Here is a 136,170-nt window from a genome sequence, read left to right on the forward strand (position 1 = left end):
TCATGAGACAAGGAACAGAGTCTATGGCTGACTTTGTCAGCTGATGTAGGGAAAAGGGGAACGGTTTAGGTTTGCTCTTGTCACAGGTAAATACAGCAGTCACATCCATAAGTCTTGAGAGAATTATGAGAAAGAGTGGACAGCAAGTCTTATCTAAGCCTGTGGGGAATGGTGGTTCATTGCAGTTTGCCATTTTCTAGAACACAAAAGGGTGGGCGATTTGAGGGGGAGGGATGTTTGGGGATATTTCTTAACCATCATTGTTTTCCAGGACCATAGAGTTCAGGTAACATTAAACATTGTCAGCAACTTCTCTTCCTTAAATAATTTTTCGTAGATCCCCTCACTGACCACTCTAAGTACACCCTAAGTTTCCATTAGTCTCTGTTACAGTTTCCTCTTTATTTCTTCATGGTATTTTTCATAATCCATAATTATTTTGTGTATTTGTTTGTCTATCAAAACCATAAACTTCTTGAGCACGGGGAACACGGCTGTCTTATATTTGAAGAGCTTAGGACAATGTGTCTTCATATCTTCAGGACATTTTTGTTGAATTGACAAAAGAAGAAATACCAGATGGCCAATAGACTCAGGAGAAACTGTCTAGTAATGACCTCATTGGTAGTAAAAGAAATAAGAATGAAAATAACAGTGGGAAAAACAAAAAAAAGTCAGAAATCCCAGGCAGGAGGACCCACGTGTTCAGAGACACAGACGTGTGTGTTAAATGTGAGTCACAGCTGGTGTGGGATGGAGTCTGAGCTGGTGGGGTGAGGCTCCACAGTTAGTCAGAAACCAGACCCCAAAGGAACTTGGGATTTATACTTCCTATTCCCCTCAGTGCCCTGCATTCATTCATCCTTTCAACAAATATTTGTTGAATATATTTCGTGTGCCAGGCACTGGTCTAGACGTTGGGGACATAGCAGGAAACAGAACAGACAAAAATAAGTCCGAATAAATAGAAGTGATTGAAATAAACAGTTCTGAGTGTTAAGGAGAAGAGCAAAGCAGGAGGGTGAGATGTGGAATGTAGGTTTGTGATTTATAGAGAGTGGCCAGGAAAGGCCTCCATGAGAATATACTATCTGCCAGGTGTGGAGTTGAGGGGCAGGGGGCCTTTAACCAAACTTAAAGGAAGTGACATCCTAGAGAAGGGCATTCTAGGCAGAGGGCACAGCAAACACTCAGATCCTAAGGTGTAAACTCACCTGTCAGATGGCTGGTGTGTTGGGGTGCCTGGGTGGCTCAGTCAGTTAAGTGTCCAACTCTTGATTTGGGCTCAGGCCATGATCTCATGCTTCATGTGTCATTGGGCTCTACACTGACAGCATGGAGTTTGCTTGTGATTCTCTCTTCTCTATATGCCCCTCCCTTGCTTCTGCTTTCTCTCTCTCTCAGAATAAATAAATAAACATTAAAAAAAAAAAGATGGCCATTGTGGTCTGAACAGAGTAACTTGGGTCTTACAGTTGTCGGAGATGAGATCACAGAAGCGGGGGAGGGGTGCAGTTGCAGGGCCTTGTAAGCTTCTGTAAGGATGGTGGCTTTTCCACTAAGTGAAATGGGAAGCTATTGGAAGATTTTGATAAGGGGAGTAACATACTGTATTTCATTTAATAGGATCACTTGGGCTGCTATGCTGAATGAGACAAAAAGGATCGAGGCCTGACGCGGGAAGACCCTTCAGGAGGCTACTCAGTGATCAGGGGAGAAATGATGATGGTCGCACAGATCAGGGAGGTCGCAGCCGAGATGGTGAGAAGTGGCTAGATTCTGGATATATTCTGAAACTGGGTCAGATGTGAGGTGAGAGAGAGAAGTCAAAGATGACCCCAAGATTCATGGCAAGGATGGGGTTGCCATTTACTGAGATCTGGAAGAATGCTAAATGAGCAGCTTTGGGAAGGGAGGCCAAGAGCTCAGTTTTGGACACATTAAGTCCAAAGTTCACAAGTAATACTTTTTCAAAAGCGAATTCGTTTTGTGAATGTACCTGCGAGCATTAGGAAATCATAGAACTGGTGTTCATACCTCTCCAATGTGCTGATTGCATTAGTGGCTGCATAGTTTAACACCACTCAAGAGCTGTTCTTGCTTTCTTCTCTGAACTTCCTACCTTCCCTGAGAATATTTCTACCTCTCCTTTGTTGGGAGAAGTACAAGGAAAATTAGAAAATTTAAGTACATAATTGCTTTGGAAGTAGAAAGTCCATATGTGAAATAACTCCTTTTGCTGATCTCTTGGGCATCCCGAAGAGCAGACAAACTGCATTCAGAAGCTCAGGACAGCCACCGGCTTTGGGGACATAGGTGCATTGGAACGGAGGCCCATGCTTTGGCCCCCAAGGCTCTGCAGCTGAGTGCACAGGTTGGCATGTCTTTCCCCAGTAAGTCAAGTGTTTAGCTTTGGGCCCAAACAGCCCTCTGCTGAGAGGTCGTCCAGGCTAAGAAAGCAAGCAAAGGCTCTTTGCTTCCAATGCCATTGCTCTCGCCTTCTCTGAAGCCGCAACATTCATAACATGGAGTCTGCTCTCACACTCTGAGTTCCCCTTCCATATCCCTCATCTTGAACTGTCCAACTTGAAAATATACTCTGCTTTGCTGCAGAGTCATTCCATGTAAGTCAATTTTCCAGATAACTGAAGCTTAGCTGTCCTTTGACGTCACCTATGTGAAGGAGAATTGTTCTGAGGATGAACTGCACCATTCTTGCTTTCTTAACCAGAGTACCTGGAAGAGAACTGAACGTTTCTGCCGGAAGGCTGTCCTCTCACAATGATGATGTCCTCTGGCTCTGATGAGGGATGTAGAGTCTGTGTTTGCTACACTTAATGACCTCAGACTGCCATGTTTTTGAGGTGTGGATTTCTTTTTCAAAGTGTTTCTTGTTTTCTTCTGCATTACCCTTGCTGTCATTCATTGTTAGTTTCTGCCCACTTAACGTGTTGGAAAACACTGACTGAAAAACCATGTAATCAGAACTGTATATGCATATACTGTCTGAGAACCTTGATTTAGTACTAGAGGATCTCTGAAGTCTTTTTCAGTTTTAATTTATTTTTGTGGCTCTAGATTTCCTGGAAAATGGGCATAATTAATTATGTGTATATAGTGGGTTTTTGTTTGGATACTTCTCAGGGTGTTTGTAACTTATTATCTAAGTCCTAACTTGTCTCTTAGTGGCTGATATATGATCTTCAGAAGTGTGAGATACCATTTGTGACAGAATTCTAAGATGGCCCCTTCATGGTCACCCTGTGTAATTTGCTTCTCTTCAGCTTGGGCAAGACCTATGAGTATGATAGGATGGCACTCCAATGACTAGGTTACCTTCTATGTTTGGCAAAAGTAAAGGGATTTTGGATATGTAATTAAAGTTTCTAATTAGCTAGCTTTAATGTAATCAAAAGAGAGATCGACCCTGGTGGGTCTGGCTTAATCAGGTGAAGCCTTTAAGAAAGGGTCTAGAGTGAAGAGGTTTTCTCCCCTGCTGGCCTTGAAAAAGCTAGCTGCCATGATTTCTATAGTTGCAAGGAAATTAATTTAGTTAGTTAGCAACCACGTGAACTGGAAGCACCTTGAACCTCAGATGAGACCACAGCCCCAGCCAATGCCTTGACTGCAGTATTGTGAAACCCTGAGCAGAAAACTCAGTTAAGTGATGTCTGTACTCTCGACCCATGGAAACTGTGAGATAATAAATGGATATTGTTTTAAGCTGATAACTTTACAATAATTTATTATGGAGGAATAGAAAATTAATACAGCATCCTATTTGGATTTTGTGTTTAAAAAGGTAAAAGAGCATACTGCACTTGCCATGCATGGGTTCACACAAACTTAATCACATTATGATAATTACCTCATCCTACTATGTATGGATAATATCAATTCTGAGGTTTATGCAGGCCCGGAAATAAAACCCAAGAATTTATTAAGATTATGCTTGTCCATTCCTGAGAATCAGCAAATAAAACGTGCAGGGCTGTTGTGGGAAGTCCAAGCCAACATTTCTCTATCAGTCATCGTACCCAGGAGAGAATCATAAGTTTAAAAAAAAGATCTCGGGGCGCCTGGGTGGCTCAGTCGGTTAAGCGGCCGACTTTGGCTCAGGTCACGATCTCGCGGTCCGTGAGTTTGAGCCCCGCGTCGGGCTCTGGGCTGATGGCTCAGAGCCTGGAGCCTGCTTCCGATTCTGTGTCTCCCTCTCTCTCTGCCCCTCCCCCGTTCATGCTCTGTCTCTCTCTGTCTCAAAAATAAATAAAACGTTAAAAAAAAAATAGAAAAAAATAAAAAATAAATTAAAAAAAAAGATCTCATGTTAAAAATAAAAAAAGCTAAACTAAACTAAACTTAGTGGATATGAGGTGGAGTTAAAGTGTTTTTACAGTGATTTTTTTTTTTGCTTACTTATTTTATAGAAAAGTGCAGCACAATATAATGATGGTACAATATCTTACATTTTTCATAACTTTATAAAACTTTTTTTAAATGTTTATTTATTTATTTATTTTGAGAGAGAGAATCCCTAGCAGCCTCCGTGCTGTCAGCGCAGAGCTCGACCCGGGATTTGATCTCATGAACCCATGAGATCATGACCTAAGCCAAAATGAAGACAGTTGGATGCTTAACCAACTGAGGCACTGAGGTGCCCGAGTGTTTCATAAAACTTTTTAAAGCTTATTACATATGGCCCTCACGATATATGTCACTTCAACTTGAGGTTGTATTTAATTAATTTAATAATTAAATACAACCTGGAAGGCAAGTAGTTTAGTTATTTATGGACGTCATTTAGAAAATTTTTAATTCCAGTATAATTAACATATAGTATTATATTAGTTTCAGGTGTGCAGGATAGTGGTTCAACAATTCCATACATTATGGGTTTCATTTTTACATTATTTAAAAAATACTCTTTTTGAGTAGTCATTATTGACACGGTAAAAATTAGATTTCTCTCTCACATACCTGTCCTTCATTCATCTTGTTTTCCTCTTTAGAGTCAACCCCTACTGGTTACCTGAGCATTCCTCTAGAGGTATTCTATGCAATAACAAATAAATATTCAAATTACCAATAAATATAGGTACCTAATGCTCACTAGGTGTGATTAAGTAGTTTAACCTATTTTCTAAAAAGATAAATCTGTATCCCTGATTATGACAAATTATTACCTCAATGTATTGATAAAATTGAGTTGTTAATATTTTATTTGGGATTTTTCTGTGTTTATTCATACAAGGAAGTTATTTGTCCTTTCCAGTTTTCATGGTCTGTTGTCTTTTGATATTGTTATGGTAGTTTCCCAGAATAACTGAAGAAGGGAAAGAGTTTTATCTTGCTCCATTCAGCAGTAGCTTAAATAGAATTGTAATTATCTCTCCTTTGAAAGTTTAAAAGGTGTCACCTGGAAAAAAATTCTTTGGGTTGATACCTTTCTGCAGCTAATTATTTGACAATCTTTGTGTTTTATTCTGAAGTATTAGGTTTTGTCAGGTATTTTATGTCTTCTTCTGTTAATTTTAGTAAAAAATATAAATTTTACTGGAAACTGATGTATTTCACTGGAATTTAAAAATTTACCAGGCTAGAATTTTATTTTTTATTTATTAAAAAAATTTTTTTTAATCTTTATTTTTGAGAGAGAGAGAGAGGGAGAGAGAAAGTGTGAGTGGGGGAGAGACAGAGAGAGAGGGAGACACAGAATCTGAAACAGGCTCCAGGCTCTGAGCTGTCAGCACAGAGCCCGATGCGGGGCTCAAACTCACGAACCCGCGAGATCATGACCTGAGCCTAAGCCAGACGCTCAACTGACTGAGCCACCCAGATGCCCTCAGGCTAGAATTTTAAAGAGCATTCTTTAAAATTCCAAAGTTGTACCAATAGTCTCTTGACTGTTCATAAATTTATAAATTTGTATGCATTTCTTTTTTATCCTTCAATGTTTCTTTTTTTGTTTTAGTAATAATAGCCACAAACAGTATTTGAGTTTGCCAGCTGTACTGTTTTTGTCTTTTCTGAAAATCATGTCTAACACTTAGTTAAGTTACCATGAAGCACTCCACTATTAATACACATGATTTCATCTCTTTGCAACAACCCTCAAGGGTAGTTTTGTGGGGTTTTTTTTAACATTTATTTTTGTTTATTTTTTTTGTTTTGTTTTGTTTTTTTTTTATTTATTTTTGGGACAGAGAGAGACAGAGCATGAACGGGGGAGGGGCAGAGAGAGAGGGAGACACAGAATCGGAAACAGGCTCCAGGCCCCGAGCCATCAGCCCAGAGCCTGACGCGGGGCTCGAACTCACAGACCGTGAGATCGTGACCTGGCTGAAGTCGGACGCTTAACCGACTGCGCCACCCAGGCGCCCCTAACATTTATTTTTGAGGGAGAGCGAGCGAGGGGTGAGGGCAGAGAGCAAGGGGGACAGAGGATATGAAGCAGGCTCTGCCCTGTCAGCTCAGAGCCCAAAGTGGGGCTCAGTCTCTTGAAATGCACGATCATGACCCGAGTTGAAGTCAGATGCTTAACGGATTTAGCCCCTCAAGGGTAGATTAATCCTCAAGTTATGTAGGAGAAAACGGATTCTTCAGGAGGCAAGGTAGTGATCCCTCCACTACTCAGTAAGGCAACTGAGACTCAACTCTTCTGACTCCAGAAACTGAGTTTTTGATTTTACTTCTCTACTTTTCTTCCTCAATTTTTTGAAAACAAGTGTTTTTGAAAACACTTTTTCTGCACAAAAAAGGAAGGCTGACATCATTGTTTCAACATCAGAAATCCTCAAAGACGTGCATAAGACTGGGCATGCCTTGCTGAGGAGAGGGGGTTCCACCAGTGGAACAGGGCTGATGGTGCAGGAGAGCTGGTGGCTCCACAAGGGTACGTGGGCCACCTGCTGGGGCTGGAGCAAGGTCTGACTTCTTGGCCATTACTGCAACTAATTGATGGGGGTGTTGTGAGCTGTCAACAGCTGGGATGCAGTAGCACTAAAGTGACTCGCACCCCAAGAGAAATTTCTCTTCTCCCCTTGTGGAGTTCAGACAGATCTCACCCTCAGGTCGGTGTGTCCCTAATCTCTGCAGAGGGAAGGATTAGAAATATCTAGTGACCTGGGGGGCAATATCCAGTCAGCCAGGGCCCCATGGGGCACTGAATCTTTTTCTTTTTTTAAGTTCATGTATTTTTGAAAGAAAGCATGAGCAGGGGAAGGGCAGAGAGAGAGGGGGACAGAGGATCTGAAGCAGGCTCTGCCATGACAGCAGACAGCCCCATGCAGGGCTGGAACCCACAAACTGCAAGATGATGACCTGAGCTGAAGTCATCCTTTAGGGACTGAGCCACCCAGGTGCTCTGGGCGCTCATTCTTTTAAACCACAATGATGACAAGCAGATGTGACAGGACTTGTTGACACGGGGACCTCCACCACACCTCTTGGTCAGTGTGACAATCTTCCTATTTAATCTTAACTAGGGGTCTGCTTGATATCATCTTGCAGGGCCAGTGTACAGCCTGAGAACAGTGAGACCCAGGGCCAGAATCGCCCATCCCTGCGAACTTTCTTCCTTGTATTAGGAGACATGCACTAAAAGCTGATTTTCTCCTGGGCTCAGCCTCTGTGGAAAGCACATAACTTTCTGGTACCTTTCCAGGGCATTTGCGAGATGCTCCACTCCACCTATGTCCGCTTCCAGTGCTGGGGTGGCCTCACTGGGTGGTCTTTTCTGAATACTCTTTGTATCCAGCAAAATGGATCCCACTCAGTGCTGTACTCTGGCCTACCTCCACTTTCTCATCTCCAGATGCAAATTGTGGACAGGTTAGTGGAAGTCTTTCAGAGTCTCCTGTGATTTTTTTCCTCTGGAGTATTGGTTGCAAGCTGACCTTTGCTGAATCTTGTCCCAAGTAAACTGTAGCTTGATTGGTTTTTTTGAAGTTTTTACTTATTTTGAGAGAGAGAGAGAGAGAGAGAGAGAGAAGAGGAAGGGCAGAGAAAGAGGGAGAGAATCCCAAGAAGGCTGGGAGCTGTCACTGCAGAGCTTGTTATGGAGCTTGATCCCACAAACCATGAGATCATGACCTGAGCTGAAATCAAGAGTTGGACCCTCCACCGACTGAGCCAACCAGGCGCCCCCTAGCTCAATTGCTTTTTAAAAAGTTACCATGTTGTTGATATACTTCCTTAGTTTCCTACTGTGATGCAGATCTTTCCTATTTTCATTTCTTTGGTCCTTTCAGGGGAGACAGGATACTCAGTAGAGAAAGAAAGTCTTTGCTCCAGCTGTGCTTGGGATGTTTTTTGTTTTTTTGTTTTTCTTTTTTGAACAGAAGTCTGGTCTTCCTGCATTTAAGGTATCTGTAGGACTTACAAAGAGAAACACTATGAAAATTAGTGATTGAATATTTGGATCTGAGACTTCAGGGAGATGTGGGTGAGAAATACAAATTTGGGAGACATCAGCCTATGGTGGCAGTCAAGTCACAGGAATAGGAGAGACTGCCTGGAGCAGGTTCCAAAATATAACAGATCATCAGTTCCTCTCCCAGATTCTAATTTAGCAGGCCTAGAGTAGTCTCCAAGAATCTACAATCCATTTTTTTTTGAAGCTTCCAAATAAAGATTTCTAGAATTGAGTATTAAGAGAAGAACTTGTAAGACAATGCTCCCAGAATGGTCCTATTTAGGTACGAAAGGTTTATGTCTATTGCACATAGTTATGTTGTAGGGATGGTGGCAGGGTCATCCACTGAAAAAGTGATGAAGATTTTGAGAAGCCATGATGAGGAAGAAGTGGGGATACTGTGGAGGAACATAGACAAAATGAGAGGACTGAGAGTTAGACACCAATGAAGGTGATTGTGCAACTGTCTCCTTCCTACTCAGAAAGTTGAGTGTAGACAGGAAGATGAACGGTTGGCTTAATTGAGTTGGGTGAAGCATGGGACAAGTACAGGGCATTAAGGGCTACAAATATCTGCTGGTGTCTGACCACTGCCTCCATCCATTCCATTTTCTGCTGCCCTAACCTAACCTACTCTGGACCTCAAAGCCACAGTCCCTTCTGCCACCTGACCCCTTTCTCTCAGTCCATGTACCCTTCTTTTGTTAACCTGGAATCCAGGGAAGTCGCTTCAGTCACTATCTTGCCGGGAGCCCTCAGAAAATTAAATAACTAGTTTAAGGTCAAACTACTATAAATGGTGAGATGAAAATTTGAACTTAGGCCAGTCCAAGTTTTGTTTGTTTTAAGACCACTATTTTATAGGACCCCACAATGGGAACGGTGATGTCCCACCAGACCCTGGTTAATGAAGGACTTATTGCCCCAGCCACCAGGAATGCAGTTAGCAGTCAGACTTCAGCTCCCAGGCCCCTCAGGGATCCCTTGGCTGCAGAGAACTGCCTCACCCAAGGTCACACCCCTTCGTGGGCAGCACACATCCAGTGATGAATCAATGCATAAATATAAAGGCCCGGCCCTCTCAGCCCTGCTTGGGACTACTCAGAAGGAACTTTCTGTCTCCAGAGCTCCCTGTGACATTGGCTGAGGCTGTCCTCGGGCCTGCATCACAGCTCACCTTTCCTTCCACAGTTGTTGATCCCAAGAATACTCCTTAATAAACACACTCCATGCTAAATGCTCTTTCAGAGTCTGTTTCCCAGGGAACCCAGTGTGCAACAGCCTCTCAAGGATATAGGAGCCAGACTTTCCTGTTACAGAAGTCCTATTACTTCTCACTTTTCCCAGAGTGTTTCTGAGAATTGTCAGGTCCAGAAGAAGCTGAATGCTCCTTCCCCTGGTCACAGGGACCACATCTCATATAGTCTTTGGATTTCAGTTCTGTAGGGCTCAAGAGAGATGGCTTAATATGGGGCTGAGTTAGGCAAACGGTCCTGGATTTGGAGTGTGGCTAGCCTGCTGCTTAAATTTTGCTGACTGTTTTTCCCTTTTCCTCCCTAGTCATCCTCCTGAGCTGAGTCTGGGCTTGGAATTCCTAATCTTGATTCCCAGTTTCAAACAAGCTTCAGACAAGGCAACTGATTGAAAAAATTTTTTTAAGTTTATTTTGAGAAAGAGAGAGAGAGACAGCGTGAGCTGGGGAGGGACAGAGAGGGAGAGACAGAATCCCAAGCAGGTTCTGTGCTGTCAGTGCAAAGTCTGAAGTGGGCTTAAATTCACACACCCATGATATCATGACCTGTGTGCCAAGATCAAGAGTCAGACGCTAACTGACTGAGCTACTCAGGAGCCCCACAACTGATTGAATGTTTAATGCTCACATTTGATATGCCATTGTACCGTGATCTTAGCGACTGAAAAGTAAAAACATGAGCTAGGCCAAAGCAAACAAATTTCAGTGCTTTTATTTCAGGTTCATTGTTTTCCTTGTATTTTAGCAGTTAGAATAAACAGTCGAAACATGTTAGGAAAAAAAATTAAGTCATCCATCAGAAAAAAAAATTAAAGGGTTTTCAATGTGATTAAGTATAATAAGAATACTAACAAAAATGAAAAAAATCAATACTTGCATGTTATATACAACATACAATTTTGTAATTTTGTAAGTTTCTCCACTTTACATTTTAATTATTCTTTTCAATCCACACAATCACTATATAGAGTAACTAAGTATATGATTCAGGATATATTTGTTTATAATGGTTTGAAAATTTGTGGTATTTGGTTTTCAGTTAGACATCTATGAAGATTTCATCTGTGTTAACCACTTAATTAGAAAAAATATGCAATGTACTATGATGGAGATTTCAAAATATTTAGTAGGTGAAACAATTGAAGTTTATCTATTAAAATGGAATCTAGTTTATTTAATTGGAATATTGTTGCCTTCTAATCCAGCTAACATACTCTTCAGTCAGCAGCAAATTGAAGCCCTATGTTATCAATGATTGCTCAGATCACTCTAAGTATATAAGCTATGTTACATTAAATAACCTTATTTAGGTAACTGCTTTAAACATTCTGTAGACTCAAGTACTTCTTAAAGTTTTCAGTTATTGATTTTCAAATCTTCTTTGTAGGTATAAGCCTCTCAGAAGGCCAAGCATAATCACAGTTCCTGCCCAGCCGGTCTTTTCCTTTGATAACCACCCATGGTTACTATACCAGCCTGTCAATAAGCATTTAATGAAAACCTGCTATGGGGCTGAGGCCTCTACTGGAGCTGAGAAGCAAACAAAAGATTAAGTTTGCCTAGAGAAGCTTACAATCAAGTTGGTGGTTTTCATGAGCATAAGCCAGCATGGTTTCCTTGATTTTCTTATTTATCAACAGCAACAAGAAATTGTTTTTCTAGGGGTAGCATTGAGTTGGACACCCTCTTAAGCTGAGAGAGGAAAAAAAATAGCCCCCAGTAACTAATAAAAAAATGACATAATTTATGTGGAATCCTGTACGATTGTCTCCAGAGGTTTGCATATCCATCTATCAGATTTATAACATAAAGTACCACACATGTTTCTTAATTATCTACACATTAAGTTAAGATGTGTTCTTATCCTTCATGTATTAAGAGTAAAATGTCAGCACATTTTTGTGGTTTCCTCTAACTAGTAAAACAGGAGGGAGGTTCTTCGTGAGGATTTCCAACCAAGCCATGTACAACCAATCTGATATAGATCCTTTTCTCGCCACTGGAAGGCTCCTGACAGCAATGGAAGAAAAATTTTAAAAGTGACAATTACTACAGGCAGTAACATCACTAGTCATCTGAGCTATTTAATAACCAGTGGCCTGAAACTTTTATAACCCTCCCCCACAAAATGAAAGCATAGACGTTATTTTGAATATAGATATTAAACTGATATATTTCTTGGATAATACAAATATCTATAAACCAGAAAAATAGGCTTAGGCACTGTAGAGTAGCAACAAAGCATAACTATAAATTTTCACTCCTCTTTAAATAGAAAATTTGATCAAGCAATACCTCTCCTTTTTGGATGGAAATGATATTCCTAGTAGTTTAAGTCTCTTATATTTGGCAGGAATCTCAGAAAACAGCTATTTGAACCCTCTCACCCAAATTGGGAGACTGTTCTAGGTCTTAGGTGGATAGTTCTCCAGTGTAGACCTTGAAGACATATTAATCTTCACACACAGGAATCAGACCATGAGGTATAAACGTAAAATAGTTGGTTTTCATGTTTAGCTATCACTGCTTGAGTACACATTCATATTTACAACAGGTACACTTCTAACATTTGTGGGATGGAGGGTAAGAGTGGAAATGGGAAAGTCCCCTGCCTTTTTCTCCCACCCTGACCTCTTCTAACAGAGCAAGGAGCCTCCTGAACATGCTATAGACTCTATATCTCAGGACCACTCCCAGAGAAGGAGCCCATGAGCCTCAGAGGCTGACTTAAGGCCTGTTAGGCAGGGAGTTCCAGGGTCAGATTCCTGGAGCATGGTCTGAAGAGGAAGCCAGGGTTCTACGTGGGCATATGCCCTGGCCCCATGGGTAGGGCACACCGGATGGAAAGTCCAGGTGGGGCCTTCTAAAGCCCACGGGCTCCAGTTGGCAGGGTCTCAGGGTGGCATTTATTTTCCTTCACGGTCTAAAATCCCACATGTTCCAAATTTTTTTAAACTTTCCACCTGAATAGTTTGGACTTTTTAAGTTGATTAACCCATTTAGCTAAGATTTCCCTGTAACATTCTTAAATATCTGCAGTGATACTTACAGAACAATGAGATTAGCAGCTCTTGAGTGTTCCTGTAAGAGTTCATTCAGGCGAACTTGGCGGTAACTCTGTGGACAACATTCAGGTTTTGTTGAGGGCAGTTCTACCAGAATTATGAATGATAATCTATCTTCTTCCCTCAAATAGTGGAGAAGTAGAAAAGCCTCACTTTAAAAAATTACAATTATTTCATCCATATTTGGAAACTAACGGCGTTTTAAAAACTCATGAGAATTTTTGGAAATATAAAGAGTAAGACAAGGTTGTCATTGTGCAATAGTGGCTTATTAAATTCTAAGGGAAAAAGCAAGCAAGCAGAAGACACGGGTAATAGTAAAGAGAAGATGAGAATGGCCAGATCTGGGAACAGGTTTGAGGTAGAAGAAAACTAACTGAATCTTGATACTTAAGAACATAAATTATATCCTCACCTACACTGTTTAGGCTCTTTGAATATTTTATCAGCACAGGGGACTCGTTCCAACTAAAAAGTCAACCAAGACTCACTTGGAAAAATAACTACATTGATGATTTTGCTTTGATGAAAGTAATATTTGTCATTATATTTCATTGGCTCAGAAACCAAGGCTTAGATGTATGATTTGCTCAATTATACGAAAAATCTTTGTCAGATCTGGGCAGTTTATTATACACAGTTTATAAATTTCTCAGGGGGCTCCTGGGTGGCTCACTTGGTTAAGCATCCACCTTCAGCTCAGGTCATGATCTTGCAATTTGTGAGTTCGAGCCCCACGTGGGGCTCTGTGCTGACAGCTCAGAGCCTGAAGCCTGCTTCAGATTCTGTGTCTCCCTCTCTCTCTGACCCTCGCCCATTCATGCTCTGTCTCTCTCTGTTTCTCAAAAGTAAGTAAATAAACATTCAGGGAAAAAAATTTAGCTCAGTATTTTTTCTACTAAATTTGAAAGGCTTTAGTATCTCTCATTCTAATTTGTTTCAAATTCAGCTCCTAATGTAGTTTATTTAAATTCTAAATGTAGTTTAGAGGTTTCTGTGGCCCTTTTCCTTGAATATCTAATCCAATTCAAATGTCAGTTCTTCTACTTAATTCTTTTGTCCCAGCCCTTTTCATTATCCTCATGATCACAACTTCATTCAGCTCAGGCCACATGGGGTAACTTCCGTCTTCTGGGTTCTCCAGAAAAGCTCCCCACTTCATATCCATCCTACAACATGTGCCCAATCCAACTTTCACAATTCTTGTTCCAATTGCGTATTTTCTCAGATCCCTTTGTTAGTTTTCATTGCCTCATCAGGTTAAAATTTCTTTGTTACTTGTGTTATATTGTGAGTCAACTACCTTGATCTACTTTGCACACATATTGACTTAAATTATTTTAGACTGATGGGTATGTCTCCTGTTCTATAAAATTAAATTTGAAAGAAGACTTCATAATATATATCAATAATCTGGTTTTTTAAAATCTTTTTTAAAAAGAATTAATTTCATATTAAAACTGGAAACTAGTTTCTAAATCCTCATATCCCATAATATGATTGGAAAGCACTTGAAAAATGCAGAAACCCTGGATCTTGAATAATGAAATTCTATAACAGATAATGTTACTTCTTGATCATTAAATCAACTGTTGTTTTCTTTTGCAGCTAGTTAGACAGTAAAGTAAAAATTAAGGAAGACAAGTCCTTACCTTTTCCTTGACTGTTTCCAGTTCTGCATCTGTAATTTTCCACGGGGTTTCTCTCTTTAATTTCTCAGCAGTTGTTAAATCTTTGCAGCTTTCATGCAGACGATATGGTTCAATCATCTCTTCAAAGACTTTCCAGCTGAAATTGGAATTATAAAGGAGGGCTCACAGTGGGAAACTAACTCATTATTTCACAGATACTCCAGGTATGACTGGCTCTGCTGGCTGCAGAATCAGAGCTGAATGTCATGCAAATCTTTTAAGAATTATCTTTGCAGGGGACTTACTGTGAGTAAAGTCATGGATATAGTACTGCCTCCCTACCCAAGGCAAGGCCTCAACATGTTTGAGGCCTTGTTAGCCTACTGGGTACTAGATCCTCAATATAAACGCACCAACACACAGAGAGCAATTATTCTGCAAATACACTTACTACATGGTATAGTCAAAGACACAGTTGTAATGTAGACATGTTAGCCCATAAATAAGTTTCCATCTGCTGAACTGAGTTTCCATCTGCTTATTGTACAGACTGTATGGGAGACATTTATGGATTAATGTGGGAGATGAGCTAGGTTCCTTGGGGTGGGAGCTGGCAAGTCCTGCCCTCCCCTTTAGTCCAAGCACCCCACCCCCTGCTGGCAGGGGGCTGTGGACAGCTAGAAGAATAATAAATTTAATGGTTATAGAGCAATTTGGATGTATGCTGCAAATAATGGAGCTTTCGTCCTTCTGATGTCTGCTGTTGCTGCCTGAGATTTTTAAATGACTGTTTTTCAGGTGCATGTTAGAGAAAAGAAAACAAAAATCAATAATATTTTAATGTCTAAAAATCCAAAGCCATTTTAGAGCAATTAAGAAGATGTCATTGAGTAGAAAAGTAGCAGTGCTATCTCACAGCTGTAGACCATTTTAAAACTTGCTAGAAAATCTCATTCTTGTCTTTCATAAGAATCTCATAGGATTTTTTTTTTAATTTTTTTTTTTTTACGTTTATTTTTGAGACAGAGACAGAGCATGAACGGGGGAGGGGCAGACAGAGAGGGAGACACAGAATCGGAAGCAGGCTCCAGACTCTGAGCCATCAACCCAGAGCCCGACGCGGGGCTCGAACTCACAGACTGTGAGATTGTGACCTGAGCTGAAGTCGGACGCTTAACCGACTGAGCCACCCAGGCGCCCCTCATAGGATTTTTTTAAAACAGTAGTACAAAACAAAGCTTATAATTTATGAGAGTAGTTGTCTTTAGTGTGCTACTTTAAGATGATCTCAAATATAAACAAGATCTTTTGGTTTCATATAATGTAGCTTACTTATAATTTAGTACCTTTGAATTGAGGGGTAACTAAAATCAAAGTGCTATTAGGTTAAGGGATGCCTGGGTGGCTCAGTTGGTTAGGCATCTGACTTCAGCTCAGGTCATAATCTCACAGCTCGTGGGTTCAAGCCCTGCATCGGCCTCTGTGCTGACAGCTCAGAGCGTGGAGCCTGCTTTGGATTTTGTGTCTCCCTCTGTCTCTGTCCATCCCCTGCTCATGCTCTGTCTCTCTTTCTCTCTCAAAAATAAACAAATATTAAAAAAAATTTTTTAAGTGCTATTAGGTTAAGGAATTAAAATATGAGGAGATGAGTTCAATGATCTCATCAGTTGCCCTGATTTAGGATTTGCAGATCAAAGTGCAGAGATTACAAAGGAGAACATGCCAGTGTGCCTTTATTAGGGATAGAAGAGCTATGTAATGTAGTAGAGTTCTGACATTTTGACTCATTTAGAATGATAGACAACACCAGAGAACACTGATATGCCTTATTATTCTTTCAGCTACACAATACTTCTATTTGTTATTCCTTCCAACAGTGCCATGCCTTCAGAGACCTTTGGCAGTAATCTGTGCAATGCAAAGACCCTGGCCTAGGAGAGAAGAGCCTGAGTTCTTAGTCCTGCTCTTCCATTGTCCTCCTGGACCTGGATAACCTTGCCTATAATAGGTCATGATGGTTGCTCAAAGCTGGCAATGAGGATTGGTGTGATGGTTAGTTGTGATCTGGGTAACAGTGCTGAGAAGTGTACAGTGCCCTGTAAAACCAAGGCATTCATTTTACTGAACAGCCACAGGACTGAGGTTAGTACTGACTCTCTGTTTAAGCTCTCCACGTAATTATTTTGATTAGACTATGTTTTCTTTGCATCTCAACCCTGGTACTCACTAGGAAGACCAGTTCAAAAATAGTTTCCTAAGAAATGGAAGTAGAGTAGAGGTTGCTTGCTGTCTCCCTGGTATTCATACTATGCCCCTTTGGATGGGAGTGACTCCATCCTCAGCATCAGCTAATCAGGACAATTCTATTCCTTCTACCAGAGCATTTGGCCGGGGTAGACACATAGCCCAGGCAAGGTTGACCAAGAGGCACCTAACATCCCATTGACCACAGTAAGTGGCTCAGTGGCTCAAGCTGGTACAACCTGAATGGAGCCCATGACCTGAGTTCGATGACTGAAGAAGAGACAAACCTTCTCTCCCACTGAACATAAATAAGCAAGTATGTAGATTGCTATTGTCTGTCATCCTGTTTTTATGAGCTAAATCAATTTGATTGATGATTTCATAATGGAAGGTGGGGTAGAAATTATGGAAGCGAATTAGTCCTTGATTACAAAATTAACCTTCTAGATCAAACTTTGCCTGAAAGCCAAAACATAGTTGGATTTTTCACTTATGTTTGCAAATAATTTTCATTATTCAAGTCATTGTAAGTTTTCTTTTCCTGGTATTGAAACGTGCTAAGTGACACAATAGGTTATAATGGGACTGTATTTGCCCATTTACTTTGTCTGAACTCTTAACGGTTCCTTGTCTATGTTCGTCTTTGACTTCATCCTAAGGTTCATCCCTGAGCTGGCCATTTTCCATCCTCCTAGCTAGGTGATGCAAAGGTGGCTCAAGATTTCTATTCTGATTCTCATTAAATCTGACTTTTCTTTTTAATTGACTCTAGAATAGGCCAAGATTTACATGGTATTGAATGTAAATGCCAATGAATTCAATTTTAAAAATTAACTTATACCTGCCCTGCCTTCCCCATCCTGTTCTTCACAATAACAAAGTTTAAAAATTTTTTAATTGCAAAAAAAATTTTTCCCTAAGTTCATGTAAGATTTCTTTTCTCAAATTAATATACCAGTTGTTTTGTGACCACTTTAGTAGCTTCAAACTAAATTATCCAGTTAATTGCTTCTACTTTCTCTTTAATTTCTGTATAAAGATTGTTGTCTTTTTGGCCTATGGCTTTTAATTCAGCATATTCAATAAAAAATTAATTTAACCACAAGAGATTTTCAGTTTCTCCAGGCTCAATTATTTTCTCATTAACTTTGCTTTTATACTCCCTTTCACCCTTGCCCAGTCATATTTATAATGTTTCTATGATAAAATATCTCCATCAAGACTTACTGATGTTTTATGGGTAGCTAAAAGATTTATTAGAGGTAACTTAAGGCATTTAACATTAGCCTCCAACGTGGGAATCATTGACAAACTATTGTCGACATTGTGTGTCACCTGGTGACCAAAAAAAAGCCCAGTGATGGAGAAATGATTATTAACAGTAGATAGGGGCTGCCTAGTCAAGAAAAGCTGAAGTTGAGCTGGTGCTCTAAGCGTTGGGCCCTGGAACCAGGGCCGCATCAGCCCAGAGAAAGAGTCTTCTTCCTCTAATTGAGCCACTCAGAGGAGATGCCTTTTAAAAATTATCACAAACGCCTCAACAAAGTAGGTTTAGAGGGAACATGCCTCAACATAATAAAGTCCATAAGTGAAAAACCCACAGCTAATCATCAACAATTGTGTAAAACTGAAAGCTTTCCCTCTAAGATCAGGAACAAGACAAGGATGTCCACTCTCACCACTTTTATTGAACATGGTACTAGAAGTCTTAGCCACAGCAATCAGACAAGGAAAAGGAATAAAAGGTATCCAAATTGGTAAGGAAGAAGTAAACTTTCACTATTTGCAAATGACATGCTACTATATATCAAAAACCCTAAATATTCCACTAAAAAATTACTAGAACTGATAAATGAACTCAGTAAGATCACAGGATACAAAATCAATGTATTGAAATCCATTGAATTTCTATACACTAATAATAAAACAACAGAGAAATTAAGAAGATATCCCATTTACAATTACACCAAAAATAATAAAATATCTAGGAATAAGTTTAACCAGGAGGTGAAAGACTTGTGCTCTGAAAACTATAAAACATTAATGAAATAAATTGAAGATGACACAAACAAACGGGAAGATAATGCATGCTCATAGATTAGAAGAACAAATATTCTTAAAATGTCTATACTGCTCAAAGCAATCTCCAGATTTAATGCAATCTCTATCAAAATACCAACAGCATTTTCACAGAACTAGAACAAATAATCCTAAAACTTGTATGGAACCATGAAAGACTCCACATAGCCAAAACAATCTTGAAAAAAGAAAAACAAAAGAAAAAAGAAAAACAAAAAAAGAAAAAAGATATCTGGAGATATCACAATTCTAGACTTCAAGTTATACTACAAAACTATAGTAATCAAAACAGTATGGTACTAGCATAAAGACAGACACATAGATCAATGGAAGAAGATAAAAAACAAGAAACAAACCCATGATTATATGGTCAATTAATCTTCAACAAAGGAGGCAAGGGCATTCAATGGAAAAAAGACTCTCTCTTCAACAAATGGTGTTTGGAAAACTGGACAGCAGCATACAAAAGAATGAAACTAGACCACTTTCTTACATCATACACAAAAATAAACTCAAAATGGATTAGAGATGTATATGTGAGACCTGAAACCATAAAAACCCTAGAAGAGAGCAAGGAAGTGTGACAGTGGCCATAGCAATATTTTTCTAGGTATGTCTCCTGAGCAAGGGAAATAAAATCAAAAATAAACTATTGGAACTACATCAAAATAAAAACCTTCTGCAAAGTGAAGGAAACAATCAATAAAACTAAATGGCAACCTAATGAGTGGGAGAAGATATTTGTAAATGATATATCTGATAAACTGTTAGTATCCAAAATATATAAAGAACTGACACAACTCCACACCCAAAAAAGTAAATAATCCTGATGGGCGGAAGACATGAACAGACACATCTCCAAAGAAGACATACAGATGTCCAACAGACACATGAAAAGATACTCAATATCACTCATCATCAGGGAAATGCAAACCAAAATTACAATGAGATATTACTTCATACCTATAAGAATGGCTAAAATAGAAAACACAAGAAAAAGTAACTGTGGTGAGAACGTGGAGAAAAAGGAACCCCGTGAAATGTTGGTGGGAATGAAAACTGGTGCGGTCACTCTGGAAAACAGTGACTTTTTTTGGAGGTTCCTCAACAAGTTAAAAATAGAACTACACTGTTATCTAGCAATCATACCACTGGGTATTTTATCCAAAGAATACAAAAACACTAATTTGAAAGGATATATGCATCCCTATGTTGATTGCAGCATTATTTACAATAGCCAAATTATGGAAGCAGCCCAGTGTCCATCGACTGATAGATGGATACAGAAGAGGTGTATATAGACACAATGGAATATTATTCAGCCATAGTAAAGAATGAAATCTTGCCATCTGCAGCAACATGGATAGAGCTAGAGAGCATAATGCTAAGTGAAATAAGCCAGTCGGAGAAAGATGAATACTATATGATTCCACTCCTATGTGGAATTTAAGAAACAAAACAAGCAAAAAAAGGAAAAAGAGAGAGAGAGAGAGACATACCAAGAAATTTACTCTTAACTATAAAGAACAACCTGATGATGACCAGAGGGGAGGTGGGTGGAAGATGGGTGAAATAGGTGAAGGAGACTAAGAGTACACTTATCACGATGAGCACTGAGTAATGTATAGAATTGTTGAATTACTACTTTGTATCCCTGAAACTAATATTACACTATTAACTACCCTGGAATTAAAATTAAAAACTTAATAAAAAATTATCACAAAGTACCAGATGTGCTACCAGTGGCCATCTGTGAGATTTACTGAATGATCATTCTCTGTTTTTAAAATAGGGTTACCTTTACATATTTGAATAGATTTGCCAACACCAGATACGTGACTGTTTTACAGAGCAATATGGCATCAGTTATGGTGGAAGACCAAAGAGAGGAGAATGGCACTTCCAGCACCCCTCTTCTTGGTGGTGTTTTGTCTTCACACCAGGTGACATTAGCTGCAAACATTCTTTTACTCCAATATAAAATGGATTTTGTTTTTTGCATCTTCCTCAAGACCTTGAAATATCAGAGAAAAAGATCTCCAAAATTGTGAAATCTAATTCATTTTTTTTCCTGAGAAAGGGAAATAGATCTCTTCATTGTAGGATGGTGAGGATATTAGAAACACCAAATTAAAATGGAGTCTAAAATCAAATTTAAGATACCAGGACAAAAGCCAAAATGCCTGGTCCTTTGTTTCTTGCTACTCTCCATAACGTCTGCTGCCTAAAAAGAGAAAAAAAACATGGCACAAAGTTCAGGGTTAGTAAAATAAATTGTGTCTAGACTATGATGGGCACTCAAAGAATGGAAAGACATTAGTGGAAGAGGTACATTGACATTCTTTATGATAGGACAGATAAGACAGGTATGCAGGGGGTGACCACAGCAGCTGGGCAGAGAGGAGCATGGAAGAAAGGCAAAGAAACAAGGACTTGAGTAGAGAACACCAGACTGATGGGTATAGAGGCAAAGGATACAGGAGCAAATTAATCAGTAAGCACAGACAGTCCTTAGCCACTGCTAAGACAAACAACAGCAAGAGGAATTTGGCTGCAAGAAGTAGATGACTAATTTGTGCCCAGCATTGAGCCAGGGCCTCTGGAAAATCCAAAGGCAGTAGGGTACACCGTGACTACCCTCCAGACAACAGTAAATGGCTCTATGCTTGCAGAGCTCTGGCAGGCCATGGCCTGTTGCAAAGTAGCACATGCTAGGAAATCATTGTACCTGCTGTGTTATGAAATAGAATGCATTTCCACCAATTAGAGACACAAGATGAGCCTGTTTGATCACATCACTGCAAATGCCAAGAGGTGATGACTTAGGAATTAAAATTCTTCAAATGAAATGTGGGAGGTTACCAGAGATTACTACATGACAACCCAATTCATATCAGAAAGTTAATTACATTTACCAAGGAGAATTATAAACTTTGTTCTTAATTTTTCTTAAGTATTTAAAGCTGCAGAAATAGAGGAATACAAGGCATTGGTGGTATATATGATATGAAGACATATTCCATGGTAATAACCAAAATGTAATCTGTTGATTATAGCTTTCTTATCACAATTAAAACATTTTGGGGGCGCCTGGGTGGCTCAGTCAGTTAAGAGTCAGACTCTTGGCTTCAGCTTCAGGTCATGATCTAGAGGATCATGTGTCCAAGCCCCAGGTTGGGCTCTGTGCTGGCAGTCTAGAGCCTGCTTGGGATTCTCTCTCCTTCTCTCTCTGCCCCTCCCCACTTCTCTCTCTTTTTTTTTCTCTCTCAAAATAAATATTTTTTTTTTAAAAAAGGTATTTTGTAAAGCCACTTTAATTGATCCATAGCCTTAGAGGAATCATGAATACCCTCAAATAACACAAAGTTCAATGTTGCTGTTTAGTCAATAAGAATGCATCTTAAATCTAGATGTTTCTCCATTAGTTATTAAACTCATCTAGGATCAAAAGGAGGGAAGGGCAATAAGACTGGAGTGTGGGACTGCAATCCATCAAGAACTGCAGGCGAAGGGAGAAATGACTGATGGCCAACAGAAATGAGAAGAGGTCCAACAGGCCACCGAGAACCTAAGCTATATTGAGATCCTCGTTTCCCTTTGTAGTCTCAACCTTGAAGGACCACTCCACACCGAATCAAATGTGCTAAATTGCATCCAGATGTTGGGGCGCCTGGGTGGCTGTCAGTTGAGCATCTGACTCTTGATTTTGGCTCATGTCATGTTCTTGCAGTTTGCGGTTTTGAGCCCCACATCACTGCACTGAACTGAGCCTGCTTGGGATTCTCTCTCCCCTCTCTTTCTCTGCCCTTCCCCACGTGCATGGACGTGTGCTTTCAATCTCTCTCTCTCAAAATAAATAAACTTAAAAAAAATTTAAATTGTATCCAGATGTAATAGTAAATATGATTCTGGACTGTAAACAGTTGAAAATGTTTTATAATTGCTAAATTATCACTAGGTATTTTATTCAGTCTCAGCTTTAATTTCCAGGCAATTTTCTTATACCTCTGGGAATTCCTGTGAGAATCTAACCTACAAGTTGTTTTCACATATATGGACTTGACACATTTAACAATTAACAAGGGTTAAAAAGATGTCATGATCTGAAGACATTTAAACAATTACTTCAATTTTGTCATTTTAAAATTTTGAAGCCAATACATTTCTTTGCCAGGCTTCAGTTTTAGAGGACCCCCTGCCTCGCCAAATTTCATAGCTTGACGTGTTGGGTCCCTAGTGCCCAAAAGTGAAAATGGCCATGGAGGGTGGGTTCTGTCATTGTGCCAAGAAGAGTCAAGCTGTTTCTATCTTTTCTATCAGAGCTCCCCCTGCAGGATGCCCCACTAGGAATTTTAAATGATGAAAGCTTGCCCCCGACTGCTCAGTCCAAAAGAGTCTGAGCCCGTACTTCCTGCTATTTTGGCCACCACGGAAAGCAAGAACAGGAAGGGCAATTCTAAAATGCTAACTAACCTGTGTTTCAACAGCTCTCCCTCTCAAGCTCAACTTTACCATAAAACCTTTTCCTTCTGTTAGAATTTATTTGATAGCTCGGCATGATTATTTGAAGTCCTTTTTTATTATATCTTATTAGGCAGTCACTGCAGTGAATAGATAACATTTCTACCCCTTAATAATCAACACAAAAGAAAATGAGAGAGTATCAGGGGTAAACAATGGATCTTGTTAAATGTTTCATACCTCTCTTTGTTTGGCTTAATGTTGATGTCTCCAATGATATGGATATCTGCAAATTTTATCCTAAATTTGCTCAGAAGGGAAGCCATTCTGAAAACATAAAAGAGAAATACCCCATCACTGCATGTTTCGCTATTTTCAGTCAAAGAGGTTTGTGTTTAAGATACCACAAGCAGTCATGTCTTATTTCAGGTTCACTTTCACACAAAGGCTGTGGTCAGGGTTTGATTTTCATCGCAGTGTATTAAATGTGGACCAAGCGATTCCACCAAAGACAGAGAAATTCAGGGAGGTACAAACCCTGGAAACAGAGAATCCAACCCTGCATTCATGTTCTAGGTAAGAAAATATAGAGCTGTACATTCTTCCTTATCATTTTCGGGGAAAAAAAGAGGACAAGTTTTAACATTACTGGCTATTACCTTGCTGATAATTTTTATAGAGTTACTGACAATGTACTGAAAAACTAATAATTGTGTCATATATATTGGAGGTTCTTTCCCTGGCAACTGGAATTTTTTATATAATTTCAAAGTTACAGAAAAATTGCAAGGACAGCACAAAAAAATCCCAGATCCACCAGCTGTTTATATCTTGCTCTATTTCACTGAACACTTTTTCTTCCTTATATATAGCTACCTCTATCTACAACCTTCTTTTCCTTCTTTCTTTCTTGCCTTCGATCCATCTGTCCACCTGCCCATCTGCCATTTAAAGTAAGCTGCAGCCATCAGGTCCCTTTCCCTCTAAACACTTGGGTGGGTATTTCCTAAGAATAAGAACATTCTCTTATACAAACCGAGTATAATTTTTGAAAGCAGGGCATTTAGCACTGATGCCATACTATCATCTAATCTACCGACCAATTTTAAATTTCATCACTTGTCCCAATAAGTTACTAGAGGCTTTAAGAAATAGAAATTATTATATAGAAATTATTATAGCTATCATGTTACTTTCCATTTAAATATGACTCTCTTTAAGAGGAATTAAATCTATATATCTATCTCTATGTCTATGTCTGTATCTCTATCTCTATCTCTATCTCTATCTCTATCTCTATCTCTATCTCTGTATCTATATAATACCCTTCCAGGACAGAGGAGAAAACATGAAAAATTACTGAATAAAAGCCTGTCATTATTTTGTGATTTCTGGAAGGCCTCAGGATGTAGTCCTACCATAAGGGAGCAAGGGCCACTCAAGGTCGCTCTTCAGATTTCCACCAGAGACCTTTGGATGCACCACATTCTCAATATCCTTGCTGCCTCCACAGCCACATGTCAGACCTCTGTGACTAAATTAATGACAAAGCTGCGAATTTCCACGGTGGGCACTTATTTATTTTTTTAATTAAAGGAGTTTTCAACAGTTATTCATTTAAACTCTTTCAAACTACAGATGAGAAACTGGGGACCCAGATATGTACGGTGACTGTGACAAAGTCTTGCAGCTCGTTGGTGGAAGAGCTGGGACAAGGATCGGGTTCAGTCCTTTAGTTCTATTTTAAGTGTACTGTGCTACAGTGACCACCACAAATCAAAAGGTTTGACCCCCCACCCCCACCCCAAGGAAGCTATTGAATACAAATCCCTTCGGGCTTTTCGTTTCTTGGATACATTTACTAGTCAAACAAAAACAAACATTATACAAGATAATGATACTCTCAATAAAGAATTGAGATGAGACTTCTGTGTCAAATTCCTTTTAAAAGCATTTGTGGCAGGGGATCAAGGGACATGAAGACAGTGATTACAAAATGTATGCAATTTATTGACCAGAAAACCAAGTAGACACGAGGCTTATTGCGGTGGCTTTATCTTTAAATCTGTTGTGCCTCAAAAACACTTAAAGTTCTTAAAATTAAAGGATTGAAACAAAAAACATTCCAAGTGTTCTAACAAATGAGTGATGAGTTACTCACGCAATTTTTTCTTCTTCAATGCGGTTGATCTTCCCTCCAACATAGATCCTTAATTTACAGTCTTTCCATTTTTTTCTGAGAGTCAAGATATAGGGGATAAGGAGTGTTAACCCTGAAGAAAGAGTAAATTATGACAGAAAGTATAAGCATATATCACTGAAAGAGAATGAATTGCTTTATATCTTTATTCATTCCCCCATTTGTTGCTCCTAAATAATTTAAAATCTCTGGGAAACACAGAAATATTATTCTTAAACTGATATCATTTTCATATACCTTCCCATGCAGTTTGTTAAATTTATCAACACAGTAATTTTGCTCCCTAGTGTATATTCTGGAATTGTTTTTACCTCCGTCATCAAACAACCACCACACATCAATTGTGCCTTTTCCCTGTTTCTTTTTAAATTGGGTGCTGGCTTCCACTAGTTTCTGGTTGAACTCCCCCACGTGCATTGACTGGATTGTGCTCATGCTGCTGTCTGTAATGAAAGAAAAGTGGTATACCTATTGGTCTTTTGAAGAAAGAAACAAAATAACTTGCCAATAAATCTATTCAGGAAAATAGAGGAAGGGTCATGAATTTTAAGTGTTTTTATAGCTATAGGTAAACAGTGAGCTATGAGAAGGGGAGATAAAGGTCAAGTCCCACAGTAATTTAGGTTACCTTCAATAGTCCAACAAAATATGATATTGGTTTTATGATTACAGTTTTCATTATAAAACAGTAGATTATTTTCAAGTTCTTAGTAATCTCCAGGGTGGAATTTATTATTTAGACAGGTAATGATGCTAAGTTATCTGATACAATAGCCAAAAACCCCCATTTTACAAAATTTCAGATATAACTCAATCATATTTCAAATTTACTTGAAACTAGAACATGTGGTGATTGGTTTTCTAGAGATAAGCAATAGAATCAGAACTATTTCTTCATTAGAGCATTCAATGAGTACAATTGGTATAAATTCCATGAATGTCTGCATTATGAAAGTGGCTGGGGACCAAATGCATCTTGACTCTATGACCCTTTGGACCTAATGTCAGCCTGGCTTGCTCTCTGTTTTCAAGGAGACTCCTGAAGCCAAGGAAAAGCCATGGAGCTCTATGAATGAGATGAAAAAGCCAATACGGAAAGACAAAATTCCTTTACTGGAGTTATAGATAAGGGTGCACATAAAGTACTTAAACATTTTTTTGATGCTTTTTCCACCCTATCAAGGATACATTGAAAGTCTGCTAGGGAATGAGGCCAGTTTGAGCAGGACCCTCACTCCTATTTGCCAGTAGAGGTTTTTGTTGCTACACTGTATATATTATTTCTCATTTCCATGTCTTTTAAAGTTGTGACTTTATTGCTCTATTTCAAAGAGATGATGTCAGCCAAGTGCTTAGAGTAGGGCTGACAGCTGCTTCCAAGCTTCCTCTCTGATCTGAGAGGTTCTGAAGATGCTTTGTTCTGTCTTTTGCCGCTTCCATGTTTTGGGCCTGTCAGTCCTGAAGCAATTATCTTACATTGCTTCTATCTCCCTAGGACTTCTGAGGGAGAAAGTAAATATCTTTACAAAATGGACCAAACTCTGCTCCCACTTACATGCAAATCAAAGCATCCAGGGGACTCACGCATTAGTGTCTGGAGGTAGGTTTGTCCTGATCTAGAACTCAAAAGAGTTGTCAACCAGCGAAGGCCCAGAGCAGTGAAGGGGCCTACTTTAGAGCTGCGTTTGAAATTTTAGGTGTTGGAAATAAAACATAACATCATTTTGCTTTTCTGAGCAATGAGACATGTTGACTTTCAGAAGAGTACCTCTTTGCCAAAAGATTTGTGATGCAGAAACAGGCTTCCAAAATAAATAATAAGTCCCTTCTCATTAATAAGAACATTGATGCTTCCCTCCTCTGCCATCAGCTAAAGAACAGTATTGGGCTATGACTTCTGAATTTTCCATTGCTTTTCGAGACGGTAACTAACATTGAAAGACTGAATGGTAGAGCAGATTCAATGAATAGTTAACATGTCTCATGAATAAACCAAATAATTGAAAAGGAAAGAAGATAGTTAGAATCTAGATGGTCTTATTCTAATATTTACATTCTGAAAGTCCTGATGTACCTCCAGCTTTAGATTCAAACACATCATTTTCCTAGACAATGTCATGTTAAGGTACGTAATATATAATAAGCTTTCCTATAGCCCATGGAATATTCCAGAAACCCGAGGGTACTTCCAGTATTTGAAGGGGGAAATGTTTATATTTTATGTTATAAATATGTTGTAAATATGTTGTAAATATATAAAAATATTGTATTACAGGTAAAATTTCATCCTTGGACTATAGTAGGAAAACAAGCAAACAGGTCCAAACTTTTTCCAGGGTATTAGAAGGCCTCATTGAAGAACCTCTTTGAAAGAGGTCAAACTAGCCTATAAGCCTGCTAAGGTGCAATATGGATCTTGCTATTTGATATAAAAAACCTCCCAGAGAAATAATCTTTTCTGGGCCTCATACCAAGTGACTTCAGTTAAGTATAGGATTATTTGTGTACGTTAACATTATAATTTTCTACCAGCAGAGGTCGCTGTGGACCTCATTAAACTTAAACCCATGGTTTTTCTGGAAAGAAAGCAATTTCTTATTTACAAAAAAGTTATATATTTGAATCACCTATTTATAAATTTTACAAAAAGCTCTCATTCTGTGGTCTTTCATTACTGGGGTGTATATTGGACATTCAGAGGTTGAGTGTACCTCTCAGCTGAAATCTACAGGTAATTGGTATTAAGAAAGTTCCTAGTCCAGAATTCAGGTTTGTGATAAAGATGGCTGCTTTTTGAAACTAGGGTTCTAGCTGGATCCCTCATTTACCTGTACTAGTTAGTTTAAGTCTCCTTAAATGTCTGCAAGGTGTGTGTGTGTGTCTGTGTGTGTGTGTGCATGTGTACAGATAAACCCATTTGGGTATTCGTTCTTAAATTTCTATCCCCTTTCCATTTTAACTAAGAAATGTCTATTTTATGGCACTCCAATCTGCTTAAGCACTTCAGGACTCCCAAACCAAATATTATTATTTTAAAATTAAGTTTTTACACTCAGAATGGTACAAAGGGCTTAATGTTATTGATAAATGACAACAATGTCTACATTTTATCTGTGCTATTGTCTTGAAAGAAATGTCTTTCAGTCCTGAGCTACACTCAATGCCCTCAACATCTTAGATGCTGACTTCTGACCCCTATAGATACTCAAGCAGTGGCTCATTTCATAATCTTTCTTGCAAATTTGGAAAGCACTTACCTTTCTTAGGCGTTGGCTTAGTGATGTTCAATTGGCTGGCTTTTTTAAACAAGCCTCGGATGCCTCCACTCCCTTCTTCACATTCGTTATCTTTGATAGTGGCTTCCAAAGCCAGCCGCTCCTGTTCCAATTTCTCTAATTCATCTAGTGAAAGAAGACAAAACTCACTTGCTTAACTCAGTGACAAAGTTTCTAGGAGCCATCTCATAGACTATTTTAATATAAACGTGGTGGATATGCAATAAAATTAACATCATGTGATTTTTCCGTATGATTATTAAAAGGTAATGCATATCAGTAAAGTATATTCAGAAAGTAATAACTAGCTTGGAAAAATATCTCTATGTGTTGTTATAATACATGAAATCACTGGGCCTTTTATTTGTGAAGGCAAGGGAGGCTATTTAATGACATCTTTATTCACTTCTGGCAAAAACCAAAATGCCAGATCCATTGTACATAAGATCTTGTACACTGTATGCCACTGATTTACTGACCTAAACTACTGTGTCAGATATTTTACAAGTAGAGGTGACAAAATTACCAAAGTATACTGGTATATATCAGGCACCCAACAATGCCTCCTGAACTGCAACGTAAAAGTAGACAGCAAGAAGTAAGGAAAGGTAACCAAACTTTATAAAGGCTTAAATAAGCTCCAAATAGAAATTACAGTGAAAAATATCCACTAACAATTCTTTCAGATAGGCAAAATCCTTTCTGGAATGAGTGACCAAAGGGAAAGAAAGAAAAGCTGAGGTTTCTGTGTGCCTGTCCGAGTTCAAATTGCTAAGAAGGGTCTCACAACACTCGAGTCTGGAACAAGAGTCAAGCTGTGCAGCCTCCTGTCCAGGGCTTAGACCCACTTTCCAACCTTTGATGTTGCATCTGACTGCCTTTTATCTTTTTTGGATTCTGATTGTGACGAAAAATTCCTAGCTCCTATGTAATGCCCTGCATCCCTCTCTGACCTCAACCTACATTGGGTCAGGGTAAATAAGACTTTAAAAGCAGTCATGGGACAGTGCTTTAAGAATGATGGGCATTCTTGCTTACAGTGGGCAAGGTGGCCTCTTGTCAGATCCCCTCATCTTCTTGCTTGCTGAGAACAGAGCCTTAGAAAATGAGCAATGTTCTGAGGAACGGAGTGGAAAACCTAGATTCAGTGTTATAAAACACTGGTAGGGCTTCTGTAAATGTCAACCCTTGGAGCCCGTTGCCTTATCTATCTGGGAAGCGAAGCTATACAAACTCTAGATTTATCAATTATGTACTAACTAAATCTGTCAGGACAGTCACATCCCTAGACGGTGCTGTTATTCAGCTACACAGAATTGTCTGGCCGCTTTCCAGGTCTTAGCAATTAATCTTTTGCCAGTGGCATGAGATTTAAGGTCAAATCACCCATGTGATTTCCCCAAAGCCTCAAAGGTTCTCAAGATCAGCAGCTATAGAAAATCTGAGAAATTAGACTGATGGTATTAAAGCTCAGACAGGAGTTGCTTACCCCTGACTTTTGAAAGGTGAACACAAGCTGCATTGCACTGGAGGTCATGACCCATTACAGCTATGCTGCTGGCTTTATGTGACATTAAGCAAGTCGTTGACTTTTCCTATGCCTCTGATTTCCTATCTGTGAAATGGAAAATTGTAACCCTTCCCCTTTCCCACTCTCCCAGCTTTGCAAAAAGAACAAACAACAGTTTCTGCATGGTACTTTGTTGCTCCTTAAAGACCAAAGCAACGAGTGTGTTCTATAGGCAGTGTATTTATGCAACTTCTGGAAATGGGCTTAGTCATGCAAAGCAAATTGAGTATTTTGAGAAGCCTGGGAGTTATTTTAGCAGTTACCATTTATTGCGCACTCTTTGGGTGCCAGGGATTGTGCTGCATATTATTCCTTCCCAAATGCCTCTGAGATAGTTGCTATTGTTATCCTCATTTTGAAGATGAAGAGACTGAGGCTCAGAAAGGTTAAGTGATTTGTCTGATGTCACCCAGAAAATAACAGGGTTCAAATCCAAAGAGGTCTGCTTGACTCCAGATCCTGCAAATTTCCCTCTATGACGACCTCTTGCTGTTTGCTCATTACTATTATTTCAGACTTGTCCCTTTAACCTCCAACTCTTCATCGTCAGATGAACCTGGACACTCTCAAGCACGTGGTGTAATGTCAGGTTAACTGCCCTATGCTATGGTCCCTCAAATGTACCATATAAAGGGAGGATCCTAAAGACGCAGGTACAGGCTGCCCCAGAGCAGCCCCAAAGTATCATGCCCTTTGCTTTCATCTACTGTTTGGGGTGCTGTAGGGGCCAGTTGAGGGGTCATCTACCCTTTGCTGTCGTCCGGAAGGCGTGTATTTGTGTGCGTCTTCGGGGGCAACTGCCAGGGCCATGCTGGGGAAGGGTTTCTTTTGCTGTACTTTTTTGGCAGACTCCAGCACACCCTGTGATTAGACACAAGTTGCCACATTCTTTGTCCTCTAGTTTGGACAAAGGAGGAAAAAAGATAAATCCTCCTTTGTAACAGAGTCAGCTGGCTGAGTGAACTGGGAGCTACTCCAGCTATTTGCTCAAAGGTATGTACACAGCCCATCCAGGACAGAGCAAACTGCAAAATCCCAGGCCCCAGAGACAAAACCAGACTTTGCTTAAATGCGTCAGATTCCGCGGTCCCCTCAAAGACAACAGACAGAGGCCGACGGAGAGAGTCTGTTCTAAGGGCTAAAATCTGCTTGCTTTGCCCTCTTGGATTTTCAGATCCACACGGTGGTCTGCTCACTTGCACAGTGACTTTGCAAATTCTTATTAGAGTTCATTCTCAATTATTCCCTTTGTAGGTGATCTAAGGGCTCCTCCTGTGCAATCCATCCTTTTCTGATTTCAGTGCTAAGCAGAAGTGACGGTTTGATTATCTGTTCTGAATCATCTATCTGGTGTACACAGCTTGCTTCTGTTCACATGCGAGTCAAGAGCGGACTTTGTCAAAACATTTCTTTCAACAAGAGTACTCGCCAGCTGACTTGTGGACGTGTGCCATTGGCCACAAAGGGGGGTGAGCCAAGGGAGTATGAATGGAGAGATATCAACGGATTCCCACGAGCACAAAAATAAAAATTACTCATTCCCTCACGACTGCATCTGTGATGTTCAGGATTCACAAAGCCCTTTCCTCATAGTCTCTTATTTGATCCCAACACGAGTACGGGGATGCAGGCAGAACTCGTGGCATTCTCCCCATTTTACTGGGAAGGAAACTTGGGCTCGGACAGTTCAAGGTTGCACACTGGTGATGCAAGCTTCCTGCTTCCAATTCTAGCTCCCTTGTTCCCATCCTTCCTCAGCAATAGGCCCTGACTGCCAATAGCTGCCTGTTGAAGAAATCCACAGTCTGCATTTTTTTGAAGAAGCCATCCCTAAATCTCTCAATTAAAGAAATTTTTACAATGCTCTATATTTCCATGATACTCTGCTTCAAACTTTATTCCAGCAGACATAACTGTGTGACCTAGACTAGTTTTAAGACGCATTTTTTTTTATGCCCTCTAGACTGCAAATTCCTGGAGGGTAGCTTATTTCATACTTCATCACCTCCATTTATTGAGAGTTTATTTTGTGCCAGGTACAATGCCAAGCACTCTGCAGCCATAATATCCTTTAATCCAAAACAATACATCTGTGAACTAGGGGCTATAATTATTTCCATCGGAAAATGTGAAAAGTGGGACACAGAGAAGATGAGTCATTTGACTAAGGTTACACAGCCAGAAAGTGTCAAGCTGGGATTTAAACCCAAGTCTGACTGATTTCAAAGTCTTCACATACTGCCTCTCACATTCTCAGCTGTGCCCAAACCTCCTTCCTCGTGCCTACCATCACAGTAAACACTCAAGAATAGTTTGTTGGGATAAAAGAACAAGTCAATGCTATTCAACACAGTTCAATACAGTTGAAAGTATCTCTATAATGGAGGGAAAACAAGTGAATTGTGGTCACAGATGAGCATGTGTAAAATTATGTGGAGGGGGATACAAAAGACAATGTTGAAAAGGAGTGGGGTTAATGCCATATACAGAGTTATAGAAAGAGGACATAATAGGGGCTGTTGGCCCAAACCAGGCTGAAATGTCACAGAGGGTAGGACAGGCAGGACTGATCACAAGAAGGAGAGGCAAGAGGAGAGTCCTTTCCCTGGAAAAACCCACCACCTGGGCATCAGATAGGAATTTGAATCTTCCATAATAAATAATTCTATAGTCTATTACAATTTACAAAACCACAATGCGAGAGAGAGAGAGAGAGAGAGAGAGAGAGAGAATAAGAGCCTGCCTTTCTCTCATTCCAAGATTAAGAGAGTTTCTGAGGTTCTAATGATGGAAGAAAAAGCTTAGACCTTTCTGTTCTCTCACTTGAGTGGATTTGTAACCAATTCCTCAGATATAGTCCCAAACAGTTCTCATGGAGAGAACAAAGAGTGACCTTGTTCCATGTCTTCATGCAAATGCCAAAACCACTTGAACAGTAGTTACCTGTTTTCAAGTCGTTTATAAATTGATTGTATGATAACCAACGGGAGTGACTATAGTTTGAAATTCAATTTAGTTGTCAAGATTGCCTCAAATGTTCTATCCCCAGTCTTTATATATATATATATATATATATATACACACACACACACACACACACACACACACACACACACACATATATATATATATATATATATATATATATATATATATAGAAAGACGTTTTCAGAAATAGGCAGGAGTCTACACATTACAATTCACTTTGAATCTCAAGGATGGAGAACAGTCAATTATCTGACAGCAGAAAAGGGAACAGGGAAACCCACTGAGGAATTGCATCACCTCCCATTTCACAGCATCCTTTCTCTTTATCAATTATTAAATTATGATTCTTTCCTTGGTCAATCAACTCAAAGCTGTAAATGCTCACATGAATCAACGTGACTTACCCCAGATGAAGTCTCATTGAATTGAAGGCAGGAAGCAATCCTGCAGTGGTCGTCTTCCAATCAAGTAATTATTTACTACCCTGCCATCTGTCTTTATTTTGCTAAGCTACTCCGTCAGACACAGCAGAATCCCCATGCTCGGAGATGGTCATAAATCGTGTAGTACTTACATGGAGCACTTGACCGCAATATATTGCGGATCACGTTTCATCATTTTATTCCTACCAGTGCAATTTGGACTCTTTGTTGTAGATGGCAAACTTGCTAAATACCCCTGGGAAGCTAACAATATGAAATATTGCATTTTTTGTGTTCTCAGGCAATAAATTAATTTATTAAGAGAAACTGTCAGCCATCAGTATTGGATGAGTTGCTGCAGTGTACAAGTTAGAATGTTATGAGCATCGATCTTATTTATATGAAAAAGTTATTCTCCTCACATAATCCTGTGACACAGTATAGAAATAATTGTCATTAGCTGGTAAATTACCTATAAAGCTGATTTCTATTCACTGCTTTATTAACTACAGTATATGGGCACTCTGAATTGCTAATATTTCCTTTAAATTATAATCTGTGATGACACTGTGGTGCCTGTGTTGGAAAAGCTATGATGATAATCATTAACATAGTATAATGCAATACTTAAGATTTATCAGGCTCTTATTAAGCCCTATATTACAGTATAATATAATGAAACACAAGCTTATTTCTTCCAATTCAAAATCTAATATGAGGGTGGTGTCATAAATTACATAAACTTCAAAACAATGCATGGAAATGTGGCATAAAGTTAATTTCTATCATTATGCTGTTGTTTTTCTGCATGTTCTTCATGTATTTGTATAACACTTCTTTGTTTACTCTAGATAATTGGTACTTATAATTATTTTATTAGCATCCAACTGTATTTTTCCTTTCTTAAGAAACAGAAATATTTCAAACATCAAAGTTGATATAAATTGGATACATCCCTTGGGAAATTAAAAGGGGATGCAGTTCACTGCCAGGATTCTTTCAGAAATACTAAAAAAATTTGCTTGCTGTATTGCCTTACAGGACTAAATTGATGGTGCATTTTGGTGGATGGAGCAGGAAAGGGTAGGAGTGCTATTTTCCAGCTACCATCTCATCTTTCAGCTTGAGGAGATCAACATAACATACAAAGAAAATGTGTAGGGGCGCCTGGGTGGCTCGGTCGGTTAAGCGTCCGACTTCGGCTCAGGTCATGATCTCGCGGTCCGTGAGTTCAAGCCCCGCGTCGGGCTCTGTGCTGACAGCTCAGAGCCTGGAGCCTGTTTCGGATTCTATGTCTCCCTCTCTCTCTGCCCCTCCCCCATTCATGCTCTGTCTCTCTCTGTCCCAAAAATCAATAAACGTTAAAAAAAAATTAAAAAAAAAATAAACAAAGAAAATGTGTAATCTTAGTCATTTTCCTCTCTAGATCTCCTTCTTAAAAGGTAGACTGGCAGTTTCAAACAGACACAGGTTTGAATCTTACCTCTACCAACTGCTAGCCTTGTGAATCCTGGGTAAACCTCAACTTATTACCTGTTCACTGGGGCAAAGATAGTACACTCTTCATAGGGTAGTTGGGATGACAAATGTTATAATATATGTGAACATGAAGCATAACACGTGGCACATAATAAGTGCTAAAAATGGTTAGGGGTGCCTGGCTGGCTCAGTAGAGCTTGTGACTCTTGACCTCGGGGTTTTGAGTTCAAGCCCCACACTGGGCATGGAGCCTACTTAAAAAAATGGTGGCTCCTGTTGCTGCTAATGTATTAAGTTCTACTAGAAAAAAATATAAATCAATTATGAACACTGAATGAGAATTAGTATATCTTTCTGCAGATGTAAAAGATCCATAAAAGAAAATAGGGGCATAAGACAGGAAGCCTAAAGATCTCTTTGCTACATTTTTGCACAGGATAGATTCTCAGCTTTATCTTTTAAAGCTCTTCATACATAATCATAGAGTATACATATCACACAGTGGTTCTCTATCCTATATAAACACTTGATCTTCAATTTCTTCTTCTCCCTTACAATACACTGGATTGGCTGCATCAGGAAGTTCACCTAATCCTCTTACATTGCCTTCTGTTATGAGGGAGACAATCATACATGGCCAAATAGAATCTGGACCATCAGGCACTGGCACTCTCAAATCCCTTTCAGGCTTTTCCTTCCTGATGAATCAGTCAACAAACTCCCGATCCTCCTCTACCTGGAGACCAAATGCCCCAAGAGAAAAACAGGCAACTAGAGAGCTTGCTCTACCTCCAAAGAGAATTGACACTATTGTGCACAATCGTCCTCAATTTATCACTCTACACTTATAAATCTACATAGCTAATCATCATTCCTCAACTCTTTTGCTCTAATTTTAGAAGATGAAGCTTTTTTTTTTTTTTCTGTTTCAGACCAACTCTTCCATCCATGTCTATCCCATGATTCATCCTATTCCTCCAGAATCTTACTCCATGGGTCATCCTTTGTTTTCATTTCCATCTTCAATCTCTCCCATTATCTTGTGCCCATTTCCTCAGTGTGAAAACATGACCCTCTCTTGCATTCTAAGGTCAATGGGTCTTCCTCTGGTAACTCTCAATCTCTTTCCTCTCATTTGCATCCAAACTTCTCAAAGTGGTGGGCCATATCCATAGTCTCTGATTCTCTCCTCAACCCACTCCAACCCAGATCCTGCCAACGCTACTCTACAGATAAGATTTTCACTCAGATTATCTGTGCTGTGTCAATTGCATTTCAGGAACAATCTCACTGATATTTCCTGCTCTATTTGACAATGTTGATGATTCTTATTTTGAGCACTCTATTCCCGTAGCTTCTGTGACACCACAGATTCCTGGTTCCTTTATCTTTCTGAGGGCTCCTTTCCTGCTCATCCTTTGGGGGCTTTTTCCCTGTACTTTGGGGCTCTCGACTACATGCACTCTTTAGATTTTATTTTCCAGTGTCATTGTTTCAAGTTTTACCTTAACTATGAATTCTCCTGTACCAATCCACTTGGGTTGCCATAACACATACCACAGACTGGGTGCTTAAATAATAGACATTTACTTTCTCATAGTTCTGTAGACTAGAAGTCCAAGAAAAAAGTGTTGGCGGGGTGGTTTCATTCTGAGGCCTCACTTCCTGGATTGTAGATGGCTGTCTTCTTCCTTTCCTCTGTGCTTGTCTGTGTGCTAATCTCATTTCATAAGGACACCAGCCATATTGCATTAAGTCCCACCCTTGTGATCCTATTTTATCTGACTTACTTCCTGAAAGACCCTATCTCCAAACCCAGTCACATTCTGAGAAATTAATTCGCTACAGAACTCTGGGGGAGCATAGCTTGGCCCATAACATCTCCTAAATGTGCATCTCCAGCTCACACTTCTCCTTTAAGACCAGGACTATCTAACTGCCAATTGGACATTTCCGGTAGAATTTCCCACAGGAGATTGTTTAAAACTAAACCAGGAGATTGGCTTCATTAAACCTACTCTTCCTCTTGTGTTTCCCATTCCCACAGGCAGTATCACCATTGATGCAGTCAGCCAAGGGGTCCTTTTTCACTCCTCCCTTTTTCATATCCAACCAACCCCCAAATGCTGCTCTGTGTGTCTTCAAAGTACTCCTGTGCTTTCCTCTCCATCCCTAGCTCTAGTTCAGGCTGTTTCGTTCTCTGCCTTTGACTTTTACAAAAATCTTTTTGATTTGTCTCTCTGTTTCCATTCTAGCCCCTGTAACTGAAAGAGTATGAGATGTAAACCCCAATTTGACCACATTATTCCGTCACTTAAATCTCTTCAATGGTTCTGCACTGTCTGCAGAATATTTCTACACTTTTTAGTATGGCAAATGAGGCTTTTAAAATCAGGATCTTATATCCGCAGCCTCAAATTTCACCATTATCTGCTTCCTACTTCCTACTTCAGTAACCTGAATCTGCTCTGGGTAGCCCATATACCCCATCCTTCCATAATCCTGTGTATTCACACCTTTGCTTGATGCTCTGGTCTTTGTCAGGAATGCTGTTTCCCAAACTCATTTCTCTTTCGCCCAACATTGCCTAGTTAACTCGACTCATCCACTAGATATCAAATCTAAAGTAACTTCCTCCAGAAAGACCTCTTGGAGTAAGATGTCCCTCTCTCTTCTCCATTATACTCTACAAATATACTTACTAGCACACTAATTAGTTTTGGTCTACCCAGCACCATCATTTACACCATGTCTGGTACACAAGAGACACCCAAAAAGTATCTCTTTGTTTTAGTGTTGGTCATCAGGGGACTCTATTTTCAAGTTCATCTGAAGAGATAAGTCATGAATTAGTGCCCTGTCCTAATATTTCAATGACTATTTAGATGTGTCCTTTATCTCATTCATAAGTTTAAACATAAGTTATAACAAAAAACTAAGTTTAAACATAAGAGGGTATGTTTAACCTCTTAAGATTAAACAAGTATACTGGGGCGCCTGAGTGGTTCAGGCATTTGAGCATCCGAATTCACCTCAGGTCATGATCTCGTGGTTCTTGAGTTCGAGCCCCACATCGGGCTCTGTGTTGACAGTTCAGGGCCTGGAGCCTACTTTGGATTCTGTGTCTCCCTCTCTCTACTACTCTCTTACTCACACTGTGTCTCTCTCAAAAATAAATAAACCTTAAAAAAATTAAAACAAACAAACAAACAAACAAGTAATCCTCTAAAGGGAAAAAAGCAGATTTACTAATCTGAATTAGTGTTTCGGCCTCGGACTTAGATTAGTGATTCACAGCATGATACATTCAGGCTCATTTCCATGTTGGCTGAAAACCCAATCATAGACTCTTAAAAACAAAATACATGGTTTTTTGAGGAAAGAATTAATCTCTATTTTCTCAAACATCTTGCAGAAATTAATTCAGCAGTTTATTTTACCAAAGGTGTTTATTTTCAGTGATGCTGGCTTTGTAGTTTTGTGATAAGAATAATAATTTATGACTGCCCTGGATTATTCCATATTTTATTTTGCAGGACAAAGGCCGTTTGTGTTAGCAATGGAGAAAACACTGGGGAAGTGTATACACCTCAGGTCAGCACAAGAACATAAGCTCTATCATTAGGGGGTTTTGTCTGTATTGTGCACTGCTCTATCCCCAGCACCTAGAAAAATACCAGGCATGGAGTAGGTGCTCAATAAATATCTGTGGCTTGAATAAAGAAAGTACATACCTTGCACTTGAAGAACCTGAGAGATGTCAAACCCTTGGCTGATTCTGACTATGACCACACCAATCTCAAAATCAAATGCATCACTGAAAGTGAAAGCAAAGTGGTTATTTAAATGACCCCTTTAATCTTGAGGTTTTGTACTAATAGTAAGAGAGTCTAAGACTCTCAATTCTAAGATTTTAACATAACTAAACTATGAAAATTCACTTGAGAATACAGCCAAGAGCTGATGCCTTTTGTTAGTTTGTTTTTCTCCCTTTATGCCTTTTAAAAATGTATTCTGGATAAAGGTAACTGATTCATTTACTCTGGAACCAATTTATTCAAATAATACTGTCACCTAGAATTTTGATTAAGAGCTTGTTACATGCTTTTAAAATAATTGTTTCATTTCTAATGTAAGCAAAACAATCACTGAAATATTTAGAACAGAGAGTTTCTAGGCTGCAAAGACCCTTTGAAATTATCAGCCAAATCCCTACTTATGGAGAAAGAATCCTACAACATTTCTGACATCAAGTTCCCAGTTAAAAATATCTCCAGTTCCTTTAAGGAACTTTCACCATTGACTTTGGGCAGACTGTTTGAAACAATGCTTTTTCATGACAACCCAATGCCGTTGGCTGTTGTGCCTTCTCTACGCTCAATCCAATAGAATTAGATTTTCTAGAAGGAAAAGAAAGGCTCTCTTTCTTTTATCTCTGTTCTTGTAGAATATTTTTTTCTCTGCTCCTAAATATGGGGCAAACCAATTAGTACTTTGAGTTCATTAAAAATTTTCTCCTTGGGGGTTCCTTTGTTCAGTCTCAAATGGATCGGAAGCCTAGGACCCTTTCCATAGAAGGTCACCCTCTACCAGAAATAATGCAGTTTGTGATTATCTTATATAGGCAAACAGGTTTCTAATAGCCAAAGTGAACCTGAATTTTCAAATAATGATATGAATAAATTCAGTGTAATATGAATATCCATTCAAAATTCAATCTATAAGTGATCTTCACTTAGCAACACAGACCTAGCAAAAGTCGCCACAAAATAAATTCCTGATAAGTCTTGTTTCTAATTGTCCTTGATTGTAAAAAGGAGATGATGTGTTCCACAAAAAATATTTGGGTTCTGTGCTAGGAAGAATAATTTTAGACTTCCCAAAGACATCCACATTCTAATCCCTGGAACCTGTGAATATGTTACTTTATGCCGCAAAAGGGACTTTACGGATGTGATTAGCTCAGAGACCTTGAGATGAGATTAACCTAGATTATCTAGGAGGGTCCAGTGTAATCACCAGGGTCCTTAAAGTGCATTTGGGAAGCAGAAGAGGAGGTGAGGGCAATGTGGTATGACCCATCAAGAGCTTTGAAGATGGAGGAAGAGGGCCATGAGCAGTGGACTGCTCTAGAACCTAGAAAGGGCAAGGCTGGGGATTCTCTCCTAAAGCTTCCAGAAGGGAATATAGCCTAGCCTACGCCTCGATTTTAGCCTAGTGAATTAGTGTCAGACTTTTAACTCACACATCTGTAGGCTATTAAATTTGTGTTGTTTTAAGCCACTAAGCTTGAGGCAATTTTTTATGGCAGCCAATGAAAACTAATACAGATTCAAATTAAAATTAAGCCATACCTAAGAATATTATAAACATTTAAAATCTTTTATCTAAAGAAAAATTATAAAATTCTATATTATTGTAATAATGCCCCCATGTTAACAGTAATACTATGCTTTACTCTTACTCACAAAACCAATCAAAATAGTTAGAAAGGGAAATATAATACAGTATGGAGGTATGATGGTCTTCCCTTCTATATTGACCTCACTGCTGTGGTAGTAAGGTCATTTAGCCTTACTAAGCCAGCTAAGTTTTATACTAGTATAAATTTGAGCCACCTTAACGCTGAACTTTACTACCAATAAGACCAATTTGGTATAAAATCCAGAAGTCTCCTTGGCCTAATATTATTGGGTTTGATTATTTTGGTCCCTTTAGATTTCTAGAATGTTTCAAAGGTGGGCACATTGGAAGATGACCCCAGATAATTTTGTATCAATTAATGGACACTAAATGACTGACGGTTTACATATGTCTTATTTGCTTTAATACTTTTTTCCCCAAAGACAAAGATGAAATTTCTTTCCTCTCTGTCCCCCTTTTTTTCCCCAGTGGTAAAGATGAAATTTTATTTTAGAATCTGGATGACAGAGAGCAGCTCTAATTTATTTCCAAGAATGGTCAGCAACTGACTGTTTCTAAATATATCAAAATGCTGGTTGGTGAACATGGTAAAATTCTACCCTGATCACCTGCTTTAGCCTTAACATACTGAACTTAGGGTATCACCAGGGGCCAAGTGGCAACATTTGGCATCCAGACTTTATACCTTCGGGAAACACAATTCAGGAGAATGCATTTAGTACACAAGTTCCCCATGTTAGAAGGATTGTTAAGTGAATGTGTTTGGTCAGTAAACGCATACAAATTTCAGATGATGAAAATTATTTTTTTATACTTCTTTTCAATACACTAAAACTAGAATGCTTTTATAATGTTCCTTAAATCTCTCCCAAACAATGATAAATACAATGCTCATTCTAGCAGGGGCCAGGACATAGCCTGGTATAAGAAGCACTGTGAATACATGTGCTTGTTTTGAAGAGGTGAGGGTTTCTTTCCTGTGTATTACAGACTTTTAAAGTTCAGCCAGACTTCTCAGGGCACATTCCCTACCCTGTTGTATGGAATCAACAACAAAACAACAAAATATCCCATTTCCATTTTCAGAGCTTTTGACAAAAGATAGCTGTTAGCATAGCTAACATTGCCCCCCTTGAGACAAATATGGCTAAATATTTTCAAGACGGGAAGAAAGGCTCAGTTTTCTAGAATGGCCACTAAGGGTACTCTGAGCCTTTCCATATGTGTAGACTTCATTTTCACTTATGCAAAAGAAAGAACCAAGCCAGGTAATACTTTCGCTATACATGTACTATTGGAGGCAGCATAGCATTTTGGTCATGAGCTTACACTTTGAATTTGGATAGTCCTGGGTTGGAATTCCAGCTATGTCACAACTGTCATTTTCTGCATGTTACTTAATTTTTAATGTCTGCATCTCTCCTTATAAAATGGGAACAGTATTAGCACTTACTTCAAAGTCTTCTTGTGGGAATTAAATGGGATAATTTGTGTGAAGGACATTAACCTGGTGCCTGCTAGTCTCTTAAAGACTATCATTATGACCCTTGTCCCAAGACTTTTCCAATATATAGATATTAGATGTCACGTCCCATTTAAAACTCACTTTTTGTCCTTAAACCAACCCAGAGACACTGATATATGAAAGCTTCATATCAGCATCTGAGGCTCAGGGGTAGTAAACTCCTTATCCAGGGCTCAGAGGAGATGACGACCGAATTGGGCACACCAGCCAATCCAAGATTCCAGGTGTTTTGAAAGAACATTTCCTTCCTTACCTAGCTGTCCTTTGCTTTTAATCTTATGAATAGGTTTTAAGACTGCAAATCTTAATAATTACCTTTTTCTTTGATACCAAGTTTCCTCCACCCTGCTTCCTCTGACACTATGATCCCCTCAAGTTCTATTATTGGCAGTGTTTCTTGCACTTTGGTAAAGAATTCAGAGTACCGGGGGGAATGTCTTCTTCTCAGGCAATTTAATCTGGTACAACAGCACCTGTTATGTACTGCCCTGGTTAGTGGTTTGTAAACAAGAACATGTCCTGAAAGCCATCACTTACTGTATGATTCCCACATAGTTCTCAATCTCTGTCAAGGGAGCTTTCCTCCAGTTTTTTTTATATCCGATCACCAGAGTGTTGGGTTTCATTCTTCCTAAGCCCGAGGCCTAAACAGAGGAGATAAACACATGGGCAATCCTTTCCAGACCAGGAAACTACCACTGCAAATGAAAAATAATGTCCAAAAGAGCACTGAAGTAATGTTCTGAAGATTCTGAAGATTAGATTACATTTTAGAGCATGTCCTTCATGCCCGTACCCAAGCATAAAATAGAAAGATTAGTTCTAAATCATCTCAGCCATAAATGGATTTTAGATGACAGAAATGTAGCTTTTCTAAATTAGCAGTCATTTGCATTTCTTCTGACACACTCATTAAAATGGTTCAATAATTTAAATCAAGTGAGGGTCGGCTTAACTGTTGGCATGCGTGTTGTAACTTAGTGGTTCAAAGCTCATTTCCACCTGTTTTACCCATAATGTCATTATCAATAAAATCCATGTTTGGAAAATTCTGAGATACAAGGATCACTGAAACTCGTACTTGTATTATTTATCGAAGAGTAATGGCGCTATGTCTCTAGGACCTAAGCTTCTTACCTGACAGTATCATTAATAGCCATCTTCCATATCAGGTTTCACTCCCCCCCCCCTTTAGATGACAGGATATGGCTTCCAGTTAATTAAACTTAATTTGGCAATAGTATTGAATACCTATTAATTACAAAGTGTTATGTCAGGTGCTGTAGAAGAGCAGTGAAGCATATTCTTTGGCCTTAAGGAGTTTGGAATAAGGTGAAGAAGGCAAGATACACACAAATAATTATAATTCAAGTGCACATGCAGTAGGAACTCATATGGAAGCATAAGGGAAGAAAACCTGAATTCTAGCTGTGTCTTCATGGATGGCTTCAGGGGAAAGGTGCCATTCATTCCAGATCTTGCAGGTCAGTTAGAGGTTGACAAGCATGGAAAAGAGAGCAGTGGGAGTGAAGGAAGAACACTCTGGGTCACAGGAGGAGTGAAACCAATGACCAGAGCAGAACACATTAAAGGGGACAGTGGCGAGCAGGAGGAAGCAGGCATTGATGGAGGGTTCCTGAAATAAACTTTGCCTCCACATCTGTTGTGTTTCTCCTAGAAATGTCCAGGTGGCAAGATAACTCCTTACAGCCATCGTTTGGTGCTCAGCAGATACACGGCAGGATGGAGCTTGTCTTTTCTGTGACTACAGTTTGGGGATGTGGTCATTTGTACCATAAATTCTTAGAAGCAAAGAAGTCTTCATCCAAAATGGATGGTCATAATGGTCAGTGCTTCCCTTTAATACCATCCTGTCTTTCCCTTTGTACCCCACTTTTCTTTAAGGAAATTCAAGTGAACAAACTTTCTGCATTGTCGAATGTTTTATGGTTTCTTCTGGATTAATATAAGACTTGCTTTCCAGGCCTGTGTCTTTTTTCTCCCTGCTTATTTCATGTCAGACCACCCATTCCTTATTGAAAAGTTTATTATTTCACCAATCTTCCAAGATAATTTTACCTTAAATGTGTAACCTTCCCAACATATTTCACCACAGGGCTCCTGAAAAGTAACTCACTAAAGACAATCAGCTTCTTAAAATGACACCTATTTCCATGGTTTGGCAAATTAGTAACAGGTGAAAGGATGCTCATTAGGGGTAATAGGTCTTTCAGAAACGGCTTCTGTGTGCAGCTACTTTGCAAGAGTTCTTCAGGAATATAAGAGACAAGAATATACCAAATACTCTTAATCTCCAAAGTAGTACAGTTTATTTTTTCTCTCCTGACTGCATAAGCATCAGTGTCACCTGGACGTCGTCCTGAATTTTGTCATTCCTGTAAACGGTAACTCTGAAAGCAAATACATCATTCAGTACATATAGAACCAGGGCTTTCCAACCATATTAAAGCCAGAATGATTAGAAAGCCAAGCCCTACAGTTTCTTGGGGTCTCTTGGATTGTTTGAAGAATGGTTCACCATTCTATTATGATCAGAACTGGGGAAAGACTCTGTGTGCTAATTATGGAAGGGGAGAAAAAAAGGAAAGAATAAGGGAGAAAAAGATAAGAGAACCAAGGGCTTCCATGTTGAGCCACAGAGATTATTACATTTTACTCAACATTCTGGAAATAATTTAGGAGGATAGGGAGATTTTTACGCCCAGATCACCATGCATTTATTTAGTTGAATCTAGCAGCTTGCCCTCGCGCCATTCAAAGAAGAAAAAAGGAGCAGAATGCCTGACTTGAGTATTGCTATATGCAGTATGAGATGCAAAAATAGTTTGAAGTTTTAATAGGATCCTGAATGTCGTCAACCATCAGAACAAATTTGCATTTCAATAAGTGTGGGGACAGAATGTATGCTGGTGGCCAAAGGCAACCTCATTTCCCATTTCCAGCATATCATCCATAGTTCATTGTAATAGAACCTCTCTGCTTTTGTTTTAGTTTTGCCTCTCCTCAGGAATTCGAAATGAGTTCCTTAACCATCTGCATTGATCTCTGATGCTGGGCTGCCTAACGGGAGCCATTCACTTTGGGAGCCTCATTAATAGGGAGTGCTAATTGTCTTTTACCTCCGTATTCATTCCCTCAGTGTCAGCCTTACCTGAAGGAGACTTCGGACACCATCTCTGAAACAGTCTGCTGCCACTGCAGCATAAAAAGCCTTGATTTTGTTCTTGATAAGCCAGGCTTGCTTTTTTGCCATGCCGCTGTTCATCTCTTTAACACACAGCTTGCGTGGTCCCTGTACGACACGATGAAATATTGGTTAGAAGCCCTGCTATTATCCATTGCGCTGCTGTTGTTTTCTAAAGGACAAAAATAGCCAGCAATGCCCCATCGAGTTAAGAAGTGGGAAAGAGGGAAACACACCTCACTAAACAGGGTTCACGTAGACTTAACCTTTTGGAGCAGCCCTCTGCTGCTCCCATCATTCACTTTCCACCCAGAACGTCCAGATGCATTAACACCTGTTTAATTAACTGCCTCATGCCAATGAAAGAAAGAGCTGAGGGCATCACGGCACAGGAGGAAAATACTGAAAATGCGAATGAAGAAATTCAGGATAAATACACAATCAACCTTTGACTCAATAGCAAGAGGTATGTTTAAGAACACTAAGGAAATCTCAGCTAGACCCCAATTTGAAGAAATGGGCAGAGATCTTGGCAGTCAGAACATGGTGGGTTGTCACTTTCCTTGTGTAATGTTGACCTACCCCCATCCAAATAAATTAAGATTTCCCTCTCACTCAATGAATTTCGTGGGAACAGAAGTTCATATATCTGTGGCATAGGAAGAATACGGGAGCTTAATAGAGAAGAAGGTAGGTATCGTGGTGGTAGATGAAACATTTTATAATTTTAAGATTTGAGCTCTGGAAATTCATTTCAACTAAAAATTTGATTCTTTTTCTCCTTCCTTACAGGTCCAAGCCAAGTCTTTTCTTTGCAAGTTTCAAATCACCCCTAAAAGTGTTTCTGATGATCTATAATGTGCCTGATAGGATATGAATCTATTTTCCTAGGAAATTCTTCCAACTCATGAACAGATTAGGTATGTTGTTGAATTGTCTTAGATCTATTACAAGCTACCTAGGATCTTGACAAAATGCAGTGTGTAGGTCTGGAATGGGGCTTAAGATTCTGCATTTCTAACAAACCCCCAGGCCATGCTTGGAGTCACAGTCTTAGAGGGTCTTTGACTAGAGAGAAAGGGCTTGGGATGTATGAAAAAGATACCAGGATTTGTGGTCTGCAGAAGTGGTTTCAAATCTAAAATTGGCCGTTTGGAAGAAGCTAATTATTTCTGAGCGTTGCTATAATTTTCTGAAAACAGGGATAAAACCTCTAGCCTGCAGGGTTGTTTTGAGCAGTAATGATAAAGTGCCCAGTCTGATGTCTGGAATATAGTAGGTGCTCATTCAAAGTTGGATGATTTTTATAATCTTAAATGAGTTTTCACAATCTTGTTGGAGCCCCAGACCTATTTCTACCACTGTGTTTGTTCTATGACAGAGTTTTGAATTGGGAGCCAGAGCTGGTTCTGGCACTGGCTGGCTGATACCCTGGTGTGTCATGTGCCTTTTCTTGGTGTGGGTTCTACATTTTAAAAATAAGGGAATTGTCTAGTTCATCACTGTCCAGTATGATAGCCCTTACCCATTCGCTGTTGAGCATTTGCAATGTGTCTGCTCCACACTGAGATGTGCTGAAAATGTAAAATACACACTAGATTTTGAAGCCTTAGGATGGAAAAAAAGAATGCAAAATATCTCAATATTTTTTATATTGTGCATATTGAAATAATAATATTTAGGATGCATTACATTAAATAAAATGTATTAAACTTTTCTTGTCTCCTTTTACTTTTTTGATGGCTGCTAGAAAATTTTAAGTTACATATTATGTTTCTATTATGCAATACTAGACAATCTTTGGTCACTTCCATTTTAATATTCTATTTGAAATGGATCAGATTCGTTATGTACTAATTTTAGTATTTTTTCTAGAACTTGCCAGTTTTTCAGAAGACTTGTCAAAAACTTTTTAAAACAGTTTGGATGGCTTACATTAAAGTTACAAAACAAGAACCTTCAAAGATGATGGGTAAGTAAAGATACAGGGAGGACAGTTATTAAGCCAGAAGACCTAAATTAAAGAAAGATGTGCCATTATGGATAAAATTCTGCTTAGGGTTCTAGAATGTCCACGCATTTTGAACTGTTAGTTCTCTTTGGGCACTCTAGACTCCATCAGCTGCAAAGAAAGAAGAGATATTTTTTCAGGGAGGCTCAATGGTAACAGTATCCATGTGACAGAAGAACAACCAACAGCTAGAAAAGGTATTGGGCCATCAGTATATTGAGTTGTACCACAATGACTGTGCACCCCTGGGGAAAGTGGCATTGATTTAAATAAATGCAGTCTAATGTATGTCTATTATTGTTACAAAAATCCAGATTAAGCATTAATTGTGACAGAAAGATGTACTTTAACGCCTAAATTTGCCATATTGAGAAGTCATAAAAATATTTCAGACAGAATCTCTCTTTGCTAAAAGCGATTATAGTATCATTGTAGCACACTTACTAATGTGAGGCAAGGCTGCAATACAAATGTAGTAAGGAAAAATAAGCTAACAAAGAGGGAACACATACTGGAATATAATTACTCTCAACATTGAAATATGTCATAGTCACAAAAATGGATTTTGCCACTCAATTAAAATATTATAGAGATTAGCTCAGTTAGGATCCAAAATATGAATGCATAAATTAATTCAGGATTTGAACAAAGAAGCCCTAAAAGTCTTGTATATATTAAAACTTTGACATTGATTGAGAAAAGGGTAAAGAAATTCTAATTATTTAGTCTGGAGAAGTAGTTGATGGGATGCTACCTCAAATAAATGAATATTACGAAAAGAATTTGCGAATGAGTTCCAACATCATTAGGATCAAATAGAGAAATTTGGGCCAAAAGCAATGTTCTTTCCAACTTTCATTTTTCAAGACACTGAGAGTCTTACTGCTCTGTCTTTGCTTTCATTGCCGCTTTGGTTGGAAGTGTGGGAAAGAGAATTTTTCCTTTCCGATTTGGTCCATATTTCATCTCACCATGTGCCTAGTGCCCATTCTCAGGTCATTTCATTTTTCCTGCATTGTGCCATGTCACTCTCTTATGAACATCATGACAGAGCCTCGATGACTAAAGAATAATAGATGCATCTATAAAAATGCATCAACTTGGTGGTTGTGAACATTGAGACGAAGAGGTTGAAGATAGAAGAAAAAATGAAAACTTTAGTTTCCTCTGGTTCATCTGTACTTGAACTGCCCTCTGCTGTGCCAGAGTTAGGAGTTGGTTGTGTTCCCTGAGTTTTCTGAAGAGTGTCTTTGAATTCAAATAGAGCTTTAGGTTTTATTAAGATGTTTTCTAAATTTTAAGAAAAAAAAAAGAGAGAAAGGAAAACAGTAAGGGTGAAATTCTGTTAAAAGGGGATCTACTTAAGGAAGCTGGTCAAAAGCTATCTGTCATCTCCTTTACTGTGAGAGGAGAGCAGGACAATCAAGGTTTAAGGAATGTGAAAGAGTAGGCAAACACTAATCAACATAGATCTACATCTTGGCACACTTATGTGAAATGAGTAGAAGAATGCCAACAAACCTCAGGTAACATTGCCTTTGGAGAGGGAGAGAGCCATGTGCTAAGTGGTTTTAACAAGGACTTCAGCTTGAGCTGTGGTTTATTTCATTTCAAAAGTGAGTAAGAACATTTATGACAAAAATGTTAACAATCATTAATTAAAAGAAGTAGGATATGGGTGTCATTTTATTTTATATAGTCTAATCATATGAAATTGCCTGTATTCAACAGTTTGGACCAACAAAAATGTAAATTTCATATGCTTCGACATAATATTTTTCTTAATGTTTCAAAATAAAAAATAGAAACAATCTAAAAAAACTTTATTTTTCAGCCACCAGAACAGCACAATGTACTTAATAAAAGATACCACCGTACACTTGAAAGTCTTTTGCAATTTTAAGACAAACAAAATTTAGAAAAGAGTTAAGTATTGCATTTGGGGGGCAATAAAGGCTTTATCTGATTTGCATTCTAAATCCCAGATCAATTGGATCAAGTTTCCATCTTTAAAGTATATTTGTCTTTGATTTGTTTTCATAAAAATTACCCTGCCTTTAAACTAAAGCTGAGAAGTATGTGAGTGAGTGACTGTTGAGGCATGCATGATGCCTTCTCGCACGGGGAAGGTAAATGTGAGATGGCACCAACTGAGCAAGGTATACCCAGAGAACTAAGGGTACAGAAACCCAAACTAAGTTATTGTAATGATTGATTTTATTATCGCTCTAACTCCTATGAATGAGATAAGTGAGGAGACTAATTGACAAAGAAAGGCAATGTGTGCTTATGTTGGGAAAAGAGGGTAGAATTGGTGGAGATTGCAACCCCTGACTTAATACTTGCTTGTGGCTGAACCCCTGAATTAGACTACGCTTGACAATATGAGAAGATACTAGAAGGTGGATTCCTACTCCCTCTGATCTTTCTATGGTGATAAGAATGAAGCACAGAAGAAAATTACTTTTGTTCAGATTTTCTTTTCAATGTTTTATATTTTTGAGAGAGAAAGAGACAGAGGCAGAATGTGAGCGGGGGAGGGACAGAGAGAGAGGGAGACACAGAATCCGAAGCAGGCTCCAGGCTCTGAGATGTCAGCACAGAGCCCAATGCGGGGGGCTCGAACCCATGAACCGTGAGATCATGACCCGAACCGAAGTCCAAACGCTTAACCAACTGAGCCATTCAGATGCCCCTACTTTTGTTCAATATAAAGCCTCTGGGATATAAGTATATCAATGATTTATCATGTGGTAATTCAAAGGAGAAGAATAGCCAGCATTTTAAGTTACCAAGCTGGATTCCTTAAAAGAGATGCCCATATTTGTCTTGATGAAGGTACCTCTGAAATCTTAACGCTTGTAGCAAAGAAGCAAGAAGGAAAAAGAGGCTCTGGTGGATGAGTGTAAGAGTTAGTTGAATATTTGGAAGGATACAGTGGGGGCTTGGGGTTCAGCCAAAAGAATAACTCTTTAAATTCAATTCAGCAGCTTTGAGGGCTATGATGTCTAGTCCTTTAAAAATGTCTCTGTTGTAGGGGCACGTGGGTGGCTCAGTTTTGGTTAAGCGTCCAACTTCGGCTCAGGTCATGATCTCACAGTTCGTGAGTTCAAGCCTGGCGTCTGGCTCTGTGCTGACAGCTCAGAGCCTGGAGCTGCTTCGGATTATGTGTCTCCCTCTCTCTCTGCACCTCCCCCAACTCACATTCTGTCTCTCTCTCTCAAAAATAAATAAACATTAAAAAATTTAAAATGTCTCTGTTGTAGAAAATGGCAGCTGGGCCACACACTTTCCACCGACCCACCAGCATCGAAATACCACTGAGCTCTGAGTCTTGCTCCTTCCTTGTAGTGTCACCACATTTCAAGTTAGCTCTTTTTTTAAAAAAAAATTTTTTTTAACGTTTTTATTTATTTTTGAGACAGGGAGAGACAGAGCATGAACAGGGGAGGGTCAGAGAGAGGGAGACACAGAATCTGAAACAGGCTCCAGGCTCTGAGCTGTCAGCACAGAGCCCGACGCGGGGCTCGAACTCATGGACCGCGAGATCATGACCTGAGCCGAAGTCGGCCACTTAACCGACTGAGCCACCCAGGCGCCCCTCAAGTTAACTCTTAAATAACTGGAGGCCAGCAGAGGGTTGGAGCACAAAGCCAGCTATCCTATGATTAGTTGGCAGGAATACGTATCTTACTGTTCTATCATGATCATGTTGGGTACCTAAAAAAGTCCAAAAATCCAGTGTCTGGATCTGGTTTCCTTAAGAAAGGATGCTTCCAGTTTTGTTGAAAGGGATAGATTTTTGGAATGAAATGGCAACTATGGTATACCAAAAATAATGATTATGAAAATAACAATACCAATAGTAACAACTATAATTAATTGAGCATTTACTGTTTGATAGATGCTGAGCTGGCACTGGAAAGATCATCTGATAGAATTCTCACAATAGCTGTGTAACATAGGTGCTAATGTTGTTATTATTCTTCCCATTTTCTAAAAAAAGAAAGAGCATCGAGGCACTGTAAGACTAAATTACGTACCTAAAGGACTCACAGCTAACAGGTGGCAAAGAGTGATTCAGAACTTGACCATGTGTCTCAAAAGCCCATGAGCACCAGCTTCCCAGAGTTAAAAACTGCATTGTCACCTCTCAACATTATCTTTTCTTATTTGACCTTTCCCATAGGTTGGCCTAACCACCAATAACTGTGCTTTCGGAAAAAGTTTTCTGGTGGTATGCTGACCTCCCCCCATGTCACTTTCCATCTGTTTCTTTGCAAAGATGATTGACGACGAAGTCTAGAGTTGAAAAATGCTGACAGCATCTGCAGCCCCAGGAGCTCACAGAGAGTAACTAACTGGAAAGTCATTAACTGATGCAGTAACTATTTCCTGTCCCTGAGAGAACCTCAGGACCTGGGAGCATGACTCATGGGCCTTACTCAGAGAGACCAGCACAATGATATATAATGTGGTCCAATATACCTGTCAGAAAACAGGGCTATTGGAGGCACAGACAAGGATGCTTACTTCACGTGATACTCCACAATCACGCTCTTTTATTAGAGTGAAAGCAGCAAAGGGTTAATTAAAAGCAATATCCCTTGTCTCTATTAGAAGACCTTTTCTCCCTTGCCAATATAGGACTGTTCATACTCTCAGTTCATTTCTTCTGTCCTAAAGATTTTTTATTGCCTGCTAAACTAAGTTTTCTCTAAATTGCTGGAGAAGAAAAACACCCCAAACTGCTTATTCCATCAAAACCAGCTCCTGTATTATATTGACCAAAATGAAATTCAGTAATCCAGGGCACAAAAGTTGATAATATGAGAGAAGGGTGCTTGATAAGATTTTTAAAAATCCTCTGGAGTCACAGTTGGTCATTACTTAACCTGTCAATCTTATGTAGTTGGTAGGGTGCCTTCTACTCCCCTTCTGGATAATTGCATTGAGTTCTATTGTCTCCATTACTAGCATATGAGCACTTAAAGGAAGGAGAATGTGACCAACTCGCTTCATATAGCAAGTATTAGAGTACTGCCAAGTATAAAAAGATGCCTAAGTGCTGGTCATGACGATGTGCGGTAAATTTGTCCCTGCATCATGGCCCAGCTGACTGGCCCCAGAGTTACACGGCTTCCTGACAGCCCTATTCCTGACAAGCACCGGAAGTTTGGGTAGTGGTACCTGATTCTATCAGCACTCCCAAGGACACAAGTCTGCTAAGGCTTTCTCCTCATGAGGTAACGCAGAGCACAATCCGGTGGCCTGGACTGACATCCTGGTTCTGCCGCTTTCTTATCATGTGACCCTATGCAATAATTCAATTTTCTTGCATCTCACTTTTCCAACCAATAAAACAAAAAAAGGCATTCTTTGTTCCTTCCCACCTAACTCGGCTGTTATATACCTCAAATAAGAAAAACTAGGAAAAAGCTTCAAAGAATTGATAGGTACTACAAAAATACATTGAAGGAGCTAAGAATTTTGAGTTGTGTGTATGTGTATGAGAGGGAGAGAGACAGAGACAGAGTTTGAGGTAGAGATGGAGGTAGAAGGTGTGAGATTGTTATGGGAACACAAGTAGAGATAGGCTGATTTGGAGGACTTGGACTTACTATTTTATTAGAATTTTCATGCTTTCTCCTCACTTTAGAGATTGGTAATTGGTCAAGAATCATGGTTAAATTCTTAGCATCTACTTTTAATACCTCCTGGGAAAACCATCAATAAGTTATCATTAGCCTACTACACACTTCCTAAAAAAAATGAATTCATTCAGCTCCAAATGTTTATCTAAGGCATGGGAAACTTGGTTTAATTCCCTAGATATCTGTAGTGTCATCAATTTTATCCAAATATTTAATCTAAATTCTATGTGCTGTCATTTCAGGACATTATGTCTGGTTTTCTCCTCATCGGTTAATCTATATAATAGTACTCTCTGGCTCATTCCGTGCTTTTATATTTCTGTGGACAGTTACCACCCCAAATGCCTTCATTTTATTTCTGAGACAGTTCTCTTTTTCTTGTCTCAAAGGCCATCATTTGGAAATATTTATCACTTTTAGTTGGTCTCCCATGAAATCTGAAACATTTTTTATCTACTTATTTAAATTCAGGATCACGGCCTTTGCTAGTCCTTGCTCTATGAATCAAGGAAAAGGGCTCCTGTCCAAACTGCCTTGCCATTTTCTTATCACTGCCTGTACGCACTTGGCTCGCCTAAAACAACACAAGGTGAACAGGGAAGGAAAGCACCTTCCTGGGATGAAGTGGCTCTTACCACAAAGACTTCACAGCAGATGCAAAGGCCACTGTTCTTGGTAAAGGCATGAGTAATGTCCAAGAGAGCAGGTCTTGTCATCGGTCCCCCTGTTAAGACAATGCACTGGGGCCTGGAAATGGAGAAAAGAAGATGTGAAACTAGCCGTTTCAAGAAGCCTATGAACCAGAACAACCCTGATGGAAATGGCAGGAACAGAGGGTTTGGCAAATGGGAAAACTTCTCCCCTAAATAGTTCTTGGGTTTCTCATCAGAATTCTTGAATCATCCTACCTGTTCATCTTGCCATCTTTGTATTCTTAGTTCATTAGTCATGGCAAAATGTGAAGTACAAAAAAGGTGGTCTTGGGTTTACCCCTGTTTTCTTCCCTCCAGATACTACCCTATCCTAAATCCCCAATGTGACCTCTTACTCTCCAGCTGGACTTTTCATGCTGCTTTCCTTCATCTTCCTTGCAAAGCTCATTTTTTTTAGGTTCCATTCAAAATAAGATATAACTAATGAAGAGTTTAAAATGTTACTTTTCCTAAGAGAATTCAGTAAGCCACAAAGCCTTAAGCTGAAAGAAGACAGCACCAATGATTAAGGTTTTGGGGGATTTGGGAACACCTCTCTAAAATCACACTCTTGGATCACCTCTCTATTTCTGTGCATGGAAGGTGACACCTGGCATTATGATGGTTTATAGTTGAGAGTGGGCATAGCTCAGGGTGGAAGAGAAGAAACACTCATTCATAGAGGTGTTGTCATGAAAATGAGGCAGTTTTGTAGGACTGCCTATTCTGAGAATATACCCATAAAGTGTATCACTACTCTAGTGCATTTGTCTCCCATAAAGGAAAACCACTTTCAATGTAGAGCAATGCCAAGATGCCTGAGAGGTTAACTTTACCTGAAATTTTTCACATGGTCTTCCACGGTTGTTAATTCCAGGGCATTGTCTAATGCGCTCACATAAGAAAGAGCCTGTGTGGAGGAGCCCCAGTTCACATCTGTGGACAATGGAAGAATTTGGCATTAAAAGCATTGACCTTCCCTCTGTGTAAGCTGTTGCCTTCTATGATTTTCCTTGGCTATCTCATCAGTGAGGAGTGCCCAAATTAGAGAAAACACAATGTGGCATTTCCTAGAGATACCATTGTGTCCTTTTATGAACACTTTATGAATTCTTAGAAGTGAGATCTCTCTTTCCAGCTAAGGGTCAGACTTTAAAGATTCGGCTCCAGAAATTTTGCTTGGTGAGAGAGGCTATGTGACAACCACGTTGCAAGTGGATAGACTTGGAAAAGGTTAGTCCCTAAGTAAATTCAAAAGGTCTTCATAAATTCTTGAATTGAAAAGAAAAGAGGCATTTCTGTAAACACAGATAGTGTGTAGCAATCTTTATATTTTGAATAGTAAAACTGAATAGCTCAGGGATTCTTCCTCTTGGGTGTCTATAAAGAGAGCTTGGCAAGCATTTTAGTTTGATGTTTTAGGGCCTGATCTTCGTAATAAGGGAGGGAAGTGCTACCATCTCCTACCATTTTTTTTTTTAAATAAATTAAATATTAGATGGGGCCTCTAAACTTTATAAGAGGCGGTCCTGATGGGAATGTACAGACTTACTCCAGATGGTAGATAGAGTCATCTCCCTAGTCTTGCTTGGAAGAGGCAGGGAGATGGTGGGGAATAATTATCTGGAGGAAAAAAAAAAGACTAATATTGAGTTAGTATTGATTGCACCAGGTATTTAGCATACGTTAGGTTATTTTGTTCTTATAAAACTCCTACTAGTCAAATGGATATTTATAAGTAAAAAGTGAACTTTGAACCATTCCTCATACCATGTGTAAAAATTAACTCCAACTGGATAATGGGCATAGATTTAAGATCTGAAACATTAAAACTTTTAGAAGAAGCTTGTGACCTTAGATTAGGGAAAGATAGATTAGAAGCAAAAAGCCAAATCATAAAAAAAATGATAAATTAGACTTTCTAGAAATTAAGAGGGGCGCCTGGGTGGCTTAGTCGATTAAGCATCCAACTGTCATGATCTCACAGTTCATGAGTTCAAGCCCTGTGTGGGGGTCTGGGCTGACAGCTCAGAACTTGGAGTCTGCTTTGGATTCTGTGTGTGCCTCTCTCTCTGCTCCTCTCCTGCTACTTATCATTCTCTCTCTCTCTCAAAAATAAACATTAAAAAAAATGAAAACAACAACAAAAAAGTAAGGTGACTTGGTTAAAAGCAGGGAATAGACTAGTCTGGAATCAGGCCTCGTGCTGACAGCGCAGAACGTGCTTCAGGTTCTGTCTTCCACTCTCTCCCTCTGCCCCTCCCCAGCTTGTGTTCTCTCTCTAAAATAAATAAATGTTTTTAAAAAAAGAAATTAAGAATGTCTGTTCTTCAAAACAAACTGTAAGGAAAATGAAAAGGCAAGTCATAGTCTTGCAGAAAATATTTGCAAAACACGTACCACTAAAGGATTTACATCTAGAGTATATAAAGAACTCTCAGAACTGAATTATAAGAAAATAAATAGGCACAAGAAAATAAATGGGCAGAAGATTTAAACAGGCATTTGACCGAAGAAGATAGATGGATGGCAAATAAGATATTCAATATCATTAGTCATTAGGAAAATGCAAGCAAGTCATAATGATAGGACTCCACATCTATTAGAAAGTTTTATTTATTTTTTTAATCAGCTGACAATGCTAAGTGCTGACAAGGATGTGGAGCATGAGGACTTTCATCCCTTGCTGGTAGGAATAGAAGATGATACGGTTTCTGTGCAAAACAGCTTGGCATTTTTTTATGAAAAAAAATGTATATACACACTCTTACTACATGGTCAGAAAACCCACTCTTAGATATCTCACTCCTAGAGACATGAAAACAGAGGTCCACATAAAGTCCTGTGTGTGCATGTTTATAACAGCTTTACATACAATCATCCCAAGCTTGAAACAACCCAAATGTCCATCAGCAGGTGGATGCAGTTCTTAAATTTTTCAGATATATTCATACAACGAACTACTACTCAACATACATGAACAATCCACTTACACATGCAATAACATGGATGAATCTAAAAACATCCTGTCAAGTGAAAGGAAGCATACACAAGGCTACAAAATGCATCATTCTATGTAATACTCTGAAAAGGCAAAGCTATAGCAACCAAAATCAGAACAGTGGTTACTAGGGGCTGAGTCAGGGGGGGAAGAGATCAAATACACAAGTGTGAAGGAACTTTGGATGATGATGGAAATGTCCTCTGTCTTGGTTGTGGTGGTGGTTACAAGACTGTGTAAATCTGTCAAAACCTATAGACTGTACATCTAAAGGGGATGTATCTTACCATATGTAAATTATGCCTGATGCGTAAAGTAGTAAAGAAAACAGCAAACAAATCCCTCTAAGCTAGTTACTGCCTCTCTACTTTCCTTGTGCAGTACAGGTAGGGGACATAGGAAGGTGGCTGGGGGCCATCTGGCTCCCGAGACTAGGCCTCTCTGTACCACACTCTGCTCTCTAGCTTCTCCCAGTTTCAGCCTATCCTTCTCGTTGATTCAAAAGTTAACACCCAAAGTTCAGCTCTAATTGAATGATCTATGGCAGCTTCTTGTTGCTCACAGAATCCTTAGCATGACATTATGCTTCGTATTTATCTGGCCCAACCTACTCCTCTGCCCCTTCTCCTTAGCACCCAAGAACTCCATCTGTGTTACAGGCCTTGAGCCATGTTCCTGCATGCCTCCTAACTTCATTCATGCTTTTCCTTCTGCCCAGAATAATCTTCCCTGACTCTGTCTGATTTGTTCATTTAAAAAATATTTATTAAGTGCCTACTGAGTGTTAGTCCTGGGAATGCAAGCCACGAACCAGAAGAGTCTTCCTGGACAACCCTAATCAGAACTAATCGCTCCCTCTCCTTTTCTCAGTAGTTCGCTCATGTCATTGCATGGTACTTCCTATATTGTATTATGGTTACTTGCTTGTATGAGGGTCAGTGAACTCCTTGAGGATAGGGACTATATCTTATTTAGCAGGATTCTGAGAAGGTGATATAACGGGGTTTGGTATCATACACTCTACTTAAAATGTCAGCTCTAGCTCATCCTGTCACCTTGACAAACGGTCAACTCTTTGAACTTCAGTTTCTTCATCTGTGAAATGGGTCTAATGATACCTGATATACAGCATCATTGTGACGATTCAAGGAGTGCTTGGTATATATGGTATATATGGTTAACTATTATGTTATATTTTTAATATCCACTGTTCACATAGCACACCTAAGCACATAGGAGGTGCTCAATAAACATTTATTCAATGAATGGTTAGTTAGGGAGTGCTTTGGAAACCCCCTCCTGTACAGTCCTTATCTTACCTGGTTTCTTATAAGTCACGTATATATAGAGGAAGAACTCGATGACATAGGTGATGACAGCTGCCCACCAGTTGATAACAAACATGACTGCACAGCACAAAACAGCTCCAAAAAGAGATACCCACATGTTGTAAATTCCATATGCAGGTCTCCATCCTGAAATAAAAAAATCTCAGTGCATAAGAAAAACTTTCACACTATTACTTTATACCACTACATATGATTAGAATGCAGCTTGGGGTGCAGGTTGAACATCCGCCTTTGGCTCAGGTGTTGATCTCACGGTTCATGGGTTCGAGCCCCACATCAGGCTCTGCCCTGACAGCATAGAGCCTGTTTCAGATTCTGTCTCCCTCTCTCTCTGCCCCTCCCCCACTTGAGTTCTCTGTCTCTCTCAAAAATAAACTTAAAAAATTTTTTAGATGCAGGCAACAGTTTTTCCTATCATGAAAATCAGAACTTTTAGGTCAAGTTCCCTATTCTGTTATTAGTTTTCTGTGACCTTGGGTTCCTGGCCTATGAAGGCATACTAAATAAGAATGCTATAAATATAAAAAATGTGTTACTCATGGCCTCTTTGTATTTCCAGCATGCCCCAATAGTCTTCCCAAACTATGAAATCTTAAGCCTCTGATATCTATGCCATCAGGAGTTAAAAGGAGTTAGGAGAGATGGAAAGAGTAGGGTCTAGTGGGGAGGAGGGAGAGACACTCCTTGGTGGCCCAAGAAAGAGGAGGTTAAGACAACGGGCTTATTGTTCCTATGGAGAAGGTAGAGCTTCATCAAAAGTCAAGCCAGTAACTTCCTGATAGTTCTGTCTTTACCTTCTTTATGTTAAGAGGATAGTGATTGCCCTTTCAGAAATAATAATCTATGAGAAAAAGGGAGAAGTTTTTCTGTAATAGCTTTTAAACCTGATGCATTAACGTTTTACATTTTACAGTGAAAATATTTCTCATGGTTCATATATGCATGGAAGTTTCCCATGTTCCTTGCAATGAAGAAGCTGGGAGACAGTATGGTCAGCTAGGGAAGTTCTGATTTGAAGGGTATTTGGTCTATGGGTGAAATACATATTAAATTTGGAGTTGCCAAAACACAACAGAGCGTTCAAAGTCTTCAGGAGCAATTTCTGAAATGGCCACCAGATGGAAATAGCACATTGAGAACATCCCTGGAAATGCCTTTATTTTTCCAAGTCTGGCTGTATGTGCGTGTGTGTGTGTGTTTGTGTGTGGCAGAGGCAGTATGTGTGTCATTTTGTGGGTTTGTGTATCCATGTGTCTCTGTGTTTTTTTTCCCTCTCTCTTTTTCTTTCTTCCTCTTTCACTCCTTCCTTTCCACTCTTTCCCCTTCCCATCTCTATGATTTCACCTTGCTTTTCAAAGATGAACATAACATGGCATGGAGGCACACATTTCTATACTTGTTGTATTCACTGACTAGAACTTTCTGTTCTCTGCTTAAAAGAAGACAACACAACAGAAACAAAAGTTCCTCAGTTGTCCTCTGAAGCCCAGTGGCCTTGAGTGGAAAAAGGCTCCCCTTCTGTCCATATTTTGTCTTATTGGCAGCAGGTTTTGCAAAGGAAGCTTGTGACCACAGCAGGCACTAACAGAGTGGAAATGTGTTTACATCCCTGATAAAGGCTCTCATGGTGAAGAACTTTCTGAAGGTCAATAGTGATGAGTATCTATTCTGGTGGAAAGGTAGAAGGAATTCTAATAGCGAATGAAAGCAAGGAAGAGGTGAGAGGTGACTAGACAGGGAAGGTTCTTTGGCGTGAAATTTTGCACCACTTTCAACCACAGTCTGAGGAGGGCAGGGATGCCACTGGTTTCAATACGAATCTGCATCGACTGTACTCAGCAGGTAATTATGGGAACTACTCATCCTTCTCTTCTGCACCATGGGCAGGAAACAAATTGATAGTAAGGAAGTTTCAAATATATACATTTATTCCACTTCTGTGGTCACTTTCACCCTGGAAATAAATAGTGGTGTTTTTCTACTGCTGAAATAAATGTGGTTTCTCTTGCAATGAATAATTTATTGCCGCAGGAGAAAATTGACTTTACGGTTGGTCAAAAAGGCCATTGCTCAAATGATTCTTTTTCTATTTCAGAAGTCACCCCCCAACTCACCAAAATAAAGTGGATTACGCTGCCCACTAGGATATAAGGAAATACATAAACACAGATTGAGCACTTTTCACGGACTTATTTCATCTTATTGAGACAAACTAACTGCCTTCTTAGGCTTATTTTAGTTATGAAAAGTCAACTTACCCGGAGATTTGGCATAAGAGGCATGGAAGCAGGAGAAATTAATAAGTGCATATGAGGCCAGGAAAAAGTTGGAGATGATGGGGGCGATGGTGTTCAGTTCCGCTGTGAATGAAGCAGAAGTGAGCATGTACATATGAGTGATGAGACCAGGGGCTGAACAGCTGTCACAGCCTGGAAGCTTGACTTTATTTGGAAATTGAAAACATAGCTAGCATTTGTCAAAGTTTAAGAAGTTAGTGATTTTTCTTTGGGATCGCATTCATTTAAAAATATTTTTTCAGCCGGGGTTTCCACAAAGTAAGATACAAGAAAACCTACCAATGAGAAAATAGACAATAGGCAAGACCTGTAATTCAAGTGGGCGTGGGTAGAGGGTTTGGGGACTGGGCAGATGATAAACTCCCCTGTAGGTATTCCAGAGGTACCATATCTTCTATTCTTTGTCTGCTGTGGATACAAGGAGAAATTATTTTCCTCCTGTGTCACTAAGCTCTGCAGTGTGACAGATTAAATACCAGGGCACCAGCAATACCCAATTGGAAATCTCTATACCCAACTTACTCTTCTTGACTCTCAACTCTTGCTAGTCATTTGCCGCCCCCCCCCTTTAAACATTTCTAGAGAGTTCTACCTCTCAAGGTGTGCCAGAAAATTTTTACCCCAGTACCTAAATATCCAATATGATTTAATCCTAGCTGAATTGTTTACTGTATGATATAGGAAATAATTCAGAGACATTATCATTTATCTGTCAACCACAGTGATGCCAATACAGGTGGCATCTGGGTGTGATTCTAGACCATAGATGCCAGCAAGGAATACGCAAAAATGGCTGCCATGAAGTTTGTGCCATGAAGCTAGTCTACACTGTTCTCAGTGATTTTTAAGGATATTATTTAATTTATACAATTTTCTAACACTTGGGCTATTTGATCACATAAATGCATTATAGGGCAATGATTTGAGGTGTTATGCTTAAGTTATAGAATGGAAGCTTTTCTGTAAATAATCACTTTTCATTTAATCTTTTAAAAATCTAAAAAACACAGACAGTCATATTTTCTACCTCTTCAACCTTGTAGAAATCTTATGAGGATTCAGGAATTACAGTCACTTCCTGAGTTCATGTGATGATGAGGGGCCTTTGTTGTTTAGTGCCACTGTGCTGAGGAAGGCTCTGCCCTTCTAGGCACAGTTATCAGGGCCTTGCTTTTGGCTTCTTTTCCTCTGATAGGCTCACCAGCAATGGTAGCACCTTAGGGAGGAACGAGGAACGTGCAGGCTAAAGATGATGAATGTGCCTCTCCAAGATTGTGCAGCTGTTCCTATATCGCTTTGGAGAGGAAGCCGAGATTACAGTCTGGGTAAGTGGTTCTCAAACCTTAGTGGTCTACAAATCTCCTGAGGAACTTGAAAACATGCAGGTTCCTTATCCCCAGAGACACTGATTCTAATTCTGGGGTTGGGTCTCAAAAACTGGCATATTAACAAACCCCAGGTGATTCGGATTCTGATACAAGTGGTCAATGGACCATATTTTGAAAATGACACTTCAATTCTCCTGCTAGCTGCCAAACCAGGAGAGGTAGAGACAAGTGGCACCTGGGGAAGACTCTGGAATTACACAATATCAGGGAGCTTGGAGGAAGGATTCTCTTGCGTTGGGTTGGATGGATTTCCAACATTCAGATTCAAAGTCTACCTCAAGTCCTCGAATGCTCTCTACACACAAGGATTCCTTGGATTAGACAGACTCCAATAATCTGAATTGGGATATTAAACATAAAACAGGTAACTTGTCAAGCTAAAAAGAAAACCCTAACAGTAATCAGAAGAATTCCTTGGCTTTCAGGAAGCAAGAGAAAACTACGAACCAATAAGAATGAAGGCCATGGCTATAACAAAAGTGAGAATGTATCCTCTCAGGGGTTCATTGTTTTTCCCATATCCCTTTGCAAAGAACTGCAGGGCTTTGTAGATGTTGTCCTTGCACAGCGCCTAATGGAAAAGAAGAGGAGATATTCGTCATTTATATCTATGCACAGTCATTTTCCCTAGGTGATTCAAACAAGAAGATTTGGGGAAAGATGAAGTGGTACATGATATAGGCACAAGTTAACACTGCAGTTTATCATTCTTTATATTATTTGAATCGATCTTGACTATGTGGCAGACAGCATTTGAGCCAGATGCAAACGTTAAACTGTTTCAGAAAATGATGGAAGATGATTGCTCGTGAGAATGAGTATTTCAGCTTGATCCAAGTTTAGTGGAAACAGACGTAGGGAGAGGCACATGCTCTTGTGCTTGTATCACCTGGAACACTTTGGGTGCGCTGACGAGAGAGGCCAGGGCTGAGGACAGCGTTGCAGAAAAGATGCCAGCAGTGATGAGGGGGCCAAACCCTGACACCATGCTCATGACCTTGAGAAAAGACATTCCAGTAAGGAGACTCATCCATCACACAATTAAAAAAGAAAGTCAAAATTTTATCCAAATGCTTCCCTTTCTACTTTCTGTGATTTGGAATCTCCTTTACAAGTTAATTGCTTCTAACCAGATTGCCCCCCGCCCCTGCTTCATTCTCGAGTTCCTCAATATTTGTTTTTTTCAAAATGGACATGGCCATTTTGTTGTCATTGTTTATAACAATAAGAAATGCTCACCACAATACATCCAGAAGATACTGGAAAGAATAAATAAGGAAATGATTTCAAGGACTTTGACAACATTACCCCTGTCTTTTTGGGCATATGTTTCCTGGACAATGGGAAATCCTATCCAGTAGGAACTAGTATTTAAATAAGTTTTGGGGAGGGCTCAGTTGTTTTCTGGTCTTCCGAAAAGCTTTAGACTTTCTTGTTCTTCCTGCACATAGAAGCTTTTGAAACATTTGCTTTCTCTGTGATCATTAAATATAATTTTAGATCTTAGACATGATGAGATTCTATCAATTTAAGGCATATTTTGGAATAATGACTTCAACTGAGTTAATTTCTCTTTGTTGGTTGTTAAAATGTACGAATGAAGCCTTCAAGACAAATTTGCCTCTCCCTCTGCTCACCAATCATTCAGACAAATTGATGTTTCAAGTTCTGCAGCTTTCCCAACTTCCCTTCTTCCTCCCCCCTCATTTACCTCCCCTTTTGCCACTCACAATTTCCTTCTTGGCCTTGTTTTGCAGGCACTCCAGGACCACATTGGGGCCCTTTCCTAAACTGAAGTCCATGCACAACGTGCATTCCAAGTGCTAACTATCTAAGTCTCTCCTTCTCCCCGCCATGGAATCTTTCATAATTGATTGGAAGATGCATAATGTCAGGTGGTAATCTTTCTCTGGTAATGCAATTCATACAAGGGCCCATTCTCTTCCCACCACAGTAAACGTAACCACAGGATTTACCACTACATAATGCCTATAGGGTTCCCTTCCCTCACTCATGAATTGTTCCTTGCTGAATTCAAATGGATCCACAATCAATCATTTGCAAAGTCAGAAGTTTCATTATACTCCACATGACATTCTACAAATGAAAATAGCAATCAACCTTTTTTTTTTTTTTTTGGCCATTCAAACCTGGAAATTGTTCATCAGCCCATATTCACATGGTTCATGCCGACATCTTGAGAAGTCGTAGCCCAACCCACAGGCTGCTGAACCATTGCAGTTCATCCCAGAAATGATTGTGTCATTCATGCTTCCAGTGGCATCTCGGACCACACAGGCTCCTGGGGAAACAACCATGGCTTGTCATTTCTTTATAAGTGTTCTGCCCCCTATAAGGTTTTCTTCTGAAATCATAGTTTACTTTGAGTCTGAGCAGGTCCATTGCCATCCTCTCTTGTCATTCTGGGATCAGGTACCTGGAGGTTCCCATTCTCAGAGGCTTGAGAGCGCCCCCTGTCTCTAACAAGCTGCCACTTCCACTGCCTTGGGTGCTTTAAGTCCAAGCTTTCACCTACCTCTTTAAGACACTTGGGGTTGGAACCCTATTACTTTCTGAAATGCACATGGCAATGCTTTGCACATAATATGTATTCGATTCATATATCTGGCTTGGTACTACTGATCAGGTGTTTTGCAGGTAGAAAGATTTATTTTCTCAACGGTGAGAGAACCAAGGGGTAGCATTATTGAATTCCGGTAATTAAGAGAACTGAGCCCTTGTTTTCAACTAATGATAGTCCTTTCATAATTATTTAAACATAGCTATAATTCTACTTTATATAGAATTTTAATGGTTTAAATAATAAAGAAATGGGAGATAAAATATTAAGATTTCCTTGGTACTATTAATGGTCAAATAATATTCTATCAAATATCAGTGTATTCCATTATTTTTATACATTTTGGTATTTCTGTTATTTTCTACTATAAACATTCTATCATGAACATCTTTGTACACAAAATTTCCTTCCATATTTCAACATATTTCTCTAGGGTAGATTCCTAGAAATGGAGTTATGAACTTTTTAAAGATTCTTGATAGATATTTTAATCACTGACTTTCCTTAGGAATTTTATAACTATAATCTCTGCCACTATGTATTTGATAGGATTATTGAAATATATGACTATACATGGGAAATATGTAGAAACTTTTCTGAACCACCTGAAGGATACATGTTTTGCAAACTAAATCCCAACCAATGAAACTGTTCATTCTGCAATTCCAACTCCAGACAGTAGGAGTCATCATCCCTTGCTATTAACTTCAAGAGAGGTCTCAGTGACAGGTACCCTGTCAGGTGGTAATCTTTCTCTGGTGATGCAATTCATACAAGGGCCCATTCTCTCCCCACCACAGTAAACATAACATGACAGGACTGCTTAAACAGTTGAAATCATGGATGTTGGTTACCAAGCAAAACTATCCATTCTAGATTTTACCTTTATGCTTTGTTCTTTTATGTTGAGCTGACTTTTCTGAATCATATATTTTGGCTTCTGCATTATACAACTCCCCAAATTTCAGTGAAGCCAAGCCATGAACCATAACTAATGACAGGCTATAGACCTCACGACTATCCTCCTCTCCAGGGAAAAGTATAGAAACAGATTTTCCGCCCCAGGCAAAAACTGAAAGATTCTCTGAAATCAGGTCTATAACTTTACTCATTCCTTCATTTTTACTTCATGTGAGACAGAAAACCATTTGGGAAATTTAACTTAAGGTGATTTCAATGTCATTTAAAAATGTGTCAATTTTCTAAAGTATTGGAATAAAATCTCTTTACATGTAACTAAACTTGAAAATGCCACAGCAATATAGCTAACATTATCCATTTTCCTCAAATAAGAGACAGTGAGAGGAGCAAGAATCTAAGTTAACTGTTTTGCTTTTTTCTCCACAAACCAAAGTAAGATAAATGCAGTTCCCCAATTTCCTTTAAGTAGAGGACTACTGGGATGTGCCCTTCAGCAAAATGGTCATCCGGGCTTCTGCAGTGGGGAACTATACTCTGTGCAGTGCACAGAAAAGAGTTTTCTTCTCTGAATGTTCCACATTGCTTCCTCTCCTACTATGGTATAAGCATGAAGTGACCCCCAACCAGGAGGAGGTGTGGCTGCAGGCACCAGGTGGAATGAAAGTCAGCTTAGGAACAGCAGGTGCATTCACATATTTTCTGTTCACTGAGCAATGTGGGGGCTGGCCACCCACACTGCTGGCAGCTGGGTCTTGTTCTGATTTCCTGCCAACTAGTGACAGTGACATTTCCATATTAGGGACAGTTAGTGCAAGGAGGAGATACAGTCATCAATTCTAGATCTTTCATATTTTCCTAAGCCTTTTTGTTTTTGTCTTGTTTTGCTTTTGGCTTCTTCTCTCTGGCTGTTTCTCACCTCCCTCCCAAGACAAGGGAGGTGGGTGCTGGGTGGTTGCAAAACATCTTTGGCAGGGGGGATTATCACCTAGAGTAGCTAAATTGGATTCTCTTTGTGTTCAGGCAGAATGACAATCTTATTAACTCTATCCTAGCCCTGACCCCGAGACACCTATATTATAGCTTAATTGCATTCAAACCCCTAAAGCATCCAGAGGGGAATAAAAATGTTGTCTTTAAAAAAAACTTTCTACTTATGATCCATTGAAAGCCCACTGGACATGAAAGGACTAGACTCCTTGTAACTCTGGAATTCTTACACCAAAGACATACAACTTACCTACACAAATAGCAACTCCTATGTAGGCAACAGTGGTGATGAAAATGGCTAGCATGGTTCCTCTGGGAATGGCATCTTGGGGATCCTTTGAAAAAATAATGTGGTGGAATGAAGAGACAATGTAATAAGAAACAGAAATGACTTGGGGTTATTACTATATTTCAAATTTTTCATCTACCCTTCCTGAGGCACATTGTAAAGAAAAGATCAAGCAAATGGCAAAATGGTGAGCTTGAGTTTTTTCTGGAGGTGTTCACGTGTTCAGAGTGAATAAAGAAACCTCTAGATCTTCATGCTGAATGAAAGAGATCTCTAACTGTCCAGGACGGAGTTTTTATAGAAAAGTAAACTAGTTAGATCACTCACTAATGCATCTCCCTCCCTTTTATCCCCTGGGAATTTCATGCAGATGTATCTGACCTTAAAGTATTAGGGGAAAGACCCCAAACACACCCCACACATTGATACACATCGAGAATATCCGTGTGTGTGTGTGTGTGTGTGTGTGTGTGTGTGTGTGTATTAGTTTTGTACCAAGCATAGGCTTGCTTAAAAAAAATAACTTTTAAGCAAAAAGGATGATGTACTAAATTCTCCAACCCCTCAAATTTCCCTTTTGGAATCTAGTTCAGGAATGACTACAATGGGAGGTATTTGATTTTCATAAGCAGGCATAAAGAAAGAGGCAAATTTAAGCTTATACCAGAAAATGGGCTTTTCTCTTGCTTATGAATGTATATAAATTCACTGAGCTGAGCTGACATCATATATAATATACCATTTTATATCCCATTTTGGGGGCTAAGTCATATCATAATCAATTTCCACACAGCATAACTTCTAAATAATTGAATTCAACTTAACAGGGATTATTAAATAGAGATTTTAATGTATTCATTGCTTATACAGGACAATGCCTGGCATATAGTAGGAGTCAATAAATATTGAATTGAGGGAGACACAATCTCGGTAGATATTAGTTCCCCCACCAAAGGACCTGAGATTTATCAATACAAATAAGCAGTAAATGCAGCCAAAGTTTGAGATTTTTTTGTTTTTGTTTTTAACTTAAATCTGCTGATCAAATCCATCAGAGAGGGAAAAGAAAAAAAGGGGGTGCGCCTGGGTGCCTCAGTAGGTTAAGTGTTGACTTCTGCTCAGGTCACGATCTCACAGTCTGTAGGTTCGAGCCCCTGGTCGGGTTCTATGCTGACAGCTTGGAGCCTGGAGCCTGCTTCAGATTCTTGTCTCCCTCTCTCTCTGCCCCTCCCCCACTCATGCCCCCCCCCTCTTAAAAAATAAACATTTAAAAAAAAACACAACTCATTAGAGAGGCCAAGTCATGGTAAATGTAAACCCAACCTCACAGCTGGAAATAAAATATACAAACAAATTTTCCCCTAATGGGAGTATGCCAGTCCTATGGAGCCACTATGTGATCATTAATTCCTCCCCATTCTTTTAGGGGAGTTAAGATGGTGGAGTAGTAAGGGACCCTGAGCTTGTCTCGTCCCTGAAATGCAGCTAGATCAGTATCAAACCATTTTGAACACCCAGGAAATTGATCTGAGAATTAATGCAACAACCCTGCATAATTGGAGCCAGTGAATTTGGCAGGTACATGGTGTGGAGAAGTGAATTGGGGGAGAGAAAAGCTATAGAGCCACAGAGGGTAAGGATCCATTTTCATGGAGAAATGACAGAGAAAGAGAAAGGCAGAGAGTGCAGTGCATGGGGATCGCACAAGAAAAGCACTCCCCTTGAAAGTAACTGGAGGGGGGGTGGGAAATACTCGCAGGGGATTGAACAAGAAATCTGTTCCCCAAAAATCTCTAAAGGAGAGAAAGGAGAGGGTTTCAATACCACCAAGATTCTATAAACAGTGGAGCTCAGAGTCTGAAGTTTCAAGCTCAGTGCCTGGCATTGCTTTGGTGAAAAAGTAGGGTGAATCCCCAGGAGCAGGCAGCATGGTCTGAAGGGTCACATGGAGAGAAGCAGTTTCCCTGATTGGATAGCATTTGGTAGAAGCCATATGGCCTCCCCACAGGCATAGGTCCCAACAGACCCCAGGGAGTGGCCACGTTTAATGATATTAGAACAAAGATGCCAGAGGACAGCAAAACCTGGTGCCAGTTGTATGTTGTGATTTGCCATAAACTCTGGGTGTCTGCCACTGCACAATAGCAGGAACATTCTCCGGGGCAAGCCAGCACCCAGCCATTGCTCAGTGAGATCCTCCCCCAGAGAGTCCTCCAGAAAGCCATGGGAGTTTCTGAAGTGTGGGGTTTAGACACACAGCCCCATTTGAGATAAAACTCTGGAGGGAAGTGCTACCTGGCAGGCAGGCAGCTTGGACGCAAACAGGGTAGAGGCAGGATCAGACAGAAGCTTGAGACAAAGGAGGATGCTTGATTGTGGGCTGGTTGAGGGTATGGGGTTCCTGCACCAGAGACTAAGGAGCTGAGTGAAGCCATTTTCACTTCTAGCGTGCACACATGTATCAACCTCAGTAAGCTAAGCAGCACCACTAAGTGCATAACAGAGCTACTACACCAAGCCCTGCCCACATGAACCCTCCAGGCATATCCCCCAGAAGACCAACACAAATCCCTTCCACCTGTTTATTAATTTACGTACTATACTGTGCTGTAAAGTTTCAGTTCTAGGGGAAACTGGATGTAACTTCATTTGGGTTTCACTTTGTTTGCTGGTTTGTTTATTTGTTTGTTTTATTTTTAATTTTTAACTTTTTTTCCTTTCTCTTTTCCCAAAGAAAAAATAAAGGAGTTCATGACCACTAAATCAGCCCCGCAAGAAATTTTAAGAGGGACTCTTTGAGTGGAGAAAAGACAAAACAAAACAAAAAAGACCAAAAGCAGCAAAGAATAGAAAGGACCAGAGAACATCACCAGAAACATCAAATGTACAGGCAACACAATGGCAATAAATTCATTAACTTTAAATAATCACTCTAAATGGACTAAGTGATCCAATAAAAAGATGTAGGGTATCACAATGGATAAAAAAAAATAAGACCCATCTATATGCTGCCTACATATAGACAAGAGACTCATTTTAGACCTAAAGACATCTACAGATTGAAAGTAAGAGGATGGAGAACCATCTATCATACTAATGGAGCTCAAAGGAAAACCAGAATAGCCATAGTTATATCAGACAAACTAGATTTTAAAACAAAGACTGGAATAAGAGATGAAAAAGGGCATTATATCATCATTAAGGGGTCTATCCACCAAGAAGATCTAACAATTATAAATATTTATGCACAAAACTTAAAGCACCCAAATATATAAATCAATTAATAACAAACATAAAGAAACTCATTGGTAACAATACCATCATAGTAGGGGACTTCAACACCCCACTAATAGTAATGGAAAGATCATCTAAGCAGAAAATCAACAAGGGAACAATGGCTTTGAATGACACACTGGAGCAGACGGACTTAACAGATATATTCAGAACATTTAATCCTAAAGCAGTAGAATACACATTCTTCTTGAGTTCACATGGAACATTCTCCAAAATAGATCACATACTGGGTCACAAATCAGCCCTCAACAAGTACAAAAATATTGATATCATACTATGCATATTTTCAGACCACAATGCTATGAAACTTGAAATCAACAACAAGAAAAAAATTGTAAAGACCACAAACACTTGGAGATTAAAGAATATCCTACTAAAGCATGAATGGGTTAAACAACAATTTAAGAGGAAATTAAAAAGTACATTGAAGCCAATGAAAAGGAAAATATGACCATCTAAAACCTCTGGGATGCAGCAAAGGCAGTCATAAAAAGGAAGTATATAGCAATCCAGGGCTTCCTAAAGAAGGAAGAAAGGTCTTTAATACACAACATAACCTTACACCTTAAAAGCTAGAAAAAGAACATCAAAGACAGCCCAAAACCAGCAGAAGAGGGAAATAATAAACATTAGAGCAGAAATCAATGATATCAAAATTAAAAGAAAAATAGTAGAACAGATCAACAAAACCAGGAGCTGGTTCTTTGAAAGAATTAACAAAATTGATAAACCCTTAGCTAGATTTATCAAAAAGAAAAAGGAAAGAACCCAAGTAAATAAAATCATGAATGAAAGAGCAGAGGGGTGCCTGGGTGGTGTCGTTGTTTAAGCATCCAACTCTTGATCTCTGCTCAGTTCATAATCTCACAGTTTGTGAGTCTGAGCCCCATGTCAGGCTCTGCACTGATGATGTAGAGCCTGTTTGGGATGCTGTCTCTCCTTCTCTTTTCCCCTCCTCTCTCTCTTTCTCTCTCTCAAAATAAATAAATAAAATTTTAACAAAAAGAGACCACAACCAACACTGCAGAAATATAAACAAAAATAAGAGAACATTATGAGCAATTATATGCCAACAAACTGGGCAATCTGGAAGAAATGGATAAATTCCTAGACATATCCTACCAAAACTGAAACAGGAAGAAGTAGAAAATTTGAACAGACCCATAACCAGTAAAGAAATTGAATCAATAATCAAAAATCTCTGAATAAACAAGGGTCCCAGGCTGCATTGCTTTCCAGGGGCATTCTAACAAACACTTAAAGAAGAGTTAACACCTATTCTCTTGAAGCTATTTCACAAAATAGAAATGGAGGGAAAACTTCCAAAGTCATCTATGAGACCAGCATTGCCTTGATTCCAAAACCAGATAAAGACTCCAATAAAAAGGAGAACTACAGACCAATCTCCTTGATGAACATGTATGCAAAAATTCTCAAAAAGATACTAGCAAATGGAATCCAACAATACATTAAAAGCAGTAATCACCATGATCAAGTGGAGTTTATTCTTGAGCTTCAGGGGTGGTTCAACATCCACAAATCAATATATCACATTAATAAAAGAAAGGATGAGAACCACATGATCCTCTCAATAGATGCAAAAAAAGCATTTGACAAAATACAGCATCCTTTCTTGATAAAAACCCTCAAAAAGTAGGGATAGAAGGAACATACCTCAAGATCATATATGAAAGATCTACAGCTAATATCATCCTTAATGGAGAAAAACTGAGAGCTTTCCCTCTAAGGTCAGGAACACAATAAGCATGTCTATACTCACCACTGTTGTACAACATAGTGTTGGAAGTCCTAGCCTCAACAATCAGACAACAAAAAGAAACAGAAGATATCAAAATTGGAAGGATTTGCTCTTTGCAGATGACATGATATTCTGTTTGGAAAACCCAAAAGACTCCACCAAAGAACTGCTAGAACTGATACATGAATTCAGAAAATTTATATCAAAGGATATAAAATCAACATATAGAAATCACCTGCATTTCTAGACACCAATAATGAAGCAGCAGAAAGAGAAATCAAGGAATTTATCCCATTTACAATTGTCCCTAAAACCATAAAATACCTAGGAATAAACCTAACCAAACAGGTACAAGATCTATACACTGAAAACTATAGAAAGCTTATAAAAGAAACTGAAGAAAACACAAAGAAATGGAAAAACATTCCATGTTCATGGATCAGAAGAACAAATATTGTTGAAATGTTGTTACTGTCCAAAGCAATCTACACATTCATTGCAATCCCTACCAAAATAACACCAGCATTTTTCACAGAACTAGAACAAACAATTCTAAAATTTGTATGGAACCAGGAAAGACCCTGGATAGTTAAAATCATGTTGCAAAAGAAAACCAAAACTGGAGGTAGCACAATTCTGGACTTCAATCTGTATTCCAAAGCTGTAATCACCAAGGCAGTATGGTGCACATAGATCAATGGAACAGAATAGAGAACCCAGATTGGACCCATAAATGTATGGCCAACTAATCTTTGACAAAGCAGGAATGAATATCCAATGGAAAAACAGGTCTTTTCAGCCAATGATGTTGGGAAAACTGGACAACAACATGTAGAAGAATGAGCCTGGACCACTTTCTTACACCATACACAAAAATAAACTCAAAATAGATGAAAGACCCAAATGCGAGACAGGAAACCATCAAAATCCTAGAGGAGAAAACAAACAGCAACCTCTTTGACCTCAGCATGAAAGACCCAAATGCGAGACAGGAAACCATCAAAATCCTAGAGGAGAAAACAAACAGCAACCTCTTTGACCTCAGCCACAGCAACTTCTTACTAGAAATGACTCTGGAGGCAAGGGAAACAAAAGCAAAAATAAACTGTTGGGATTTCATCAAGATAAAAAGCTTTTGCACAGTAAAGGAAACAATCGACAAAACTAAAAGGCAACCAACAGAATGGGAGAAGATATTTGGAATTGACATATCTGATTAATGGCTAGTATCAAAAATCTACAACGAATTTATCAAACTCAACACCAAAAAGCAAATATTCCAGTGAAGAAATGAACAGAAGACATGAATAGACACTTTTCCAAAGAAGACATCCAGATGGCTAACAGACACATGAAAAGATGCTCAGCATCACTCATCATCAGGGAAATACCAATCAAAACAATATTGAGATACCACCTTGCACCAGTCAGAGTGACTAAAATTAATAATTCAGGAAACAACAGATGTTGGCGAGGATACAGAGAAAGGGGAACACTTTTGCATTATTGTTGGGAATCCAAACTGGTGCAGCCACTCTGGAAAACAGCATAGAGGTTCCTCAAAAAATTTTAAATGGGCTACCCTATGACCCAGAAATTGCACCATGAGGTATTTATCCAAAGATACAAAAATGCTGATTTGAAGGGGCACATGCACCCAATGTTTATAATAGCACTATCAACAATAGCCAAATTATGGAAAGAGCCCAAATGTCCATCAATTGACAAATGGATAAAGAAGATGTGGTATATATATATATATATACAATGGAGTATTACTCAGCAATCAAAAAGAATGGAATCTTGCCATTTGCAACAATGCGGATGGAACCAGAATGTATTATGCTAAGCAAAATAAGTCAGTCAGAGAATGATAAATATAATATGATTTCACTCATATGTATAATTTAAGAAACAAAAGAGATGAACATAGGGAAAGGGAAGGAAAAATAAGATAAAAACAGAGAGGGAGACAAACCATAAGAGACTTGAATATAGAGAAAAAACTGAGGGTTGCTGTAGGGAAGATGGGTGGGGGGGATGTACTAAATGGGTGATGGGTGTTACCATCACTTGTTGGTATTTGTTGGGATGAGCACTAGTTGTTAAATGTAAGTGATGAATCACTAAATTCTACTCCTAAAACCATTATTACACTATATGTTAACTAACTTACATTTAAATAAAATTTAAAAATAAAAAATAAAAAAAGGAGTATCTGCAGATAGGGTTGGTTCTGCTACATGTATACCCAGCCTTCTCCTTCCGAACTATTATCTCCAAAAGTGATTTCAGCTAATAGATGCAGTTGAGCAACACATCAAAAGAAAAATACAACTGTGGTTGAAATGGGTCCCTCTCAATCTCCCAATTCATGCTATATTTCAAGTTTTATTTTATAGATTAACTATTTCTTATGATCTGAGTGGAATCCAAAGATTAAGTGAATAAAGGCAATATTAATTTAAGTGGGAATAAAGAAATATATGTAAGGATAAAAGGTGTGGCAATAAAAGGCAGTTGTGTACCTAAAACATGAAAACTTTGTTCTTATGTAGAACTATCTGCTACAAACTGTGAAATTACTTACTTAGAATATACATGAGAGACTGGACCCAGTATAAATAAGGATGTCAGTATCTTAATAATCATATATTCACATTGTCTTCTCTGGCTCCCTTTCTCCTAGACAGGGACCAGGACTTTGACAAATTCTTAGTTTTTACTTTAAATGTTAGTTTCCATCTCCCCAGCAGTTACCTAAAAATCGAACCTTCTTTAACCTTTTTTAAATTAAATATTATATATATTTTTTGTTAAGATAGAATACACAGCAATCCATTAGACTGCTGCTTTTGGAGTGTCAACCACATCCTAATCTTGCATCTCTGAAACCACATCTTAACTGTCTTGATTAGATTTGGGTACCCCCCAAATCTTCTCCTAGGAACATATTTACAGATTATGCATTAGTGAGTTAACAAATGGAAAGTTCAGGGTGGGAACTTTGTAGCATTCCCTTGGGCCAACACTTGTTGACTGTCACTGGCAGCCTGAAGTGCCATCCTGTGAAGGATTCTGAGGCTGTGAACAGAGGTAACATCTTGCATATCCCTATAGTGTGTAAATAATACATGCTTACTAATCTGAAATAAATCTATTATGTTGTGATATTTCTGATTTCACTCAGAGAAATACAGGCCACTCTGGCTTTTGGTCATGTTAATTATTATTTCTCAAAGTGTTCTCCTTTCTAGATCTTCATGACTCCATTCTCTATTGAGTTCTCTTACCTCTTAGATAGCTCTTTCCCTTTTTCTTCATGGACTCCTTTTCTACCATTAATATTTTGAGGGTCCCTGGGCACTGTATTGGTTCTTTTCTCTCTTCTCTTTGCACAGACCTGGATGAACTCATCCACACCATGGCTCCCAGTCCTGTCCAAGATCCTTTCCAGAGTTCCAGACTCATGAATCTAGTGACCCACTAGACGTGTCCACTCTGATGTCCTTTTGCTATTGCAACCTCAATGGCCAAATCTGAGCTTCTTTTTCCTCATCAATTACAGCATGGAATCAATCAGTGGGTTGCACCCAGTATTCAAAGAATACGATAGAATAGAACTGATGTGACAATATCAGAAGATACCATTATTAATAAAGAACTGTTTGGAGAAAATTTATATGTGTGCACTTGATTTGATGTATAATGTTTTCTGCCTGCAGATCATAGTAGAAAACACTCTTTCCATTTCCTCTCCTAACCCTAACAAAAGCTAACCTCTTTGATCCATTCCCCCTGCCATGGTCTTAATTTAGACTCATGCCATCTCTTGTCCAGAGCTGTAGTATCCTTTAACTGGTCTTCCTGACTCCAGTCTCCCTACCTATCACCCCCTACCCTTTATTCCATCCTTACAAGCTGCTAGGAGGCTCTCTGTAAAACACGTTACTCCCTGACCTATGTTCATTAGTGTCTCTAGCTAGTTTTGGGATAATACACAAACTCCCTTTTCTGTAGTCTAAAGAATCTCTGAGTTCTATTTAATAGTATATAGTCATGTATGTGTTGAAAGTTAAGCTTAATTGCAAAATCACCAAATATTTTTAAGCAGAAAGAAAGCAACTTTTTACAATACTATGACCACAAATGCCCTGAAAATCATGACAGGACATCCTCTGCAGATATATTCTGGTTCTTTGCTTACTCCCAAAGTGTCAGGACACACAGCAGATCCTTTATAAATATGTTTATTAAAGTGTTGCTAAAACTATTTTACTTGCATACTGTACCACACATAAAAACTAATTTTCATCAGCAGCATCTTTCTCTGTGCCTTTCTCTATTCCATTCCATCTACTCCAAATGTCCCTCTCTTCTTTGTTCTGTAGATGAGCCCCTATCTGTCCCTTGAAATTTGGATTGAATGTCCCCCTCCTTTGAAACCCTTCCCTTACTGTTTCAGGGACAGGAAACAACTGTCAATATAAAAAAAAAACAATCTGATTTAAAATGGGTAGATGATCTGAATAGACATTTCTTGACAGAAGACATACAGATGGCCTTCAGACATATGAAAAGATGCTCAACATCACTCAGCATCAGGGAAATGTAAATCAAAACCACAATGAGGGGAGGGGCCAAGATGGCAGAACAGCATGTAAGGTTTTTTTTTTTTTTTTGCGTCTCCCATCCACAAAATACAGTCAGATCAACACTAAACCATCCTGCACACCTAGAAAGCTGATTTGATGATTAACACAACAATCTGTACAACCTGCACCACAGAACTCAGCAGGTACCCAGCACAGAGAAGTGAACTGGGGGGGAGAGAAAACACACTGAGGGCAAGGAGCTGTTTTTGCTTGCAGAGAGAGGACAGACACCGGGACGGGGAGAGTTCGGGAAATCACCCCCCCCCCCCCCCCGCAAAAGCAACCAGAGAGAAAGTGGAAAAGTGGAAACAGCCAAAGGGACCAATCAAAAAAGGGAGAAGGGAGAAAGGAGAAAGGACAGGGTTTAAATTCCATTAAGACTCTATAAACAGGGTGAGCACAGAGTCTGAAACTCCATAGTTCGATACCTGGTGGTGCTCTGGTGGGAAGAGGGAAAACCCAGGAGCAGAGTGAGTTCCAGGGGTCCTTGGGACACACCCCCTGCTTGGAGGACATTTGGTAGAGGCAAAGACCTGAGAGAAGAACCACATTAGCTGGTGCTGGAACAATGAAATTAAAGGTGAAGATTGGTGCCAGATGTGTGTTGTGACTTACCATAATCCCTGAAACGTTGCTGCTAGATGATTGCATGAGCTTTTTCTGGGTCGGGCTGGCACCCAGCTGCAGTTTCTGGGCATCAGCAGCAGTGCTATCCCTGGAATGTTCCTGCGTGTGGCCAGCACCAGCCATTGCTTGGTGAGACCCTCCCCCAGAGGATCTGAGCGGGTCAAAGCCACAGTCCCTCAGAAGTGAGGGGTTGGGAAACACAGCCACATCTGAGATAAAACTTGGGAGGGAGGTGCCTCCTGGCAACCTAATGGTTTGGTTACAGACAGTGTAAAAGCAGGGAGTGGATGGAAGCCAGAGACAAAGGACAGGTGGGGAGAACAGAGTTCCAATACTAGAGACTGGGTAGCTGGGTGACGCCATTTTCACCCCTCCCACGCATGCACATACACTCCTACAAGCACCAAAACAATCCACGCCAGTAAGCTAAGCAGTACCATCTAGTGGAGAATGGACCCATTACACTAAGCCTGCCCAACTGGGCCAACGTCACTATAGGAACACAAGTCTCTCTACCTGCTTAGTTTACAACTATAAAGTCCTTCATAGTTTGACTTCTAGGGGAAAATGATGTAATTTCAATCATATTTTAGTATGTTTGCTGATCCATCTATTTCTTTTCTTTTTCATTTCTTTTTTTTTCTTGAATATAGAAAGAGAAAAAAATTATTTTTACTTTCAATTTTTATTAAAAATATTTTTGTTTAATTTTTTCTACTATATTATTTAATTTTTGTAAATTTTTCAAATTTTATTTTACTTCCATCATTTCATTTTATTCTATTTCATTGTATACCTTTTTTCAAATTTTCAAACGTTTTCCATTTTTTTTGTCCCCCTTTTCTCTAATCTAGCAAGCTCCTTTCATCAACCAGACCAAAACAAACCTAGGATTTAGCATCATTTATTTTATGTTGTGAGTGTGTGCTGTTTTTAATTTTTTATTTTAATTTTTTTTACCTTATTAATTCCTTTTCTTCCCCCACTCTGACAGAGTTAAGCACCTCTTGCTTAGGTCCCACCAACAGCTATTTCCTTTTGCACTCTAAGGTCATCCAGCCTCATCAGGGCTTCTCCAGTTAAACTGTGAGGGACGACTGTCCTTTTTCTTCTCTACCTGGAATACCTGTACATTTTCTCACCAACAGTCACTATTTAGCTTTTGCTCTAAGTTCACCCTGAAAAGTTACACGCTTAAGGAAATCATCCCAGACTTAACAATTATTTGTTTACTATGTTTATTTCACAATTTATTTAGACAGTACATGTGGTTTTCATTTGTACATATCTCTTGACAGCTCTTGCAAATATTTCTTGTCTTCCAAAGTTGATTATAAATGTATGAGTTAAAACCTGTGTCTTCTTTTTTGTGTATGGTAGAGACTGTTTACTATCCCCTAACATCCATTCTTATCTTCCTCCTTTTAATACTAGAACTCACTAAAATTCAAAGTACATGGCTGCCCAGCTAGAGACTACATTTCCTAGCCTTCTTTGCAACTAGGTAAGGTCATAGAGACTAAATTCTGGCCAATGGAATGTCCACAGAAGTAATACATGCAAGGGCCAGGATTTCTTGCCCTCTACTTCCTTAATCCTCTTCTTATGGGCTGGAACATGATCTTGAAAGTGACCAGTCATCTTGGACATTGCCGGTGAGGGCAAACCAACCCAAAGGAATGTTAAAACAAGAGAGGTCATCTGGGATTCTGAGCTACCTTTTGGAGAAGATTTTTGTTATTCTACTGTATGACCTATGAGCTAAGATTTTTATCCAGTAGAAAAATAAACTTCTTTCTTGTTTAGGTCACTGCTATCAGTATTTTATAAAACATGCAAACCAATAATCTAACATAATGCTCTTTATGGTACTTGACATAAAATACTATGAATGGAGTGCTAAATAAATACTGATTGAATGAATATATGTATATATATTCATGTGCATATTCATATGTATATGTATATTCATATGTGTATATATATTCAGATATATATATCTGAATTCAATAAATAAATATTCACTAATAAAGTGATTTGGTGGGGGTTGGGGTGTGTTTTTTCCCCCCAAATGTTATGTGTTCTTGTTCATTATGTGTTTAAAAGAGAAAGGCAGGTTCTGATTTTTTTTCACTGAGCTATATTCATTTTCTTGGAAATGTTATATACTATCAATATACTCTATCCTTCTAATGTCACTGAATAAGAGTTTTGGAAGGAATATCTGAAATAGGATGGTCTGGCATTAAATGTTGGCATTAAAAGAGAGAAGTTTTAAGTAACTGGGACCCATACAGAAATTTCAGTTTTAAAATTTGTAGAGAACTATGGTCACTGTTGACCTCTATAGCTCATGCTGCTCACCTATGTCACCACCACTTCCCAGGACCACAAAAGCAGAGGAAACAACATACCTCCAAATCTCCTGAGATATTGGCACCAGCAAGAATCCCAGTAGCTGCGGGGAAAAAAATGGCAAAGACAGAGAAGAAGCCTTCACCTTTTGTGAAGCTTGGCCCAAAGTTTTCCGCAAATATTGATGCTGTAACACAAGTAAAGAGAAAATTATCATGTAGACTTTCTTTACAGAGTATGAGATTGGTTTCCTTTAGTTTCTATCAATGTCTTGTGTAAATGTTTCCCTATATTTTAAATGGAAGGAACTTGAAGAGATTGGTGTACTCCTGACAAACCTCATACTCATGTTTGCCGAGAGTCAAGGTTTTAGATTTCTAGAACAACTCTGAAAAACTTTTGTGTCAACAGAGACCCAGGCCTCCTGACTTTTTGAATCTTTCTAGATTGAAAAAGGGGGAAATGGAGAATGTTTCTCATGGCTATACTGGCATATTTGCAAATATACCACACACGTGCACTGCCCTATACACACACAGCTACCTTCTTCCATGCGTAAATACTCTAATCAACACACAGATTTTCTATGCTTTTTTTTTAATTGTAGGAAAGCCCTGTGGGTGAAACTATCTTATGATTTTGCTACTTATGTTTACCCTCCCCATTCCCTGCTCCCAGATATTAGATCTTAAATTCTTATAGCAAATTCTCATATACAGAAGTTTAATATAGTGAAGATCCTTGGTCATAAAACAGTACTATTCCATGAGGTCTCAGCAAATTATTTAAATTAGAAGCAAACAATGCAGAAGAAAAACAGAAAAAGGAAGGGAGAAAAATGCAAACAAAAGAATCTGGCCTGATGCAAAAACAAGGAAAGAGAATTTGAGTCATCAGAAACAATACAGCAGGAGCTAGAAGGACTCAGAAAATATATAGCAGGAGCTAGAAGGAGGGAAAGGGATAGAAAGGAAAAAGGACGTTAACATACAAGGCAAACAAGACAAACTTTACAAAGAAAAAGAAACAGGTAGAAAGGGGTGATGGGATACCTAAAGGAAACAAATACTAATAATAAATAATGAAGAGAAATATTTTTTTAAATCTCAGCAGTGGATTCTTGAGTAAGCTAGAATGGACAGCTAGGAAGGTGTACAAAGGTAGAGTAAAATTTCATGCTCAGTATGATTCCCTCAGGATGATACACCAGCTCCTACAATTTTTATGCTTGAAAACCTGACAGTGATGCTTAACTAGATAACACTAGATAATCCTAGAGATAAGCAAGGTACAAAGAAGTTTAGAAGGGGGCACCTAGGTGGCTCCGTCCATGGAACATGCGACTCTTGATCTCAGGGTTGTGAGTTCAAGCCTCATGTTGGGCATAGAGATTACTTGAAAATAAAATCTTATGAAGCACCTGGGTGGCTCAGTCCGTCGGACGCCTGACGTTGGCTCAGGCCATGATCTCACAGTCTGTGAGTACAAGCCCTGCGTTGGGCTCTGTGCTGACATCTCAGTGCCCAGAGCCTGCTTTGGATTCTCTCTCCGTTGCTCTCTGTCCCTGCCCCACTTGTGCTCTGTCTCTCTCTCTCTCTCTCTCTCTCTCTCAAAAATAAACATTAAAAAAATTTTAAACACAATAAAATATATATTTTTTAAGTCCAGCAGGAAAAGGACTACGTTGGACTTTAGTACTCTCAATGGTTGAGCAAATTGCCTGACCTATGTTCTTTTTCCTTGCTTATACAACTCTACTTCTACTATTTGATAGCAACAACAATTTGTCCTACACTTGAAGGTTTTCAAGGTACTTTTGCATCCACTACCTTATTTACTTCTCAAAAATCTCTTCAGGAAGTTATTGTTATCACCCACTCTTGGTCAGGGAAATTTGAGACCCAAACATGTTAGGTGACTGGTCTAGCTGGGAAGTAGCAGAGTTGAGACTCACTGCAGATTTCCTGAAACCAACCCCAGGCTCTTCCCTGGATTGCACTGGCTGGAATTGCACTGGGATTGCACAGGCTCTTCCCTGGATTGCACTGGGATTCTAATGGCTGAAGTGGGGGACACAGGGATGGTGATGGAGGTGGACAGGGGAGAACCACTGATTGCAAAGCAACTAATTTGTCACACGTACCTTGGTAGTTAAAGAAACCTCTGGACTTCTTCTCATTGTTGGATGGAATGACGGTTCCAATAAAGAAGTTTGCAATAGCAATGAGAAGAATGACCAGAAGTATCACTTGAGCCTGGAATGACAAAGAGAAAGGAGGCCAACTTAGATTCATTTAACAACTCTTCACCTAATTGTAAAAGTAATGTCCACTGAACAAAGATTCTACCTGGTTATTCTGATTAAAACTACTATCCAATAGGCAATAGTGTATCCTTGTAGGATACACTACGTCTGATCTGAGTGTAGCTGTTAACATTTTCAGTGGGCACATCTGCTTGTGCACTTGAAGGTGACATTTCAAAAATATTCCAAGTACTAGGTGGTAACTTGCTGCAGTGTCCTCAGGAACATAAATGGAGTCCAAAGTTTTATCACTGATAGAGTTTATTTCTTTTCTAGACAGACTGCCTATGGATTCTTTTTTACCTTTCCCAGTGCTAAATGCAACAGAAGTATGAGAACACGATGATTCATAGAGCTCCTGTGATCCCTCATGCATCTGATGTTGGGCCACCAGTGTGTGCTCAGCACAAGCAATTTGCAAGGTTGACCAATCAAATTGTCTTTCTTTATCCCCCCTCTCCTCCTGCTGACATTTCAAGAGTCTTTTGGCTTGGCATTCCCATATGCTGCTCCCTCTGCAGGGAACTCTTTGCATAACTGTTTCTTCTTCTCATCCTTGAAGTCTTAGTTACCTCTTCAGAGAGGACTTTCTTGACCATTGAATCTAAATAATAACAGCTATCATTCACTGAGGGCTTACAACAACAGAGACAGATTTAATTTTACCGGTATTCTTTCAGATAGATAATACCACCAATAACTGTATGAAGTAGGCAACCTTATTATCATCATTTTAAGGATAAAGAAACTGAGGCACAGAGAATTTAGGCAACTTTCTAAAAGTCACACAGATGTAAACCAAATTCAAATTCAGGTGCTCTGACAACAGAGCTAGCGCTTTAAATCTACCCTCTACTGCCATGAAACTACATTGCGTCCCTGAGGGAATAAAGTCATTGTAAGTAGATTCCTCTTATTTTGTATCTCAGTGCCCTGTTCAGTTCCTTTATAGCACTTTCACAACTTACCTTTTTATATTTACTCGTTTATCTACTTGATCATTACTCCTATTCCCACAGACCATATGCTCAACTAGGGCCAGGATTGTGCCTGTTTCGGTCACAACAGAATATCCTAGCCTAGCAAAATGCCCAGCATATAATAAGCCCAGCACATAATAAACACTTAATTAATTTTTGTTTGATGTGTGAATGTATAATCCACAAATAAATGCCATATGGGAATGTTTCCCATTGCCTTATGTAGGTGGGTGACTTTGGCCCCCTTTGTATCTCTGGTGACCTCTTGAGGTCTAAGCACTGCATCTCCAGGCACTTAAGACCAGTTGCAATTATACCAGTCACTGTAGAGTTATAAATCAGGAAAAATACATGCTCCTGACATGCAGAAATTTACTAACTGTATTACTATTAGTTAAATCCAGATATTCTCTAGTTCCAGGGCCTTATCATGCCCCCAAATTTGCTCCTGTACTACTGTGTCTCATAGGAGAATGATAGTTCCTGCCTCTATTACCTTCTCCCATCGCACTTGCCATTTCTTTTGGGCTTCAGCACCATAGCCAGCTTGAAATGGGATACCAGGGGTGTGACCTAGGAGACCCAGTTTCCAGCATGTACCACTGCTATGATCATAAGGGGTCTGTGTGTGAAAATGGCAGCAATGTTGGTGTGTATGTCACATGGTGACAGCATAAAGAACAAAGCCCAGCCCAATCAGGTGACACATGAGCTGGGTTGTGACTGCCTGGACCTCATGCTCTGAGGGCTTGGTGCTCTTCCCATTGCTAACCCACAACTTTTGCCATAGCAAGTAATAATAGCAATTCTTTTAGAATACAGGGTTTGTTCTATTCCTGCAATTTGGCCAAGACCTGAGCAGCAGTGGGCGATAGCACCATTTTGAGAAAATCACCTTTGCTTCCCATTCCATTCCGGCTACTGAAATTCCTAAAAGAATCACCACTGTGATGGAGCCTATTATCCGGATGTCATTGGTTGGATCCACCATCATTGAATTGCTCTCCTGGAACAACAACAAAAATCATTAAAATGGTTAGAGATGGAGCTTTTTTGGCCTCTATGTCTTATTATAGAAGAGACACTGTGCACTCATGTCTGGGGCCCTATAGGATAATAGAAAAATGAAGTGCTCCTAAATCTGAGATGAACATTATTTTGTCCTATAATAATAGGCCATTGTTAGCCAAGTTTGGAAATTCTAGATGGTCATTCTACTCACAGATTTTAAAGCTATTGTAGCACTAAGGTAAGTATGTGCCCTTATAAATACAATGTTTTCTTTCAGAAGAATGACTAGTTATTTTTGTGTGTCAAGGGGAATCTTAGAGAAATAAAAATGAGTGGTTTCCAACGTGAATATTGGAAAATAAGTGTCATTCAATTAAACTACAGAAACCAGATAATGCATGTCTTGAAGATCATGTACCTTATGAACTATATACTTCACTCATTTATTCATTTAATTTTCAAATAAGGGTCCTGCTATTAATTGGATTCAGTGAATGCTATTACTTCCATAAAAGGAGGACTAGAAGTTAGTTCACATACCAGCTAATTAACATGGTCACATACATACCGTCTAGATGGAGCACCTAAACCAGGAAATGCTTAATTTCCTGCAGTGAGTTATTCGAATGTTTGAACTTTCTTTCCCTTTCGGAAAATATAACCATAATAGTAATATTGCTACTGAAAATAATGTTCATCATTTATCTTTTGTTTCATATTTTACACAGTATTTCATTTGTTCTGTACTGCATTTCTATTAAATACATAGAACAGTATTATTAGCTCATATGACAGATTTGAGAAAAAGGGTTCAGAACAATAGAGGGACTGGCCCAGAATCCTCTCAGCTGATAAATCTGAGAGTCGGGATTCCAAGCCAGTTCTGATGCCAAGCCCAGAGCTCCTTCCACTATATCCAACTTCCACATTCTACAGAATAAATGTATTTCCTCTCATCTTGCCATGGCGATAACCCCTAGTGCCCTGAAAAGGCAAATTGAACTGAATTATCTTACTTGGCTGAAAAAAAGAAAAACTTTTAATTACCTTAAGAAGATCTACCACTGTTTCAGCAAATCCCACCACATACATAGCAACAGCCACTGCATTGGCAAAAGCAAAGATCAAGCCTATAGACCCACCGAACTCGGGCCCTAAGCTTCTGGAAATAAGATAGTAGGCCCCACCTAAAAAAAAAATGAACATGTTTTACTTTGAGGAACTGCTAAGGGATTTAGTTTATATGACCACATAATTTTGAATAATTTTTATTCTAATGAAAATATTGTAAATTCCTAATAATTTTAGGAATCTTGTATCACTTTAATGAATAACTTAGCCTTTTCTTGTACTCTGAGAACTGTAATAGAATTTAGTAGAACTATCCTTACTTAGTAAATTCTGATTTATCGAAACCTAATTGTATACAAAGTTTACAAATACAGCAAACTTTACCAAAACAAAATGCTTTGCCTTTAAAAAAAATTCATTGGTTTGGGGTGTCTAGGTGGCTCAGTTGGTTAAGCATCCGACTTCGGCTCAGGTCATGATCTCACGGTTTGTGAGTTCAAGCCCTGCATTGGGCTCTGTGCTGACAGCTCAGAGCCTGGAGCCTGCTTCGGATTCTGTGTCTCCCTCTCTCTCTCTGCCCCCCCACTCCTGCTCATGCTCTATCTCTCTCTGTCTCTCAAAGATAAATAAATGTAATCAAAAAAAATTTTTTAATTCATTGGTGAGTTCAAATCAATGATGTAACCAATGAAAAAAACTTTGTATTTGGAATGTCCAGGAACAGGCAGCCCTAGGCAGAAAATGATGCAGGAGATGTATATCATTGCTATTCTAACTTCCTTTCTGGTATAATTTTCTGGTATATATTTGCGGCATAAAAAAAGTATTTGTATAGTGCTATGTATTATCTACTCTATAAATCAGAATTGGATCTCTACGCTTTTAGCTCAAGAAGGCATGATTATTGCCAAATACCCACATGTGTATGGGTGGCCAATGGGAAGAAAGATAGAGTTTGGAACAACTGTTTCTCCTCTGGACCTTGAATAAGGTAGTTCTATATATGGCCATGTACCTATGTGCACAGGGAAGCCTGAGCTGGACTGGTTAGCTTCTAGAGTGTACTGAGAGCAGGTAAAAAAACGAAGTATTGAGAGGCCTAGATAGCTAGGTGTTATCACGAACCATAGTAAATTAATGGCTTTCTACAGTGAGCTAGTCTTAGAGTGGACAGAATTGGTAAGAGAATGACACCGAACAAACATATCTCAAAACAAAACACAACTATATTTTACGGAAAAGGAATTTCCTCCACTGTAGTAACTCCTTTGGGTTAAAGGGTCAAAGCTCTCTTTAAAAATGTAACCAATTGGGGCGCCTGGGTGGCTCAGTCGGTTGGGCTTCCGACTTCAGCTCAGGTCACGATCTCACGTTCAGTGAGTTCGAGCCCCGCGTCGGGCTCTGGGCTGATGGCTCAGAGCCTGGAGCCTGCTTCCGATTCTGTGTCTCCCTCTCTCTCTGCCCCTCCCCAGTTCATGCTGTGTCTCTCTCTGTCTCAAAAATAAATAAAACGTTAAAAAAAAAAAAAAAAAAAAAATTTAAAAAAAAAAAAAAAATGTAACCAATTATCTGGGTGGAGCAAACTGCCATTATTTCCTTTGTCCAGATTACATTAGATAAATTAGCTAGCCAGTCACTTAGGCTTGGTCAAAGTGATAGACTAGCAGGGGAAGCTCTGAGAGCAGGTGTATTTGTCAGAGGAGGAGGCTCTTAGAAGGCCCTGGGAAGGGGCACCTGGATAAGCTACCCAAGCTGAGGCCCCAGGAGTCAAACAGAATGGGAGGGGGAAGGCAGGAATTAGAACAGCAATGATAAACCTCACCCTCTTCATTTTCTGCCTTAGCTTGCATATTCCTGGATGATTTAAAAGTAACTCTTTGTTATGTTTGTTGGTTTCTATTTTCTTCTTAAGGATTTTTTCAGGCCTGTTAGCCCCTAGAAGTATAGCGTTGGGGTGAAATCTGAGGGCTACCTAAGCAGGAAGTGTCAGCCAGGGTGCTGAGTGGGCCTGGCAGAGAGCCAGCAGGGCTCATCCAAGGTACAAAGCAACCATGTATTTTACTGTAATTATCTATGCCTTCTTTCTAGACACCTGGTCACTCTCTGTAAACATGTTTAATCACAGGAAATAGGTCAAAGAAAACATCTAGTGGTCTCTTAATTTTAGTTGAGAGAATTTTGCCTTGATGTTCAAATTTGGGTTAGCTCACTTTGTTTTAAGGCTTTGGGGACTAATTATTTAGATGCAGATTTTACTTCCAGCATTAAACCGACTCTGGACATTACTCTGTAACCAAAGCTTGTCGTCATAAGCAAATGAATTGGCTTACCTCCTCTTACTACTCCATTTGTGCAAATGGCAGACATAGAAATACCTGTGAGTGTCGTCACTACCACACTCAGGCCAATGATGATGACTCCAAGACCTGCAAAATCCCCCAAGAAATGTGTTTGGCTCCAGCACGTCCAGAGGCAGCAGTCTGAATTGTCAAAGAAGGATCAGTCTCCCCACGAAAAACCTGAAATGTTCTAAAAGATCCCATTCCATGAAGATCTAGGAAGCACCTGAAATGTACTAAACTTTAAATTAAAGCCACATCCAGGAATCCTTTCCCAAGAGACACCGGCAAGAGGTATGCAGCCTCGCCTGGAAAATAAAACATTCACCTACAGAATTCTGAGCATCTGGAAACCATGAGCTGCAATGCGCCAGAGAGATCCGTTAGAGACGATCCCACCGCTGACCAGCGTAGACCAGGACTGCACTCATAGTACCTTATGTTTCCTTCTGCATCCAGGTCACTTGTATAGTCCACCAGGCATCAAGAGCATTGGGCTACTTGCTTGTTCCAGTCAAAAAGGAGTATATAAAAATTTTGCCTACCCGTAGCAAGTGATGAGGGCATTAGATATCTTAGAAATGTTACCTCCACGAACAAACCCGTTAGTTGCTATTGCAGAAGTTGACAACCCAGTAATAGAAGTTACCATGGTGGAAAGAAGAATTATGAGAACTCCAAGACCTGTTAGCAATGAGAGAAGATATTACATTTTACTTTTCTGACTTGGATTCCCTGTTGTTGCAAACTATATACTGCCTTGAATTTAAGTTTTCCTGTCCATGCCTGGGCCCCAGTGGAGTTCCTTTGTGCTCAGGAGAACCTGGTTGGCCTGGCATAAAGATCAAGTCGGCGGCCTGCTCATTACGATGGAGGATGGTCTCCAAAAGTAAACACAATCTGAAATGCGGCCCTGGAAAGGAAAAGTTGACTTCTGCTGGTGTCCTGGGAGAGAAACTACCCTGGCTGTGAAAAGAGAAAACATGACATCTGACCTTCTCTCTTGCTTGAGAAGAACCTGAATGAGAAAGTTGGGGGTTTCACAAAGGTTAAATCCTTCCTCATTTTTCTCGCATCTCTCTTGCCTGAAGGAGAAAAAAAAAGAAGCCAACTTGGATTACCTTTGAAAACACTCCAGAAAGGTCAGTGGTGAACTATCTGAGTCTCTGTTGCCTTTACCTTACAAATGATCGTGCGGGTCACAAGTTTAATTACCTCCTCTGACATATCCATTTGTGGCAATAGCAGAGGTGGATAAACCAGTGATACCAGTCACTGTCACGGCTAAGCCGATGATAATCACACCAAGACCTCAGTTGAGAGAGGAAAAATAAAGGCAATTAAACAGTGCAACAATCCATCAGATCGTTCACATAAAAGCCAGCAAATGGAGGGTAATCAACAAAGAACCACATCTGAATTAACAAGTTGGCCTGGAAATCACCAGAGTAAGTGCTCAGCTTTGAAGTTTTCTGCCTGTAGTAGCACAGAGCCTAGAAACCGAAGAGCTAAAATGTGCAGTGAGAATTGCCCACAAATGAACAACAATGGCTGGTCAAAATGTAGTGGGAACCCCATTTTTTGCGCAGTTCTAGACACCTGTAAACATAATAATTGGTCAATAGGATTCCAAGCTGCCTTTATAACTAGACAGGAAATGTTCACCCTTCTAGATAACTCTCTTTTTATGTACATTTGGTTGTGTAGGAGTGGAAAATTACATCCAATGTAACAAATTGTTTATCTGGCAGATAAGTAAAGTGGAAAGAATCAAACTGAACTATGTTCACTTATTGGCTTTGTGACCTCTGGCAAGTTACTTATTTTCTGAGCCAAAAATGGCAATGAGATTAGAAAGAATACATGTGTAAAAGTGGCTAGCAGAGCACATAGAACACAGTACATGATCAGTGGCACTGCTTTTTGATTGTGTCCACGATAGTTATAATAGCTGTTGCTTACTGAAAGCCCACTATATATCCAACTATGGGTCAAGTAGAATGAGAAATGCAAGGAACAAATAAAATGAAATGAAAAAAGCTGCCCTCAAGGATCTTATGGTGCAGAAGGTCAATGATTATAAGAGGGAGAAAGTGATAAACCAGAATTCAGAGAAAGGCAAGGCTGCTTTCAGCTTCAGGAAGCACACGGTCAAGAGGATACTGAAGGGTAGCAGAATATGCTATCTCCAAATGTACCACTTTTGCATAAAGTATATTTTTAGCTAACGGCGACAGAAAAAAAGCAGCTACCTTCCCATATTTGTCTGAAAACAAGGCATAGATTTGTAAAGGTGTCTCTACTTTCCTCTATACCAGGAAGGACAGAAGTTAATGATCAGAGATAATTCTAGACCCTTACTGGCTGGAGTAGTGCCAGAAGAACCTACATAACAGCCTTGACTTAATTTCCATGAGTTCCCTCATGTATCTGCCTTCCCACAATCTGCCATCCTAGAAACTCAGTCCTTTTCCTTTGTCTTGTCACTTCTCTAAGAATACATTGTTCTTTGTTAAGATGTTATGTAAGCCAGGGGCCCCAGGGTGGTTCGGTCGGTTAAGCGTCAGACTTCAGCTCAGGTCATGATCTCATGGTTTGTGAGTTGGAACCCCATGTTGGGCTCTGTGTGGACTGCTCAGAGCCTGGAACCTGCTTTGGATTCTGTGTTTCCCTCACTCTCTGCACCACCACTCCCTCAGCCCCCACTCACACTGTCTCTGTCTCCGTCTCTCTCTCAAAAATAAATAAACATTTAAAAAGTATTTTTAAAAAGATGCTATGCAAGCCCAAGTTCTAACCACTCTGATGAGTTACTCATTGCTGAGTCTTCTCATGTGGACACATGATGCACATGGTAATAAATTTCTGATTGTTATTCTCTTGTTAGGTTGCCTCTTGCCACTGTTAATAAAGAAGTTTAGGGTCACAGGCACTGAAATCACCCTGGTTCTAGTGAGAATGCTCTTGCCTACATATGCTCCCCTACAAAAAATGGATGCTTCATAATTGTTGTTGGCAAGCTGTCTTGTTCCAGGGATAATCAGAACAGTAGTCATCTGAGAAAGGCTGTGATCTCTCTGGCCATGCTCTGGGAAAAGGGGAAGTAGAAGGAAATGAAGGACAGACATAAATGGAAACAAGGTATTGGAGGTTGCCTCTCTTGATGGTCCCAGCTGTATCCTGGCTCTAAAAGAAGTCTCTAGGCTATTTTACAGTTTGAAGTACAGTAGGAGGAGGCTAACTATAGGCATGAGATACAAACTTGGACCATATGGCTTTGGCCCCTACAGACTCTTAAAGCTTGGAGTTGCAAGAAATAGTTGCACTAAATTCTTTGAATCTATTGCAGGGATCCTTTGGTACATATTACCTCTACATCACCATGTGGCCTGTTCTTTGCACCTCTACAAGTAATTTCTTCTTATCTTCTGCACACTATTTTGCTTTTGCTTTTGTTTTGAAGACATTTGATATCAAATGTTTAGCTCACCCCAGCAACGGTACAGAACTAAATAGTTTGTATTTCAGGACATTAAACCTACTTTGACTATTATTTTCATACCCTTATTTTCCCTTTGCTTCTATTTTCCCAACAATTCTTATTTATTCTTTTGCACTGTATATATTTCTGTAAACCATTTGAAATCCTAGAACAAAGTTTTATACACTTAAACAGCAACATATTTGCTTTTCTCTCACAATCAAACAAAAAAATCCCAGGGTAAAAGGCAGGTTAGAGAACGTTCAGTTCATAGTTTTCTCAAAGTGTGGTCCTTAAACCACCTATTTCAGGAAATACCTGAAGTGTTTATTAAAAATGCCCAGACCTGTTGGGATGAGCACTGGGTGTTATATGGAAACCAATTTGGCAATAAATGTCATATAAAAAAAATGCCCAGACATACTAAGTTGGAATCTTTCAAAGTGAATCCCAGGATTCTGTGGTTTTGGAACCTAACTTCCCAGGTAATTCCTATGCACCCCACAGTCTGAAGACTATCGCACTACCCTAGCCTATCTCAAGTTGTGTCTGTCTAGACAGCACAGTTATTTAGCTTTATCTTCAAAGAATTGATTGGGAAACAGTGAATCCAGGTCCTTAATTTTCAGATGAGAAAATGAAACTCATGGAATGACTTGCTTTAGGTCATACCTCTTTCACTCCCTTCTTCCGTGCCTAATGTTTAAATTTATTAGAAACCATCTTGCCCCAGCCTAAGTCTCCTAGACAGAGAAAAATTTTATGACATTTTGGGTTTATTCTACCATTTGCTTTTGGGGAAAAGACAGCCAAAACTCTTGGCCCTAGAATGGTTACCCAAGGGCTGTAGCTACTGTTACTCTTGGCTCCAGCTTCTTTCTGACTTTGTTCCTAGGGTCTCCTCTTGAAAGGATCTTCCCTAAACTATCCCAAATCAAGGAGAAACTACTTGTATTTGCTTCTTTTCTTACCCAATAAAGGGAATCTAAATGGGACCCAAAAGGTGACTTAATCAACTCATTTAGCTTTAAGTTCACAGCAAAGGCCAGTAAAACTGAGTAAGGGTGGTAATAAGTTTCTATGACTCACTAAAGTCTACTTTCTGAGAACTAAAACAACAACAAACAAACCTTCATTCAAAGGAAAACCCACTAGACACCCATTTAAAGTAGGATATGACTACTTAAAGGAAAGGTCCTTATTAAAACAACACTGATGTCTGAAAGTATAATACACAGTTTAGCAGAAGATAGGGTTCTTCATGTTTTACACTTTTGCAGTAAGCATGAAACTGGATTGACTGTAAAGAGTAATGTAAGATCTGATTAAGGTTCAGGTTATCGCTTAACACATGGATGTTAAATAAGTTGCGTTAGAAAGAATTACTCTTGCCCTTGGCTACACTCACACCTCCAAACAAAGTAATGCTGCTTGACGATCTCAATAAGTTACTAAACTGCCCTTAAAAAACTAATTTTGCATGAAACCCTGGGGCAAACACTTGGCAATATTAAGATGCAGATTTTCCATGGAACAGCATCTACTTATTTTGGACCCTGCGGCTATAAGCATTCATTTGATATGCATCATAAAGCTGGCAAGCAGCCCTTTGTCAGGAACCCAGCACTTGCCAAACATGAAACATGGAAAAACTATGGGAACTTGTTCCAGTGTTTCAATTTACAGCTCAGCCTTTTCTTTTTGCGAGTTAGTCTTCCAGTCTGCCTTGAGGACCGAAGGCTATAAATAATGACTTAGTACCTTTGAATGTGAATTGGGATACGTTCTGGAGTAGTATCTAAAAGCACATCTGAATCTCTATGTTCTTGACACTAATGATTTATAGGTCTTCTCCAAAAGTGGATTTGTAATACATTTTCCATACATAAAGTAGAACGTCACTAATTTTTATCACATTAAATCAGGAACTTTGATAAAATTCAAGGAAATTTTTCGTATAAATTATATCTATATACTCTTGATTAAAAAAAAAAAGATTTGCCACAGGAAATCATGTTTTAAGTAAAATATAATCTTCAAAAATGTCAAAGAATCACTCAAAATAATCTCAACATCATGCATTTTCCATTAGAAAAATTAGTAGTAGGGTCACCTGGGTGGCTCAGTCGGTTAAGCGCCCGACTTCAGCTCAGGTCATGATCTTGAGTTCATGAGTTTGAGCCCCACGTTGGGCTCTGTGCTGACAGCCCAGAGCCTGGAGCCTGCTTCAGATTCTGTGTCTCCCTCTCTCTCTCTGCCTCTATCTCCCTCTCTCTCTTTCTCTCTCTCAAAAATATATAAAAACACTTTAAAAATTAAAAAATAATAAAAATTAGTAGTAGTTACACATGTTATCTCAATCATTTCATCTATCACGTTTAAGCCTCTGTCTGGCATATTTTATTAATCTTTGTTTTCTTACCACTGGTACCTGAAAGTAACACAATTATTTTCTTTGGCAAATGTTCAACAATTCAGCATTTCTATTAGTCAGGTCACATTGTTCCCACTTTTCCCACAAGCTGTTCTTGTTGAGTGAAATTTTGCCAATAAGCATAAGGGGGATGCACAAATGTCAGTATGTCCCAAACTATGAATAGTACTGTTTAAAATATATGTGTCCCTACAGATCTGTACACCTAAAACTTTAAGAACAAATAGAAATATTAAATTGAGCATTTATCTGGTTGGTAAACTGGAAAATTCCAGTCTCCCAGAAGTTAACGCTACACTTTCCTCTCTGACAAACATGGTCAAAGAGGCAAAGTAAAAGAGCTCGAGTGCAGATTATTTCTGTGACCTCCATCTCACATTCAGCATTAATGGTGAAAACAAGTTGCTTATTGAGCTTATAACTGACACTGAAAATGGCATACGGGGCATGGGGAAACATGCTTACCGATTCCAGCTTCTCCAACAATCCAAGACAGGCGAATGAAGAGCATGACACCCCAGATATTCAGCATGCATCTTACCTGTGGGCCAAAGGAGCATTGAAAGGGATATGAGAAGTGATAGTGGGGCAAAACCCAGCCATGTCCGTAACTCTGTTGTCCAGGATGTGCTAACATTTAGTCCACTAGGACACGGAACAAACAGATTTCATTCGGAAACATAGGAGCTTTCTCACCAGCACACCTTTCACCCATCCAAACTTCACAACGCCAGCTTTATCCTCCTCTTCCTTGTTTTCAACTTCTTCATCTCCAGGCATTCCATCTCCGTTAGCAACCCTGTCAGCTGAACCTGGTGCCACTGCTACGTTCTGTATTTATACAGGTAGCAAAAAAACACACAATATTTGGTCAACAGAAGTCTCCAGAAAACTTTCAAAGGCAAATCAAAATAATTGACATGAAATTTTGGACACATCAAATTCTAGCATGCACATAAGGTAAGTATTTTTTTGCCCTGGGAGCTGATGGATTCATTTTGTGAGAGATTTCAGGCGCAGCAAAGCTGCAAAGGATCTTGGGCAGTCCTACGGGTGAGAATATTACCTTAGGGGAAAATGGTTAGATTAAGGTAAGTTTAGAATACAAAAAGAACAAACAAAAGAAAAAGAAACAAAGGCAGCCTGAAAGTCTATCAGAAGTGAAAGAGGGTCTTTGAGGTATGGTAGGAGGTTAATGTCATTGATGCAGGCTAACTGGACTTCTTTCTATTAACCTCCCTGGGCTTCATCTTATTCACCTAAAATAATGATAACAAAACTTCTCTAAACATGTCACAGTATCTTTAAGAAGATTGAATGAAAGAACACATAAAAGCATTTTCTTTTGTAAATTTATGTATTTGTTTTTTTTGTTTTAACTTACTTTATAGAGAGAGAGCAAGAGAGAGTTAATGAACAGGGGAGAAGGAGAGAGAGAGAGAGAGAGAGAGAGAGAGAGAGAGAGATTGAGATCTGAAGCAGGCTCCACACTCAGCCAGGAGCCGGACACAGGGATCCATCCCAACAACCCTGAGGTCATGACCTGAGTTGAAATCAAGAGTCGGACACTCATCTGACTGCGTCACTCAGGCGCCCCTATACGCATTTTCTTTAAAAACAGGAAGAAAAGGGTTAAAGTTCTAAAAATATTTAAAGGCACTGTTTGGCTACAAGGATGCTATTCCTGTAGAGGAAGTTTCTTTCAGATTCGATATGCCTTTGCCTGAGAATTGCTGGATGTGCTGGTAGCATTGTACAAAGGGTAAGAAATCTTATGACTGACTACTAGAAAGGTAAGCTGAGTACAAATAAGAAGTAAGTAGTATAAAAAATGTCAAAAGCTTATTTAGTGTTTTTTTGTGTGTGATCCAATTTTGAAAAATAGCTTCCTTGTCAGTAAGGATAGTCTCTGAATTCTACTGGGGAAAGAAATAGCCCTGTTTCTCTCAAGTGAAAAACACTCTAACTTCTCTTTTAGATATGACCTTGAATAATTTCAGATACACCCACTTAATTTAGCCTATCTGGCACCTACTTGATTCTAATGGATAGACTATATACCCCAGTGAGTTCCCGAAAAGCAATCTTTTCCAGTAAGGGGTTGAAACCATTGGGGGAGTCTCTTAGATTCAGCATTTAACTACCATTATTAAAGAACAACTTTGGGGGCACCTGCGTGGCTCAGTCGGTTAAGCGTCTGACTTCGGCTCAGGTTATGTACTCACAGTTCGTGAGTTCAAGCCCCACGTCGGGCTCTGTGCTGACAGCTCAGAGCCTGGAGCCTGCTTCCCATTCTGTGTCTCCCTCTCTCTCTGCCCCTTCCCTGCTCATGCTGTGTCTCTCTCTGTCTCAAAAATAAATAAACATTAAAAAAAAAAAAGAACAACTTTGTTCTATTTAAGTGGCCTACATTAGTTTAAGGCTGGGATGATGTGTCCCCCTATTACTAACTGAGATGTCTCAGACAAGGACAATTTTTTTCCCCTCTAAAATGAGACTGGCATGAAATAAATACTCAGTGTTTACTATAAGGACTTTATTTGAGGGCAATCAAAGTTTTTGTCCTTGCCATGTTTAAGAGTTATTGCTTCTTTGGGCTTTGGTGTATCTTTAGCATACCCACTATAATCTGACTCTAATTTGGGCTGTTTACTCCAAAAGACTTTGACTTCTTGTCTTCTTGTTCTTCCATGTTCTTCTACTTCTCTATGTCAATAAGAATTTCTTCCGAGTTTGTTCTCCCACAAATTTTTTTTCATGATACTAGTGGACATTTGGGTAACCGATGCAATGCAATGTGGTAAGTCACTGTATATTAACTAGAGGATGTGGGTTACTTCTCCGAGATGCCAACAAAGACCCTACCATACAGCAGGTCATCAATAAACATTACTGAATCCATAAAGTAGGCTTGGAGGCCACCTGATCTCTACCACTTAAGAGAAGATGACCTCATTTCTTATCCATTCCTGCCTCCTATTTCCTTTCTCTTCCATCCCTACTGAGGATTTCATTTTTCATTGTTTTCTCTGTGTAACCCACATTAAAGAAGGGAGAAGAAGAGAATGAATCTCAAGTCAGATCATCTTACTATTTTCCAACAGCATTGCAGGGGAGGGGTAAAACTGAATCACAAAGGAAGCTGAAATTAATAGTTAAAATTTAGTTTTGAATTACCCGAGGAATATCTTAATCTTAAGCATCCTCTGTCCCTACTTGTACAGATAATTGAAATCTGACATCATATATTCATATTAAAGTAAAATATGGATAAACAAAGTCTACAGAAATTGAGGCTGAACTAGCAGGGCAGAAACTGGTTATCTATACCAGCTAGAAATGCAAGTCACGGATGTAATTCAAAAATTTCCAGTAGCTCATTTTAAAAATAAAAGGAAATTAGTGAAATAACTTGGGTTCAGATTTGAACCCTTAAATTTTAAAAATATACCTAACTTTTGTACAATATCATATTTCTAATCTTTGCAATGTAATATTCATTAGCTATGGTGGCAACCCACCTTGTAGGAGGAACCTGAATCATGGACTGCTTTAATATGTTTTACGTAATGGATCTATATCAAATATTATCATTTCAACATATAATCAATGTAAAAACAGTGATGAGACATTTTAATTCTTATTTTTTTAACACTATGTCTTTGAAGTCTGGTGTGCAGTTTACAGTGATACAACATCTCAATTTGTACTAGCACGTTTCAAGTGCTCAATAGCCACGTGTGGCTGGGGCTATTATATTGGAGCACACATGTCTATACATTGCAGTCAATTACAGATGGATGGAACATTTGAGGTTTTTCTCCAGGCAGTTAAAAATCCTATTTTTTCTCTGAACGGATTCTACACTCATAAGGCAGCTGCGTGGTTCAAATGTAACTTTAACTTTCCGTAACTAGAAAATCAATGAAAGCAGAGAATTGAGGAATGTGATAAAATGCCCAGGAATGTTGAAGAGATTATTTGGTTAAGAAATTCATTTATTTGATTTGATTTGAGAAAAACTTTTAAAATTGACAATATTCTAGTTAATGAAGATCTCACAGCCAGACCATCAGCAGCTACTCATTCAGGGAAAAGGCAATTTCCTTTTCCTCGGTTAATTGGGGATCCCATGAGACAGAGCCTTAGTCACTTGCTTTTTAAAGGCAGTCTTGGGAATAAAACCTATGTTTTCTGATAAATCCTGTATTTGAGGGTTTGGTCCAGGAAATTGCTTTGCTCCCAGCTGAACTCCAGTGGTAACTGTGACCCTTACATCTGGATTAATGAGAATACCAATGACTGTAAAAAACATCTTAAAAAATTGGCGAAAGGATGAATAAGATATTTAAAATTTCCCCTTATATGGACATTTCTATCTGATGGATGCCCTTCTGGGCACAGTTTAATGGTTCTTCAATTTATCACTAGGACATACACTATGAAGCAAAAGGAATATTCTATGAGGGCTTGTCAGGGAAATCATCATATATGAAAGTTAGTAGGGAAATAATTTTCTAAAGCTATTCAAAAATAGAGTCAATGTAGGGTGTTCAACTATTTCTCAGGTGAATGTGTTCAATCTGCTAGAGTTTCCACGTTTTCAATATATTTATGCCATAGAAAGGAAAAAAACCTTTAAATGTATATTTCTTGCCCTGACTATAAAGCCCTGATAATACATTTATAAGTACAGAATCTATTTCCATTGCTTACTCGCTTACAGGAGCTTAAAACTCACTGCACCATATAAACTAGGAGGCTTGGAATCTAGTTTCAGCTATGCAATTAATTCAGGGTGTGTCCCCCAGCAAGTCACTTAACCTTTCCTGGATAGTGCCAAGGAGGATAAATCCAATGAATTTTCTGAAAATCTTACTTTGAAGTAATTTACTCGAAGGCAAAATCATTTTTCTATGTTTGTCATCTTCCTCTTCTAACATGGCAAAGCAAAACTTGGTTTCACTCTTAATAAATGCCTCCTTTGTGAGCCTATACAGCAATTACAAAGTCAACTTATCATCAAAGTACTGAAAAGACTTTTAGTTGAGGGTTATGGGCACTTAATGGCTGTGAGCTATAACCAGTGGCTGACAGACTCCTGGCTGGTGCATATTCTTGGGACCAAAGTCTCAAAGAATAGAAGTTTTATGATTGTTCCCTGAAACCAGTTTTTTCCCTCATACTTTGAATTAATTTGTTTGTTCATACTCCATCACCATAAATGATGACCCACCGCCTTTCGTAAATGCATTTTAAACTGCATAGCTTTAGGGAATGATTATTAATTTACCAAAAGTTTTACCTGTGCATTAAGTATTCAGAGAAGGTAAAATAAAGTTCATTAGGAAGAGGAAAGAAAGAAAGAAAGAAAGAAAGAAAGAAAGAAAGAAAGAAAGAAAGATACTTCTCCTCTCCAGTATTGATAAACTAGTAAAGCTTCAATCACATGCAGTTTAAGGGGTAAATTCCTAATGGGTTTTGCTAGATGATAAAAGATTATTTTATTTAATATAAAATGCGTGATTTTTTCAGACCCCAGAAAAATTACAAATGCATTTCTAGCTATCATCAAAGAAGAAAAAAATAAGTGTATTTATTCTTTAAATTCTAACTAGAGGGGCACCTGGGGGGCTCAGTTAGTTAAGCGTCCAACTTTGTCTCAGATCATGATCTCATGGTTTGTGAGTTCGAGCCCTTCATCCAGCTCACTACTGTCAGCATACAGCTGTCCTTAGATCCTCTGTCTCCCTCTCTCTCTCTGCCCCTTTCTGGCTTGTGAGCATGCTTTCTCTCTCTCTCTCTCTTTCTCTCTCTCTCTCTCAAAAATAAGTAAACATTTTAAAAATTATTAAATAAATTATAACTAGATAATATTTGCCACTATACATGTTTTTAGGTTTTCAGTCTCAGGATGGTAGAAATTTTAGCCCATCCTAGAGAAACAACTCCATAAATATTTAGGACTATATGATCCCCTCCCAGTTGTTTTAAACTTTCTTTTATTATTGAAATATTTAAATATATGCCATAGTAGGGAGAATAAATAGATCTCATGTGCCTACCACTGAACTTCAACAGTTATGAACATATGGCCAGTACTATTCCACTTAAACCTCTCACACCCCTGCCACTGGATTATTTTAAAACCAATCCCAGCAAGGATCAGAGAATTTTTAGGGTTCATTTCAGCATGAAAAACACGATTTTTTTTTTCAATTTTTTTTTAATGTATATTTTTGAGAGAGAGACAGTGTGTGAATGCAGGCCAGAGAGAGAGAGGGAGACACAGAATGTGAAGCAGGCTCCAGGCTCTGAGCTGTCAGCACAGAGCCCACCTTGGGGCTCAAACTCACAAACAGCAAGATCGTGACCTGAGCCGAAGTCAGACGCTTAACTGACTGAGCCACCTAAGCACCCCGAAAAACACAATTCGAATCACATTCCTATATTTTACTAATCAATGTTATTATGTTTGTACATTACAAGCCCTTTGTGATAAATGGGAATATTTTAAATTATGAAAGTGAGAGGTTTCTTGTTTTAAAAGTTGCTATAAACCATGCCTGTAAATCACTACTAATGGTCAAAATTTATTATAGTATTTTTACTGTACCTGAAAACATATAGCTCACACAAAAATTAACTTATATTTTTGATAACTTAGGCCTAAAGGTAGCTATGTGTGTAATAAGCAGTGTAAGAAAGTAAAATCAAGGGGTGCCTGGGTGGCTCAGTCAGTTGAGTGCCCAACTCTTGATTGGGGCTCAGGTCATGATCCCAGGGTCATGGTATAAAGCCCGGTGTTGAGCTCCGTGCTGAGCATGAGCCTGCTTAGGATTCTCTCTCTCCCTCTTCCCCTCTCCCCCATCACACTCTTGTTCTCTCTCTCAAGAAAAAATTTAAAAAAAAAAACAAGAAAATCAAAAGATTCTTAATATTTTCCACATATACACGGGAACTGTTAGTCTATTCACCACCTATCACTGAACTAAAAACTAAAACTTCTGATAAGTATTAAAATGAGTCTTTAGTTGCAGATTTTCACTCCAGCAAATATTTTAGGGGTGACCACTAATCCTCCTTCAAGGCACTTATTGCCTCAATTTTTATGTCTACTTAATTGGGCTTGGTGAGGGGCACCTGGGTGGCTCAGTCGGTTAGGCGGCTGACTTTGGCTCAGGTCATGATCTTGCGGTCCGTGAGTTCTAGCCCCTCATCGGGCTCTGTGCTGACAGCTTGGAGCCTGGAGCCTGCTTCATATTCTGTGTCTCCCTCTCTCTGACCCTCCCCTGTTTATGCTCTGTCTCTCCCTGTCTCAAAAATAAATAAACGTTAAAAAAAATTTTTTTTTGAAAAAAAGGAAAAAAAATTGGGCTTGGTGATATTTCTAATTTGGGATAGCCCCAAGTTGAATGCTAAAGTTCCAAATTTGAACTTTAAAACATTTTAGAAAATACTATTTCCCAGAGAATGCATTTGTAAACCTTTGTTTGTCTATTTAAAGAAGATAAACATTTATACATTGGTTTATGTACTTTAATGTTTGTTAACCTGATTACATGTCCTTTATTTCTACCCTTAACAAAGTCATTTGACATGTAAAATAAATCCTGGAAAGTAGAGATCAAATCTCTTTAACTCACTTTATACAGCATCTTGTATATAAAAGGCTAATAAATGCTTTTGATGATGACAACGAAAATGATTGAGACCTACAATTAATTCTGTAGGAGAAAGAGAGAGAAAAAAAAAATTCTGTAGGAGAAAGCAACATGATCTTTTGGCACAGTCCCCAAAACAAGAAAGGAATTGAATCTCCTGTTCTGCCCATCAGGGCTGAGATGCAATTTCTTCTTTGTGGCTGAGTTCCACTTCCTTCTGTAGCTGTCAAAATGAACTGAGGCAAAGTGAAATGGGAGAGTAGGCTGAGGATGGAAAGTAGCAATAAAGAGCATGGACTCTGGGGGCACCTCGGTGACTCAGTGGGTTAAGCACCCAATCTCAGCTCTGGTCATGATCTTGAGGTTTGTGAGTTTGAGCCCCATGTCAGGTCTCTGCTGTCAGTGTGGAGCCTGCTTCAGATCCTCTGTCCTCTCTGCCCCTCTCCTGCCTGTGCTCTCTCTCTCTCTCAAAAATAACAAACATCAAAAAATAAATAAATAAATAAATAAATAAATAAATAAATAAATAAAAAGAGCATGGACTCTGGAGTCATGCAGACATGGGTTCAATTTATTAGACACATGACTTTTGTTTCTTGACCTTGGAAGTTTTTTGACTTAGGTTTTTGTTTTCTCTTATAAAAGATCCATAGGATTTTACAAAAACTTTAGAATCTATAAAATAGCAATAATAATAGTACCTACCTTGAAGGTGTGTTGTAAAAATTGAATGAGAATTTGCCAAGTGTGAGCACCTTGTTTGATAACAAAAAATTCTCGGGGCCCCTGGGTGGCTCAGTCGGTTGGGTGTCCGACTTTGGCTCAGGTCATGATCTCACAGTTTGTGGGTTTGAGCTCCCGCGTCTGTGCTGACAGCTCGGAACCTGGAGCTGCTTTGAATTCTCTGTATCTCCCTCTCTCTCTCTGCCCCTCCCCTGCTCACACCCTGTCTCTCTCTCTCTCTCTCTCTCAAAAATAAATAAACATTAAAAAAAATTCTCCATAAAAAGTTTGCTTTTGCATGAGTGTATGTAATCCTTTCTATTCACAAATTACTTTTCCTAATGCTTTTTATTCACAGATTACTTTTTGTTGCTAACAGCCTAATGACCCAAGTGTGAAGTCGTTCCATTGTTTTTGTTTTGAAATATTCTCTAAATGGTTGGTTTCCTTAAAAATAATATTGCTATCTTAATTTTTGTGGTATTTTATTCTTTGTATAGACAGTTTATTTCAGAACACTGACTTTGAATTTTTTTTTTAACGTTTATTTATTTTTGGGACAGAGAGAGACAGAGCATGAACAGGGGAGGGGCAGAGAGAGAGGGAGACACAGAATCGGAAGCAGGCTCCAGGCTCTGAGCCATCAGCCCAGAGCCCGACGCGGGGCTCGAACTCAAGGACTGCGAGATCGTGACCTGAGCTGAAGTCGGATGCTTAACCGACTGAGCCACCCAGGCGCCCCTCAGAACACTGACTTTGATAGAAAGGCTATATATTTTCCTGATTCTTATATTTTTCTGAAATGCTAACAATGGTGGTTAGTAAGACTGAAAAGGAGTTCCATTTTGGTTAGCCCTGTAGTTAGGAATTGTGCATATAAAGGTGGCCACAGATTTGCAACAATGTGGATGGAACAAGAGTGTATTATGCTAAGTGAAATAAGTCAGTCAGAGAAAGACAAATGTCATATAATTTCACTCATGTGGAATTTAAGAAATAAATGAACATGGGGAAGGGAAAGAAAAAGAAAATAAGATAAAAACAGAGAGGGAGTCAAACCATAAGAGACTTTAAATATGGAGAACAAATTGAGGGTTGCTGGAGTGGAGGTGGGTGGGGGGATTGGCTAAATGGATGATGGGTATTAAGGAAGGCACTTGTGGGGATGAGCACTGGGTATTGCATGTAAGTGATGAATCACCGAATTCTACTCCTGAAGCCAATACTATATGTTAACTAACAACACTATATGTTAACTAACTTGAATTTAAATTTAAAAAAAAGTAGAAATGAAAGATAAAACCATGATCACTTAATAAAGTAGTTTAGTAATCAAAAAAAAAAAAAAAAAAGGTGGCCACAGGATTATGCTGGACAGTAAAAGTACAATTATTTTTACAAACTAAAAATACTGGATTAATCTTTACCAGATATCTAATAATCATTATATTTTTTATATGGAAAGAACTCCAATGTGCATTGTTTAGTGAAAACAGTAGAATGCACGACAATGTGTAAAATGTTTCAATATGTGTTTGAAAAAAATACAGATGGAATATTAGATGAGATAGAGATACTTATATATGTATGTTTGTATAGGCATAGAAAATTTCTGGGAGGATTTATAAGAAACTGACAGTAATGATTGTCTTGGAGAGAAAAACTGAAGATCTATATTAGATAAGAAACATTTCAGTATATACTTTTCAGTACTTCTTAAATATTTTATTAGTGTATATTTTACTTTTTGAGTAAAAATCAGTGAATACAAAAATTGCCATCATCATTATCAACAATGATTTGTTCAGTTTCTACCCATTGTAGAAGGCAACATGCTAGACTTTATATGCATGTAAACTAGTATTCACAAACATCCTACAGTATCAGTTGAAGTTATGTAGCTTATATAATATTGCAGAGAAGGTAAAGGATGGAGCCATTTTTTCCTGCTTTTAACTAGGGTTTTTTGGAAATCTATAATTCATAGCCATCTGTATAGGCATTTAGCTCTTTACTACAGAGAAAATAAATGGATTTTTTCGACTATGGTCTCAAATCATTGGGATTACAAATTTTGTCAATATGTATCATTCCTAGAGTTTCAGTGAAGGTAGAGACTTAAAATAACGTCTTTCAAACCTATTTTTTTATTTCAACTATTACAACAACCTTGACATATAATTTTTTTTCTGACTTGGAAGTTATAGCCAGGATTCTGCAAAAAATCCAACTGGTTTCTGTCTAAATATGTTGTCACTTAATGTAAATATACAATTCTTTTATGGCTTTTTAAAGCATTATACTCGGGTACAAAAAAAATATATCACCAAACTTGTACTATGTCAATTGCTTTCCACTTTTAAATTGTTTGAGTAAATATTATCATTTATAATTTTTTGCATACAAAATTGGTAATGTGTCTGAGTATTATTATGTAATATTTGTTCTATTGATCATTTCTAGTTGTGATTTGGGGAACTACCATAAAAATGTCAAGGGCCACAAGGAGGTAACAGCATAGCTCATTACACTATAGGTCTTCATCTTTCATGGGAGGGAGGGTAAGCAGGAGGAAAAAGAATCAAATTCACTAACAAAGAAGAAAGGGATGAATTGACGAAGTCTCAGATTGTTCATGTCTGGTATCAAAGGATAGCACAGAGGTAGATCATATGGAGAGGTGGACTGGGCCCTACAAGTTTAGAGACACTAGTATATAGATTCATGGTTGTATTAGAATTCTGCTCCCAATTTGGCTATGTGGGTACTTCTGTGGGATTTAATGATGAAGTGTCTTGATAACTGAGGGTCAAATTCATAAAAAGAGTAACTTATTACTATACTCATTCAGAATGATTATTCAGGGCATTGAGCCTGAACCTAATTTTTAAACTATTTAATTTGCTATTTCTTTGTATCTGAGAAAAAAGAGCTTTACATCAAAGTTAAGTCTTTGTGTCATTTTCAAAAAAATATGATATCCCAAACAGCTATGAAAACTCAAATGCAGGTATTGCATTTCAACTACGTTTGTTCAGATTGGCTTTTGAACAACCAACCATTCCCGGAGAGTTTTTCTCCCCTTATGTAAAGATTTACATAAGCTGTGGCTTTAGGAATTGTAAATAAGCTATGTTTCTCTCTCTAGAACATTAGTCCAAAGAACAATGTGAGTTTACTCCATTTCCTTATTAATGGAAATAGACTTTTATTTTGTTTTCTTGCAAACTGGGGGACAAATATGAGAATATTTAAATTTTGATGATGCTAATTTTACAAAGGATGAGCTTTAAGACTTATGTGGAATGAGGTGGAGTATGGTGGGAGAAATTTCAGATCTTTTTAAAGAGAACTTTGGCTCATTTTACTTCTTCAGAATAAATTGAAATCCCTTTATAATGCCCTAAGTTTCTTTTTCTGTGCTTTTTGAAAACTCCTTGTGCCCTCTTCTCGCAACCAACTTTTCCCTCTTTTCCTTCTCCCCCTTCTCTCTTCTTTCCACTCTCCCACACAAAGCAAAGTGATACCTGGGTCTGATCTCTGGAGCTTCAAATCAACCCCCTTCTCAAAATTTTAATGGGGGCCGCCATTTTTTTCTGACATTGTCACATTGCTAACTTCTTTTGATCAAAGCACCGAATATCCTAGATAAAGGCTAAATCTTCTATCTGTAAAGAAACCAGCCATTCAGCAGACTGTTGCAAATATAGTACATGGGACAAGTAAAGCCTGGCGAGGAGAAAGGATAAGGGTACAGCGTTCAGAGCATGGGCTCCGCTCAGGAAGTCACTCAGCCTCTGGTGGTAGGATGCAGAGTCAGGGACCCCGAGCAGCCAAGGAGAATATATTTTAGAGATGGGTTTCCTTGTGGAAAGAAGAATGAACAGAAACTAAAGGGAAAACTTCACCCTTATTAGCATCTTCCGTGAGAGCAATATTCCTAGACTCCCTAATGTGGGTAACCATTTGATAAAATTAATGTTGAATGAATGGATATGAAAGGAATTGTTCCAATCAATTTTTTTTTACCTCAAAACCTGGGCAAAAGTAAACTACATTTGGATATGTGACAGCTAATTATTCTTTTTAGCAAGTAATTACATCCATAAAGAATGATATTCATTCCAAAATGTGTTCCAGAAGAGCAGGAAGATAAAGTGCATCAATATATTTTAGAGCAAGTTATAGAAGAAGAAATCTATGAAGTTTATCAATGATTTGCTACATGATTAGAAAAAAATGCTACCTCCTGCTTCTAGCAGATTTGGGAACCCATTATTGATTTTCATTAAATAATGAAAAGCTTAGCCATTTCTGTACTTAAATTTAATTCAGTTACTTTTATATGCTTAAGAGCATTCAGGAGCCTCAGGCAAAGTTTTGAAGAGGAAGGGATAAAATGCTGAATCTTATAAATCTTGGGTTTCTCTTTAAAGAATATAAAATACCCATGTGCTCTAAAGGCTGACACCACAGTATTAACTACAGTAAGCTCCAGTGATGATTTTTCGTTTTTTTGTTTTTTTTTTCCCCTCTTACAACTGTTGCAGAGGCATTCATACTAAGGTGAAATTAGCTTAGTATCTGGTTTGGAATGTTTAACAAAGTGTGCACTGAGTACACTATAAGTTTAAAGAAAATATAATGCACTGCCTCACTTTCAGAGCTAATTCTTTAATTCTCGGTGCTCAGTAAATATTTGTGAAACACTCTGTGTATTGTCTAGTTATTGGGAACGAGGGACAGCTGTGTAAGGAAGGAGGGTGGTTTGGAATAGACTTCTCCACAAGACACTCTGACATTCATAGCATGATTAAAGAGCAGGAGATCACCTGAAGGAATAAAGGGAGGGAGGATACTTGCCTGTGCCCTGAAGCTTACCTTTGCAAGTTGCTCGTGAATCTCAAGCAGGCTGGGTCGGTTGACCTTGGGCCCACTGATGCTACCAGTATTGCGATAGTACTCAATCTTGGGAACAGCATCCACGGTGTTGTGGCCAAAGGTTTGTAGGTAGTATGTGTTTGTGTGAGAATCATAAGCATGAAAACTGGCATCTGTTTTAGCGGTTTCTCCATTTTGGAGGAAATTGTCATAGCACTCCTGATTTCCAGGCCTAAAGCTGATTCTGAATCTGTTCTGGGTTTCTTCTCCAAAAGAGGTTTCCTCATAATGTGGAGGATCGGTGTTATTATCCACAGCCGCGCTGCTCTCGTGGCTCTCATTTATGACATTAACTTGAAAGCGATTGCTATTACTGGGCGCTGAATCCAGAAATACATTGGAAGAGTTGTTCAGTGACATCTTCCAAAATGGATTTTTTTTTTTTTTTTGGACTAAGCTGTCTACTTTATGGTTGTTAAAAAAAAAAAAATCTATGTATTTCCTCCTCAAAATAAACTTTAATGTGTTTACATTAGGGAGCTCCTGGCCTTTGTTCTAGAAGGACTCAATAAATAGTTTCCTGATGTATTGTTTCTCTCCTATACATCCTTTGAATGTTCTTCAAAGCTGCCATTGAAAAAGAAAATTAAACTTGTTTCAAGTAATATAAATACATTTAAGTAGGCATAGGGGTATGAGGGCAGAGTTTTCTGTTACAAAAGATATAATATCTTAAATTCATTCCATTAAAAATTACCTGTCCGGGAACTCTAGTCACCTGAGCAATTAAATCCCATAATAAATAACTAGGGACCTGCTTCAGCGAACAGAATTTTCAGTGGAGTCATTAAAATATTATCTATGTTTGTAGCATTTGTTTGGACTGAGTGCAGTTGGATTTAATATGATTTTAGAAAAGATATAACTCTACCAGTGAGTACAGTAAGAGATGATGAGAATATTCTCAGTCTGAAACACAGTTCATTGACAGTACTAAATGTTGAAACTGCAAAGTATTTTTTATAGACATGAATTCATACTATCTAATAATGATGATTATATTCCATGATGATTATAAAATTTAAAAATATTTTTTAACTTCTAAAAAATACATGCTTGTTAATTTTTAAAAATAAATCCGGTGAAGATGATAGCTTTGTAAATTCATGGATCTTTTACTAGCCTCTCATCTGCTCATACATTTATGTTTTGCAAATACTATCATGGAATCTTTAAAAATATATGGGTATTCAGTGTAACGAAATAAATCTCAGTCCTTAATAAAGGTGTACGCTATATTTAGGTAAGATAATCATGCCCTGTTAATTCTCTTTAATGAAATAGTCTCAAATTCATTGAGAAGCTTTTAATTTGACTGAGAGACAGACTACATAATCACTTCTTTTACCATCCATGATATGAGCCATCTTAGAACATTCTTTAGTGAGATTAATAGTTCTTTATTGATAACCTAAATTTTGCCTTTTTAGAAAAGCAGACAAATGCAAACAAAACCGTGCCTGTCTCCTGAAGTCACTAGGCTATTTCTCTGAATTAAAAAAAATATCTTAACTTCAACTTGCAAAGAACATTTTTGGGGGCGAAACTATAAGTGAGGCTGTTATCTCTTTAGTTTTTATAGACCATCCCATGTCTCTTCATAGTCCTTGACATCCTCACCTTTACTCCATTCCTCAGAATCTACTTTATGACATAATATTAAGTGTGATTTTTACCCCATCCAGAAATGTTTAACTTACCATCAGAAGAAGCCTTCTTCTCAGGAAGCTTTATCTGTTTCAACACCACCCAGGCATATATGGGGCATCTAACTTTCACTCCAACACCTTGGGCTTCTTATTGGTTAGAACCTTCCTTGAAAGAGGTGACTGAGCAGTGATTGGCCTGGAATAATACCATGGGCCCTGCCCAGTCATTAGCCCTGAGGAACCTTAAGTACTTCATCAACTAGTAACCAGTAGTAAATCATTAATCCATTTAGACAGAAAGTCACATTAATTTCTTTAATTCATAAGGGAAGTTGGATTGCTCAACAGTAATAATCCACCAAAATATAATCAGTGCTTCAGCTGTTTGGGGCTAAATAAATTCAATCCCATTGTCTTCACGATTCCTGGTGGCCTCCTATTATTTAACATGTACAGCAAAATCTAGGCCTCCAGAGATAATTTCTATACTTTGTAACTAGAAAATGGTATTTGAGATTATTTTCTTTTTTATAGTAGATATTAGCTGAATTCTTCTCTGCATGGGAAGTGAGCAGACTGAATGTAGAATCGGTGATTTATTGAAAATATTTCTACCTAGTGGAAAAACTGAAGCAGGAATGAAACCGTGGGTAAGGTTCCCAGTGGCATTGCTAAATGACCTTTTTGTCTCTACCTGGCAAAACATTTATATCAAACCCGTTTTTTTAGTGTTGTTGAGAGACAGGTTTTGCTCAAATCTGTGAGGTGGTGATTATTAAGACAGCACAAACAATTCCTCCACACAGGTCCTGTCACTGGTTTTCAATCAGATTGATTGAATGAATCCACCTTGTGTTTTATAAGAAACTACCCAAGTGATTTCCACCTGCCTGAGCAGCACCGTTGTGGCAAAACACAGTGGTTAGGAGCAAGACTCTGAAGTCAGTATACTCAATTTGCATCCCAGCTGTGCCACTTCCTAGCTGCGTGAGCTTTGGCGAATTACTCAGTCTTTCCGAGCCTTAACTTTCTTATCTGTAAAATGCTATTGTGGATAATAATGTTATCTACCTTGTTGTAAAGTTACTGTGAAGATCAAATGAGTTAATTTGTGTATAGGATTTAGATCAGCACTGGTTTGTACTTAGCACTTGCTTTTACTATGTTGGAAATATTTACAATTGACTGCTGACTTTTACTTAGTCATATCCAAGATTCCAAAGTGAATTGTTAGAGATTGGGATAGGTACTATGCCTATTAAAGTAGGAGGAAAGTTAAGTTGGTGAACAGATGCTGGATTGTAGAAAAGGGTCTGGAGATACCTAAGTAAAACTCCTCAGATGCTCTTAGGTAAATGTCATGCTAACCAGCCAGGCTAATGCCAGAGGCTGTTTCAAAAATAGAGACAGAATTACAACTATGTACCACTAACTCATTCTGCTCTTAAGTACAAGGCATTTATCTGTTCGACAAAAGGTTCTGACTCCCCACACAGAAGGCATGGGAATTACTCCTTTCAGATTCAGATTCATTTCAGATTCATCTGGGTGTTGCTATTATTTAGAACAGCTAAGATGGGGCTGGTACTCAAAATAAGTCCTATTCCCTGGTCCTGGTGGGAAGCTTTGAATTCGCTTGCAGTTACCTCTGCCACCTCTAGTCCCCTTTTCCTTCAACCATTCCCTCAGCTCCATCCCTCTTTCAGGAGCCCACCTATTTATTCCTTAACCTTTTCCTCTGCCAAAGACTGTGCATGCATCTGATAGTGGTCAATTTTGCTTTTTCCTTGCTGTCTGCCTGTCCGACTGCAGTGTTGTGTGAATTAGTTTTAGTTTCGGTCTTACATCAACCAGACATTTTTGTTCCCTTTTATCTTAACCATGAAATGAAAGTCTTCATTCTCTATTAAGGGGATTCAGATGTTCTGGAGCAGATGGGAGATGGTTTGGGGGATATGGATGAAATTACAACATCCATAAGCCAACTTTGAAAGGTAAACTCAATTTAGGCCTTTCAGACATAGGAGTAAGGTAATAGGAGGAAACTGTCTGGAGGTATGCTCCTCTATTTTTTCTCTTGTCTTCTGTCATGGGGCTCTAGGAAAGGGGAAGCTAGAGGATGATATGACTATGACATTGGACTCTCCTAGAAGACTTAGCATTTCATGAAGTTTCCATGATATATCCATACTATGGCCATCCTTCATATTTTTTATATTGTTTCTGGCTCTGAAAATACAGACACTGACCACTCTTTCCCCACCCCCCCCAAAAGTCTAAGGTGAACAATAGATCATGAATAAATGCTATGGATAAAGACACTTTTGGTTAAAAGAATTTCTGTTTAGTGGGATTGAAAATAATACTATGGTGGAATTGATGAGATATGAAAAGCTTGTGAGTGTTGAAATTTCAGAAATAATGCTCATACTTCATAAATTTTCTTGTGTTTTAGGTTTTAGGGTCTTCTTTTTGAAATAAAAATCTGACTTTGTTGTGTTCTAGTCACCAAAATGCAGGGTCTTGTTGGATGTCTTCCCTGGGAGACAAAAGGTGCATCTTGTACTTAGCTACATATCTTAGCAAGTACTTTAAAAACCTGGTTCACAAAGGAGGTGCTTAGTGTCCTGGTATATACAACTTTCAGTGTGTCCAGCTGACTTGGCTCAATGAGTTGTTCTTGGACCAAGCTAATAACTGACTACAAGGTGTCCCAGGCCGACACTCCTATACCTACTGGGGCTCAAAGAGCCTCCTTGAGGTGTGGGCTTGGTCCAGAAGATCAACAGCCAACACAGAAGTATTCTAAATCTATTAGGAGACAGAAAGTATCAGGGAATCATATCTGACACAACTGGTTTTGGAGTGATCTGAGCAGTAACCATAGTTCTAAGATATATAGAAATCTTGAGGATAGTGTCTGGGAGCACAGCATGATGTTTACAAATAATGACTCTGACATTAGACTGCCCATATTCAATTCCTAACACAACCACTCTCTAGCTTGATGACCCTGGGAAGTTATGTAATCTCTCTCAGCTTCAGTTCCTCATCTGTGACACTGAGACAATAAAATGGAAATAGTAGTGTTGAACTCAAAGGATTCATAAGGGGATCAAATCACATAGTAAATGGAAAGCACCCAACTTGGTGCAAACTCTTAGTAAATATTAGTCATTCTTTTTTCTGTGTGTTTGGCAGTTCTGTGTTCTCAAGTGGCACAAATAGTTTCATATTTATTTATCTCCTACTATATTCCTCAATTTGATAACCATAAAGAGTCAAAATTTTGTAGCTGTTAAGAATTTTATAATAATATCCTATCTTTTCATTTATCAAATGAAGAGAATGAAGGTTGATCAAGGAATAATTTACACTAAGCCATTGCTTCTTTAGGTTTGAGAATCCTTATTAGTATTACCAATGAGGATAATAAATGATTGCAAGATATGTTTCAACAAGGTTTTTATGGTTTTCATATTGCTTTCACATTCATCTTACATCACTTGGTCCTCTCAACATTCCTGCAAGATATGCAGGATAGGTTTCTTTATCCTTGTTTTTGTAGATATGGAAAGGTTCCTCTTAGACAGCTTTATAGGTCATAAAGCTTCTTGGCTAAGTCAACATTAGAATTCAAACCACAGAATTGGGACTCCTAAACTGAAAAAATTTTCATAACATCCTAAATCCTCATTCATCTCAGATCTCTGGGTTTCCCGATACGTTCACAGAGTTCATAGGGCACTAGAATTGAAAGGGACATTAAAAATCCTCTGGTTAGCTTCCTCACTGAAGTCCATAGAGATTAGATGAGTTGGCCAACCATACATGTTTATTGAATTTAGTGGATGAAGTGAGCCTCTTCCAGCATGCCTGAGGAGATTACAGTTGTATCTTCCATGGGTCCCAGTGGCATAACTGTAAAAAACCATAAAGGTGGAACTCTCACGCAAGTGCATATTCAAATGTCCCTTTATCAAATTCTTCAACTTCATCTTCCCATGTAGAGGAAGGCATGCTACTGTACGGGTCTAACAGGATTTTGAAGCATCTAATAATAAGAAGTCCTAAGAAGATACACAAAATCCCTACAAAAGCAAAGCCAGTTTTTTGTTCCAGAGTCAACGAAAAAGCTGATACTTCATTGACGCTCATCTTAGCTGAAGAGTTGCCACAGTAGGTACTACTCATTATTCACTGTCACATCATTATGGCTCTTCAGAATTCCTGCTGGAGTCACCTGTTGGCCTAAATACAAGATAGAACTCAGTTTAGTGTTATTCATATACGGTATTGAGCAGGTAATTGTTTTCTAAAATCTGGCAGTTTTCAAACCCTCTTGACTTAACTCACAAAAGATGTGTGAAAACATCATCAGATATGGATCAGCATCAAATTAGCATTGGAGATGCTATTTCTATTGTAGTAATTACTGAATTGCCTCGGTGGGCAAATGAAACTGTACCTACATGCACTAAATATAAAATCAGATATGAAAGTGAATATTCAAATAATGGACCCTAGAAGTTTGGATTCATTGTGAGATGGTTAAGTCACTACTTCTTTGAACTGAATTGTCGTCTAATTTTTACTTCATTTTTGCATGTGTAGATAACACCATAAATAATCATAGTGTGTGAGCTGGTCAAGCTCTCTAAGGTCCATGTTCTAAGGTCTGTCTCCAGTGCCACTTTGTCTGATACAGATTCTGATCCTTTTAAATAGGTATAAAGTCTCTCTTTTCATTCCCTTAGCTTTCAGATGTATGCACTTGTGTTTTCTTCCCCACTACCACTCCGTATGCTAGATGTTAATTTCTTAAAGAGGTAAATTGTGTTTTTAAAATTATTTTAATAAGAGCCGTACCCAACAGAGCATCCTGCAAGTAGCAGGCAACAGTAGCTGTGGATCATTAGCCATTGCCCCGCCATCCCCATTAGCTTTCAGAACACCCTAAATGGACATAAAATCCAAGTTAAACAGCATGTTTTCTATAAACATTCAGCTTCACAATGAGCTCCCCAGTTCTCTTCCCAACCAGAAGCTTACTCCTAAGCTTGTACTCTACTGAGATTTTAAAACTACAGCAAAATTGTTCAGAAAGTGTATGTTAGGGGCGCCTAGGTGGCTTGGTTGGTTAAGCGTCCGACTTTGGCTCAGGTCATGATCTCACGGTCCGTGAGTTCAAGCCCCACGTCGGGCTCTGTGCTGACAGCTCAGAGCCTGGAGCCTGTTTCAGATTCTGTGTCTCCCTCTTTCTCTGCCCCTCCCCTGTTCATGCTCTGTCTCTCTCTGTCTCAAAAATAAGTAAACGTTAAAAAAAAATTTAGAAAAGAAAGTGTATGTTGGATTGAAGCAAAACAGATTTTCCCACTTGATGTGTTAAGTTAATTAATTAATTAAAATTAAGATGAGTTCATTAGATCAAAGTTTACTAACACACAGCCACCCTTCTTGAGAGGACTGTCATTAAATAGCTTATCATCTAAAAACTGAGAATAATAGATTGCTAGTGTTTGCACTTTTATTGTTGCTTTTTCTAATAATTTTTAAGAATTATTTATTAAAATGACCGACCCTTCAGATTTTTTTTGTATTCAATTTTCAGAAAACCACTGAGACAGAACAGGGATGGGAGGTAAGGAATAAAGAAAGGTAATTAAAAAGAACAAAACTTGTAGCTTTCAAAGTTATTCACCAATGAATAAACCAGTTAATATTTAATGATATTCTTTTTATTAAGGTTTGGATTACAAAACAGCTTTATCTTTGTCTTCAAATCTTAAGTGTCAGGAATATTTAATACATTCTGGGGTATGCTGTTATTTGACTTTTTTAATAAAAGGAAAAATACTGTGTTCAACTTCTCTGTTAAACTTCTTTCCATCAAATCATTTTTTTCTGCCCTAATACATATTGGTATAGACTATACTTTGGTTCTTTTCTTAATTTAGTATCACTTAAGTGGCTCAGAGTGATTTCTCTGATTGACCTCTTGTAAGTACTCCTTATCTTGTAGAAGACATGAGACTGGACTGAATATCTAATGACCTTGGGACTTAACTAGAACTTTTTTCTGATGAAATTTCTACTTTTATTGCTTTTGTCAGTTAAAGGTCTTTTGCTGAGATACATACATCCTCTGGTTCATTTGTTTAACAAGTAGAGAAACTGAAAAGCAGTATATTTATACATGGAGATGCTGAACCAAATATTTGTCATGTAACAGACTGATTCAGCCAAGTAACTAGTCTGAATTCTTTCTTCACTAGAGCCATGACCTTGCTAGGCTATATCATTTGATAATTTCAGAGAGCATGTGTATAAGAGGAAGCAATGAGCCTGGTTTACTGATGGACACTGTGGTGTGTACGACAGGCTCCCTTCCATGAAGGATTTATGTCCAGCAGCTGGGAGTGTTGCCACCAGATGGTCTTTGGCTGTAGCCCCTTTCAAGGAGAGCTGCCTCATCCAAGGTCACTTCAATTCCTAAGGCAGATCATTTTTTAAATATTTTTAAAAAATATTTTTATTTTATTTTTAAGAGAGAGAAAAAGAAAGAGAGAAAGAGAACATGAGTGGGGGAGGGGCAGAGAGAGAGAGGGAGGTACAGAATCAGAAGCAGGTTCCAAGCTCTGTCAGCATAGAGCCTGATGCAGGGCTCAAACCCATGAACTGTGAGCTCATGACCTGAGCTGAAGTCGGAGGCTTAACCGACTGGGCCACCCAGGAACCCCAACTGATAAGGCAGACCGTTTTAAATGTCTGATTAATGTGAGAGCAAAAGACCTGATCATCTTGACACAAGGGAGTGCAACTCTAAAAAACCATTCTAGCTCTAGAGTTGTTCATGGAATAAACCAAGACTGTCACTGGTTCCACGTCACAGCTCGACTTGTGCCGATTCCTGCCTACTTTCTCACTCTTCCACAGGTGTTGAGCCCAAGGGCACTACTTAACAAACATCCTCACACTAAACTCTCAGAGTCTGGTTTCTGAGGACCAAACGTAATAATCGGTGGTACAGAAGTGAAAACATCTGGGCAGTTTTCATAATCTACACTTTTTTTACCGAGTTAATTTTGCCATTATGAAGAAACAGCCTAAACTATGTATAATTATGATATTAGTTAACTTTACATGTTTTTAAAAATCATAATGTAGAAAGAGACACAGGGTCATAGCTGATCATTAGAAGAGTTAAGTCAGTTGGCTCTTAATGATTAATCCACTAGACTCTGTTATTCTTATTAAAACCTATCGACTAAAAAATAAATAAATAAATAAATAAATAAATAAATAAAACCTATTGACTGACCAAACAAACAAACAAAAAGGCATTTACTAGTTGTAGCAATAAAACACTCAATTCATTTGTCAATATTAAATTAAAACACAGTATCTTCCTAGTTAGAGATATAAAATTATGCTTTTTATCACAATCATCTAACATAGGAGATAATGCTTTGTTCTGAGAGTCTCAAACAATCTGTGAATTGAGCTACTTTACTTTTTAAAGGAAAAACTCCTACTTCTCAAGTACTGGTTACAGTTCCCAGCATATCATAGATATCCAATAAATATTTTAATTGAATCAAAGTAAATTTATTGAAAAATATAATTTTTTAAGAATAAAGTTCTGGGTCCTAAGAATCTAATTGTTGAATATCCAGAAAACATATTAAAAACATTTAACATTTAAATGTCAAAATGAAATGAATAAAAACAACTTTTATTTGATTTCAAAAAAAAAATTGGCCTCAAAGATAAGTATCAAAATTCAGCAGCTCATTCAGAGTTCAGTGTTTCTGTTTGTTTTTATCAGGTTGATTAATAAGAACATTCCTGGAAAGATTCACATGATTTGTACTCAAAGTGATTCTAGCCTGTAAGGGAGAGGATACATGCACAAACAGGAAAAAAAAACGGTATAGGCTTCTACAAACAGAATAAAAGGAAAGGAGGAGCAAACTTGTATTTAACATACACTGTATACCAAACACTGTTTTACATATGTTATTCTATTTAACCCCCATAATAATCATACAGGGTTAGTAGTATTCAACATATTGATGAAAAAAGAGATTCAAAAATCAACAAATTTAGAGGAAATAGATATTTCACCCATTTAAGGATCAGGAAAGTTTTTTTTTGTAAAAGATTGTATTTGAGATGAGTCTTGAAAAAAGACAGAAGATTTAGATATGCAAGGAAGGAAACAGCATGACAATGAATATGAAGGCAGAAAAGTGCTGAATTTATCCAGAGGAGCAGTTTGTTCAGAGCAATTTGATACAAGCAAAGAGGAATATGGGAAACAAAACATTGAAAAGGTAGGTTGAGCCAAAATGTGAAATCTCCTGACTGTCAGGCTAAGAGTTTGCAATTTATTTGCCTAAGGGCTGACTGGCTTGGTGATGAGACAAAATAAACATAGATTTCAGGGGGGACATCATAGGAAATAAATGTTCCAGGTTAGAAGTAATGAGGGCTTGGACTACAGGGTAGATGAGTGGGAGAGGAAATGGGTTCAAAAGATGTTTATAAAGATATGAGGGATAGTTTTGGCAAATAATGGAAGGTAGTGGGCCATGGAGAGAGGTATCAAAGATGACTCCACTCTTTTAAGCCTGAACAAGTGTAAAGGCAATGTTTTCATCAACCAAAATAAAGAAAATACAAGCAAAGTGTAAATTTAGTAAACAAAGGGTTTAGTTCTGGTCTTAGTGAATTTGTTGTGTTTACATCTGGCACATAATAGACATCAATCAACAGGCAGGGTTTTTTTTTCTTTTTTAAGTTTATTTATTTATTTTGAGACAGAGAGAGAGAGCATGTGGACACTCGTGGGGGAGGGGCAGAGAGAGAGAGAGAGAGAGAGAGAGAGAGAGGGAGAGAGAGAATCCCAAGCAGGCTCTGCACTGTCAGTGCAGATCCACACAAGGTCTCTATCTCAAGAACCCATGAGATCATGACCTGAGCCGAAATCAAAAGTCCAACGCTTAACTGACTGAGCCACCCAGGCACCCCTCAATAAACAGTTTTAAATAAATTAATCCAGCTCATTTTGCCCTGCATAAAATCACTGCTGGGGAAAACATCTTAAGGATATTATTGCCAAATAGAGTTTGTGGGGAAGAATGCCTCCAGGACACAATTTAATACATAGAAGCATTTACAGATCAAAACTTAAGGAAAGAATTGCTGAGTTTTTCAGGAAAGGGGAGACCAAGGAAGATGACAAGTGTATTCTAACATTTGAAGAGTTATCCTGGAGGAAGCCAGATCTACTTGTTCTGGATGGATCCAGAAAGCAATTTTGATGTCATCCCATTAAGGTTCTATTTGCAGTTACCAAAAAAGATTGAAAATGAAAGAAGCCTAGCAATGAGCCTCAAAGAATCCCTCTCTTACAAGAAGAAAACAGGATCTGCTAGTAGAGTTGTGTAAGGAATGATCAGAGTTCTAAGTGAATCTGCAGTAGGAAGTTCACCTGGAACAAAGGAAGCTAGAGTTTCTGAAGGTGCTGGTAAACAGTGTTGAATTCTTCAGTGGTGATGGAAACAAGTGCTGAAAAACAGGACCCTGGGTTTGGCATTCAGACTTTTTTCACTGCTTTTAAAGCTTCAGTTGAATGTCCAGGGGGGACAATAATTGAAGAGGGTTTTGGAGTGATGGGTAATGAATAAATGAAGCCCAATGCTAAAAGAAACTTGACAAAAAGGAAGTTTTACTTCCTTTACTTCCACAAAAATTTAAGTGCATAAGTCTAGATCATTAGACTACTTATTTCCAATAATAAGGACAGGATTATATATTCAGCTGTTAAAAGTAGAGCCAAGTAAATACACTTGGGGTTCAAAGAACTAGGAAATTTCCATTTTTAACCAAAAATTGGGTGACAAAGAACAGAGGTTTTATTAAGATCTTAAAAGGAAGAACTTGGACTTTCATATTCATTTGAAAATTCTGCCTTATGCTAAAGATGAAAACCAAATACAAGTCAAGAAAAACAACTAAAAGGATAATATTTAAAGCTTGAAAAAAAGCCTGTCCATTGCTGTATGCTGTGGACAGACAAGCAAATTAGTAAAAAGTTAAGCAATTGCCTAACAATGTGTTCAGCAAATAGATGCTCTTAGTAATTTAAGCCATATGTGTAGCAACTGAAATACCAGTATTTATAGGCCTAAATTTTTCAAACATTTGCCCAAACTTTCCATTTTACTTGCTCTGTGAAATGAATAACTTATACTTTCAACAGCAAGTAGAAAATTTTTGAGAATATACTGCTAAGTGCAATGAACTTTGTACCTTTCTATTGATATAGAGCATAATTAGATTAAAAAGTATTGTTAGTAACAAAATATTGTTAAAAATAAATAGAAGTCTCCAGTTACAACACTGATTTCTTCATCATTAATAAGATATCCAAAATTACTCAACAATGTGGATAAAAGATACATTTTACTTTCTCTAGTCCATAGAAGAGATGGAAATGCAAAACAAATCAGTATGCTCTGTAAAACAGACATTTTAATGCCTACCTCAGAGGGAAAACATCATCTTAATATCTTGTTTACTGGGAAATAGAAAAATGAGAGACATTCAGAACATGAGGTTACAAAACCATGATAAATAAGCCCTGTTGAGAAAAAAGAAATGAATTTTCAAAAAAAGAGTAGATGTAGAATTATGTGGTAAGAGTCATTTTAAACATCCTACACCATAAAATATGGGTTAAAAGATCAACATTTAGGTCCTTTAGAAATGAGCAATTGAGTTGAAAGTACATCATTTCCTTCATGGCAATTATCAGGAGCTGGGATTTCTAAGTCCTGATGAGTCATAGGATTGGGCCAACAGTATACCAGTAGACCAAAAGGCCAAAATCTCATTCAATGGCTTTGTAGTTAGTAACCAGTAAACAAAGTCTATCTTTGATCAGTCATACAAATCATACCATTGTGAGTAGTCAAGCAAATAGTATTTTTATACCTAATATATATATAGCCCTTCATACATGTAAATGTTGTGTTACTTTTTTCTTCTATGAATAAGCTTACTGATTAGAAAGATAAAATTTCACTTTTTAGAAACATATAGTATGCATGCAACAATGTGCAACTGCAGAAACCAATATTGAAGAGTATATGCCCATTAAAAAAACAACCTCTAGCATTTTAATCAACAGGTTTTTTCCTTTGGTTTATTTATCTATTAATGATAGTCTAAACAGTTTATCTGAAATAACAACTATTATATTGGAATATGGTGTTCTTGGTGAAAAGTATTTTGATGTTAGTTATCAGATATAGTAATCTTTAATGCTCATAATATGGATATTCATGATTTCATGGAATGAGAACTATAAGAAATATCAGGCTTAAAAAATAATGAACCCTCCCATACGCACATAGACACATCCCCCACTCTACATCAAGGTTATTAAATCCTATTCAAAGTAAACAGGGAAAAAGAAACATTGTTCAGTCTGCTTCTGCACAGAGCTAGTTGATCATTAGGAATGGAATGTGTTGGAATCAAAGGAAAACCTTAAATTACAAACCCAGATGTCTTCATCATGATCAAGTGCAAACATTTCAGGCCTTCCCAGAAATCCAAAACCTCAGGATCTGCCAGAATTGCACCCCCCCTCCCCCACCAACCTTTCAGATTTCAACCTTAAGAGAACTTCCCTCTTAAGAGAATCTTCACATAGCTCCCCAAGGACTCTGACATTCAATCTTTTCGAAACACTGGAAATCTGGTCTGAAAATTTTCAAAATGTCTTACTAGAGAAATGTAGACTGTCATTATCATTCTGCCTTGTTTGTCTCCAGTTCTCTTTGGACATGTTAAACTAAAGAAGCATAGCATCAGCAAGCTAACTGCACACACACATTTTTTTAAATTTATTTTTTCTTTTTGGCAGCAGCACCAGCACTAGCAGAAATATCAGGGCTCTATCCTCCTTTAGAATTTGAACTGACCAAACCTGCAGGATCCATTCGTGAGCCCCCCTACCCCCCGCCCCTGCCCCCACCTCACCACCCCCCACCCCCGCCCTCCCCAGCCTCCTTTCCCACTCCTTAGCTTCATAAATACAAGAGAATGAGGACATGCTTCTCATCTGAACCTGCACTGGAACCCTGTCAGTTAATGCGGAGGGTAGGGGGAGAAAGTTACTTCGAAGGCAGCGATGTCTCACCTTCCATGCTTGTTGCCATGGAGATGAAATCCAGCCAGTAGACTTAAGTGTTGGCAGGTTTGTCTGTGTTCGCTGATCGGTTCGGTTACAATGTAAAAGGCGTGTCCTGGGAACCTGCGTGGAGTCACAGTACCGTGGTTAGCGCTCTCCTGGCCTACGTGTGTAAATGTCTGTATCTGCCGGTGAGAGATAGAGGACGTGGGCGCTCGTGAAGTACGTGTGCGCGCGCGTGTATTTGCAGGAAAATGTGCCTGATTTATTCGTTGTGGCAGAGTGTAAACATTGGCGCGCGCGCGCGTATATGTGAAGGCATCTGACCGTGTGTGTTTGTGAGACCGAGAAGAGTTGGGAAATGAGAAGGGGGAAGGGAATCGGCCACCGCAGCAGCAACAGGCTCTATCTATTCTCAGTTTTGCTAAAAAGAAAAAAAAATAGGTGCTCATTTTCACTCATATCACACTGCAGGTTAGCAATCGGAGTTCATCGCCAATTTAATTAATTTATTGTTAAGATCCTTGTTTTCCTCTCTTCTGCAGCAGCATCTGTACCGCGGGCATTTTGTTGTGCTCGTTGACCGCAGTCTCAGTGAAGGAATAGACGCTAGATTCTTCTTTCTTCTCATCCGATTAGAGAAAGACGAGAATGAAAGTGTATTGGTTTAAGTGGGGACTGCATGCGTCATTTGGAGTTGTTTTCTCCTACTCTTGACCTTTTCTTTTCTACGCAAACCCAACCGGATCCTTCCCCCCAAGCTCCCAACCTAGCTCGCCGCCCCACCCCCGCATTTTAAGACAGGAGTCTAGGCGCTGTCCGTAGTGCTGAAAAATTGCGTTGTAAGACCTACCTAGTACATAGAACACACCAAGAGAGGAATGCTCCATAAAAGCCCATATGTAGTTGCAAGGCACATTTTCTAAAGTGTTAAATACATAGAATCCAAACTTAAACCTCAATGAAAGCAAAGCCAAACAAAAACAAAAGAAAAACAACAACAAGAAAACCTTTCCCCTCATCCTTACTTAGGGGTGTTGTCCTACTCAGTTATAAGGCTCCAATTCTAATGTTTGGATACTATATCCAGAACCTTCAAGTTACAAACACCTGTAGATTCTCTAAAAACTTGATTATTGACCTTGGAAATTATTAAATTGTCAGCTATTGGGGAAAATGTAGGTGCAGAATTGGGTCACTGTGTAGAAAAATGCTGAAAACACATCATGTAAAGGTGTGTTAGAATTCAATAATAAAGTGAAGACAAGGTAATGGTCATTCAGAATATTTATGTATTCAGGAAATTTCATGGTCTTATAAAAAATTCTCAATGTATAACTTGTAGTTCATATAAGACTATACTCAAAAATTTTATTCATTTTTTTTTAAAACCATTAAACACCCCATAATATAGGTGAACTAACTGCCCACCAATAGACTGCAAAAGTTATTCCAGTAACATGTTCCTAACCAAGGTTTTAACTGGCTTTTTTTAAAAGCTTGCTAAGGTCCACATCTTATTTTGGTACTATGCCAGAGCAGTGCTTCTTGAAATTTAGTATGAGTATGAATCATCTCAGGATCTTGCTAAAATGCAGGTTTTCACTCAGCAAGTGTGAGTTTGGGTCTCAGATTCTGCATTTCTAACAAGATCCCAGGTGATGCCAGAGGTTGCTAGTTCAGGAACCACACTTCAAGTAGCAAGGTTCTAGAAAGATTGTATTATGGCAATGCAGTCACTCATAGAGTATGGGAAAGGAGGTCGTTTTCTTCCTTCTATTGTTCTATGTATGTTTCTAGACTGCTGTAAGAATATTCTATTCACATAAGTTCAGAGGTTAACCATTTTGTTTGTACAATATTAACAACTATAACAAACTTTATAAATTTAATCATTTGATCTTGATTTGGCATTGTCCGGACACATACCACTGTTTATTTCACTCTATATTTTTACAGTATAACCTGCAATCACCCATTCTTTTTGTAATCCAAGCTCATGGAGAGAAACTAAATTATATGATTTTACTGCTTATGTATAGGCCTCAGTCCAAGGATTTTTTGTCATGATTTTATGCTCATGATACTGATTTTACAAATCTGAATGTTACATATCTAATTCTTACCCAGTTTAAAAAGTGGGATAGGGCCATTGTTTCATTGATCATTTGAGTAAATGCTGATCTGTTGTGTCCCTGACATGACACATGTATACTTAGATTTTGAAGATTCCTCTGGATGGTTTTCTTGTTTTTTTAAAAAATCCATTTATACATCAGTTGATACAGTGCTTTTAGTTAATGCTTTTGAATTGACGCCAAAGGAAAGTTTTTACTATATATTAGGTTTCTAGGTATGTGTTAGTGCATGATCTTGATCTTTTTCAAGCTATATGAATGGTGGTGATGTTCTGGAAACTGTGCAAATGACTCATTCAGGAAAGCATAATGAATTAAAAATCCATTATGTTCCACTTTCTTTGCTAGATGCTAGGATACAAAGACTGATGATCTTTGGTCTCTGACCTTGATGAGATACATTGCAAGACAACATGGCAAGTTCTACCAAGTTTTATAGAAGCACAGAGATTAATGATATATATTTTATTCTCTACTGCCAAAGAAGTGATGAAGAATAGCAAAATAGATAAAACCCAGAACATCTGCATTTCAGGTCCTTGCAGCATTGGCCTGCTGCTCAATTTTTATTTTAAAAAATTGTTGAAAGATATGAAACACATGAATACTTTTCTAATGTGCACATGGTTAATCCATACTTCTGGATAGTCTAGGATTTATTTTCAGAGAAATCCAAATTATTAGAAAGATAAATATGCGGGTGGCATTTTTTAGACCTCCCCCAAGCAGAATTGCCTTTACTATGCTTTGACATTACATTTTCAGTTTATATGCAAATATTCTGTATAAAACAGTCTTCAGTTTATATGCCCTGTTCTAAGTGTACTATAGGGTTGCTAATAAAGACTTGGACTTGCCCAACATATCACTTGGTATTCTATATATAAGTTCTCCCTAAAAACATTTCTATTAATGCCAATCTCATGACTTGAACTTTCATACTTCTCCTCTTCACTTAAACCATCCCAAGGTAAGTGTTATGTTCTCCTCTTATACACAATGTACATCGTGTAAGTGATTCCATTTGCCTTTTCTTTTAGTTACAAGGGATGTCAAAGTCAAATTAACAACTAAAAATTAGTACCTGTGTAAAATATTAAGGCTTATATTTGTGTTCTTTCTCTATTGCCTTGACTACTGCAATTTTGTTTTCTCAGGTATTGGTATGTTATTTTCTTTTAATTGCCTGTTGTAATGTGTGTCCACATATAAATGTCCTCGCAAAATCAGAAATGAAGTAAAGAAATTAAAAATAAGCAAATAAATACATTTATTTTTCTACCTTTTGGCTCAAAATGTTAACTACCTTTTGGGTATATATGGCTATTCTATAAATTTGTTGTTTTTTTAAGTAATTTTTTTAATGCTTTTTTTTGAGAGAGAGAGACAGAGTGTGAGTGGGGGAGGGGCAGAGAGAGAGAGGGAGACACAGAATGTGAAGCAGGCTCCAGGCTCGGAACTGTCGGCACAGAACTCAACACTTGGCCTAAACCCACGAACCATAAGATCATGACTGGAGCCGAAGTCAGACACCTAACTGACTGAGCCACACAGGCACTCCTAAACTTGTTTCTAATAAGATGCTAAACTATAGAAAAAACAATCATGTAGTTAGCTATGAAGATAGAATATAATTTATTATGACTCAATAATAAAGGTTAAGCTAGCAGAAGAAATTTTCAATTTATGGAACTACATATCAGCTTTATTTCAAAATACTTTGTTTCTCTGTTTCTTCTTTTATATTGTACACAGTGTCCTTTATATGACTAGGACTTTTTTTTATGTCAGAGAGTGGAAGTGTTGATTATCTAACTTGTTCGGAAACATGGTAACTATAGAAATTTAAAGAACATGACAGCCCCACTCTGATGAATATACTTTTGAATGAGGGTGTCACAAAGGAGGTAAAAGCAAGAATTTCTTTAACAAGACAGCTCAGGATTTTTCTCAGAGGAAATTTTGCTTGCTTTGAATTCTTGCTACCCTGGCTCTAGTTGTCTTCTTGCTCTCAAATTATCTATGGTGGGATCATCTCTCAAACTTATTAGGCCAACATGTCACCCTCAGCTTTTCATGGAAATCAATGTCATACCTGACTGGTTTGATTATTTTTTCTAAACTAAAATGTCTTAATGTAGCTGGGTCTTTTTATTCAAAATACTGCTATTTACTCAAATATTTGACACTACAACTTTCAAATGCAGAACTCTAAAAAATGTATTAAAGACAAATACAAATTATTTTTGTTATAGACATTAAAATATTAACCCAAATGCTATTTCACTTAAGATGGTATTGGATAATTCGTTTTATCAAAAAGTCATCTGTTTATCTTTAAGAAATACATTCCTACTTGGGTGCCTGGGTGGCCCAGTCGTTTAAGCCTCTGACTTTGGCTCAGGTCATGATCTCGCACTCTGTGAGTTTGAGCCCTGCATCGGGGTCTGTACTGACAGCTCAGAGCCTGGGGCCTGCTTCGGATTCTGTGTCTACCTTTCTCTCTGCCCTTCCCCCACTCGCACTCTGTCTCTCAAAAATAAATAAATAAACCTTAAAAATTTTTTTAAAAAGAAATACATTCCTAACTATCCTGAGTGTCATTTTTAGCTACCTATGCTTTTGTTCTGTATGAGTGGTTTTAATTTTTTTAGAGGGTTAAGATTGATTGAAATTACAATAAGAAATATATGCCCTCTACCTAAAAATACATATAAGCAGATAATTCTGCTCAAAACCCAGAACATTCACAGGCCCTTGGAAGTCCATTTCTATAATCCTGACGTAATCCAAAGAACAAGTTAAAAATTTCAGCTATAAATGAATGGTTCATCGTCTTGTTCTAACTTTTGCAACTAGGTATTGACTGGCTTAAAGTGCTGTATTTTTTTTTTTAACCACTCTATTAGTTTTCTATTTTCTTTTCTTAGAGTTCTTCCTCTAGGTCATTTTACCATCTGATCTCTGGAGAGTACCAATGCTGAATATGCTGAAATAGGATTAGAGAGTACAGTAAGTAATAGGACGATTAGATTTGATTAGAAAATGACTATGGGATTTTTGTCAACAGTGAAGAAATTATCTAAAGTGAGTGGACTCATGAGTGAATTGAGCATGATGACACTTCAGTGTAGATAATGATCTGATGTTGGTCTGTTTGATGAGTACCATTGAAAATGAGATGTTATGTTTTGCTGGTAAAATTTTCTGCAAAGAAAAAAATGCACTAAATGTTTCAGTTCAGAGTGATCTATTTAAATGAAGTTTCATTTAATTGGCTTTAATTTACAGCCCATAAGCCTTAAATTGTTTCATTTAAAGTGTACTTCAAGCCCTCTACTATATTTACACTTGAAGCTAATGAGTATGATAGGATACCTTGGGCACAATCTCCACAAATATGGGAGCCATAACTATGGTATAATATATTTAATTGGTTTAAGTTATTTTACTGGGTTAAAGAAACAAAGAATCAAAAGCAGTTTATTTTGCTGCATTTTATATTTCTCTAATATGAACCAATTAATACATAATTGGCAAGTAAGTATGTCAATAGAATATGGAAATCAATCAGTTTATACACAGTTTTCCTTGATACATTTGGGTTTGACTACCAAGTGAAAGCAATTTAACTCAAAGTCCACACTAACAGCTGAATGCAGTAAACTGTGGAGGAAAGCAGTCCTATACACATGCCCATTCACCTCTTCATCCTCTTGGCTCAATTTAGCCACATGCTCTGTCTTGAAATTGCATATTAACAGTTCTTCCTGGTCTTTGTGCACTTGTCCCTGTTTTCATAATTCAACTTTCCTTATATATTTCTACACCATTTGTTGAAGAGACTGTCTTTTTTCTGTTGGATTTTCTTTCCTGCTTTGTTGAAGATTAGTTGACCATATAGTTGTGGGTCCATTTCTGGGCTTTCTATTCAGTTCCATTGATTTATGTGTCTGTTTTTGTGTCAGTACCAAACTGTCTTGATGACTACAGCTTTATAATATAGCTTGAAGTCTGGAATCATGATGGCTTCAGCTTTTCTTTTCTTTTTCAAGATTGTTTTGGCTATTTAGGGTCTTTTATGGTTCCATACAAATTTTAGGATTATTTGTTGTAGCTCTGTGAAAAATGCTGGTGGTTTTTTGATAGGGATTGCATTGAGTGTGTAGATTGTTTGGGTCAGTATAGACATTTTAACAATGTTTGTTCTTCCAATCCATGAGTATGGAATGTTTTTTTTTTTCCATTTCTTTGTGTCCTCTTCAACTTCTTTCGTAAGTGTTCTATGTTTTCAGAGGGCAGACATTTTACCCCTTTGGTTAGGTTTATTCCCAGTTATCTTATGTTTTTTCTATACCATTTACAGCTGCAAATGGTATAGATTCCTTGATTTATTTTTCTGCTTATTTCATTATTGGTGTATAGAAATGCAACAGATTTCTGTACTTTGACTTTATATCCTGTGACTTTGCTAAATTCATGATTAGTTCTTTGCTAAATTCATGATTAGTTGTAGCAATTTTTTTGGTGGAGTCTTTTGAGCTTTCTACATAGAGTATCATGTCATCTGCAAATGGTGAAAGTTTGACTTCTTCCTTACCAATTTGGATGCCTTTTATTTTATTTTTTTTGTTGTCTGATAGCTGAGGCTAAGACTTCCTGTACTGTGTTAAATAGTAATGGTAAGAGTGGACGTCACTGTCTTGTTCCTGACTATAGAGGAAAAGGTCTCAGTTTTTCCCCATTGAGGATGATATTAGCTGTGGGTCTTCATATATGGACTTTAGGATGTCGAGGTATGTTCCATCTATCCCTACTTGGTTGAGGGTTTTTATAAAGAATGGATGCTGTATTTTGCCAAATACTTTTTCTGCATCTACTGAGAGGATCATATGGCTCTTATCCTTTCCTTTATTAATGTCGTGAATGAATGAATGAATGAATGTTGATTGATTTTCAAATATTGAACCACCCCTGCAACCCAGGAATAAATCCCACTTGATTGTGGTGAATAATTCTTTTTATATGCTGTTGGATTCAATTTGCTAGTATCATGTAGAGAATTTTTGTATCCATGTTCACCAGGGAGACTGACCTGTAATTCTCCTTTTTAGTGAGGTCTTTTTCTTATTTTGGAACCAAGGTTATGCTGGCCTCATTGAAGGAGGTTGGAAGTTTTCCTTCCATTTCTGTGTTTTGGAACAGTTTGAGAGGAATAGGTATTAACTCTTCTTTAATTTTCTGGTAGAATTCCCCTGGGAAGCCATCTGGCCCTGGACTTTTGTTTGTTGGGAAATTTTTGCTTACTGATTCAATTTTTTTGCTGGCTATGGGTCTGTTCAGATTTTCAATTTTGTATGTATTTATATGTTTGTAGGAATTTGTCAATTTCTTCCAGATTTCCCAGTTTACTGGCAAATAATTTTTCATAATATTCTCTTATAATTATTTGTATTTCTGCAGCATTGGCTGTGATTTCTCCTCTTTCATTTGTGATTTTATTTATTTGGGTCCTTTTTCTTTTCTTTTCAATAAGTTTGGCTGGGGGTTTATCATGTTTATTTTTTTTTTATTATTTTAATGTTTATTTATTTTTGAGAGAGAGAGAGAGGAGGAGAGTGATAGAGGCAGAGTAAGGAAGGGGCAGAGAGAGAGCGAGACACAGGATCTGAAGCAGGCTCCAGGCTCTAAGCTGTCAGCACAGAGCCCGATGCAGGACCTGAGTCCAAGAACTGTGAGATCATGACCTGAGCAGAAGTGGATGCTTAACTGACTGAGCCAATCAGGTGTCCCAGTTTATCAATTTTATTAATTCTCTCAAAGAACCAGTTCTTAGTTTCATTAGTATGTTCTACTGTTTTTTGTTTCTATATCGTTTATTTCTGCTCTAATCTTTATTATTTCCCTTCTGCTGGCTTTAGGCTTTCTCTGCTGTTTATTTTCTAACGCATTTATTGTAAGGTTAGGTTGTATATTTGAGAATTTTCTGGCTTCTTGACGTAAACCTGTATGCAATGTATATTTTTAACTTGTATTTTTAACTGTGCTAGTATTTTCATTAGTTTTGTAAATGTTTTTGTGGTGCTCTGGTTGTGAAGTTGCATGGGTTTTACACTGTTTCCCATTCCTCCACCCCCAACCTTTAATGATTTTTTTTTCTCCTGAATATTATCAGTTATCTTTTTCTTTGAGCGGGCTTTATTATGTAAAGCAGTTTTAGGATTACAGAAAAACTGACCAGAAAAATACCATATACCTCCTTCTCCCCTTGCCCCAACGTTTTATCTATTATTAACATATTGCATTAGTGTGGTGCATTTGTTATAATTGGTGAACCAATATTGATACATTATTATTAACTAAAGTTCATAATTTACATTAGAGTTCATCTTTGTGTTGTTCAGTTCTGTGGGATTTGACAAATGGTTATTGTCATGTATCCATCATTACAGTATTGTAACAGAATAGTTTTACTTCTCTAAATATCTGGTGCCAGACTTACATATTTTCCCCCTTCCACCCACCTGCATCATGAACCCTTGGAAACCATTGATCTTTTCCCATTTCTATAGTTTTGTCTTTTCCAGAATTGTATGTATGGAGTCATATACACTCGTTTCTTTTTCAGACTAGCTTTTTGCACTTAGCAATATGCATTTAAGCTTCCCCCATGACTTTTCATAGCTTGATAGCTCATTTCTTTTTATTGCTTAATAACATTCCATTGCATGGATAGACCGAAGTTTAGCCATTAGCTTTTTTTTTTTAACGTTAACTTATTTTTGAGAGAGAAAGAGACAGGGCGTGAGTGGGGGAGGGGCAGAGAGAGAGACACACACACACAGAATCTGAAGCAGGCTCCAGGCTCTGAGCTGTCAGCACAGAGCCTAACGTGGGGCTGGAACTCATGGACAGTGAGATCATGACCTGAGATGCTTAACTGACTGAGCCACCCAGGCGCCCCTAGCCATTAACTTATTGAAGAACGTCTTTGTTTCTTTCAACTTTTGGAAACTATGAATAAAGATGCTATAAATGTTCATGTGCAGGTTTTTATGTGAACATAAATTTTCAACTTATTTTGGTTAATAACTAAGAGTACTATTGTTGGGTTGAATGATAAGACTATTTTTAGCTTTCTTACTGTCCTTCAAAGTGATTAAACCATGTTGCATTCCCACTGGCAGTGAATGAGAGTTCTTGTTCCTTCACGTTCTTCATCAGCATTTGGTACTTGTCAATGTTTTGGATTTTAGCCATTTTAATAGCTATGTCATGGTATCTCAATGTTTTAATTTGAATTCTCTAATGACATAAGATACTGAACATCTTATGCTTATTTTCCATCTTTGTATTTTCTTTGGTGAGGTGTCTATTCAGAACTTTTTTCACTTTTTAATGGGGTGGTTTGTTTTCTTATCATTGATTATTGTATATTTTGGACAGATGTCCTTTATAAGATATATGTTTTGCATAGATTTTGTCCCAGTCTGTCTTTTCACTTTTTTTTTTAATGTTTATTTATTTTGAGAGAAAGAAACAGAGCACGAGCAGGGTAGGGGCAGAGAGAGGACAGACACAGAATCTGAAGCAGGCTCCATGCTCTGAGCTGTCAGCACAGAGCCAGATGTGGGGCCAAACTCATGAACGGTGAGATCATGACCTGAGCCAAAGCTGGAAACGTAACCGACTGAGCCACCGAGGAGCCTCTGTCTTTTCACTTTTTAAAGTGACCAGTTATTTTCAGGGGATAATTTTGTAGAACAAGAGTTGTTTTGTTCCTCTCCCTCCCACCCTGCCAAAAATGTGTGCATTGTCGAAGAAGTAACACTTGAACACTAGATATCAGATTTCTAAAACTAAGCTAGCCAAATAAAACTTACACTTCTCATATTCCAAGCAAAACTAAACTGAATGAGTGTTTGGTAAGATACAAAGTCACTTTAGGCAACTACAGAAGATAATTAGAAAGGTTCACATAGGGGCTTTATATTTCAATACTACCTAAAAGTCAGTAAAATTGAAGTTAGTGACTCTTGGATAAAAGAATACTTGAAAGTAGGAAGATTTTAAGGAAAAAATATAAACCTGATATTTTGAGGACTGATTAGTTTTAGTAACTTTTGCATAAAACCTCTGCATACATATTAGTTCTTATTTTACTGCTCTTAGATGAGTCTTAAACCAATAAACAGCTGGGACTAATAAGGTCTGATTTTTCAAATGCATTTTTGACACAGGTTTCCAGAAATATTAGGAGTCTAGATGTAGAAATCTAGGTTGAGGTAAATGAACACCTATATAAACCTATATTTCCTCAATGACTTCGGCACTGTCAGAACATTTACCTTGACAGTTGTATTACCATGCAATTTCTTTAATAATCTGAAGGATAGCTCAAAGAACTCACAACTGAGATTTGTTGATGAAGTCAAAAGGATAACATCGATATAAGTAAGTATTTTTACATATTTAACCTTATTTAGAGATATAGACATTCCTAAATGTAACACATACAATGAGTAAATGGATGAATGGACAAATGCATATAGTAAGTTTACTCTTTTTGCCAAAAGGCTTAGACATTGTGCCAAATATTATCTGTTGATACTCAGCACCATCCTCACCCTTCTATATGCCTCCTATATGTGATATTTCTCAGAATCTGTTGCTAGCAGTATTCTAACCAAATTCTACCAATGAGAGGCACTGGTGTAAAATTTAAGAGGATTTTTTGAGTCCTAGCAATAGCTCCTAGATCTTTGTTCCCCCAGCCCTAATTATTGTGTAAACCTCTAAATCTTTGGGCATGTAATCCTACATGAAATACCTACAGTGCTTGACTGAATATTGGCTAATGTTTTTAACATGTTTAAACAGTTTGCGAGGGGGAATACCATGATGTGAAGTCACTCCAGCCTACCATTCTGCAATATACTATGAAAAAAATGTAACACATTTGTACACTACTGAAAAACCATTGCTTCCAATGAACTAGACTCAATAAGCAGCCATCAGGAATGGTGTGTCCCTTGTTTTAAAAGGTTGCAAAGGGAAGGATTTGTGGATTTTGTTTGGTGTCATGAAACTGGGGTAACACAAATCCAATGGCATCACCTAAGTCAAAGGAAGTTATTTTTCTCCCCAAATAAGAAATGTAGGTGTAGGCAGTCTGGGGGTTTTACAATGGCTCAGTAAGGTCATCTGTGTTTCAGTTCCTAGTTTTCTGATCTGATATCCTTAGCTGTGGCTTTTGTCCTTATTCCTGTTCCATCATGGTTTCCAAAGGGATACTCCACCCTCTAGCTTCACGGGACAAAAAGAAGGCAAAGAACTTATTAAGAAAGACACTCTAGGAACACCTAGGTGGCTCAGTCAGTTAAGCGTCCGACTTCAGCTCAGGTCATGATCTCACAGTTTGTGGGTTCGAGCCCCGCATCGGGCTCTGTGCTGTCAGTTCACAGCCTGGAGCCTGTTTCATATGCTGTGTCTCCCTCTCTCTCTGCCCCTCCCCTGTTCACGCTCTATCTCTGTCTCAAAAATAAATATTTTTAAAAAAATAAAAAAAAAAAGGAAGACACTCTAGAATCCCTAGTGTATTTCTCTTTACAACTTCTTAGATAGAGCTGTGTCCTATGGCCACTCCCAGTATGTTAGCTGGGCACACTGCTACTCTACACAACATTGTGGTTCTGTCAGCAAGGAACAAAAAGGGAGAATGAATATCATTGAGGAAACTTGCAGTGTTCTAAACCATTAGGCAAAGGAGTAAACAAAACCAATGTAAATGATGTCTTCAGAACAACAACAACAACAAAAAACAAAACCAAAAACACTTTAAAAGTAGTGTTGTGTTACCATAGCATGGAAAAAACTATTAAAGCAACTCAGTCATTTCAGTAAAAATTATGATCATTAGTATTAAGTTCAGCTGTATATAATAGAAAGACTGACTAGCAGCAATTTAATCAGGACAGAAATTTATTTCCTCCTTTTGGAAAGAAACTTGGAGTAATAATGTGAGGGTTGTTACTGTGGCTTTCTAATAATGAGCTGATCAGTCTATTAGTCTATTTTTCTGTTCCACCATCCTCAGCACTTAGTTTCCAATCACAAGGTCACTTCATGGTCAAACATGGTTGCTGTTGCTACAGACATCATTTCTTCATTTCAAGCCAGGAGAAGAAGAATGCAAGGGAGGACAAAAGAGCCATTCCTCCAGTTAAGTTAGTTCTTTCTAAGGAAACTCCTATTTTGTCCTCTCATTTCTGCTTATATTGTACTGGCCAGAACACAGTCACCTGGCCAGCCAGAGCTGCAAGTGAGGCTAGGAAATAGTAACTTTCAGCAATTTTCAAAGTCACCTTAGATTCTATTATTAAACAAGAAGAGGAATATGGATTGTGTTAGTTATTATCTCATTTGTAGGATTATCTTCAAATATGCAGGACAGTGTGTGGATTGAATTTTATTTTTCATCATTCTAAGAAATCTATTTTCTCTTCCAAACATGGTAATTGAAAATTGAGAATAGCAGTCCCACAAAAGGTAGTTATTTAAATGAAAAACAATACGTGCTATAAAATAATCATTTTCATTAACACTCTTTAGATTAGGACTAAGTCTAAAATGATTAAAAATATTACCACAGAATACCCATTTCTTTGGACAAAGGAAGCCCATTTCATGGAGTTATTTAACAGGAGGAGCAACTATGCCTATAGGAAGGGAAGCAGGGTAGAGACATTAGATTGGCTCTTCTGATCCACCTTTTAATGGAGTTACTGGGGTGAGATTGAGGAAAAGGCAGGGTTATTTAAGTTAAGAAATTAGTGAATAAAAATTGAGACAAGTAAATGTCTAGGAATTATAGGAGTCTTTAGTCTTCAAAGAAAAAAATCTCCAAATATTGTTTATAAAAATTAAAATTAGGGGCGCCTGGGTGGCTCAGTCGGTTAAGCGTCCGACTTCAACTCAGGTCACGATCTCGCAGTCCGTGAGTTCGAGCCCTGCGTCAGGCTCTGGGCTGACAGCTCGGAGCCTGGAGCCTGCTTCAAATTCTGTGTCTCCCTCTCTCTCTGCCCCCCCCCCCCACCCCGTTCATGCTCTGTCTCTATCTGTCTCAAAAATAAACGTTAAAAAAATTTTTTTAAAAAATAAATAAATAAAAATAAAAATTAAATCTGTTATTGGGTGATGACCCCGGCTTTGTAAAAGTTGAAAAATGAAACAGTTATCTAAGGAATTCAAGCAAAACCCATTGTATTATCTGAGTTATTTGAATAATTGAGGTGAAAGTGGGATTTCTGCCTCGATTATTCACATAATTGCCTTAATTCTAAGATTCATTTGGTGGGTAGAGACCTTTCCTCAGGATGTATTTTTAGAATGCTAAATGTGAAAAATTAGACTCCTAAATTAGGCAAAGCAATAGAAGGAGGGAGTGACGGGGGGGGGGGGGGCGGAGAGAGAGAGAGAGAGAGAGAATAGTAGGTCATTGTCAGAATAAATCTATACTTTTTTCCCATACTTTTTCTAATGACAATAACTGACATCTACTTTTTTTTTATCATAGAATTAACTTACATGATGAAAAGGGAACTATATATGGATCTCAGATATAACCCATAGTATTTTTTAAAGTCATAAATTCCTTTTGGAGTTTCAGTTCTTTAAAGTTTGGAAAATTAGTGGCTCTAAATCCAGCTGTTTAATTTTACAAAGCTAAGTAAACTGACTTAACAATCATACTGTACTTTCTGGTTGACTTCATATTGTTGTTGGTCTTTGCCTTCAATTCTTAAAGACAAATTAAAAGGATGATCATATCCAAGTTGCCACTCCATTCTCTTCTTTGGTAGCAGAACTCTGGGCAGTGAGCCAAACTGAGAAATTATTTGCCAGCCTCCCCTATAGCTGAGTGTGTCATATTACTAAATTTTGACCTATAAGTCAAAATGTTGTTTGAGATTCTGGATGCCTCTTTACTGGACTGCTTCTGGCTTCTACTGAGGACAGGTGCCTAGATCTCCAGTAGCTATCTTGGGCCATAGAAAGACATTAAGAATAGAAGCCACACATTAGGTTGGTGAAAGATTTAGAAGAAACTTGAGCCCATGATGACTATACCTGTTTGTTCTAGGGTGCCTACTTTTGCACTATTTTTACTTAATAAAGTAGAAACTTTTATTTTGTTTAAGACACTATTATTTTTAATCTCTGTTACTAGCAGGTGAACACAATTCCTATATGACATTAAAGTATTGGTTGAAAATATTTTAGAGTTCTAGGGTTAAATTTCCAGGTATGTATAATGGTCTCTTTAAATCTCCTCTCTCTCTGTCTCTCTCTCTCTCTCTCTCTCTGTCTCTCTCACACATACACACTCCAGTTTGTAAGAAAGAAAACTAAGTATTTATAGGAAGTTGTACCAGTAATTCATTTTGTGCAATTATAAATGATAGCATTTGCAGTGGGAATTTTGAGAAGATAAAAACTAAACATTACTAAAGAATTTCTCAGCATGTGTACATAAACTTCAAAAAAAAAAAAACAGTGGAAGGAAGGAAAATACAGAAATATATTGTAGCAATAGAATGTTAATAACTTTTTTTTCACCGATTTAGCTAAGGTAAGTATATTTATAGCAAGAGAGGAAGAAAACATCTATAGAGCAGTCCAATGGAGTAGTATCAATAATTTTATCTTTAGAAGCTGCCCCAATTCTCTCCATCTTTTAAGACCCAGCTTTTCTATGAAATGCTCAGCAATCCTTCTATAGGAATAACCTTTGCCCTTGTTCCATTTATTAGGACCAGGACTAAGTTACAATGAGGGAAGCATTTTTCTTAGGCATGGCACAACATTTTAAGAGGTGCCAAAAAGCTCAGTAATCAATAAAAATATTTTAATGAAATATTTTAATTAGCACACTACAGCATGCAGTCCAGTCTTTTGTTTTATAAATAAATTTTTAATTATGCTTCACATTTATCTCAATTACAGCACTCAAATAGAGCTTTTTATGAATGTTGTCTCCCAACAGTACCATACTCATTTTCATATTCCTCATGTGCCTACTACTCTGTGTTAAGCATGAAGGTCTCTTAGAAAATATTAAATTGAATCTATTGAAAGATTTTGCAAGAAAATACTGTATTAGGGGCAGCAGGATTAAATTTTCATCATTAAATTCAACTATAGCAAAAGAATAACAGAGGATAATGGATGTTTTGAAAGTGCTTATAATTCAGTTCTATGGGAAAATCACCTGACTTCTCTTTGACTAAAACCCTGCTCAGCCTGGAGAGATAGGGAATTATAATGCTACTTTATATTCATATAGCACTTTGCCCTACAAAAAGTGCTTTCTTTTAATTCTCACCTTAATCCTGTAAAGTAGGTATTATCGTCCTTATTTATTACGGAGAGATTGAGAAGTTAAGTGACTTGCCCAAGGAGTTATAGGCAGAAAGTGGCAGAACTGAGGTCCTAACCCAGGTTTTCTGTGTCAAAATCCACTGCCTTTCTGCTATTCCAAATGCTAAGTTTTGGGATTGACCAAGGAGAAATAATTCATGCAGTAACTACAACAGCGTGTGTTGTGTTTGTTAAACGATGTCAGTAGCACCCTAAACAGCAGTATTTTCCAGGTGTGCTCCTCATGAGTAAAACTGTTCTGATTTTTATGTGTGTACGTTTGATGAAGTAGCTCAACTCTTCTGGTATAGGATCAGATGTTCCAAGGTATTTTTTGGTTGAGCGCAGAAACTTACATAATTAAAATGTCAAAGAACGGGGCGGGGGGGGGGGGGGGGGGGATGAGGAAATTATGTACTACTTGAGTATTAGTTTCTAGCTACCACTTTACCACTAATGTGTATGTGATATTCTGCAAAGCATGTAAACCATACAGGCTTGCTTCTTTATGAAAAGAAACATTTGGGAAGGTCTTTCAGCTGAAAAAGGTTATTTCAATGTGAAATACTATTACAGTATTCAAGAGTTAGGAATTAAGTTTAATGGGTTACTTTTTTATACTTAGGGGGAAAAATCTAGGACTATATTTTAAAACTCCATACAGTAATTAAATTTGAGAGCCTATAACTGCTTCAAATATAATTTTCACCAACATAA

At 38.3% G+C, this 136,170-nt stretch overlaps 2 protein-coding genes across 16 annotated transcripts; both read right to left on the bottom strand.

Annotated features, from left to right (window-relative positions):
• Positions 1-11,512: 11,512 nt before the first annotated feature.
• SLC12A1 (solute carrier family 12 member 1) lies at positions 11,513-106,402 on the bottom strand. 3 transcript variants are annotated; one of them, XM_042942119.1, is made up of 26 exons: positions 105,983-106,402; positions 93,411-93,545; positions 93,180-93,255; positions 86,791-86,886; positions 84,437-84,576; positions 83,274-83,384; positions 81,237-81,348; positions 79,153-79,280; positions 66,365-66,449; positions 63,776-63,927; positions 62,515-62,622; positions 62,073-62,196; positions 60,199-60,300; positions 57,911-58,066; positions 54,427-54,526; positions 53,534-53,645; positions 45,201-45,341; positions 42,566-42,672; positions 38,814-38,896; positions 28,603-28,746; positions 25,657-25,788; positions 25,307-25,418; positions 23,386-23,472; positions 14,383-14,518; positions 12,715-12,782; positions 11,513-11,675 (listed from the first exon to the last, which is right to left on the bottom strand). In XM_042942119.1, exons 1-26 carry the CDS (start codon positions 106,400-106,402, stop codon positions 11,540-11,542), a joined length of 3,303 nt encoding a protein of 1,100 aa, XP_042798053.1. In that variant the 3' UTR covers positions 11,513-11,539. The 3 variants fall into 3 exon arrangements, with proteins under 3 accessions (XP_042798053.1, XP_042798052.1, XP_042798054.1); XM_042942118.1 differs by lacking the exon at positions 86,791-86,886 and adding an exon at positions 87,388-87,483; XM_042942120.1 differs by lacking the exon at positions 86,791-86,886 and adding an exon at positions 88,015-88,110.
• Positions 106,403-111,139: 4,737 nt separating this feature from the next.
• Positions 111,140-120,108, bottom strand: CTXN2 (cortexin 2). 13 transcript variants are annotated; one of them, XM_042940506.1, is made up of 5 exons: positions 119,803-119,820; positions 119,491-119,557; positions 118,242-118,276; positions 112,561-112,647; positions 111,140-111,942 (listed from the first exon to the last, which is right to left on the bottom strand). In XM_042940506.1, the coding sequence occupies exon 5, from the start codon at positions 111,883-111,885 to the stop codon at positions 111,640-111,642; it is 246 nt and encodes an 81-aa protein (XP_042796440.1). In that variant the 5' UTR covers positions 111,886-111,942; positions 112,561-112,647; positions 118,242-118,276; positions 119,491-119,557; positions 119,803-119,820; the 3' UTR covers positions 111,140-111,639. The 13 variants fall into 13 exon arrangements, with proteins under 13 accessions (XP_042796440.1, XP_042796439.1, XP_042796436.1 ...); XM_042940505.1 differs by lacking the exons at positions 119,491-119,557; positions 119,803-119,820 and adding an exon at positions 119,906-120,108; XM_042940502.1 differs by lacking the exons at positions 119,491-119,557; positions 119,803-119,820 and adding an exon at positions 119,906-120,108 and having other exon boundaries at positions 118,242-118,339.
• Positions 120,109-136,170: the final 16,062 nt, after the last annotated feature.

The sequence above is a fragment of the Panthera leo genome, chromosome B3 (assembly GCF_018350215.1).
Source record: "Panthera leo isolate Ple1 chromosome B3, P.leo_Ple1_pat1.1, whole genome shotgun sequence".
NCBI classification, from domain to species: Eukaryota; Metazoa; Chordata; class Mammalia; order Carnivora; family Felidae; genus Panthera; species Panthera leo.

Excerpts from the sequence above, each read along its gene's own strand:
- CTXN2 (XM_042940503.1), bottom strand. The coding sequence starts at position 111,885 with ATGAGTAGTACCTACTGTGGCAACTCTTCAGCTAAGATGAGCGTCAAT.
- SLC12A1 (XM_042942119.1), bottom strand. The coding sequence starts at position 106,402 with ATGTCACTGAACAACTCTTCCAATGTATTTCTGGATTCAGCGCCCAGT. Across the intron at positions 81,349-83,273 it reads GAATGGAATGGGAAGCAAAG|GCTCAAGTGATACTTCTGGT; the intron begins GTGATTTTCTCA and ends TTGTCATTCCAG. Across the intron at positions 62,197-62,514 it reads GCGCACCCAAAGTGTTCCAG|GCGCTGTGCAAGGACAACAT; the intron begins GTGATACAAGCA and ends CTTTTCCATTAG.